Below are 102538 nucleotides of genomic sequence, written 5' to 3' on the forward strand. Positions count from 1 at the left end.
TTTTTGCAGTGCACAATGGCAGATGCAATTCTGGCTCACATGATGATTTTATGTAGAAAAGTGTAAATCTTAAAATAAAATGACTTTAGTTGGTTTTTCACAGGCTAGGTCACATATTTGCGCAAAAAACTCAAAAAACCCATAGAAAATGAGAATTACATACTCTTTAAAAATGTATGGGTTAATGTTAAGTAAATATGGGACAGAAAACAACGCTGGGTTAAAAATGACCCAATGTTGAGTTGTTCTTATGCAACCACATGTTATAATAAAACAACCCAGCATTGGGTTAATTTTAATCCAGGGTTATTTTTCTGTCCAATATTTACCCAACATGGCTTAAAAAACCTGACTTTTTTTGTACAATATAATGAAATTTATATTAATTTTATACACCATTTCTATGAGTATATAAAGTGATTTCTAGTAGTTATTTTTAGTGACAGCTGTATTTTAAGGGAAAGCCCATTGAAGTGACCAGAGGTTGTTTCTCATAGATATAATGAAAAGTATAACAGAGGGGAATCCCCATTGAACTCAAAAGACTTACAATCTTTAATAACCAACACAATCAGTGAGATATTGACTTATAATAACGTATGTGTAGTCATTGGTGTGTTTTAGTGTAGGAAAAGAGAATTCAGTTCGTACGTGTGACAAATGTACGTTAACACATTATCCCTTAACTCCGAAACGTACATCAGATAAACACTGTAAATATATAACAATGTGTAATAATGATGATGATCATAAATGGGTGTGCTGGATGTTTTATAGCTTTGAGACTGATAACAGTTTCTCTCTAACTTTTTATATCACATCATATCTGTATGTGTATTATGATGAGTTTAAAGCTTTATTAATCAAAGATCAGATCAAAGGATCTTTTGTGTGATATTTGCTCCATTATAACTGATTCAGGATCAGACTACAGTATAGCTGTGTATATTAGTGTTTGGTGTACAGTATATGATGTAATCATAAGGGTTTCGTGTATGTTACCGTGGGTTATCCTGATGAATGACTTTAATGTCATGGAAACAGTTTCCAACGGCGACACGTGTTTTATAATGGGCTACGGGGAGAACATAGATCTTTCCATAGATGTACCACTGACTTCACTTCCACCTGTGATAAGATTTCAGCTATAAGAGAAGTCCTTTGTACCTGTTACTTTTATTATTGAGCACTGAAGATGACATACATGAAAAGGAATAATGCGAGAGTATCTCTGTGTGTCCTTTATGATGACAAGATGTGTAAAGTTCAGACAATGGTTTCAGATAAAAAAAACTTCAAATCATTGATGTTATACATAGCGAAAAGACAACTTAAACAAAATGTATGCATTTAGGGGTTTGGTCCTGGTCAAGACAATCTCCTGAACTCCAAACTGAATGTCAGAATGGGAAAGAAAGGTGATTTAAGGAATTTTGAGCGTGGCATGGTTGTTGGTGCCAGACGGGCCGGTCTGAGAATTTCACAATCTGTTCAGTTACTGAGATTTTCACGCACAACCATTTCTAGGGTTTACAAAGAATGGTGTGAAAAGGAAAAAAACATCCAGTATGCGGCAGTCCTGTGGGTGAAAATGCCTTGTTGATGCTAGAGGTCAGAGGAGAATGGGCCGACTGATTCAATCTGATAGAAGAGCAACTTTGACTGAAATAACCACTCGTTACAACCGAGGTATGCAGCAAAGCATTTGTGAAGCCACAACACGCACAACCTTGAGGCGGATGGGCTACAACAGCAAAAGACCCCACCGGGTACCACTCATCTCCACTACAAATAGGAAAAAGAGACTACAGTTTGTACGAGCTCACCAAAATTGAACAGTTGAAGACTGGAAAAATGTTGCCTGGTCTGATGAGTCTCGATTTTTGTTGAGACATTCAGATGGTAGAGTCAGAATTTGGCGTAAACAGAATGAGAACATGGATCCATCATACCTTGTTACCACTGTGCAGGCTGGTAGTGGTGGTGTAATGGTGTGGGGGATGTTTTCCTGGCACACCTCTTAGTGCCAATTGGGCATCGTTTAAATGCCACGGCCTACCTGAGCATTGTTTCTGACCAGGTCCATCCCTTTATGACCACCATGTACCCAGCCTCTGATGGCTACTTCCAGCAGGATAATGCACCATGTCACAAAGCTCGAATCATTTCAAATCGGTTTCTTGAACATGACAATGAGTTCACTGTACTAAAATGGCCCCCACAATCACCAGATCTCAACCCAATAGAGAATCTTTGGGATGTGGTGGAACGGGAGCTTGCAAGATGCTATCCTATCAATATGGGCCAACATTTCTAAAGAATGCTTTCAGCACCTTGTTGAATCAATGCCATGTAGAATTAAGGCAGTTCTGAAGGCAAAAGGGGGGTCAAACACAGATTTAGTATGGTGTTCCTAATAGTCCTTTAGGTGAGTGTATTTTATCATGGTTTCATTTCAGTGAAATCAGAGGAACTCTGGGAACTGATCCAGCAATACACAAAGTAAATGAATACATCTGGAAATTAAAGTGAGGCGTGGTCGTGGTCACAGGGGTAACTCTTTCTTGCTGGATCTATTTAAAACACTGTCAGCTATTGTACAGAGTTTTTTCAACACTAGTTGGTGGGCCTGATGGTGGCCTCAATCAGGTCATTGTGTGCCATGTTTCATGTGTTATTGAAACATATATAACAAAAATACCTCACAAACACCTCACATGATAAAAAGTTCAGTTCTTAAATTACATTGATACCACATTCAGGAAATTAAATTACTCACAGTAAAATAAAATGTATTTATCACACGGTTAAAATAACTACACAAACGTGTTTTATTATGCTGTAAATATTTCTGTTTGGCCTGAAATTTCCTCACACATCCAGTTTCCATAAAGTTCAAAGTTTATTGTAGGTGTGCTATAAAAGCAATGCATTGTGTGCTATATTTAAACTGTATATGAGCTTACATAAGCAGGGTAATCCATTTAGAAAGATAAAGTCAGATATTGAGAGAATCATATTTTAATTATTTATGAGTTTACTCTATAAAGACAATTGAATGCCTTGTTTTTATAAATAATACACTTGGAGACAAAGCTTGTTTATATTTATAGAGTTCAGACATCAGAAAAAAATATTAGTCAATACTCTTGTTTTCTATTTAAGATGAGGGAATAATACATGTGTAATGGATAAAAATTGACAAAATAGGTTATTGGGAGACAACATCCTGTACTCAATTCTGTGAATTAACAAAAAGCAATTACATATAAAAAGCAATAATACTTATTAAATAAAGAGGGGACAGTTAATCACACAAAATTTTTTAAATTTTCATGTGTGCTTTTCTGAGGAAGTAATTACTGACATATCAGTACAGTTAAAAACTTTTTAACTTTTTTGTAAGGTTAATATTTGCATATACTGTACTTGAGATAATATTTACATTTAGCATTGAAGAATAAGAAAGAATGCTAAAGTGACTATTTAATGTTGTAGTTAGACCATCATTTACACAGAGATTTTTATTAAAGTATAAAACCATAACCCACTCTATGATTATGACATTTGAATGAACGATTTTCAGTTTACTGAATTCAAAATATTTAAATAAAAATCTGTGTGCTCAATCGTTTAATTATGTGGTTTTGTTATAATATTGTTGTTTATATATTTATATTATTACACTGAAAAAAAAATATGCTGGATTAACAAAAAATTAAAATACAGTGCATAATTTTTGCATTCACAGGTGATAGCGCAGTGAATAAGACACACGCCTTTGGTGTGAGAGACCCGGGTTCGAATCCACTGTGACACACCATTGTGTCCCTGAGTAAGACACTTAACCCCTAGTTGCTCCAAAGGCGTGAGACTTCTGACATATAAAACAATTGTAAGTCACTTTGGATAAAAGTGTCAGCTAAATGAATAACTAAAGCAAGTTTTACATGGAATTTTAAGCAATTGCAATTTTTTAAAGTAAGTTTTACACAGAATTTTAAGCAATTTAAACAATTGCACATTTTTAAGCAAGTTTTACATGGAATTTTAAGCAATGTAAGCAATTGCAATTTTTTTAATTAAGTTTTACACAGAATTTTAAGCAATTTAAACAATTGCACATTTTTAAGCAAGTTTTACATGGAATTTTAAGCAATGTAAGCAATTGCAATTTTTTTAATTAAGTTTTACACAGAATTTTAAGCAATTTAAGCAATTGCAAATTTTTTAAGTAAGTTTTACATAGAATTTTAAGCAATTTAAGCAATTGCAATTTTTTTAAGTAAGTTTTACACAGAATTTTAAGCAATTTAAACAATTGCACATTTTTAAGTACGTTTTACATGGAATTTTAAGCAATGTAAGCAATTGCAAATTTTTTAATTAAGTTTTACACAGAATTTTTAGCAATTTAAGCAATTGCAATTTTTAAAGTACGTTTTAAACAGAATTTTTAGCAATTTAAACAATTGCAATTTTTTTAAGTAAGTTTTACATGGAATTTTAAGCAATTTAAGCAATTGCAATTTTTTAAATTAAGTTTTACACAGAATTTTAAGCAATTTAAGCAATTGCAAATTTTAAAGTACGTTTTACACACAATTTTAAGCAATTTAAACAATTGCAAATTTTTTAAGTAAGTTTTACATGGAATTTTAAGTAATTTAAGCAATTGGAATTTTTTAAGTAAGTTTTACACAGAATTTTAAGCAGTTCAAACAATTGCAAATTTTTAAGTAAGTTGTACATGGAATTTTAAGCAATTTAAAGAATTGTTTAAAATTCCATGTAAAATTTACTTTGAAATGTGGATGCAAAAATTATGCACTATATTTTTAAGTAAATGCAGCCTATTATTTTTAGTCCACAGCCTAGTTGGATATATATACACTAAAATAATTCCAGGAATTTCAACCAAACAATTTTAATTACATTTTGCTGGATTTACTTAAAAAATTAAATATAGTGCATCATTTTTGCATCCACTTTTTTAAGTAATTTTTACATGGAATTTTAAACAATTTAAACAATTGCAATTTTTAAGTAAATTTTACATGGAATTTTAAGCTATTTAAACAATTGTTTAAAATTCCATGTAAAATTAACTTTGAAATGTGGATGCAAAAATGATGCACTATTTTTTAAATACATACAGCCTATTATTTTTAGTCCACTGCCAAGTTAGTTATATTTACTAAAATAAATTAAGTAGTTTCAACCAAACAATTTTAATTTCCTTCTTACAAATTTTACATGATAAACTTTTTTTAAATTTACTAATTAATGTGTTCATTTAGAATTACTCATCTTTTTGGGTTATTTTTACTAAAATTTGGTTAAAAACATTAATACATTTTTAAAAAAATAGAATTTACTCATTTTATTTAGTTAAATTTACTAAGCCACAAAATCAGTAGGAGACGCTGCGTTATTTTGAAAATATGTTTAAAGAGGACATATTATAAGATTTAAAAAAATGTAAAATAAGTATTTGGTGTTCCCAGAGTGCCTATGTGAAATTTGAGCTCAAAATACCGCACAGATAATTTATTAAATTATATTTATATAATAATTAAATTATATTATAAATTATATTTATAATTTATTATTATTATTTATGTTAAAATTCCAATTTTAAGGTCCGAGCAAAAATGTGCAGTTTTTGGGTGTGTCCTTTAAAATGCAAATGAGCGGATGAAATGCAAACACTGATCGCAATGCTGGTGGTTTGTTGCCATTGAAACTCAATTGTGCTGTCATTTATTATTTCTCTCTCTCTCTTTCTCTCTGCACTGCTGTGGTTGGATAGTGCAGATTAAGGGGCGGTATTATTATAATTGAACTTGATACATTCCTAACAAAACAGGTAAAATCTGAACGACCTTATTTTTCACATTCTTGCAAAAATGGCTTACCAAACTAAGTTACTGGGTTGTTATTTTTCACATTCTCTAGGTTGATAGAAGCACTGGGGACCCAATTATAGCACTAAAACATGGAAAAAGTCAGATTTTCATGCTATGACCCCTTTAACAACATCCTTAAGTCATAACTATGAGTACTGATATGAGATAATAATAAAACATGAGACTCTTATACCATTACACCACTTAAATATATTAATAATAGCTGGGATTTATAGTTCCAGATGAATTTTTTTTCTTTTTTTTTAAAGAGGGGCGTAGTTAGCTTTAGATAAACGTTCTAGTTAGGAGAATTCCTAGATAGGTAAATCTATCTTTAGCTATTGTAAAGATGGGTTAGGTTTTGTGACTCAGTGCTGATAGACTGTGTGGGCTCTACCAGATTAATGTTATACATTTACAGGTGAGTGTTCAGGTGACGTCACACACCTACACCCCATCAGGGGTGTACATATATATATACACAACGACATTCACCTGCAGAAGCAAAGAAGAGTAAACCACACTGAAATAAAGGACTCGGAGAGACCAGAGCCATCGCATAGCCTCTTTTTTGTGGACTCTATCTATAGGACAAACTGAAAGATGTGTTCCGGAAGTTTTGCTAAATGTTTGGGGATAACCCTGTTACCTCTGTCCATCCTGTGTGTCCTCTGTAATATTCTGCTGTTTTTCCCTGGAGGTAAAGTTGCTGATAACACCGCCGACATCACAGATGAAGTCTTTTATCTAGGAGGACTTCTGGGATCTGGTGTACTGGTAAGATTTGTTTGATTATGTGCATTTGTTTTACAGAACTATTATTTTGTAAACTGTAGCGCATCAAACATTTAAGTGAAATATATTGTGTGTTTATATTTTGTAAATTGGTTAATTTAATATGAATCCCTCTTGCTGATATTTTATAAGGAAACTTTATGTTAGTTGATATTTTTTATTTAATACTTTATATATCCATTAGAAAGGTGTAAAGTAAGATGATGTGGGTTTATCTGCGTTTAGATGATTTTTCCTGCACTGGTCTTCCTGGGAATGAAGAACAATGACTGTTGTGGCTGCTGTGGGAATGAAAGCTGCGGAAAACGATTTGCGGTGAGAAAACTTATGTTTGACTCCAAACCAAAATGTCTTTCAAGGAGTTTTGTGTCAACGTGACAAATTATATTTCTACACCATTCCAAAAAAACAAAAACATTTGAAAGTAATATATGGGTCAATGACTGTACAATAAATGTAAAACGGTAGAAATTTCAAAATAAATTTGCAGATTACATTCTCTTTTTTGAGGACCAAGTCTAAAATTTTTTATTTAATTTTGAAAGAATATTTGGGGGATAATTGCAAAAATGTCAATGTGGTATAACCAGTCTTTGTCATTTGGTGTAACTAGTATTATTTAAAATGAAAATATAAATGGTCACACTTTATTTTACGGTATCACTGTTACAGTGTAATTATACATTTAAGTACTAAGTAATAATCATTAATAACATGTACTTACTATAGGGTTGGGGTTAGGATTAGGGTTTGGTTTAGGGTTAGTTGCATGTAATTATGCATAATTAACTGTTATTCCTATAATAATTACATGTAACATGTGTAACAAAGACACCGTAAAATAAAGTATTACCATATAAATGTATTCATTAAAAATGTGGAATAAAATATAATCATCTAATTTAGTGTAATATGATTTTTTTGAATACATTTTTGCATAATTTGTTTTATTATTTAGAAAACTGAGCTGTTTTCAGCATATGTCAGGACAAATATTACAAAAATGCATTAAAATGTACATTTATAAAAAATAAAAAAATTATAAAAATAAAATAAAAAAATATAAAAATATTTAAAAATTATAATAAAATGTGTTTTTGATTATGCTTTACATGCCATCAAGGTGGATAAAATATTTTATATTTCTTATTCTTTTCTGCAATTGGCGGTTACACCATTTGACATTTTCAGGTCTTAACTTTCATAAAAATGGTTCAAATGTAATATTTATCGCCTAAACCAAATCTAACCCTAAACCGAAGCGTCAATGGTTTAAAAATAAGAAAAAGCAGTTGAGTAACCAATACGTGATAATAATCACACGAAAACAAGAATTTGTTATACGATCACGAAAAAACACGAAAATTCGTGATAATATCACGAAAAAAGAACCAAAAAATACGTGACTACATCACGAAACCTTGTGAGACTGGATAGCAGCTACACTATGTACATTGAAATAAACCTGATGCTTGCTTTTAAAACAAGTTTTTTAAAAAGATTTTTGAATTTTTCATCTTGCCAAACCATTTTTGTCACTGAAAAAATGTTACATTCAATTTACTCAATTTACTTAATTTTTTAAGGTAGTTGCAATCAATTAATTTAAGCTACATTTAAACAAGTTTTTTTCTTTTTTTAAATGTAGCTTAATAAATTGGTTGCAACCACTTACTTTAAAAAAATTTAGCAAATTGAATGAATTATTTTTTCAGTGCATATAACAAAATATCTATTTAAAAAACTGTACAGGTTTATTAATTCAGTTGTTATTGTAGAGCTTTCAATATTTCAGAATAACTTTAAAGAAACATGAATGACAATCCAATCCATTCAATTCAATTTTACAAGCCCAAACATTTGCATATAAGGTCAAATTTAACAGGTTTCATGTAACATTTCAAGTTGTGTGTTTTAACTTGGTTTCTTTCTTTCGTATTCAGATGTTCGGCTCTATTATCTTCGCTGCAGTTGGTGTTGTGGGTGCCGGTTACGCTGTGATTGTATCTGGTGTGGCCATTAATCACGGACCTAAATGTTTCATCAACGACCAAAATGTTACGTACCCATTTGAGAATGGGTATGCATTTATTATTAACTCGCCTCAGGTGATAAAGTCAATGGGCATAATAGAGCTTCTGTATTTGAATGTATGTTTTCTTTATCTTTTAGGAACTACTTGTCGAATAATTCGATTTGGGATCTATGCGTGAAACCATCAGGCATTATCACATGGCACTTGACCCTGTTCTCTATCCTGATGGTGGCGAGTCTGATCGAGATTGGACTTTGTCTCTTTCAGGTGATCAATGGTTTGATCGGTACTATCTGCGGAGACTGCTGCGGCTGCTGTGGGGTACGTCTCAACACACTTAAGCATGCTACCAAAGTTTAGACGTTTAATAATGGAAAGGTTTGGTGTTGTTAAAATAACTTGACTTTATTTGTACCCACAGGGCTCAGACTAAACTCCGAATGGTCTTGGATTTCTGACTCTTTAGTACAAATCTACATCAAATCTGAATCTGCATCCATTTATCACCTCATGATTTGTATTTATACTGTCTGGATGGGTTTTGCTTGTTTGTTTATTGTTGTTGTTTTTTCTTCCATGCCTGTTCAAAGTCTGCCTGATGGCTGACAGCTTATGAAGGCAATAGAGATGTTATATTGTTAAATAATGTTTATATATATAATTGTGAATATGATATAGCCATACAATTTATAAATATATAGAGATACATAGATAGATATTTATTTATTAAAAGGTTAATGTTATTTTCTAAATATTTTTAATAAATGAAATATTTGATCAATAAATAACAGATTTATATCTCAGGAAATCATTTAAAACGTCTTATTGTCTTATTTTAATATACAGTATAAAAAGACTTAATAAATTTGGAATGTAAACAATCTTTGTCCTTGTTATTACTTACACTTTCCACCTCACTCAGCAAAATTATTTTGGGAATTTTTACTCGAGGAAAAACAGGAAACAGCAGGAAGGACGATGAGATGATCTGAAAAGCAGCTTTAGAGACTCTAGAGATTTCTGCATGAACAACAGCTGCTATCCTTCAGATTTCATCGTGAAATACGCACACAGAGTATTGCGCACGAGCATTGATTATACGCTGTACTTTTGTTCTTATGTAATTTTATAACTTATTCCCGGTCTTCTTGGCTAAAGTAAATGTTTGTTGTTCCGACTTTGTGATGTTGATCTTTTATCAGAGGTTTTATGAGGGGAATGTTGTTTTATGGAGGATCTTCATTCGAGAATCATTAACTTTATGTGTACATGATGAATTCAACCGATGACTGACTGAACTGATCAAGTAGAACCTGAGATATCATTTATGTTCACACCTTCAATGATATTTCTGTTTATTCTTCTACTTCTACTTATCATCAACATGATTTAAAAATATTTAGTAATTGTTGAGTATCTTTTAAAAAAACAGGTAGGAATAGGACCTTTAAATGATTGTCTTATGTGATTGTCTTTATTTTAATCAGAATATATTTGCAGGCTTTAATTTAAAAAAAGATGAGAAAAAAAATACTATGACTAGGAATAATTGACGACGGGCCTTTGAATTATAAAAAAATAATGCACACCCAAGGTTGTAATGCACCGCAGGTGAGCATTATTTTCAAATAATTTAAAGGACATGAGTCAAATATTCCACTTATACCACGGTTACCATAAACATTGCTCTGGTGGTTGTTTTTACACTGCAAAAAAAAATAATTAAAAAAAATATTTTTGTCTTGTTTTCGGTAAAAATATCTAAAAAAATTGTTTAATCAAGATGCTTTTTCTTGATGAGCAAAATGACCCAAGAAAATAAGTCTAGTTTTTAGAGCAAAAATATCAAATTTAAGTGATTTTGTGCATAAAACAAGCAAAAAAAATCTGCCAATGGGGCCAGCAAAAAAATCGTGAACATTTTTCTTAAACACTAAATTCTAGAACAATTCAAAACACTAGACTTATTTTCTTGGGTCCTTTTGCTAATCAAGAAAAAGCATCTTAATTTATGAATTTTTAGATATTTTAACTGAAAACAAGACAAAAATATTAAAGCAATAAACCCGAGAAGCAGTGGGTTACCAGTGCATTTTATAACAGTTAAGGGGCGTTATAAAAACCCCCTTAGCTGTTATAAAATGCACTGGTAACCCAACGCTTCGAGGGGTTTATTGCGTTTATAAAACGGTTACTTCATATGCATAACGTTAGCGGGATTTTATAAAATATAACACAAATAAGTTGTAATTATATTAGTACAAATATTACTCTTCCGCCAAACAAAGTAGTTCCTCAGAATCAAGTGTGACTGAAACAGAGCGCAGTTCCCAACCAACACATATGCAGCAAAGACACAATGAAAATATGTTTTAAGACTGTGGTGTTTATTTTATAAATCACCATTTATCTGATTTATACATTAACATTTATATTGTGCTGTTGAATTGATGATCAAATATGTTTGGAAGCATGCTGAACTCTTTCCCCGTCAGCGTTTTTTTTTTTAAGTTGCCACCCAGTTTTAGTTTAACGCCTTGCAGAAAATTATCTTCTTTAAATAAACATAAAATATCAAATGAAAGAACAGACTATCCGCTTTCAAACAAAAAAACTTTCATTCATCCTACCTTCATTGTTCTCTTATCACCTCTCAAATTGTTTAGCTAAAAGCGGAGATAATTCCATATGTAAGGGATAATGTAGAGGCAGCCGGTAGTTATCGGGAAATAAGCCCCGACAGTGTGATCACTTGTTTCACACTGAAGGGGCTTATTTCGCGATAACTACTAGCTGCCTCTACATTATCCCGCTTATTACACGGCTACTTGCCACATAAGAAAAAAAACTGGACATGAATATGAATTTGAAACATTTTATTGGCATATTTGTTTTAAATTAACATTTTTATCCTTCCGCGAAACTTTGCACAGATGCATAAAATGATCGTAATACCTTATTAAGATCCTCTGCTTCATACTTGTCTGTCTCCATTTTTTTCTCTTTTAGCCAGTCTTTGAGAAGTTTTAATGCCCATTCTGTATTTTTTTGTGTGTTGGCTTCGTAGCTGTCAGGGCCGGCCCGAGGCATAAGCGAACCAAGCGGCTGCTTAGGGCCCCGCTGGCCACCAGGGGGCCCCCGCCCCAATCGTTTTTTTATTTTTATTTTTTATACAATTAAATAACTTAAACAGGTAATATAAATGGATGAATGAATGAATACGAATTTATAAATGAATAATTAAAGACAAGAAAATTTTGATTTGCAGACAACTATGTGTCTGCAGTGCTAGCGTTTTAGTCAGGCGCAACATAGACACCTGCGCGTCAGCGCGCAAGTGCACAACGTCGTCACTCACTGTAAACAATGATGAGCCATTTGAGATGTCAAAAAAAAGGATATATCCCTCTGGGGCCGAAAAGAGAACAAAGAAAAGGACCGAGGATGAGAAAAAAGAGCAAGATAAAGGTATGTTTGCATGATTATATACAGTATGTTTAATTTGTGTTAGTGGTGTGACAGATCGACGTTAATCCGTGACCGTGATCGACCCACGGTTCGGCTCGCATGCGCTTAAATAGTGAAAGTTTATCATTTGCACGTGTTTCAAAGGCTTGCAAAAGTTAACATTTCAAGTGATTTTAAACAATTTATCCCGCAAAAAGGCGCTAAAGTGAGCAGTATTCTGCAAGCCCATGCGGTTTAAATTGTCCAGCCCAGCTCCCTTCAGAGATCAGAACACTAACACTTGATGTTTAAACTTTAGAGAGAGTTCCGCTATTTTGTGTCATACTGTAGTCCATTAACATATATTTGAGGAATAGAGCACTGAAAAGAACATAACGTTTTTATGCTCCGCCGTCTGTATTTCCGTCTGTGTGAGCGCGCCGCGTATAAGTGCACTTAGTAGGGCACACACAAAATCTTTCTGTTCTTGACAGGGCACATACAAACAAAATGATCTCCACAGTACTCTTTTCCAATAAAAACAGTTGTTTATGTCTTTAGACGGTTTATGTATAGATTAAGCAGAAACCAGGTCCGTGCTTCTCTTAAAGAGACAGTAACCTTAATTAACCTACTTAAGTCTGTGTCATTAATGTTAATCAAACCTTCCAAGACAAAGAGAAAATCACTTCTGTAGCTCTAAAAAAGAATAATTATATTTAATTCATACAATATTGTGTTATGATTCATTTGATTTGATTTCTGTTCCTAATGCTAATTTTAGCCCTTACTTAATGTGCAACTTTGTTCTTTTTATAAATGTTTGTAAGTAATTTCTTCATTTTTTTATTAGTTTTTCCAACCCCTTATTCTGCTGATCCGAAAAATGATCAGATCTGTGCCTCAAAAACCATAATGTGATCCGAACCGTGAGTTTTGTGATATATCACACCCCTAGCTAGCATTGCTGTATGTGTTGAAGTGAACGTTCCAACATCGGTAACGTTCCAGCTTCATAGGCAAAGCACATGCGCTCTCTGTCTAAGATCTTTGGTAAGAGATGGTATTGGACTTTATGAGAATATATACCAATACCATGTTGGGTAGGGAGATTTCTGTGATGAAAATGGACTTCAATCTTATTTATATGGTGGGTAGTGATGTAACAGTGCTATCCTATATTTATTTATTTATTGCTTGTTGTGTAAGTAATGAAAAATAAGCAAAATAAACTCATTCTGCTCGATCAACTATGCACTTATCCAATGCTATTTTTTTCAGGAACACTGTTGAAGTACTTTGTAGCACAACCAACTCCACCCGCCCCTGATGTTTCATCAAGTGTCAGTGTCTCCACAGCTGATGATGCAGCAGATGAGGTTTTTCTTGTTGGCCAATGTTAACATTCCATAGCCTGGTAATATGACATGACACATTGAAGAATAAAGTATTTTATTTAAGTATAGATTTTTTTCATTATTTAAATTATTATTCATTTATAATGTAACATTAGAGCGTGACATTTGTGTCCGCGTGGTGGGAGGGGGGCCCCCAAACACATTCTGCTTAGGGCCCCCAAGAGGCTCAGGCCGGCACTGGTAGCTGTCATGCTCTATTTTGTCAAGTTCAGTCTCAGTAAGCTCTCTGTGTCTTGTCGTGGTTGTCCAGTGTTTGTCACAAGATGGCGCCAAACAGACAGTAATCTTTATTGATCTTTATTGGCGCGGAGCGATCTTACTCGTAAAAGTAGTACCGGCTATGCGTTATTATTTTGGAGCGGTTATTATTCGAAAAGAACGAACCTGCAAATGTCTCAACTGACCAATCAGAATCAAGCATTCCAGAGAGCCGTGTAATAATTGTGAATAACTTTTGTAAGAGATCAGATTCAGAGCCATCAAAACTTACACGCTGTGTTTTCAGTGTTGAGTGAATGCGTCAGTGTTTAAGGTGGGTAAGATCGCCACCCAGTGGATAATAGCGGACGTATGAACTTGAGTTATAAACTCCTCAGACAACGTTTTGTCTTTATCGACGATATGACTCAACAATATTTATTGACATTTATCTGGATATCGCCATTAATTGTGAAATTGTAGACAAATTAAAAATATGATTATAGACTGTGGTGTTTATTTTCATAAATCAATACACAGCAACAGTGGCGCAGTGATACTTATGTAATGTGGTCTGAACGTTAGAACGCGTCTCAACCAATCAGAATGAAGAACCAGAACTGCCCGTTTTATAATAAGAATTTTTTTTCTTGAAAATCATTTTTTACAGTGTAAGACATTTGAGAGTTCAGAGGCCTAATCATACACCAAGCATAATGCAGTTTTTTGTTAGTTTGAACTGGCACAATTATCTATATTATTTTCAAGTTTAGCGCCACGTTGTTTAAATAAATGCATTTTTGGCCTAAAACATGGTGTGTTCAGGCGCATTTTTGTACACAAATTTTTGAATACTTTCTAACTTAGTATTTTTGTCTTGTTTTCAGCAGAAATATCTAGAATTTCTTAAATTAAGATTTATTTTCTTAAGGAGCAAAATGATCTAAGAAAATAAGTCTAGTTTTTAGAAAAAAAATTACAATTTAAGTGAACTTGTGCTTAAAACAAGCTAAATTGTCTGCCAATGGGGTGAGAAAAATTAGCTTAAATTTGATTTAAGGGACTGTAAGTAGGATTTTAAGTGTTTTATTAATCAAAATCAATGTCTTCATTCATAAATATATCTTCGTTGGTGTCAAATGACCTCTGCCAATGATCTGACTTTTCTTTGTAAGCTTAGAATTTCTTCTCTTTACTTACATTGAACGGGTAAGTCCAAGGAGGCTTCTATGTCATTTCGCCGTATTGATAATCTATAATAGCATAGAGGGACAAAAAGCACTAGCCTACCAACGCGTTTCCACAACGTGTTTTCATTCAGAACACGTAAACCAGTTGTCACAAACAAGGAGATCGGTGAGTAAATAACGGCTACCGTAGTTGTAACACGCATTTGGAAAGGCGAGGCGCTAGAGAGCACTGTTCGTTTGAATGCAAAATACAATTTCACCACTAGATGGGGGTAAATCCTACTTACAGTCCCTTTAAGAAAAAAGAAAACTTATTTTTAGATTTTTTCTCACCCCATTGGCAGATATTTTTGCTTGTTTTAAGTTTTAATTTACTTAAATTGCATATATTTTTTTTGTCTATTAACTAGACTTATTTTCTTAGGTCATTTTGCTCATCAAGAAAAAGCATCTTAATTTAAAAATCTTTAGATATTTCTAATGAAAACAAGACCAACATACTAAGAAAGTAAGTAATTTTTGCAGTGTTGCGTTGCTATTTTGAGGCAACTAAAATAGAGCGCAATATTGTTTTTTTTAATTTAATGAGTGAAGTATTTTTAGAGTACAGACCTAAACATTTTCTTGCATATTTGTAAATAATTTTTTGAGATTACACTGATTACACAACAAAAAAATGATTTGCAAGAAAAAAAATGTCCTAGTATTTTTGTCTTGTTTTCTGTAAAAATATCTAAAAATTCTTAAATTAAGATGCGTTTTCTTGATGAGCAAAACGACCCAAGAAAATAAGTCTAGTTTTTAGACCAAAAATATCAAATTTAAGTGATTTTGTGCATAAAACAAGCAAAAAAAATCTGCCAATGGAGTAAGCAAAAAATCTAACATTTTTCTTAAACACTAAATTCAAGAACAATTTGCCCACCTCATTGGCAGATTTTTTGCTTGTTTTATGCACAAAATCACTTACATATGATATTTTTGGTGTAGACTTATTTTCTTGGATAGTTTTGCTCATCTAGAAAACGCATCTTAATTTAAGAATATTTAAATATTTTTACTGAAAACAAGACAAAAATACTTAGAAAATGTTTTCTTGAAAATCATTTTTTGCAGTGCATGTAGGCTATTCATACATTTGCAGCAATTAAAAGCCTGCTATTTTTACTTCCATGACTTTTAATACAAAAACTAACAATTTCAATACAAATGAAAACCACACAATTTTTTTACATAAATCTTAAACTTGTGGTCTTCTTCCTAACTGCAAAAATGACTTTCTTACGTAGTATTTTTGTCTCGTTTTAGTACAAATATCTAATATCTCTTCTTGAAGGCAGGGTGCATGATCTCCAATGTTGACATTTAAATCACCTAAACAAACACGCCCCTACCCCAATAGAATCTGGACCTTCTTTTGATAGACCCGCCCCACACATACGCAACCCAGGCATTGATGTTGGTTAGTAGACACGCCCCTTACTGCTGATTGGCTACAAGTGAGTTTAGGTAGTCGGCCCGACTCGCTTTTCCAAAGTGTTTTACAAAAATCACGCACCCCTCTTTTACCTTAAGATGTATTTTCTTTATGAGCAAAATTACACTTTACACTTACACTGCAAAAAATGATTTTCAAGAAAAACAAATCTTAGTATTTTTGTCTTGTTTTCTGTAAAAATATCTAAAAATTCTTAAATGAAGATGCTTTTTCTTGATGAGCAAAATGACCTAAAAAAATAAGTCTAGTTTTTAGACCAAAAATATCAAATTTAAGTGATCTTGTGCATAAAACAAGCAAAAAAATCTGCCAATGGGATAAGCACATTTTTCTTGAATTTAGTGTTTAAAAAGATTTTTGCTTCATTAGCAGATTTTTTTGCTTGTTTTATGCACAAAATCACTTAAATTTGATATTTTTGGTCTAAAAACTAGACTTATTTTCTTAAGTCGTTTTGCTCATCAAGAAAAAGCATCTTCATTTAAGAATTTTTAGATATTTTTACAGAAAACAAGACAAAAATACTAAGTTTTTTTTCCGCTCAAGGGTGAACCCAAGACTCCAGACCCATGTAACGCTGATGGAGAAACAGATTTAGAGAACATTATTTTACAGCAATTTTTATTTAATACAATAAACATTGAAGCCATAAATTCATGCTAATAAAACCATTTATTCATTTCTTTTTTGATTTTACCGACAGTTTCAAAGAGGTTACAACTCAAATACATTTCACGTACATTACACCACCTGAATATTTCTCCGTTATGTTTTCTGATCTTTCCAGCATGAAGTTCACAGAGTCTGTAATCTTATAAGCCTCCATGTGTAGTGTGCTACATAACTCTGATAGTCTAAAGTCTTTCTTTTAGCATTAGTTCATTTTGTATGATACAATTTCTGTAATATTAGTTTTTAATAATAGAAAAGAAAATCATTAAAATGTAACTGCAGAAGATCTCAGCTTTATAAAGAAACCAACAGCTCCATCGTGTGGACTCTTCCTAAATCACAATGTCTCTGAAGGTCAAACGGGTTCGAGTACAGCTTGTATCGACCCGGTACTCAACCGGTCAGTCCTCACGAAAGACGTCATAAGCTCAATTTGACCTAAAGTCTCATTTTAACATTCTCAACTCTCTCTGCAATCCTCAAATCCAACACATTTTTCTACTTATACCCCATTGATAAAGTAACCATACACATAAAATCATGGCATGGGGTGTTTATACACACAACAGATCAAACATGCAATACAAAAAAATTAGACCTGTGTAGAAATAAAAACATTTATATGTGTGTATATATATATATATAAAGAACTGGATTTCAGCTGGGCTTATAAAAGAAAGAAAAAACAACAACTATGTGTTGGCCCCAAAATAATCCAGTTAGAATCTTTCACAATCTCACTGAAAACAAATGATCTGCTGTATATTTATCTATTTAATCCCTAAAGATATTATGGGATATTCTTCACCGGTCAGATGAACATAACACTGCTTTCATTCATATCAGATCGGGTACGTGAGCAGAGTTTAAATTCAATCTTCAGATTCGCTGAATCCTCACTGTACTGTAGTGCTTTCATTATTTAACATTTTTAAAAATCTATAAACTATAAAAGTTCATAGCTCTTGATAAATACTACACTGCAAACTAAATAAATGCACCAGATGTCAAGAGCAAACATCAATGGTTTCTTTTACAGTATACAAACAAGAATACTGTAGTAGTACATAAAAAAAACATACACGATATAAAACGTTTATGTGAAACAATAACTATACTGGAATAAACGTGAATAAAAAAAACTGAAATATTTCAGTGCTGGATATAAAGTGATTTATATTTACACAGCTGCTATTCATTTGGTTTAATGTTTATCAGATTACCTATAAATGAGCCACAAAAACCTTTATCAAAAATAAAAAAATGAATGATTTCGTTTGACCACTAAGATTTTTGGCATTTTCATGACGGTTAAGCCCAAATTATAATATTAGAATACAGTAATGTAAAAAAAAATAACTAACATTTAAAGATTTAAAACATTATTTGGTAATGCTTTACTTAAAGGGGTGTTCATAAGACTGACATGACACGTGTCATAAACATGAAGGAGATTTTATGCACATTTATGACAACTGTTATTAAGTGTCATTTGTTCAATTACGTCATTTTAATGCAAAGATGACCACTTGACATTACCAAGACAAGTGATACAAATTGAATTTGTCATTAAAATGTCATGAAGTGTTAATACTCTGTCATGTAGTTTTATAAAAGCATCATGAATATTATTCTTGACCTCAACTACAGTGGTACAAATATAATTTGTCATTAAAATGTCATTAAGTGTAAATACTCTGTCATGTAGTTTTATAAAAGCATCATGAATATTATTCTTGACCTCAACTACAGTGGTACAACAAATATAATTTATCATTAAAATGTCATTAAGTGTTAATACTCTGTCATGTAGTTTTATAACAGCGTCATGAATATTTTTCTTGACCTCAACTACAGTGGTACAAATATAATTTGTCATTAAAATGTCATTAAGTGTTAATACTCTGTCATGTAGTTTTATAAAAGCATCATGAATATTATTCTTGACCTCAACTACAGTGGTACAAATATAATTTGTCATTAAAATGTCATTAAGTGTAAATACTCTGTCATGTAGTTTTATAAAAGCATCATGAATATTATTCTTGACCTCAACTACAGTGGTACAACAAATATAATTTATCATTAAAATGTCATTAAGTGTAAATACTCTGTCAAATAGTTTAATAACAGCGTCATTAATATACTTGATAATGTTTCCTCCAGGTGTTAGATAAATAAAATCAATCATTCAATAATAAAATAATAATAATAATTAAAATTGATAAAATTATATTTTATTGTATTTAGAGACCGATTCACCTAAAATGAAATATAAACAGTACAACAATGGGTTAAGCCATGCAGTGTTGGGTCCATATAGCTGAAAAACAGTGCAAAACAGTTACATTAAATGATATTGATTAAATGTTTTGTTCGTTTTTCTTCTATGTCAGAAAAATTCAAACCCCTCTGTGTGAGAAAGAACAAGTTCTGATAGTTGTCAGTTTTTTATGTATTGTGCATATAAATAAAGTTAAGTATAATTTTTTGACGTGTCTGTTGCATTGTTAAGCTATTTAAAATTATTTGACAGAGTTTTAACACTTATTGACAATTTAATGACAAATTCAATTAAAAAGTGGTCAGCTATGTTGTCATGGTAATGTTTTGACATAGTATTGATATTTAAATGACAGTTTAATGTAATGTTAACCCAAAAAGCTAAGTCGCTTCTCAAGTTTGATAATTATTCTGCTATGTCATGTTTATGACAGATTTATGACAAGATATATCATAAATCTGACATAATTGAAAATGACATCATTGAACAAATGACACAGTTGTCATAAACGTGCATAAAAAACACCTTCATGTTTATGACACGATTATGAAGGTCTTATGAACACCCCTGAAGTAAAGTGTTAGCCATTGTTTAATTTTGAGTTTACTTGTTGATTTAAATAATATCATAATGCAAAATATTAATGCTTCATCTTCTTATATTCTAATAAAAATAATTCAAATTTTTTTACCTTTTTTTTGGGTAACATTTAGTGAAAGGCAAGCATTCAATAGTCTCTGATCAACATGATATAGAGATTGTTCGGTAGCTCACTACTTTAGCATTGTCAAAAGTAATAATTTTCAATCTATCCTACATCAGTTACAAAATGAAATATCTTCATCTGCTACAGCTTTAATTGATGTATGCTCAATGATTTGTTCTCAGGCTAAACACTTTGGTAAGTTTTGTTCTGTGTCTCATGGAAGAAGCTGATTGTATATATAGATATAAAAAAAAATGTGTTAAAAGTCTTTAGTCTTTGGTGTGAATCTAGAGCCAGGTAAGAAACGGTTCACTTTTGTTCAGGACAGACTCCACATCATTCAGGATGGGCATGAGGTCAGCACCCTCCAGGGTGCCCAGGTCCACGTTGGTGCCGGGCATAGAGTCCAGAAAATCTGGAAAACGGTTCTGCTGAGGGACGTTCATACCGACAGACACCATGCTTTCACCTGTACACAGGATAACAGCATTCATACTCTCAGTTAGCCTTAAAAAAAATATATAAATATTTATAATATTTTATTTATATATTTATATATATAAAATATTATTATATATTACACATTATAATTATAATATATTACGCATTATAATTATAATATATTACACATTATAATTATAATATTTAATATAGAATATACAACAACATTCATACTCTCAGTTAACCTTTAAAAAAGAAAAGAAAAAAAATATTTATTTATTTATTTATAATATTTTATTTATATTACTATATTTATACATATATTATATTATTATATATTACACATTATAATTATAATATATTACGAATTTTAATATTAATATATTACACATTATAATTATAATATTTAATATATAATATACAACAACATTCATACTCTCAGTTAGCCTTAAAAAAAATAAAATAAAAAATTGTATTTATTTATTTTATTTATTTATTTAATTTATTTAATTATATATAAAATATTCTTAGATATTAAAAAATATATATTAATAAATTAAATATATTAAAATATTAAATATATATAATAAATAAAGAGTCTTCCTAATAAACAAAGTAGGTAAATGTTGTTGCATATTGCTAGTTTATGTTAATTTAAATAAATAAATAAATACATATATTAAATATTATATATAAAATATTCTTAGATATTAAAAAATATATATTAATAAATTAAATATATTAAAATATTAAATATATATAATAAATAAAGAGTCTTCCTAATAAACAAAGCAGGTAATTGTTGTTGCATATTGCTAGTTTATGTTAGCTTATGTGTTAACTAATATGAATGCATTACCTTTTATTTTTAAAAGTAAAGTATTACCAAAAATCATGTCAATATTACATCAGTGCAGTGTTGCATGTCTAAAGACTCGCATTTACATTTACAGCAGTATTCTTAAATATTTTATCCACCTTGATGGCATGTAAGCATAATCATAATATATATATATATATATATATATATATATATATATATATATATATATATATATATATATGTATATATATATATATATATATATGTATATATATGTATATATATATATGTATATATATGTATATATATATATGTATATATATATATATATATATATATATATATATATATATATATAAATATAATTTTATTAGTTATGTAAATTACAATTAAATGTACATTTTAATGCGTTTTTGTAATATCTGTCCTGACATATGCTGAAAACAGCTCTGTTTTCTAAATAATCTTTTACAAATTATGTAAAAATGTTTGTAAAAAAATCATATCACAATAAACTAGATGATTATATTTAATTTCACATTTTTTTTATTTAAAAAAATATTAGTTACACCAACTGACACAGACTGGTAACACCGCATTGACATTTTTGCAATAATCCCCCAAATATTATTTTAAAAAGAAATAAAACCAGAAATTTTAGACTTGGTCCTCTAAAAAGAGAATATATGCAAGTAATCTGCAAATTTATTTTGAAATTTTAACCCTTTTACATTTAATTGAACCATACAAACACAAATAATTAACGTCACGTCATTGACCCATTTTCAAATAGACCCACAGTACCTGTGTCCATCTCATCTATGTTAAGAAAATCCTCGGGTGTAGTAGGGATGCTGTAACATCCCAGGCCGAGGCCGCTGTCTGTGCTCTGCTCTCGAGAGTGATACGGCCCACTGTTAACACATTTACATATACGAACACATGTTTAACACGCTTACTGCAAGCCAACTACAAGAAACTACAAAGCATGGCAGACACTTACCTGTTGAGGAAAGGATCTGAGCTGTTGTTAGGTATATTTCCCTGTGTCATAGCTGGAGAGCCGATAGATGCCGTCACGGGTGCCATGTCAGAATCCATGGGCAGCTGCCGGAGCGCCGCCTCCTGGAGAAACACAGACAACACTGTAACCTGACCACAAAGAGGCGTCTTTCCTTCAGAAGCATAGATCAAAATAAAATCAGTAAATATGGTTTATTATTTTACTTTTTATTCGAAATTAATACGTTTTTGCCCACAGTGACCTCTGTGAATGATTGTTTTACTTCTGGTCTTTCTTCACAGATATTTTGGCAGTGCGTTAAAGTATGAATCACATCAGTTTATATATAGATGCGAGCCTCTTGGCGCTGCTTTCAGGGTGGAGTGCGTTCACAAAAACAGCTGCAGGAATTCACTGTGGAAAAAGTTTAGGACCAGAAACTGACTCAACTCAACAAGTTGTTGTTTTCCTCAGCCATGATCTCTGCAAACAAATGCACTCTCTGAGCAAATAAAAGTCAAAATACTCGAGTAAGAGAAGAGTCGGAGATATAAACAGACGCTGTGTGAGGTCTGTCGGCTTTAGTAAACTCTCCCGCTGGTGTTTTTGTCAAGCTGCTGGTACAGAAGAACCATGACCTTGTTTAAATCATTTGTGTAAACCTGAGCTGTGATTTATGTTGAGTGTCACATCACTAGAGGGCGTTAAAGTCTTTGTTTCTCATGTTAGCAGCTACTGTAACACTTCTTAAACTGTGTGTATGTGTAAAGTGTGTGTGTGCTAAGGAATGGTACTGATAGAAGAGGAATGATCTGTTTGGATTTAAACTGTCTGAACACTTTTCTAATGTTGCTCAATCCGGCCCCGTTCCAGGCATTTTCACACAAGATGGAAAAAACTGACTCTGTACTGGCACAGAGTCACTGGCCAACACACAACATGTGTTTTTCCACAAAACCACAATGGTCTTGCTGGACTAACTGAACAAATCCAAATGTGCATTCCATTTAATACCAGAGGCTAACTTTTATCTTTGTTATCTTTATAAATATTTGGTCTTTTGTATGGTCTACCGCAAGGTTCTGTTTTGGGCCCGGTCTTATTTTCAATGTACAGTACACATGTGGCCATTTGGTTCTAAATTTGTTACGATCACACTATTATTTATTACAAGTTTGTAAATGATACACAGTGTTAAACAATCATGTAAGTTTGGGGAAACAGTATTTTATCAGTATTGTGTCTATGATGCTCACCTGTCGCATGAGCTCTTCTTGTCTCCTCTGAATGCGCTCGCGCTCCATCTGAATACGTTGCAGTCTGATCTTCTGCTGGTGCTGTTGGGCGCTGATGGCTCCACTCATGTTCATCATGGCAGACTGAGAGCTCTGTGGCTGTTGCTGCAGGTTCTGCTGATGGGCCTGCTGATTCATCACTGCCATCACAAACACACAACATCACAGTAAGAAGAGCTGTTAGTCCTAGGCCACGAGCTGAAAACTCTTCATCTAGGTTTTTGCAAGTCTAGAACACACTGGGTTTTATCAGTCTGTCTGGAAACATCAAAACCAGACGAAATGTGATTTAAAAAAGAGGTACAAGATTTCTTTTTTTATTTGGCACATCAACAGTCTATTCACTAACTGACTGATACATACCATACACAAACATGATAGAGATCTGTCTGTGAGATAGTTTAATGACATGAAATCTTTATAAAACACAAAGTTTAATATTGTTTAAGACAGTGGTTCTTAAACTATTTTGGCATGCAGCCCCCCTTGTGTACAGTGCATCCCTTCGTGCCCTCCCGAAAGAAAATTTATGACATAAAACAGTACAAAACACAATGTGCGCCAGACTTTAAGCAGGGTGTCAAAGTTCTTGTTAAATAAAACATGGTTCATGTTACGTTTAGTATGAGGAGCTGTTGCGTGCACTGTGTGTACTATAGTAAAACGATGAGAAACTCATTGCAGTCCTGTTGCTTAATAATTCACAAACACAGATTCAGCACAAAGAGAAAATGGACAAGTCCAGATCAGACCTGGTCTACACAAGTGGGTGATTCTCACGAAATCCAGATTTAGAAGGTGTCCACCATCAGAATTTTTAAAAAGCCCTTGAAGCCAATTTATAAGATTAATTTATGAGAAGCCACATATAAGATTAAGGTCTGAACTTACTATAATCATTATTTTTAGAAAATTTTAAAAATATTTCCTATAGAATTATTTACATTTTTAAGATTATCATTATCGCAACATGATATTACATTAAATATATGCATTTACAAACTCATGTTTAGGTAATGAGAACTAAAAGTCGTCTAGGTAGACCACATATAAGATTAAGGTCTTAACTTACTATAATCATTATTTTTAGAGAATTTAAAAAACTATTTCCTATAGAATTATTTACATTTTTAAGATTATCATTATCAAAAATTATCATTACCGTAACATGTTTCGGTAATGAGAACTAAAAGTTGTCTAGGTACTATGACAAAACAAAATTTGCTGCTCACCTGGTAGCCATCTTGAGTGTCACAGTCAATTATGTCCCTTCCAACAATTTTTTTAAATGTTAGTTCCTTGAGGGCTTAAACAATGATTGAAAATTGTTGCGGAGGATGAGAAAATTGTTCTTGGACACATTTATATTCCTTATTATTGTCACTACATTTACCAATGATCACCAAATACCACATGTTTCTTTACTGTAAATGTTTATAGTATAACATGCACTGAAGCTTTTTATTGTTTAGATTTTTTAATTATAAATATTTCCATGTCAAGAACCCAAATCCAGTCATAGACACGTTGCGGTAATGAAAATTTCCCCCTTAAATGTGAAAAAAAAAAATTTTGGTTTGTATGATGTCATTTGAAATCATGTGCAAAATAGTACTGTATGCTTCTTATTTTGATAATTTTACTTTGCATTTACTTTTTTTATTAAAATATTTCATAAAAACTCTAATTTCGCGAGAATCACCCATATTGGTAATATGAATAGTAGAGCATTTAACAGTGTAGTTTAACAGTTAAAAACTAAAAAGAAAACAAATCTCTTCAGTGTGAATGGAGATGAAACAGACACATATAGAGGATATAATAAAAGAGTCAAGACAAACTTTGACGTTGACTTAGAAAAGTCTTGGCTGAAAGTTTAAAACCGTTTTATACTATGCACGCACGTACTGTACTGTATACACACACACTACGGTGTATACACACCATACTGTACTGTAAAGACTCTACGGTCTGCTTTCTTTAAGATTTACATTATTTTCATTAGAAAGCTCTTTCACAGATGAGTTTTATTGATGAGGAGAAGGAAGATTTGGCAAGCGGGAGATGAAGGTAAAGAAAACGCTGCCTTTTATGGTTAGATGAAGTGGACAAACGCTGTCCTACACTACGGTAGATCTGTCATCGGCTGAATCAAAGTAATGTGCTCAGCTGAATCCCAAAATCTCCCAAAAATTACTCAACCCAACCAAAGGTCAATATTACACTGTACAAACGTAACGAAATGAAAGTCAATGGTAATAACAAACATTGCTCTTTATAATAAAACATATTGATCAGGTCTCCCGAGATTCACCTGTAAACCTGGCTCAGGAGGAAGCTCTCGTGCAAATTGTGTGCAATGCCAGATGGGAGCCGTCTCAGCTGGAGGAGTATAGAGCCACACCCCCTCCAAAATCTGAGTGTCACAACACCCATCATGATAGAAAACACGTGCGCTGAACAACCAGAGAACACGCAAGTCACGACAACTCGAAAGAGACGCTGAGACCACACTAAATGAACAAGAAACAAAACTGGACATATAGCACGATGCCCAAACTGGACAAATTTTACCGTGCCAAATCTCAACAAGCCAATGGACCATTGGAACAGAACCACAAATGGGTCACAACAAACAAAGTGGTGTCCAACCACGTGATTAGAAAAGACTACAGATCAGAAGAAACCTTCCAGTCCTAAACATCAGATCTCATATGATCTCGACATGATTCAACAGGCTGATTTGATTTAACTTCTTGTTAAATATGGAGAGGGAGGGGTTTATGATCTATAATGGAGTTTTCCACCACAGGGCAATTGAAATATTTTGTCTTCACACTTCAGGATGTGTACATAACGCAAGATTAAACTCTCATTAATGCATTGATCAACTTTCAGCCTAATTTTAACAGCCGACCTGCTCTTCATTTTTTGTTGCACCCAGTTAAATGATGTAATGTGCTTGAGAAACAGTTAAAGTTACTGTATAGTACTGTATATAGTGTGTCAATGTACAAGAATGAACACACACACAAACAGAGATACACGTCATATAGACAGACAATAACAGATGTAAGAGGTGTTAGGTTTAATAACATTCACTCTGTGAAGACATTTAACCTATATATAATATATTTTTGTTTTATTATGATAGTTAGACACTCATTAGCTTTGTTTGATTTCATGTCCAGAGTCAATTTAATTTCAAGTTAAGTTTGCTAGTATGAGTGTGTGAGTTTAAACTGGAAACTTTAAAGTAAGCACTGCATTGATAATGTACATTAAGTTTATTGTAAAGCTAAGTACACACCAAGTCGACAGTCGGGCAGGTTTGAGCATCAACTCTTTCCCCGCCAGCGTTTTTTTTTTTTTTACGTTGCCAGCCAGTGCCAGCATTTTTTCTGATTTTCACAAAAGTTTAATGCATTCCAGAATTTTTTTTTTCTTTACAATATATCAAATGAAAGAACAGATCCTCTGCTTTTAAAAGTAAATGTGGATTAATCTTTATTTATGAAGATACAAAAGTTTTCTTTTTTTGATATTTAATTAACTTTAATGACAGAGACAGTTTATGCTTATTATTAGACCGAATGCAATACAATGTTTATTCGTTTAAGACGTACAGTAACCACATGTTTACTATGAAAATCACAAAGACAGCTATTGTGACATATGAGCATTTGTCCGTTTAAGCCAAAAAGACGCGAACATGAAGTCGTTTAAGCTCTGCCTGTGCACGTGCGCTATCGGTCCAACCAGACTCTCGTACATTTATTTCATTTGTACAGAGAGCGTTACCGTTAAGAAGGGTCCTCTGTTGAAGTTTAAAAATATTGGATCTGCCCAGAGTCACTCTGAATCTGCCATAGCCAATCGCTAACATTTGGTTGTGACGTTTGTCACTCAGTCTGGCGCACAACCTCAACGTCATCGTTCTTAGCCACCCCCCTTTGTTCGCTGATTGGACCTGCAGATTTTTGCCGGAGAAAACAAAACTCTACACAGCAGTCCCAGACGTTGTACTGAAGCCAAATGAAAATAAAGCGCAAGCACATAGGAGGGCGGAGCCAGTCTACCATTGGTCAGTCCTTTAAGAAAAACGCTGAGTTTTTTTGTGATTGTTGTGGGCAAAAATCCCTGATCTTGCGACACGTTTTCTTAAAAAATTTGCAGGAATATGCGGAATATTTTTGCAGCTTTTGAATGATGTTCACGTCACATAATCACATCACTTCATAACGTTCCCATGGCAACAGGGGACACGGCAGGGGTTGTGTGAGATAAATGCAAAATTTTTCAACTTTCTGCTAAGATATATGTGATTTTTGCTACGAAAATGCGGGGATTCCGCACGGAAATCCGCAATTTATGCTGCGAAAGTGCGGCGTATTTGAAAAAATGCGACCCCCGCATAAATATGCGGACTAAGGCTGATTATGCGTTAAAAAGTGTTGCTTTTTTAAATGGACGTTGTAAACGACTCAGACTCGTAATGAGCAATATTAATATTGATTAAGCTTAAAGTTAGTATAATATTTATACTAATTTATACATTTAAGTATACTATTAAAAAGGTAGTGTGAGACTGTCACATGCTTTATTTGACCAATCACTATAAAGTACAGATTTGACAAAATAATCAATCAAATACAATATTTTGATGTTATTCATTGACACAAACACTTTACGATTATAACTGATTGAGGATTTTAACGATTTCTGTATATGTAAATGATTTCAGATGAGAAACACATGCTGAATTTCTTCTGTTGTGCTGTTCTGAGATTAAAGGAGTGAATTGTCTATGAGGTCAGGGATTAGGCAAGCACTACTAAGGCTTTACTCACCCAAACGTGGGTCCAGCCATGAGGTACTTTGGGTTTTGTGGTCAATGAAGTACGTTTCTCCCTGAGGAGTGACGGCCTGCTCCCAACCCTCGGGTAACTGTCCTGTTCAGTACAACAGTATAACAGCTAAAGATCAGAGAGCGGTCATCATAAGTGATGACTAGAAGAGAAGTGCACACGCTTTTGCTGGAGGGCAAAAGTAGGTCTTCACATGAAATCAAAATTCACCTTAAAATGACTTTTTTTGATTAATGATTCATTAGTACCTGACTGGGGTGTAACGGTACACATATCCCTATTGAACCGTTTTGGCACAGTGCACGTGTACCAAATGCAATCTTTAAAGGAAAACGCCACAGTTTTTCAATATTTTACTATGTTCTTACCTCAGCTAAGAAAAATTAATACATACCTATCTTTTATCAATGCGTGCACTTAATCTTTGTACAGCGGGCCGTGAATGTATTAGCATTTAGCCTAGCCCCATTCATTCCTTAGGATCCAAACAGGAATGAATTTAGAAGCCACCAAACACTTTCATGTTTTCCCTATTTAAAGACTGTTACATGAGGAGTTACACAAGTAAGTATGGTGGCACAAAATAAAACTTTTGTTTGGAGCCATAGTAATGAATGGGGAAATTATTGAAAAACTGTGGTGTTTTCCTTTAACAGAGGTTAACAGTAGGCTTGTTTTACATGTGGAATATACTATAATCCAAGTACCACACAAACATATTAAATAGCAAAGCCGCTAAAGGCGAATGTGTTTTTTTTATTTCACTGCGTTATTTTTCCATTGCTAGACAGACGTGTTTGAAAATTACGCACGTCTTGTGTCTTGCGCATGAGCTCAGAGTTTTAAGACGCGGTGTCAAGTTAAAATAATTTTTAACTATTGAAGGCAGTGCAGAGCAGAGCATCAATGTCAGGAACAGTGGACCAATCAGGATACCTCAGAGAAGGGACAACTTTTAAAAAAAAATGCTGCCAGTGAAAGAGTTAATGAATATATCTTTTAAAAAATTGAAAATTCTTTATAAGAAATAAACATAGAGTGTCTGAAAATAACTAAAAATAAAAATGCAATAGCAATAGCCAATCCTACTAAGGTCATATTAGTACTGGACCCATAGACCGTAAAAAAAGATCGACGTAGTGTCCGTGACGTCATCCATAGGTTTCTAAAGATCGTTTTTGAAGCTTAAAGTAGGCGGTGTCTGCTGTCCCCATCTTGGCCATGCGTCATCGCGCATCACTCGCAGATATCCGAACATGGGTAAAGATGCGGGACGTGGGTGAAGCTGAGGTGACTGGTTGCTGAAACCACGCCCACCTAGGTCGACTTCAGTGACAGCAGTGGCTGTTCAACCGTCACTCAAGCGGCCACGCCCTTAATAAAGCAGAACTTTAAAGCTTTATATCATTTAAACGGATGAGTTACAAAAAAATTCACCCCCGTCACAGTTGTCATAAAGGGCAAAATTAGCTATATAGACCATAAACACTTTTTGTACCAGGCTGTAAACATAATATTTTCTACTGTAAAGTTGGCCATTTTAACATGGAGGTCTATGGGAATTGACTCCCTTTTAGAGCCTGCCTCTAGCTGCCAGTCGATGAATTGCAGTTTAAATCACTTTCGTATTTGCTTCATCACAGAGATCGGAAGGTTGCCCCTCGACTCGACTTTCACTTCCCTAAATTTGGAATTTCTGTTTTGGAAAAATATGCGTTTTACCTGGAAGTTCATACTAATTATCAAAGTGTTGCAGAATTTCTTTAAATGCTGTTTTTTCCACCGTACCGAATTGCTTTGCAATGTATCGCGTCAGTTATGAACCGCCATCTACCTTCTCATTTATACAGGCACTGCAGCTCCCCCTTGTGTTTTTTAGAGTGATGTGCAATCATTGCGGTGATCATGTGATGATTATTTAATCATTGTGACAGTCCTAGTTGCAATATTGTGAATTGGGCCTTTAGTGTGATGTCATGCTTTGTGGTAAAAAACCTCAAACAGATTTCCTTGTTCCCTGAGAGAGAAAGAGAAAGAGCATAACAAGAGTAAAATCTGACCCGGTGGACTTCTGTACTAAAGTCTCAATTACTCATAATCCTCAAAACACATGTGAACACACACAAGACAGGTGTGTCAAACTGAATAAAGAAAAATGTCCTCAGAATGATCCTGAAGACAGAAAAACACCAGACCACAACAAGAGCCACAAGGTATTGTGGGATTGTAAGGACAAGGATTGAGTTTCAGATTTCTATTGTGTGTCATATGAAAAAACCCTGAGCGCTTCAATAACAAAAGTTTATGCAACTTAATGTGAAATGACAACATTATCCACCCCATATACCCATATATATGTAATGTGAACAAATACACCCACTGTTTAAATGTACAACCGATTAAAAATAATATGTATTGGGGTTAAATTATTTATTTGTGAATTATTTGTGAATGATGGTGGATTTACGAGATATTTAATTTTATTTTGTAGGTTCACAATGCAAAAATCAAAAAAAATAATTTTCATCTTTATGTCTTGGCCTGGGATTTATGTGAAACTTGACAAATAGACATATCTTGAACATTTTCACAAGATTGAGCTGAATGCTCATAGTCTTGAACCTTAAATGAAATGATACATGCCTACTTTATCTTACACATGTTAAACTCTAGTGTATTTGTTATAACAACTCGATATACTAAGCATCTACTGTACAACAAATGATTTTCATCTGACTGGAATCTGTATCTCCACTGCCAACAACACAACACAGACACACCTTTTTTCCATTTCATCACAAATCAGGATTTAAGAAAAAAATGCAAAGAAAGAAAGAAAGAAAGTACATCTGGAAGTATTTTACAGTGCCTGTGTCACAACACAAAAACAAGCTACAGAGTGCTTTTGAAGCAGGAGATTTAAAGGGGCACTCCACTTTTTTTGAAAGTATGCTCGTTTTCCAGCTCCCCTAGAGTTAAACATTTGATTTTTACCGTTTTGGAATCCATTCAGCTGATCTCCAGGTCTGGCGGTACCACTTTTAGCATAACTTAGCACAATCCATTGAATCTGATTAGACCATTAGCATACCGCTAAAAATAACCAAAAAGTTTAGATATTTTTCCTATTTAAAACTTGACTCTTCTGTAGTTACAAGTTTTAAATGGGAAAAATATTGAAACTCTTTGGTTATTTTCTAGCGCGATGCTAATGGTCTAATCAGATTCAATGGATTATGCTAAGCTATGCTAAAAGTAGTACCGCCAGACCCGGAGATCAGCTGAATGGATTTCAAAACGGTAAAAATCAAATATTTAACTCTAGGGGAGCTGGAAAATGAGCCTATTTTCAAAAAAAGTGGAGTTTCCCTTTAAGCATAGAGATCATTTTATATGCGCATGTGAGTGTACACGCACAGTCGGACACGCAGCCTTCAAAAGCGTAGTTCGTTTGACTCAGACGTTCGACATATGCGTTTTGCGACAAAACTGCAATACTTCCCCTGGGCCACATACCAAATATTCCTGTACCCGCATGTGTGACCTACACGTACAATGCATTCTGATGACCAAATTAGCATTACACAAAAGATGTGTAAAAGATTTAACAAGATGTGTCACTGTTATTGATATGAATGGGGGAGATCGCAATGGTCATAATGATGCTTCAGTCCCGCCACCCAGTAAAAGGACCCAATCGGCAATCGATAAAGAACAGAATCCTCTGGGAGAGGGACTGTGTGCAGAATCAACATTCGTTGCAAATAAGGCCACAACTTTCTTAAAAGGACTTTGGTTATGCGCAGATTGCGCATTGTACGCTTATTTCCATAATGCCCAACACAATCTACTAAGAGCAGCGCAAATTAGTTCAGGGACACAAATATGCAGAGCTGATGCGCAGCTGAAAATTTGGGATGTAAAAAGAACCAGAGGTTGGGTTACAAGAAGTTTTAAAACACCTGCTATTGTGTGACTTCTCTTAGTGACTCCTCTTTAATTTCTAAAAGCAAACAAAAAATAACATGGCTTGGTGAACAATATTTTTGAATAGCCTGTTCATCTGGTATTCCAAATAAATTGGTGCATGTTAAAAAAAATCATCTGCTTTGTACCATGCGCTCTCCTATCTGCAACAATTGCAGCCATCTCATCCGCTAAATGACTTAAGACATTCTTTTTTCCGGAGTTGAACGATGGCGCAAACATTAGTAAATCATTTAAATACTCCCCTCCCATAAATGTTTTTTCTAAAAAGGGAAACTCCTAGAAATGCATATGCAATAAGGTCATGCGCAAAAATAACTAGACCACACCTTTTTACACTGGAAAAAATTATTTTCAAGAAAAAAATTCTTAGTATTTTTGTCTTGTTTTCAGTAAAAATATCAAAAAATTCTTAAATTAAGATGCTTTTTGATGAGCAAAATTACCCAAGAAAATAAGTCTAGTTTTTAGACCAAAAATATCCAATTTAAGTAATTTTGTGTGTAAAATAAGCAAAAAATCTGCCAATGGGGTAAGCTAATTTTTCTTGAATTTAGTGCTTAAGAAAAATTTTCACGATTTTTTGCTTACCCCATTGGCAGATTTTTTGGTGGAAAAAAATGATATTTGATGTTTTTGCACTGCAAAAAATGATTTTCCAGATAAAAAAATTTGTAGTATTTTTGTCTTCTTTATATCAAATTTACGTGATTTTGTGCATGAAACAAGCAAAAAAAAAATCTGCCAATGGGATTGAATTTTTTTTTTAATTTAGTGAAAATTTTGAAAAAAAAATTGCTTACCCCATTGGCAATTTTTTTTGCTTGTTTTGGGCACAAAATCGCTTAAATTTGATATTTTTGGCCTAAAAACTAGACTTATTTTCTTGGTTCGTTTTGCTCATCAAGAAAAGCATCTTAATTTAAGAATTTTTAGATATTTTTACTGAAAACAAGAAAAAAATACTAATAAATGCGTTTCTTGAAAATCATTTTTTGCAGTGTAGTGCTTATCCACTGCGCATCTTTAGTAATTCCCAATAGTCGTTATTTAACGCCAAAATGATGGTTTGCGCTGGTGCAAGCTGTTAGTAAATCTGGCCCTTAATCTGCAGTAAAGCATTAACAGCAAAGTCTAGTCCAGTCGATCAGTAAAATAATCCTATTCAACATCAAGAATTATGTATAATTATGCAAAAACAATGTGGTGCTGATATACATAAAATATTTCATTCTTTATATTTTATCAGTGTTGATGCTTACATAGTAAAAAAATAAAAAAAACTTATTTTGATTATGATTATTAAACTCTACACTGCAAAAAATGATTTTCAAGAAAAAAATTTTTTTAGTTTTTTTGTCTTGTTTTCAGTAAAAATATCTAAAAATTCTTAAATTAAGATGCTTTTTCTTGATGAGCAAAACGACCCAAGAAAATAAGTCTAGTTTTTAGACCAAAAATATCAAATGTAAATGATTTTGTGCATAAAACAAGCAAACAAATCTGCCAATGGGGTAGGTAAAAAAACCTTGAACATTTTTCTTAAACGCTAAATTAAAAAAAAATTCAAGAAAAAATTGCTTACCACATTGGCAGATTTTTTTGCTTGTTTTATGCACAAAATTACTTTAATTTAATATATTTGTTCTAAAAACTAGACTTATTTTCTTGGGTCGTTTTGCTCATCAAGAAAAAGCATCTTAATTTAAGAATTTTTAGATATTTTTACTGAAAACAAGACAAAAATACTAAGAATTTAGATGTGGTTCACACTCACCCAAGTTAGGCTGAGACAGGGCCATTGAGCGTTGCTGAACGTTGCTGTTATTGGAGGTTTGATTGTGTAAACTCATCTGATTGACAGAAGGTGTTCTGCTCTTTCGAGGGTCGTGCCATGTGGTGATCTTCTCAACATGACTGCAGAAGAAACACAACATATGTTACTTTAGAATTCAGAATCTCAATGAACTTAAAAAAGGCACTTGACTAGAAGACAGGGCACAGCCGAAACCCCTGCCACCGCAGACTGCTATCTGCTGATACCGATAGCTTGACGGCTATATTAACTTGCATTACCTACATTTTGAAGAATACATTTTCTGAAAGTTATTCATTTATATAATGACCATTAATATTAAACATCACACCAGTGATGTTTCTTTACATTTTCTATTCATGGAGCTCAAATTCATTGCATTTTCCTGTATTTTTTTTTTTTTTTTGATTGACACAATATATTTCGCCTGATAGTGTGACAATTTTATTTTATTAACCGATACAGATTATTGGACGATATATCAGTGCATCAATAACTAGGATGGAGTTTGACCAATGTTTGCATACCCAAGTGTTCCGTGCGAGAAGGCTGAACCCAAAGAGAGAGATTTAATGCAGAAACCTAGACAATAAATGATGACTGTAGAAAGAAAAAGCCAAATCCCAGACATAATGGACAATTAACTCTTTCACCGCCAGCGTTTAAAAAAAAAGTTCCCAGCCAGCGCCAGCGTTTTTCATGATTTTCACCAAAGTTTAATGCCTTCCAGAAAATGTTCTTCTTTAAATATATAAACAACCAATATACCAAATGAAAGACTGCTTTCAAACAAAACAAAAAAAACGTTTCATCCTACCTTCAGTGGTTCTTTTGCAATCAGCTTTTGAATATGGGTAGATTTCTGCAAAAACACCACATTTTGAGCAAAAAGCAGAGATAATTCCATTTTTGTGACAGACTTTTCATAGAGATCCCATTCAGAGCGATCTTTAAAACAGACACGGACATGCAACCACTTGCCATAGGGCAATACTTCAGAGTTTAAAAAGTTGCGAAAGGGCGCCACCTGGTGGATAATAGCGCTATTGCGGAAAGACGGAAAATTTCGTCATTGGCAGGGAAGTGTTTTCTCTTAATTGACGAGATACCTCGTCAATGGCGGGGAAAGAGTTAAGAAATCCTGGACGCCATTTAAGGTCCAAAATGAGGACATGTCTGGAAAAAAGAGGATGTAGGGTTACCCTACATAACATGTTCAACCTGTAACCCAAAAACTCAGAGACCCTTCCAAATTAATTATTTTGTTTTAAATTGTAACAAGTTGGATCAACTTAACTCGTCAATTAAGAGAAAACGCTTCACTGCCAATGACGAGCATTTCCCATTTTCCGCAATAGCGCTATTATCGCTCTTCTTAAACTTTTCAAACCCGGAAGTATCGCCCTAGGGCAAACATCTGTATCCGTGTTCATGTAAGTTTTGAGGATCGCTCTGCATCTGATTTCTATCAAAGGTCCTTCACAAAATTTGGTGTTTTTGAAGAAACCTACCCATATTTGAGAGGTGATAAAAAGAGAACTAATTAGTTTTTGTTTGTTTGAAAGCAAAGGGTCTGTTCTTTCATTTGATATATTGTATGTTTATATATTTTATGAAGAACATTTTCTGGAAGGCATTAAACTTTTGTGAAAATCATGAAAAATGCTGGCGCTGGCTGCCAACTTAAAAAAAAAAATGCTGGTGGGGAAAGAGTTAAAGCAACACTATGTAGTTTCCATGTAAAAATGACTTACAGCTCCCCCATGTGGTTGAAAAGCGCAACAGTGCCTGGTATCAGTCACTCTTCTGCAGGCAGGGGGAGGGGCGGGGCTGTGTGCTCTACCCTCCACCGCCACTTTCAGAGTGTGCTTGTAGCAGCTAGGAGGCGGCTCAGGTTGCAGCAACAGTACAATTTGTCCAGTTAAAAGTTGTTCTATCACTGAAATAATTTTAGAGACATTATTTAAAGGTCGAAAAACTACATAGTGTTGCTTTAATAAATGACTTCAATTGGTTGAGAAACCACTGTAGTTTGTCAAGATAAAAAGCAACAATCAATCAAGATTACTGCTTCAAGTTTGTCTGGCTGTGCAATGTGACAAAACTGTATTGTGACGTGTTTAGTCATGATACAACATTACTGGAAAAACTACAATTTTCATCCAGTAAAGTTACAGCTCTTTCAGTTGGGTTATTTCTCATCACAGGATGATGATGCTTAGGTGGGGGTTTGGTTTGTCACATGTAATTCCCTAAACTTGTGTTATTTAGTCAACTAAAGCTGTAGTTGACCAGACTGATATTTAACAGATAGACGTGTGTGCCTTCTCCTCCACCCATACTCCTTACTCCTCCAGCAAAACTGCAGAGACGTGAAAATCTGGCTTCTCTACATTTTTTAATGCAAGGTCACAAGCGTCAGTCAGACGGCTACAAAATGACTGCAATCTCAATGATACTAAGGTGATAAACTAGTCTGTACACTATCAGGTGGGCATCAGGGTGCTGAGGTTACTCATAATAACCCCGACTAACATTCTTACCCCGATCCATAGATTCACATGTCCCTTTAACTCGACTTAAAATAAGCTTACTTAATATTGAAAATTTGGTTAGATATTTCTCATTTCATAAACCTGTTTTATAGCCTAGTGATAAAAAAAATCCTAAATATGCCCACCACTTTTATAGCATATCAAGATCATTTAGAGAAAAAAAGGTGAAATGTACAGTATATGTCTCTCAATTGAGTTAAATGAGTCAGTGAATGATGATCTACTCCCTGCTGAACTCAGGTCAGTTTAACTGATGATCCGCCCAGCACTAGCTTACTTGAGTAAGTGTTATAATTGTGAATATTTAAAGAAAAAAAAACGTACATTGCTAAACAATTAAATCAATAAAAGTTTTTGTTTACATGACATATGTGTGTAAACTGTGTATAATAAATATGTATATATATATAAATATGAACACATTCATGTATAATTTTAAGAAAAAAAATGTATATATTAAGTATTTATATTTATATATAATATAAATTATACATAAATATACAAATGTATATACACATGTAAACATTTCTAAAACATATACATGCATGTGTGTACATTTATTTATACAAACTTATTATACACAGTTCACACACATATATGATGTAAACAAAAACTTTTATTCTGCTAACGATTAATCGCGATTAATCGTTACGCATCCCTAGTACAAAAGGTCATGCTAAAAATATTGACTTAATATACAAATATAAAGATAAAAGCAAAATAAAAATGAAGACTGACAGACTGTCATCTCAGATTCACGAAGAGACCTGGGTTTCGGGTTCAGGATGGGGCAGCTGTCCTGCACCTGTGGGTTTAGGCAAAAAATCTATAGGCCTAACTTCCCAAATGTGTACTGGGACAGCTGCTTACTACAGTATGTTATATACGCTAAAGACAACAGTTATCTATCTAAAACTATCCAGTGCCAGATTTCTCTCTTGACATGTATGAAGAATTTGACTAGCAGCTTGTACTTATAAGATTGAAAGTCATATAGGATTTTATTTTCAAAAATTATTTATTATAATCTGGGGTACAATGAGCATAGATAAAGAAAGTAACAAGCTAACATCATCAGAGCTTCAACAAATCAAAATCGCCGTTTTTAGTTCAGTACTGAAACTTCTCAACTTTTCATCTGATGTTGTGACTATAGTGAACACATCTGAAGATCCTTCAACGTCAAGCATGAAAATACCAGGAATGTGTGTCTGTCTGTATCCATAGCAACACACGCACGCGCACACGTGTGCACACACACTCTCTCTCTCCCTATAAAACAAATCTGTTAGCCATCTACTGTATAAACCTATCCACCTTATTTCATGTAAACGTGGGCGCCGCCATCTTTGAGCTCCTTTGTGTAAGACTTCCAGTGTGCCACTAAAACCAATGGTAGTCTATTGCGAAGGACACGAGTGTGCCGTTTTGACTGGCTTTTTAATATTTACTATGAAATCCAGGTAGACCGGCATAATTTGTGCAGTAAGGGATTGCCATAATAGCTGTTACAAATGCAGTAAATCTCTACAAAACATTTGTTTAAACCATAATACACGCACAAGAGCTGAATGTGTATGTGGCGCACGTGCACCCATGATCTGTATTTACAAATCCATCCAGTAAAACCTTTTATAGACACTGCCAGTGAACAATAAATACAATAATGTTTAAAACAACTAACATTATGCTGATAAAAATACGCTGATTTAGCTAGTTTATTTATTCTGCTAATATACAGTATATTATTATGAAAATGCAATTACAGTACAGAATATATGTATGACATAATCTGCTTAGTTAATGTTTATAATAGTTTGTAATGTGTTTGCGCGTACTTTTATGATGTTTTAACTAAAAAAAGATATAATTTTAAAATAAGTAATAATTTCATAAGCTCTTGTTTCCATCTAGTGCGTAAGAAGCGATGTAATCAATTTCCATATTTCAAAACAACACTGAATACATGTAATAGTTTAATATGTTTATTATGGTTTCTTCAAATAACTTGCAATGTGTTGAATTTGAAAGATGCAGCTGACTGTGTCGGACCGCGTGAAGCTCGACAAGTCGCCATAAAAACTTAAAAATTGCTCTAAAAAAAACCTCACAGTTGCGACATTTTAAACCATCACCTGAAAAGGTTAAAAACACAAAGTATTGGTCTATTTTAAGTACAAACACTCGACTGACTTTCCCATTATAAAAATACTGGTATGCCTCTGTGCTTTTATATTAAATCAACTTAGATTTACAAGTCATGTCCACAGAGATGAGTTGTCACAACTTATAAAATATAGTTGAGAAAAGTAAACTTAATTTTTTAAGTAATAACAACTCACCTGTAGTAATAACAACTCATCTCTAGTCAAGATCATTTATAGTAAGTTGAAATGACTTGTAAATACGAGTTGATTCAACAAAAATTTTTAAGGCAGCAAAGTATTTTTTATAGTGTAGGGACTTTAAAATATGTCTAAAAGAATCAAAATTATTGTATGTTTGAATTATAAACTGAAAAGAGTCAAACACACTATAAGTACTTCATATTAATTACATATCATATTTCCACCTAAAATTTTTACTAAAACCAGAAAAATAAATGACATTTTAAGTAAAAGGTTTTAATAACACGAATTATTTCTTTTGTAATATGATTAATTTGTTCGATGACAAATTCAGTTCTCTATTTTCTATATAGTTTGTGAAACTGCTTTGAAAGGTCATATCTTCCTGATATAAGGATGGACGGTGATGTTCTTGAGTCAGTCCTGTCCACAGGCTGACAGCGGGTCTCTCCACCCAACTGTGCTCATTGAAAACAAGAACAAAAGAATAAGATCCACTTTCCCAAAGAGTCTGAGCTCGAGTTACTGGGGAATTCCTGCACACCCAACACAAAAGAGTCATGACGGAGGGCCTGTCCCAAAGACAGATGGTCAGAGGTCACATTTAGATGGACACCAGCTGGATGTGCTGGAATCAGAAGTATTTCATTGAATGTGAAAATGGGAAGGCGGAGCCACAGGAAGTGGAATGCGTTACTAATTATAGTCACATACATTCGGATAACTCAGCACTAAAGCTTCGGTTGAAACAGGACAGGTTATGACTTGTGTTTACCAGTCAGCACTCAGTGAGGACAATCTGAGAAAATACAATGAAAACTTTCAGTGCAGTCAACATGAGAACTACACTCATGCAATTCTGTTGTGCTTTCTTTTGCTTTGCAACAATGCAAAATTGTAAAGTGTACATAGAACACATGACATTGATTTTTTTCATAAGATGTAAACTGTAAAAATATTTGTCTGTCCAATTGTGAAGAAGACTGTATTGTTAAAATTTGCTCAACTTCAAGAAAAGAGCATCGGAAATATCTCCCAATTCTAGGGAATGCACCAATATATCGCCTTATAATCAGTATGTGCAGATAAAAGCATTTTTCTTGTATGTCCACTACAGACATTGACTGATTGTTTTAAAACAGGGCAAATAATATTCTGATAATGCAAACGGGTGGGAAAATGCATAAGAACTATATTGTGATCTTAAATACGACCATTTCAGTTATGAAAACAACAACAATGTAAAGAACACTACATGGTTACATTGGGCCTCATCTATTAATCTAACATCGAAACAAGGCAGATCCGTGCAAAATTATCATCTTTAAACACATGAAACATACGTATACGCCAATCTCATCGTACGAATTATTGTCTGTTGATAAACGTGGCGAATAAAAGCTATCATATTCTGAATATTATGATTATACAAATAAAGCCTGGTTAAGATTTTGGCCATAGCTGTACCCCTTCTAGCCACAACCTCGAAAAGTATTAGAGGAAATCTGGAAAAATGCAGTTTGGAGACAGATTACGGAAACGAAATTGATTTTACAATAAAATATCAACCTTGTAATTTCAAATATTAAAATAATAAATATAATTTGGAAGAAAATATACAAAGAGTTTGGTTCCAAAATGCGATAAAACACAATTTTTCTTTTTAAATGAGTTACCACTGAAATCAGTATTGTATCTGGTCAGTATTAAAAAGTAAATTCCTAATTTTACGCAAAATCCGATATCCGCTGTAAACGGATATTTAGTGCATGGTAATTAGGTAATGTCTGTTACCATATATAACCTATACTAACAGTTTTAGATAATGTTTTTAGTATATAGTATATACACAAGGAGCTGTGTGTAAATGAAATGGAAACATATATTTCTGAGCTTGGAATTGGTTTAAAGATGTTGAACGTTGTTAAAGTCACCATGAAACGGAAGTAGCGATTGCCCTAATTTCCCCGTGGTGACGTATATCCGAGTGAAACGGCTTCTGAAATGAAATAAGCAACCCAGTCTCACCCCATTTTGTCAATATTTGATGACACTTGACCATTCGTCAATATGTGACCGGAGGGTATACCTTTCGCGTCATTTTTTGACGAACTGGGGACTTCAATACTATTACGTCCGTTGCATTCTCTTCTATTTTCTTACCAATTTCGCGTCGATTTAGGGTTAGATTTACATAATGACATCCCTACCCAAACCTAACTCTAACCCCAACGCCAGGTGACAACTGTTTCTAACCCCAACGCCAGGTGACAACTGTTTAATTTCGCGTACACTGTTTAATTTCGCGTACACGGTTTAATTTTGCGTAATCTAACCCTAAACCGACGCGAAATTGGTAAGAAAATAGGAGAAGAGAATGCAACGGACGTAATAGTATTGAAGTCCCCAGTTCGTCAAAAAATGACGCGAAAGGTATACCCTCCGCGTCACATATTGACGAATGGTCAAGTGTCGTCAAATATTGACGAAATGGGGTGAGACTGTGTTAAAATAAGACAGGGCTGGATTTGAATTTGTCCGTCGAGATCTGATTGGATCGTTTTAAGTTGGATAAATTAAGATTTGCATTTTTGATTAAAGATTATGAGGGCATATCAATAAAAAAAAAAAGTCATTTGTAAAAAAAAAATACCACAAAATTCCAGGTTTTTAATTTTATTTTCATGGCGACTTTAAAGCTTTAAAGTGCTAACTAACGTAATTGCAATACGTTTTACTGTAGTAAATACTACAGTATTTTTCCTGTTGGGAAACTTCGGCAGAAATCTAATTTCCCATTTGTTAATCTATCTCAAAACTTTTTCTTGTTATTAAAGGTGCAGTGTGTAATTTTTAAAAGGATCTCTTGACAGAAATGCTAAATAATATACAAAATGATATTATATGGGGTGTATAAAGACATTTTAATAATGAACCATTATGTTTATATTACCTTAGAATGGGACGTTTTTATCCACAAACACAGAGGGTCCCCTTACGTGGAAGTCACCATTTTTGTGCCGCCATGTTTCTACAGAAGCCCTTAACGGACAAACTTTTTACTAATTTGTCTCAGTCAATGACATGTTTTTTCCGGTGGCAGCTACCATAGCTTCTCTATGCATTTCAAAAGGGAGGGGAGAGTATTGGACTAAGCCATTGGTTGCAATTCGCAACCTCACCACTAGATGCCGCTAAAATGTACACACTGCAGCTTTAATGTCACTTTGGATTAAAGTGTCTGGTAAATTAAGAAATTTAAATACAACCAATGCTATTCACCAATAACAACTATTCCCAACGAACCACTAAAATAATATTTTTATACTTGCATTTCATACATAAAAGGCCTTAAAATGTTACATGATATGTTGGATTAAACAGCACAAGATCGTCTACAAAGCCAACAAATAGTTGCAGTGTTTGTGTGGATACAGACTCCAAAAATACATCTTCAGAGAGTGGAAATCATCAGATCTTCTTCAGCTGCTTTAGACAACTGTAAGGGTGGGAGTAAATCTCTGCACAGCTGTTATTGGGTCAACTAACTTTAGATCTGGCAGCCATTTACTGGACCTGTCCAGTCATTTCTCCAGTAACTGACCGACCGACACAGTGTTAGAAATGTTAATACACAAAACATTGACTAATGCAAGTTTATAAGGACTGAGATGATGAACTATTCAGGGAAACATACAGTTTTATATAAACACAAATTAGGCAAAGAACAACCTTGCAGAAGATAAATTAATACAAAGTGCCTGAAAAATGTTTGATTTATAAAAAAAAAACTAAAATTTACCAGCCCCATCTAATGACTGTGAAAGATACTTAATAGTCAAAGAATATCATCATACTATTGCTTCATTTTATATTGTGAATATTACTCAACACTACACCAAGAGACACGATGTACACATGTGTTTCAACACAGACGTGTACAGAGCACAGGCTTATTATTTTTGCTGTGTTAATGTCACACACAAACTGAGGTTTTGAATAGAGAGATTATAAGAGTAAGCCGATGATTCATGAACATTGCCTTTCCCGTCAGACACAAAGCAAAGCATTATGGGAAGAGTTACTCGACTCTCGACACAATAAAGAGATTTGTGTCATTGTTTCATTACACAACAGTGTTAAATGCAAGTTGCCTTTAAAAATGGTGTTGACATTTACATAATAATGCCTTTAATTATTATTTGACATGATTTGTACAAAAATATCAGGACAAACCGATTTAGTTGCGATTAAGGATTATTCCATTAAGACTTTATAATGCAGCAGTGCTGGAGCACAGCCCAGTATGTTAAACAACTCCAGACTGAAGACTAACAAGCAACAAATTGTGCTGCGGAAAAAATGTCCTGATCCGATCTCTGAAAGCAAAACGCTGTCGAGTCTCTCACGATCCCATGCAACTCATAAATATCATTTCACTTTGAAACACAATAAGATCTCAAACCTTTATGACTGTACATGATTCCTTCATAAACTTTAAAATCGCCATGAAGTCACTGTGATGTATTTCAGCATTCAAAAGGAGAAAAACTTTAAGATGGGACAATCAGAACGAAGTTGGGTTTGGAGTGGATCAAGTTGGTGTTTTTAAGTGACTGATCCTGTGGAAAGTGTCAGCTATTAGAGATCATCTTTTATACAGTCAGCATGCTCAATATATCAGTAACAACAGGCCAACATCAGCAAAATCCCACGTGATTGCCAGGACTTTGAGTTGAGCTGGAAAACTCTGTGCTCTGTGGTGGAAAAAAGTCTGTCTGAGCGAGGACTGCTCTCTCCCATCCAAAATAAAGACCTGAGCGTCTGCTGTCTGTTTAATGACCCCAGTTCTGGATGAGACATCACAGAAAAGACAAAGAGGGCTATGAACCCACGCTACACACTGATCCAACAAATAATGGTGCTAGGATAGCTGAAGTAAATGAGAGGTCCCAAGCTTTCCTCTTTTACAGCAGTCCATCTTGGTGACTTAAAAGTCAAACTAAAGAGGATTTAAAAAGTTCAACTAAAGTAGAACTGTGAGTGCAAATAGTGCCGCTGATCTGACATATATGGGACTGTACCACAACTGTACACACCAATCTGAATCTGAATTCACACGATGAATGAATCTGACACCTGGGGGCTAACCCAACCAAACCGTGCCTCAGCGCGATTGTCCCCCCTCCCTACATTCCCCCAGAAGAAGGCACTCACACTGTACTTTGAACGGTCCGAGTCTGGGCACGCTATTGTCGTTAAAATGCGATTGTTTTGAAGAAAACAGGAAGTAAAGTGGTCTCTGAACAGTGGAGCCCATCGTAATGTCCAAGTCTGTGTTTTTTATTCAGAGTCGTTTGGTACAAATGACACACAGCCCTCTCACATGCCTATCATATTGCTTTAATGATCTGTGGCATGTGCAGCTCAGACATTCCCCATTTAGACAACCCTGCTGCGCGCATCAGAAGGTTTTTATGAAGGCAGATGAAGATGAGTGGTGGCGCAATTGACGTCCCCCCTTTCGAACCGCGCTCTGGTGCCCAAGTGAACCACGCTCGAGCCCACCTCTGCAAGCCGGCCAGGGCGTGATTACCTAAACCATGCATGGGTAATGTACAGAGTGATCACATTAGTCAAACGAACCAGGCTTTGGGGGTCAAAAGCGCCCAGGCGCGGTTTGGTTTGGATAGTGTGATGGCACCTGAATTAAATAAATCGGAGACATGAATCTGGCACTTGAATCAAGTACATCTGAACCTGATACCTGAATCAAAACTCTGAGACCTAAATCAACCGACTCTGAATTACCCAAATCTGAATTACCTGAATCTGAATAAACCCAGTGTTTCCGCTATATACATTCAACCGTGGCGGCCCGCCACTCCTAAAACATCCCCGCCACGCCTGCGGTTGTGGATAGAAGGGATACAGCAAACGAAATCTCGTTGGATGAGCACTGTTTTATCCTAATCCTTTAACCAAACCCAACTCTAAACACAAAATTTCACACGATTGTAGGATGTATTTGTATCCAATTTAGCCAGAACCGCTGTTTTCATCCTAATAATCCTACCTCCAAATCTAATCCTTAACTTTTCGGCATTTGCTGTATACCTTCTAGACAAAACCCACAGCGTCAGCTCGCAAAAAAGCAACCGAAATGTCCGCTCTGCGAGACTGGCTGTCTAGAAATAAATTCCTTTCTGGATTTGCGTTGTTCACTCATTTATAAATAAATCTCCTAAAATATCATAATTTCCTCCATGGGTTTAGTTTCATGCACAAATAGATTTAAATCAACAGAGGATTAATAAGCTACGTTTCTGTTTTGAGAAATAATAATAAAATAAATAAGCCTATACGAAATATGTTGCACTTAAATAATTATTAAATTGACAAAACGAATAAAAAAGTATTTGAGTTTCTGTTCTTTTTTTGTGACGCGCTCTAAAACCAAACCAGCAGAAAGCACGTCATGTTTTTAATGATTATAAATAAGCACAAGGTTTTCTCCTTATTGTGAGTTTACACAAATAAAAATACATCATTTGAAGTTTCGAATGTTGTTTTACTTTTATCTTTATGACTATAAATTTAGGGTAATTTAAGCTGCATGGTCATCACGCATATGATGTTCACCGGCGCATATCTACACTAACACAGCGCAGGGCTGCGAGAAAAGACATTATTAAACTTTTGATTTAACATATTACGAGTTTTTCGGACATTCATTTGGAATCACTGTACTCATATTATAAACTTATCGGGCCATTAGTTATTCAGTATAGGCTATAAGCGCAGCGCACTGCTGAGCGCTCAGCTGTCAGTCAATCGTCTGTGCTTTAGATCGACACTCACAAAGTTTCACATTAAATGATAAGATATTTGTCCAAAAACAAAAGGCTAAATACTGAATACTACTTATATGCGACTGCAAGACATTAATAGTGGAATCTGTTTGTAAGGAAACTTACATTATTCCCGTGGAAGAGAAGAACGTTGGTAATAGAAACTTGAGGCAGACGGTGAGACTGTTTTATCTGTTTTCAGACGAAACAGCAGGGTCGGGGTACCCGCGGGTGAACCGCATAATATTTGATCTAACGGGTGTAATAGGCTATTTGCGTGTCATTTGTGTTGTAGATGCAGGTCGGGACTCAATAGACAAGAGTAAAATGCGGGTCTAACATCAAAGACCAAAATTCGACTCGTTTTTAAATGTCCCGTGCTTATTTGTGTTTAAGATCTGTCTGAAGACCGGTAAAGGTTTATATTTAACTGCGCGATTTGCAGTGTGACCGGCTCGGGGTCACAGTCTTTATGTCAAATGGTACGGGTGTGAAATAAAATTGCTGCTGATGTCGGATAACTGGTCGGTTGTTCTGTCAATCACAGCGGTGCGGATTATCAAACAGGACTGCATGACTTTGTAACAGCTCTGTACGCTAAACATGAGGACGAACTTGCAATGCACACTACATTAAAACTACAATGAAATATCCGAACTACGTACGTAGCTGTGTAACGTTTTTTTAAGAAAATACAGTTTAGATCAAACATAGAAAAGCAATATGCTATAAATATAAGGAAAAGTAAATGACAGCGTGAAAATTATAAAAAAAATACATGTTAGTTTACTGTAGCCTATATTCTACATTAAATTTTTTTTACATTTATAATCCTCATGGGCGCCCCCTGCCGCCACAGCTGAAAAAAATCCTAGAGGAAACACTGTAAACCTAATTTGAGATTTGAAACAACTGAATCCGACACCTAAATCTAATGAATCTGACACTTGAATCAACTGAATCAGACACCTAAATCTGAGTTTAAAAAAAATGAAGTTGGACATTTGAATCAACTGAATCTGACGCCTTAATTAACTAAACTTGCACCACTCAAACGAGTCTTAGACTTTAATCAAATAAATCGGAGACATGAACCTGATACCTGAAACGACTAAATCTGACCTGATACCTGAATTAAAACTCTGAGACCTGAATCAACTGAATCTGAATAAACTTAATTTGAGATCAGAATCAACTGAATCCAATACCTAAATCTAATGAATCTGACACCTGAATCAACTGAATCAGACACCTAAATCCGATAGCTCAATCAAATGAATTTGACATTTGAATCAAATAAATCTGACACCTTAATTAACTGAATCTGACACCTGAAATCAACGGAGTCTGAGAGGTGAATCAAATAAATCGGAGACATGAATCTGACACCTGATTCAACTATATCTGAACCGGATACCTGAATCAAAACTCTGAGACCTGAATCAACCAAATCTGAAAAAACTTCATTTGAGATCTGAATCAACTGAATCCAACACCGAAATCTGATGAATCTCTGACACCTGAATCAAATGAATCTGACACCTAAATCTAATGAATCTGACACCTGAAACAACTGAATCAGACACCTAAATCTGATAGCTCAATCAAATGAATTTGACATTTGAAACAACTGAATCTGACACCTGAATCAACTGAATCAGACACCTAAATCCGATAGCTCAATCAAATGAATTTGACATTTGAATCAAATAAATCTGACACCTTAATTAACTGAATCTGACACCTGAAATCAACGGAGTCTGAGAGGTGAATCAAATAAATCGGAGACATGAATCTGACACCTGATTCAACTATATCTGAACCGGATACCTGAATCAAAACTCTGAGACCTGAATCAACCAAATCTGAAAAAACTTCATTTGAGATCTGAATCAACTGAATCCAACACCGAAATCTGATGAATCTCTGACACCTGAATCAAATGAATCTGACACCTAAATCTAATGAATCTGACACCTGAAACAACTGAATCAGACACCTAAATCTGATAGCTCAATCAAATGAATTTGACATTTGAAACAACTGAATCTGACACCTGAGTCTGAGATCTGAATCAATCTGACACCTGAATCAACTAAATCTGAACCAACTAAATCTGAACCGGATACCTGAATCAAAACTCAGAGACCTGAATCAACCGAATCTGAATTACCTGAATCTAAAAACATTAATTTGATATCTGAATAACTGAATCCTACACCTAAATCTAATGAATCTGACACCTGAATAAACTGAATCAGACACCTAAATCTGATAGCTCAATCAAATGAATTGGACATTTGAATCAACTGAATCTGACACCTGAGTCTGAGATCTGAATCAATCTGACACCTGAATCAACTAAATCTGAACCGGATACCTGAATCAAAACTCAGAGACCTGAATCAACAGAATCTGAATTACCTGAATCTAAAAAAATTAATTTGAGATCGGAATAACTGAATCCGACACCTAAATCTAATGAATCTGACTGACACCTGAATCAGACACCTAAATCTGACAGCTCAATCAAATGAATTTGACATTTGAATCAACTGAATCAGAATCTGATCAATTTAACTTAATTTGAGATCTGAATTAACTGAATACGACACCTAAATCTAATGAATTTGAAACCTGAATCAACTGAATCAGACACCTAAATCTGATAGCTCAATTTGACATTTGAATCAACTGAATCTGACACCTTAACTCTTTCCCCGCCATTGACGAGATTTCTCGTCAATTAAGAGAAAACGCTTCCCCGCCAATGACGAGATATTCCGTCTTTCCGCAATACCGCTATTATCCACCAGGTGGCGCCCTTCCGCAACTTTTTAAAACCGGAAGTATTTCCCTATGCCAAGCTGCTGCATGTCCGTGTCTGTTTTAAAGATCGCTCTGAATGGGATCTCTATGAAAAGTCCGTCATAAAAATGGAATTATTTCTGCTTTTTGCTCAAAATATGGTGTTTTTGAAAAAACCTACCCATATTCAAAAGCTGATTGCAAAAGAACCACTAAAGGTAGGATGAAACGGGTTTTTTTGTTTGAAAGCAGAGGGTCTGTTCTTTCATTTGGTATATTGTATGTTTATATATTTAAAGAAGAACATTTTCTGGAAGGCATTAAACTTTGGTGAAAATCATGAAAAACGCTGGCGCTGGCTGGCAACTTTTTTTAAAAACTCTGGCGGTGAAAGAGTTAATTAACTAAATCTGAACCTAATACCTGAATCAAAACTCTGAGACCTTAATAATCTGAATTCAACGAATCTGAATAAAATAAATATCTGAATCAACTGAATCTAAAACCTGAAACAACTAATAGTGACACAAAAGCACACAAAAATGTTTTGATATATGCCCAGTGATAATATATTATCATTTCATGATGATCAGAAGATGTACACAAATGTCTCTATAACTGAATTCCAAAATACCTATTTCCATGTACAATAACACCACAGCAGAACTTCACCGGCAAATAAAACTGACATGAATATATATATACACAGAAAAGAGTCGAGTCGTGGTGAATTAGTGAATTTGCCAGGAATGAATGTGCACCCATCTCACAGAGTGAGATCCCAATATTTTCATTCACTGAAAGTCAGAAACTCAAGAGCGTCTGTAAGAGCGAACATAAGGCACAACACAAAGAACAAAAGAGCATTTCACCCCGTCAGCTCATAACACAGGCAGACACACAGAAAGTGCAAATATAAAGACTGGACAGATATTAGCCTAATGTCTACAGGACAAAGCAGTCATTGTGAATAATCCTACAGGAGACATGGGAAGGAGCAGACAGACCCCCACCAACTTTCCTTTCCATTTGGTTTTCTCTCCTCTAGAAACAATTCATGCACTCAGTCCGGCTTTGCTGTAAAAACCCGTTTTCTATTTCTATTGAAAAGTTTCAAAACCTGATAAATTCACACATGCAAAACAAGTGAAATCTGTAAGTATCTCAAAAATGGTCCCAGGGCTGCAGACTAACTTTTTAGGAGCACAGTGGCCCCCAACTGAAAATTTTAGGGGCGCAACCAGAAAATTTAGGGGCACACACCCTGAATCAACATGCTAACCAAATATTCACATTTCTACTTATTTACACTGTATTACTTATAAATTCTTTGATAGATGCAGTAAGTACAATGTTCTGTTTCAAATTCAGTGTCACATCACAAAAAAAGGTCAAATTTAGGGGTCGCACATGTGCGACTGTATGTAAAATTCAGTGGCACACTCTCAAATTTTGGTGGCAAAATGCCCCCATTTGGTGGCAGTCTGGAGCCCTGGGTCCATTTGAAGGTTCTCAGAATATTAAACAATCCCCTTTAAATGTATAATCATTGGGTCATATAATCAAAACTAGAAACCCTTTATTTATTATGAAACCAATGTCAAAAAGTTTGTTTATAAAGTTACTAAAACTTTAAATCCGTATAAATACATTTTTTTTTTTAAATGATAATATTTACCTAAATATAGGCCATGTACACGCTGCAAAGTTTCAGGAGTGACATCCGCATTAAAACAAGTGAATCCCTTAAATGATCGACTTGTGTATACAGAACACGACTCCCACCTTAAACTGCCAAGTCCTGTCGTCTCGTGTTTAACATAAGCTGTTTCGAAGTAATAATCCAGCATTATGATCTCCAATTTTGACTAAACTACTATCTACAGAGGGGTTATTTTTTAAGCTAATTTGCAGTGGGTGTAGCTGTTTGGGCTCATAAAGCATCCATAAAGTGGGCAGGTGCAAGTATATTTGGACTTATTTTTATGTAGATTTATTGTGGTAATCATTTACTCTCGATATCCACCTGAGATTGATCAGACGTGTAATGGTGAACAGGTTGACTGGTTAGGTGTCTTCGTGCCTGTAGGGGTAATCTGTTCAGACATCGAGCGACTCGGAGCTCCACTGCACAGCTATGCTGCTTTACCAGTTTTCATTTCACCATTTGAATGTCGCCTGCTTATCCAATGTCACGATGTGTAAGAAACAGATTACATCTACAAGTGTCGTCTGATAGCTGCCAAGACCGCCAGTGTGACTAAAAAAACCAAACCATCCTGACTCCCCACAGATTGTGTTTAAATCGTATTATTTGTCTCTGAACTGCAGTATGAGCAGAAAAAATAATAAAAAACGTCATTGTGACATGATACCATAAATAGACAGATGACACAAGAGTACAAATTTCAGGGATCTGGACGGACACTCTCATATTTGGCACGTGCCCGAGCGCGATTGTCCCCATTTATCCACAGACTTGAACTCAAACAGTACTTTATCAATCTATGCCTAAGTGCGTTTTCATCATTATGATGCGATTGTTTTAAAGAAAACAAGAAGTTAGCTCGCTTTCTTAAAACTGAAACCCATCATAATATTAAGTTTGTCACTCCTATTTAAATGTTTTAACTATTTAAATACCGTGATGCGGGGTTCCCCTGTTTCAAGATGGCGGCTCTAGTTGACGCATTCGGTCCAAGGAACTGCAGTAGCCAAGGCGACATCTAGTGTACATATCTATGGGTTTACACGAGAACGATTGAGGGTAAAAACAATAATATTTTATCGAATGTGTCTTTCGTTTACATGGCGACTGCGTTTTTGGGGCTTAAAAACGCAAAAAGTGAAACCACCCTCCAGAGTGGAAATCTTAAAAACGATTTACCATCACGTTCCCGTCTAAAGGGTAAAAACGCAAAAGTCTGCTCACGTTGGCTCTCGTCGCGTATGCGTTTACGTCACAGGCATGCGCCAGTTCAGTAAACTAACAACAAACATGTCGGATTATTGCCATACTTCGGATCTTCAAGTTGCCATAGCAGCTCTGGTAAATATACAAGAGTCTTTCCAGCAGTTGTACGAAATGTTCACAGCTAGTATTACTGATCAGAAAAGGCGCATTAAATACCTCCATCAAATTGTTGATGCCCCAATCCGTCGGAGACAACCAGACGGCTTTAGTCGAGACTTAGGAGAACAAGGAAGGTGGTTGTACGCAGGCGCGCAGACTTGGTGTTGTTGTGTGTCAGTGCTTCACATTGCCACCTAGCCACCTGGAGTGCATACTACATCGAATATCACACCCTTTTGTTTTGAGTCACCACATTCACGCAGATTTCTTCCTCCAAAACGCTTGTACAGACGCGGAATAAAAAGTGATAACGCATCTTTTGGGTTTCCTTTTCAGATATTTTCCATCTAAAGTAGCCTTAGAAGGAAAATAACAAAGCCTTGCATATTATTATCATCATTATTTGTATTATTAATATTATGAAAAAATGTTAATCAGCATATATTCCAGGAAGATATTAAGCTCATTTTTGGTGGGGGCGGTAAGGGACCTGGATAATGGATAGGGGGGCACTGGCCCAAAAAAGAATGAGAAACACTGCCCTTGACTATTCAAAGCGTGTCCTCCAGGCGTTTTGAGACGCGTTTAAAAGTTTGGTGTGCACAACCCCTAAGTTTTGTAAATGATTGTGTGGTGGCACGCCCCTTTTTCTCGTTCGGTATGGACAAATGTGTTCGACTTCACGCAGGCCTCAGTAGATTAATTGAGCACATGGTGACATAAAACGACTGATGTGCTGTGCCCGTGCCGAGCCTTGGGTCAGTAAATCTGGATTAGACATCAGTTCTGAATAATACTGGCATTTATATGAACTGTAGTGATCTTCGAAGTGATTTGCTGATTTTACACCAACCAAATGTCCATCATACTCTACAAAAGCAGTAGTGTGATGATGACTCTCTAACTTAAGAGTCTAGATTGAAAACTTTAACAGTTATGTGTTTAATGGTCCATTAAATGTGACTCAATGAAAATATAGCCTGGGAACTCTCTTCACCAGAATAATGCAGATTCACATAAAGACATTTCTTATCTGGAATGCGTTTCTTTGGAGGAGTCACTTGAAGCAAAACTCTTTCTTTTCTCTTCTTGTCATCCAACTATCCTTCTTGGTGTGTGGTGAGTGGAATGCAGGCACATCTATTGCATTTCAAAGATCGGGCACATGCCAGGCCCTCAAGGAGGAGCCACTTTGACTCGGTAAATGCATTGAAGAAAGTTGGACAATAAGGATCACATCATGCTCAAATTGTCTTTCGCTAAAGCCTCTTTGAATCAAGTAATACATCACATAAGATAGGATGACGTGACTGTGAATCGGGGGCCTGATCTATTCCAAAACAAATGTGACCACACGCATTCCCCCCACACAGCTGAATAAAACGCCCATTGTAGTGGAGCTCTGAAACAATACATCCACATAACTGAGGGAGAGGGGGGAGTCGGTCTCAACCTGTCAACAAGTCTGAAAGAGGGAGGGGCTACTTTAAGCCCCTCCCCTCACAAACGCCCCCCTCTTACAGCAGCAAAGGGTAGGATGGTTGCTGTTTGACCAAAAGAACTCCAAACTCAGAACAAGCTTACAACATTGATTTAGCCTATAGACTTTCATTTATCCAGTGCACTATTGTATGTGTACATGTCATGTGGTTGACACAGTATCTTTATTCAACCCTTTATTCAACCAAGATGTGTTTAATCAAATCAGACAACCTGTGTCTAACTCCTTATTCCATTTATATACTGTTAATGCTGTGTTGACACCAGCCACGGTTGAGGCGGCAAAAACGCACTATTCACGCATAGTTGGACGCTTGAACATTTGAGTTCACTCGCTACATTCGCGCGTGAAAGCCGTGCATGAATCTCTAGTCATTCGAGAAATTCACGCGGAAATTCGCGTCATGGGAGGGGCTTCTGCGACTCCGCTCGCTTCCTGTAATCACGTCACTACTACAGCAAGGTCCTGATTGGTTAACACGGCGCGGAAATCCACGGGAACGCTCAATTCGAGTCTTTGCATTGACTTAACATGTAAATCACCCGCGTTTGCGACCTCTACCGCGGCTGGTGTAAACACAGCAATACGAGTAATTTTTTATTGATTTACGTTGCAGAATTACTTAAATTTTTGAGTACTTTTAAAGAGGACATTTCACAAGACTAAAACGTAAAATAAATCTTATTTATGTGAAGTTTTAGCTCAAAATACCATATAGATAATTTATTCTAACATGTTAAAGCAACACTAAAGAGTTTTTGCTCTTAGCCCCCCCTTCAGGTTGCAAGCGGAATTGTCCATTACCATTGTCGTAAATAATTTAGCCTACTGCAGCAAAGCTGGCTCTGATTGCATTGTAGGTCTGCCGTAAAGCAAGTTTTTGTAGTTTTCACTCGAACTACAGGACCGCGACCCGACGGTAGGAAACTTCTTTAGTGCGGTTTTGGCCGATAGAGGGGTGCAAAGCGAATATGAAAGTGCCGTTCACCCCGTTTCAAGTGGATGAACGACTGAAACTTTTTTGGAAACGTTATTTTAAGGTAAAAAAAACTCTTTGGTGTTAAAATTGTCACTTTTTAAATGCAAATGAGTTAATCTCTGCACTAAATGGCGATGCCGTGGTTTGATAGTACAGATTAAGGGGCGATATTATCCCCTTCTGACATCACAAGGGGAGCCAAATTTCAATGAGCTATTTTTTCACATGCTTGCAGAGAATGGTTTACCAAAACTAAAGGGCGATTTATAGTCGTGCGTAGGTCCTACGGCGTAGCAGCGACGGCGTAGGTTCCGCGTCGGTTTTCATTTATACTTGTGCGTCGCCGTCCGCGTCGACGTGCAAACACACGCGAAACCGCTGGTTGGCAGTAATCACGCGTGTAACCGCAGTAGCAGCAGAAGTCGTCACAGAAGAAGAAGCTAAGCAAGTTAACCCACAAACGAAGACGAAATAGCAACTTGTTGTGTATAATTTGAGAAGACCAGCAATGATGGAAGTAAATAAACAGCGACTTATGTTGCAGTTTGAGTTAAATCACTCCTCAACTTGGCTCATCTTTGTTTTCACCGTCTCAAACGGAAATACCTATGACGCAGTTTTTTTACCTGACGGGAGGGGTTCTGGTGGACCAATCACAGAGCTTGCGGTCCGCGTAGAGCCGACGCGCTGTTAGAAATTTTGTGAGGTGCGCGTCAGGCTACGCACAGGCTACGGATAGCCTACGCCATAGCTACGCCGTAGGACCTACGCACGACTATAAATCGCCCTTAAAGGCGCTCTAAGCGAATAATGTGCAACGTCACTTCCTGTTGATGTTTGAACTGTTTTCAAACAGACAGAGCGTAGCTAACTCCTCCCCCTCCCCCTCCCTTCCGTGCTTTCATGAACGCGCCCAACCCCCACCCCCAAATCCTTCTTGTCGTTTATTGGCTGGAATACTTTGTTTGGTTTTGTGCTGCTAGGTTTGGCCATTTGTTGATATTGCCGTTTGTGAAGCCTGGGCTGTCTACAGAGATCGCGTTTTTTTACAGTTTGATCAGCGGACAGGCAGCAAGCAGATAGTGAGGAGATGTTTCCGGTATGTAATAAAAAATGTTTTATGGTCTAAAACGCTTCAATTCGCTTAGAGCACCTTTAAGTTACTGGGTTGATTTTTTTCACATTTTCTATGTTGATAGAAGCACTGGGGACCGAATTATAGAACTTAAACGCGCAAAAAGTCTGATTTTCATGATAAGTCCTCTTTAAAGCTTGAGAACGTACGCTGTAGTGACAAAAGCCATGATCATTTTATAAAACTATATCTGTTTTTGGTTTCTAAAAACAAAAAGAAAGTCATACAGGGTTTGAATGATACAAGGGTTAGTAAATAATTACTAAATGTTTATTTCTAGACAAATAAACCCAAAAAAGGGCGTTGTAGCTTTAAATAAAGAGCATATTGTAGCTTTATTAGATGCATTTGGTTTAATAGTGATATTCTATAGCCACACATGAAAAATTTGAAAAAAGCACAGATTTACAGCTGCAGTGATTTTACTCAATGGAAAAGCAGTCAGACATAACTGAAATACTGTAAACTACAGTTTTTTGGGGGTCTTTTTTGAGCTACATTCGCAAGATTTTCTTTTGAAACGCTCTTTCATGTTTTTTTGTTTCTATTCGCCCCAAGCATCCCTCCTGTCATTCTTCTTACAAACAAAAGGAAATGAGCTGCTTTATATCCTGTGGACAGAGCCGTCGCTCTCAAGAGTTTACTGGAAAACACATGGAAAAAACCTCGCAGGGAACAAACTTAAACATCTAAACTAAAACAATCAAAACGGTATCAAGAGAATGAAGAATGAAAACACATACCCAGGTAAACATTGGATAAAACTTAGAGACTGAACTACACCTATATATTTCAATCATATCTGAAGAAACAGTAAGTGTTGTGTTTTAAACACACTGTTATGTGGTTTCTAAATGGCTGATAACCTCCAGCTCTCTCTCTATATGATAAATACAGTGCAGCTCCAGTAAACAGCAATGATGTGAGCTCTACTTCCCATCAGTTCATGCAGAAAGGCCAGAAAATAAGGGTTAATATAGGGGTTTGTTCAAACATTTTTACACTTTTAACATCATTAATGAAAGACTGAAAGCTTTCAAGTAGAAAGCCTCTGCGTTTTATTTTAGGTCACTATCTAAATGCTGCCAGAGATATGAGGGCCATGTGTGCAGAAATCTGCTATCTAGCCCTGCATGTCTTCAGTTCATCTGTTAATAGTCATTGACACAAGAGACAACTGAAGGGTTAAAAACCATGTCAACACATGTGAATGATCAATGCAAAACAACTTTCTTAGCAGACAAATTAAATAACAGTCTTGACTGTCAATAAACTCTTATCTGCTCTTGTCTGAACGGACTCTTTGTTCGATGTTTAAAAGTGTTTGTCTTACTCAGAACAAAATGTCAATACATTTAGTGTCAGCATCATACAATGACGACTTCAGGACTGAGCCTCTTGTAACATAAGAAAGTAAAACATCTCAGTTGTTATTAGGCTCACTGAACTTTACTGAACAAACTAGAGGTAGACCGATTAATCGGCAGCGATAGTTCATTGGTGAAACAACCAAAAAGCAAAAAGTCCATGCTGATCGAGAGTGTACTGAATGAGAGTTTAGTCCTAGCCATATCTGCCTAGAAAATCGCAACATTTATTTTTCTGTCGGCCTTAGTACACGATGTAACTACAGAAGAGTCAAGTTTTAAATAGGAAAAATATTGAAACTCTTTGGTTATTTTTGAGCGCGATGCTAATGGTCTAATCAGATTCAATGGATTATGCTAAGCTATGCTAAAAGTGCTAGCACCAGACCCGGAGATCAGCTGAATGGATTCCAAAACGGTAAAAAAATAACGTTTAACTCTAGGGGAGCTGGAAAATTAGTATATTTGACATTTTTCCCTTTAAAATGGTATCTGTTTACCATGACAATTATTTCTCTCACATACTGCTGCTGAAAAAATACAGGAGACTATGAACTTACCCAGCCCCCAGCCTAAAAAATTACAGACGTTTTATGTGTTAGATATGTGTGAGCCCAAAGGTCATCACATCTGACAGCCGTCACTCAGCTGTTGCTGTGTGTGTGACATTGTGTGGTTGTGTGCACGTGTGTTATTGTCAGTGAGCTTACTGAGCATTTCGTAACACTGGCCTTTGTCTGAAAACACCCTTTCAATGGAGCACCACTGAGTACAATTGACACTATTTAGTAGACAGCACAATGTGTTTAACTGGTTTTGAGTCCATAATATTTTCATCTACTTGTATTTAAAATAAAAGCTCTCGTGAAGCAGCCACAAGATTCGAGCTGTCATTCATGTATTTGCATGCTTCAGGTGATGTCTCATCGTATTCATCATTCTGAAGTCCTAATGCTGAAAGTTAAGATCTTAAGTGATCTCTTCATTCTGAATAGTCCTTTCATTGCAGTATGAGGTCTGCCTCCGTGTGTTTAAATCAAAGCAGTCAACTTTATTTATCTCTACCAATTCTGCCAAACTCTGCAGAGCCAGTGGTGCTCAGCACTGCCCATATGGCATTTCCTTCAAGTTTGGTTGCTTTGATACAGTTTATATGTGCGAGTCACGCAAGGCCCTGAAGAAATCACGGCTACAAAGAGACTTTTGTCTTTTGACGGCAGCTATCGGTGTGAGAGAAAGAGCCAAGCAGATGCGGCTCTGCCAACGGGTCTCAGATCGGGACTGGATCTTCATGCTTTTCTAATTCACATACCGAATAAAAGTCCCACTCCTGACAGTCCACCATCTCTTCTCAAGCTACTTAACAGACCATGAAAAATCCTAAGTGTCACACATCTCGATGTGTTCTCTTCAGTTCAGATACCAGCGGTTTGGGATTCCATTAAAACTGCTGTATTGTTCTGACAGTCATCCTGCTGAGCTACAAACAGAGTCCTGACATTCCTTTAGATTCAAATTATAGACAAAAATTAATCACTCGGCCTAAAGGTTGCTCTGCTAGCTCATCCCAAATATCCTAAAAAAAGAAAGTTTGCAAAACTGGACTTGAGTAGAGCAGGATTTCGTTTCATAAACCTCCAGCATGATTCAGATAAGAGCGAAACATTTCTATTAAACATCACATATATGACAAAATCACAGAGTTAAAGTCAACATCAATGTCACCACTTCCAGCCAAAACACCAGACAAACAACTTATGACTTCGGTCTCTCTGTGCGTGATGTGTTTTTTATATGGAGGAATCTCACGAAACCTGTCCAGAAATGTCCTGTTCTTACTTAAGAAAAATAAAACACAGGGAATGCATTCAAAATGAAAAGAAAGCCTATTGTTAGCCTATTTTTTGTGCATTGTGTTACACTGCATTACTTTTACAACAATTAAGCACATTTCCTTCACAAATTATCATTTTAAAAATGAAAAAAAAAAAGTTTATACACTGCAAAAAATGATTTTCAAGAAAAAAAAAAGTCTTGACTTGTTTTCAATAAAAATATCTAAAAATTCTTAAAATAAGATGCTTTTTCTTGATGAGCAAAACGACCCAAGAAAATGAGTCTAGTTTTTAGACCAAAAATATCAAATTTAAGTGATTTTGTGCATAAAACAAGGAAAAAATCTGCCAATGGGGTAAGCAAACTTTTCTTGAATATTTCTTGAATTTAGTGTTTAAGAAAAAATTTCAAGATTTTTCTACTTACCCCATCAGCTGATTTTTTTGCTTGTTTTATGCACAAAATCCCTTAAATTTGATATTTTGGTCTAAAAACTAGACTTATTTTCTTGGGTCATTTTGCTCATGAAGAAAAAGCATCTTAAATTTAAGAATTTGTAGATATTTGTCCTGAAAACAAGTCAAAAATACGAAGACATTTTTTCTTGAAAAATTTTTTTTTGCAGTGTACACAATGAACTCCCTGCTGCCTAAGCTGGTGTAGTAGGCTAGTTTTAAGGGGGTTTTGGACACTTTTTAGCTGGTCAGGCTGGAACACCAGCTGACCCACCAGCTTTAACTTGACCTGGGGCGCGTTTCCCAAAAGCATCGTTAGCCAACTACTGTCGCAAGTTTCGTCGTTACTGACAAAGTTCAGCTATTTACTGTTTCCCGAAACCATAGCACAAACGAACATTCGCAAGCTGCATCGCAAACATGTTTGTTCTGAACGACAGTTAGAAGCATAGTTCCTTGTTAATATAATATGTAAATTTACATTGATCATGCTTTTGAACAAAATAAGCAAAAAAAACATGATGTGCAATCTATCCCAATAATTTTATATATAAACACATTTTATTTTACGTCTTTAAGTTTGTAAACAGAATTAAAGCGCTGTATTTAAAAACTGCGCACATATATGTGCTTTAAGACCCTGGGGAATCCCTGAGTAACAAAACCAGTCTTCCGATGCTATGTACGTTATTTACAGCAATAATCTGACATTAAATCGATTTGCACAGATGAATTACTACTTCACCTCCCACGTGACATCATTAATGTTGTTGAACCACCATGGTTCAAACGACGAATGTGCAACAAAGTTACTATGCTTTCGGGAAACAGATTTGGTAGTTTCTTTCTCCAACTATGCATCATACTATGGTGGTTCAGCAGCGAGTTACGTCATTGTTCGATAAACGCACCCCAGGCTGGAAGCTTGGCTACGCTGGTTGGTTGGTATTAGCTGGTTTAAGATGGAAGTAGCTGGTTTAAGGTGGTCCTCCAAGCTTGGCAAAGTTGGTTAAGATGATCAAGCTAGTCTTTCAGCCTGATCAAGATGGTGGGTCTGCTGGTCTTCCAGCCTGACTGGGTAAAAAGTGGCCAAAACTCTTCTAAAACCAGCCTGCTACACCAGCTTAGGCTGGTTTTAGCTGTGGCCGGTTGCATAAACCTTAAAGACTAGTCTTAAAAGTTTGAATTTTTTCTTCAAGACTGATCATACCCGTTTTAAGTATGTAACATAGAAAGGTAGATTGTAGGGGTGCTTAACAATTAATCACGATTAATTGATAGCAGAATAAAAGTTTTTGTTTACATCATATATTTGTGTGAACTGTATATAATAACTTTGTATAAATAAATGCACACACATGCATGTATATATTTAAGAAATGTTAACATGTGTATATACATTTGTATATTTATTTATAATTTATATTATATATAAATATAAATACCTAATATATAAATATATGTTTTCTTATAATTATACATGCATGTGTGCATATTTATATATACATAATTATTATACACAGTTCACACACATATATGATGTAAACAAAAACTTTTATTCTGCTATCGATTAATCGCGATTAATCGTTAAGCACCCCTAGTAGATTGGTTTAATTTAAATACAAATAATAAGACTGATTAGCCCTAACCAATTGCTAGTTAGTCAGAATCATTCTTAAGACGCAGTCTTAACATCGCGGCTATGTTTATGCAACCGGCCACTGGTCTTTCTTAGTAAGGCTAGCAAAACTTTAAACTTTCATAGTAAATACTCTGAACAGAAAATACACAGACATGTTTCAATTATTAATAATAATAATAATAATAATAATAATAACAAAACATTTTTTATTATTGTTTCTATTAATAATGTTTCTATTAACTACATTTAGTTTTATAAAGATTAATAACTGTTGTTAAAGGTGCAGTGTGTAACTTTTAGAAGAATCCCTTGACAGAACTGCAAAATAATCTACATAACTATATTATTTGTTGTGTATAAAGACCTTTCAAAATGAACCATTATGTTTTTTATTACCTTAAAATGAGCCGTTTTTATCTATATACACCGAGGGTCCCCTTACATGGAAGTCGCTATTTTGTGCCGCCATGTTTCTACAGAAGCCCTTACACTGAAAAAAAAATGATTCATTGAATTTAATAAATTTTTTTAAGGTAAGTGGTTGCAATCAATTTATATAAGCTACATTTAAACAAAAGTTTTATATTTTACTTTACTTATCTTTTTTGTTTAAATGTAGCTTAAATAAATTGATTGCAACTACTTACCTTAAAAAAATTGTCCTGTGCTGGCTACCGTAGATTCTCTATGTGTTTCAAAAGTGAGAGCTCAGCTGTGGACCGAGCCGTTGGTTGCAATTTGAAACCTCACCACTGGATGCTGCTAAAATTTACACACTGCACCTTTAAAACACACTTCTCATTATAAGTTCATGTTAGCTAATACATAACTGATGTAAAAAAGCTTTTACAAATATTTATAATAAGACCTGTATGAAACATAACCTTGCCATGTTCCTGACAGGTTACATTTGATTCACTTATATAAACATTTCCAGTCCAGGCTTTGAGTTCGAGAAAGTATCACACAAACACAAGTGAATGTTTAGGAAATTTGTGGAGTCGCAGCTGGCAGCTATAAAACCTAAACTGTTCAAAGCTTATCTTCAACTTAATCCAAAAAAGACAAAGCCAGAATCAAAGCACATGGTGGAAATCAAAAGACGTTATAACGACAGAGCACCTTTGCATGAGAAACAAAGAATAAACACTTTCATTCTTTTGCCTGGTTTGTTTGGATCAAAGCTGTTTGGTATCCGTCTATAAAATATAAACCAAAGTATTGACTGAAAGTCTTTGTTCACTTCCTCTGGTTAACCATTATACATTTCTTATTCTTTCTATTTAAGTCAACAGTAATATGTGGTAGGGAATAGTCGACTAGACACTTCAAACTGACAAAGAGATTATTAGAAATAAAAGGAGTTTCTTTATAGTGCAGAACTGCCCTCTTATGATAAGCCCCGCCCCCCTTTATTTCCTATAGGCACTTGTTTAGTGGTAAATAAACACAGAGAGAAGTGAATTATAATGACTTATTATTACTCAATACTTCATTAACATCTGGATTTGTGCATTTATGTCTGGAAATTATATCGGCCTAGTTGCCAAAAATCTCTCCAGTATAATAGTGTGGTGTGTAGTATGGTACAGCATAGTACAACACAGTAAATAAATCACTGTTTTCAAGTAGATTCAACACAACTCAGTCAGGTCCCATAAACCAAACAACTCTGTTTGGTGCAACAACACACTTTACATTTAAGGCAAAAATACAACATTTTCCAAGTATTAAAAAATGTGCTGCTTTGTTTCCGTCAATTTAACTCATGTTTAATCTTTCTGTCTTGTGTTTTAAGTTATTGAGAGAGCAGAAAGAGGAGTCTGTGTGACGCTGAAGGAGGGATACATGAACCCTAACAACAGCTGTGATAGGTCAAACTTGAAAATACAAACCAAATTACTGAGGACAATACCCACGTCCTGAGCTTTAACATGCACAAGAGAAATAAAGGCACAGATATGCGAGATGTTAAGCCTTAAGGAGTACAGGTGAACATTAAGGACAGCTCATAACTGGTTAACTGTAGGGTATGTGAAACTCTGTGTCTGATGTTCTTGTTAAAGGCTGAAGGTCTGCAAGATACGGCACGTTTTCTCATTACAAGAGTTTCCACGTAAAAGACTGAAGACTTCCTGCGGTCAGACTGAAACCCCAGCATCCAATGAGATAAACTTAAGACAGAGTCTGCCTTTGTTTAGTATAGTTCACTTCAAATCACTCGAATTATAGTCAACATTTAAAAATGTATCAAAACCTTTCATAATAGTGGTCTAAAAATTTTAAACAATACCCGTTCTTGTCTTAGGACAACTTTGATTGACTTTTTTTGATCCACAGCAAATGTTGACATCAAATCATCTGAATAAATTTACTGAAGTCAAGTGAGGTAACTATCAGCTCAGGAAAAACATTTAAAAATACTAAACAGATGCTTATAAACATATAAGTCTGTTTTGCAAATAAGATGATTTTGATTATATGTTATGTATTAATTGAATGGCTTTGACAGTGAGAAGTCACCATAAATAATAATAAAAATAATATGAGTATTTCATGTTATTAATATTAATATTTTTCCACATTTACTCATTTTTAGTTTTCAATTCAATAAAAATACATTTCAGTATTTGTTTTAAGGGCATTTTTGTAACTTTAAAAATTAAGAGTTTGGTTCCAAATCACGATAAATGACATTTAAAAAAATAGTTACCACCAAAAATAGTATTGTATCTGGTCAGTATTAAAAAGTAAATTCTTAATTTTATGCAAAATTCGATATCCAGAGTGCTATTCTGTCATCTTTTCTCCCTTTTTTTCCCCAAAACACGATAAACGCCAGTCCTCCTTCTCTGCAGAATGCAATAAATCTGGTAAACAAATCACAGCGCACCATTCCACGCATTGTAAACAATAATAATGACGTGTTGAATACACACAAAATCCTAGTTTTCCCTCATCTACTTTGTACTTCATGATCAACAAACAAACAAACAAAAACAAAATAATACTTTTGATGGCATTGATAAACCTGTGGTGGTTTCTGTGGCTGGGAAGAAACGTAAGCCATCAAAATCGAATAATTTACGCGAGAGGCGCTCAGAGACAGAAAAAATGTATTAATGCCATTAAAGTTTATTTTTTTAATCAGTGTAGACCACTAGGTAACTAAATGAATATAACATGGCAAAGATGAATGTACATTTATATAATTGATTCAATAGATTTATAGAATTTTATAAAAAATAATCAGTTTTTATAATAAATCTTTGAAAATCTAATTGAATGGTTTTCATCTCGTCACTTTCTTGGAATAGAAAACACATTTTTACACATTTTTGCGTTTTGGAACCAAACTCTTCAAATGAATATCATGTTAACAATGGATTGATAAGTTTGTTGGCTCAACACCAATGTAAAATCTGAATGCAAGAGTAAACCAGTTCATATCTGTTGTATGGATGACTGTATCATTGTTGCTGAGATTGATGTTGGTCGCTAGTCTCAAAAACCAAAATTAAGACAGTATTATTTAAGGATGTTACACGACAGCAATGTAGTGAAAAACAAAAAAGTATTCCCTTTTATGAAGATGATGTCAAAAAGATCTGTGGGATCTGCAAAGCCAACTACATCCGCTGTATTATGTGTGCCAGGCCAGTAGATGGCGATGTCACCTTGTAAAGAAACACTACATGGCTGCGCACATACACATTCATCTACAGAGCGATAAATACAAAAAATGAAGACGGTGAACGTAGCAGTTTTGTTTAGACAGATGATGAGGTAGATTTATTACTACAAGTGACCATGGAAAATTGTGTAAACTTTGTTGGAGAAGCGTTAATAAACTCAGTATCTTCGCTGCACAAACACAGTCCTGTAGGCCACCAATTGGTTTGGTCGTACGCATGAACACATGAGCATGATCTCACCGATATCACAGATTCACAGTTGTTATAAAAACTTGCACTTTGGTACCCGCCTTTAAACGCCCACATTTTCAGGACCCCATCGTGTAAACGAACAGCCAAACCACATAAAAATGTACAGTTTATGGCTGAAATCAATGTTGTATAAACAACCCCTTAATCTCAATCTTTTCTCGTGTGAACGCATTCAAAGAGAGCTGTGATCTCGGCGGGTGGGACTGAGTTAATGTCAGTAAGCAACATTTCAGCCGATATCCCACTGAGACTGATCAAGCCTTCGGAATGAGATAAGAGCTGAGTCCCCGGGGCCACAGAGGAACAGTCATCTCATTCCTGAAGTCAAAACACACTCACATTTACATTGAGACACATTGACTGGAGATATGTTAAACACACCCTTATCAGGGTGTCAGATGACTACAGGTGTGTTTCTAACACACACACACACACACACACACACACACACACACACACACACACACACACACACAACACAGCTGTCTGTGTTTCTTCCGATTCAAACTTTTATGAATCTGTTCATGAAACCTGAACTGTCACTATCAGTGTGAACGTGCACTGATCCGAATCAAGAACCAGTTTGGTGACCACAATATAGTTTGGCAGCTTGAAACTATGTAGATTATTTTAAATTAAATTTAAGTCAATAATAAAGTCAATTATATAATGAATAAGTGACGAAATAACTTAGTTTAGAAATTAAAACGCCTATAAAACAAAAAAATAGTGCTTGTAATTTAAGAGTGAGATGAGGTGAAACTCTCTTACTTGAGGAAATATTTTTGTCCCGTGGCCGTGTACGCCATCTCCCAGCCGGCCGGTAACGGCTGATCCTCCAACACATCAAACGACTGGTGACGGATGTGCCCGTGATGACGCGCGGGCGTCGGGGTGCTCAACGCGCCCGAGGACAGCTGCAGCGACGCGGGCGACGAGTGCGAGCGGACATGCTGTGCGTGGAGCCGCGGCGGGTGCCCGCTCGAGTCCGTGCTAGACTGGCGCGAGTGCGCGCCGGAGTCGGGCTCTCTGAAGAACGATTCGGGCAGATGTTTGTTTCTCCACGAGCTCGGCTGCGGGTTCATGACGGAGTTAAACAGCGCCTCGAGGTCCGTGTCTGGGTCTTTAGCCACATGAATCACCTGCTGGCCCGGTAACGGCTGCACAGGGTTACCGCTCATTTCCACAAATATAACGACAACCGTCGAGCAAAGTCCTGAAAACTGCTGGAAAAACTTCTCACGTCGGGCCCGTGGTTTCTTACTTTGGTAAAAGTTGTTTCGGTTCACAGAAAAGTTTTTAAAAGTCTTTAAAAAGTTGTCATAAACGAGAAAAAGTCGATGTCATACTGGCCCGTAGAAGAAAGTTTTCGGAGATTTTTCCCGTGCGCGTGCCCTCACTGAGTTTCTGTCCCGACGGAAAGTTTGTAAACTCTCTCCCTTTCTCTCTCTCTCTCTCTCTCTTTCTCTCTCTCTCTCCAGCGCCTCCGTCATCTCATGAATATCCAATGACTCCAGCCTTTCCCTTCCGTTCCTGCGTCATCTCATGAATATCCAATGACTCCAGCCTTTCCCTTCCTTCAGCTCCTGTGTCATCTCATGAATATCCAATGACTCCAGCTTTCCCTCCCTTCAGCTCCTGCGTCAGCTTATGAATATCTAATGATTCCAGCCTCTTCCTTCTTTTAGCTCCAAGTTCTTCTCATGAATATTCAAAGAGACCAGCCTTTGCATTCCTTGCTCGAGCGTCAAAGAGTTATATATTACTTTATTAAAGGATGATGTGTTTTAATAATTTGGGGATCATTCAATGGCATTGGTGAACGTGATTTAGGATGTGATTTTCATTAACCAATCAGATTGAAGTATTAGGGTGTATGTTAGATGTGGGTTTCGAATTGGGATAGGGACTTTTAAAACTTCTTTCCAAACTATTATTTCACACTATTTTTTATTTAAAAATTTTTGGGGGGGTTTGTTTGACTAAACGTTGATCCAGGATCAGATCTTACTTTGTGAAATCACGGCGACCCAATGGCATTTCACAGCTAAGAAGTGTCAGAATCTTGTCTCCAGCTGAAGTAATGTATAGGCTACACATGTTATAACATTAGTGTTATTTAAATTGCACACTAAACAATTAAACGAACACTTTTTATTTTTTCCGTATTTATTTAAACTAATACACACACTTATTCAAAATAATCGATTTAAATTACAAATCAAAGAAAACATGTAATATAATGTAAATATAAATGTTTGTTAATGCAAAATAAACCCTGGCAGAGTGATGGACTCCAATGTGAAACCGATGAAGAGGTTTAATGCATGGTTAGTTGCCATAAATAATTAGACACAAAATATCTATTTGATATTTTTGGCAGTAGTTAGGTATTTGTTCATGTTGGGAGGAGAAAGTGTGAAGTGCAGTAAATCATTCATACTGATAACTCATAGAAAGTTTGAAGTTAAAGCTTCAAAAGCACAAACATCAATCATAAACTAATTCATAGTTATTTAATGTTTTCTGAGGTGAGGTGACATTTATACGTACGTATCGGCTGAATATGTTAATGAGAGAGATGAGGTCAGGCTGTGTCTGACATCTGACCCAACGTTACAAAAACCCATCACTTATCAACAATTAAAACAAAATGTTAAACAATAACTCGTCTGGAAGTGGCTTTGGATTGAAGTGCTAGTTGGCTTGTTCGACTTCATTGCGACGCCGCAAGAATCGACAGTTGGATGACGTCAAAGTACCGCGAGAGCGATTCGCGAAATCATGCGGAGTTTGCTTTTAAATCGCTCTCGCGGAACTTTGACGTCATTCGGCTGTCGATTCTTGCGGCGCCGCATTACTAGCCTAATGAATAAATGTGTTACCAAAAATATACTTAAAAAGAATACAATTTACTGTACACAAGTTAATGCATTTATTTATAAAAGCATAAATGAAGTTTGAAAAATATTGATAATTTTACATGAAGTGAAAAACAACAAAAAGCACAAAGTACATTTCATGAGCTTAAGTGTTAATGCAGTTTCATGAATATCATGGTTATATTCTCACACTGAACATATCAACATATCTCCAGCCTCTTTAATATGAAAGATTTTGGCGAATTTTGTACTTATGCTCATACTAGCCCATTGTAACACACTGTACAATGTGAAATATCTCAATGGTAAACTACACAAAGTAATGACAAAATGATTAATATGATGATAAATTGGTCCATAAGCATAGAACACACATGTACACACACACATGTACTGAATACAAACAAAGGCACAAATAAAACAACATTCTTCACACAAAACAAGCCCAAATCATCCATTATTGCAACAGTATCATTTTGACATCACAGAGATCTGTACAGCTAAACATGACAGTAGATGCCATAAAATCAAATGTCACATCAAAAAAAGAAAAAAGTTGTGTGAGTGTGTAAACACCAGTTTTATTTTCTCAGTGTTTTTCAGCGCTGATCTCTGTGATGGGGATCTTATTATTTGATGTTGCGGAGGATGCGACGGCAGTGGTTGCTCTTGAGCTCAGTGAGCGCTCGCTCCATCTCCTGAATCAGATGGTGTAGCGTGGCCGGATCCGTCTGCAGCACCTGTGCCCGACGCATCCCACCCTCCTCCAGATGAAGCTTTAGGGTCACTGTGGGCTTCACCTGATGCCGAAGAGCCCTGCTGGCCAACTGCACACACAAACATGCAGAAATAAAACTGGTCTTTTTTTACGATGTAACTACAGAAGAGTCAAGTTCTAAATAGGAAAAATATCGAAACTCTTTGGTTATTTTTTTTGCGCGATGCTAATGGTCTAATCCGATTCAATGGATTATGCTAAGCTATGCTAAAAGTGGTACCGCCAGACCCGGAGATCAGCTGAATGGATTCCAAAACTGTAAAAATCAAATGTTTAACTCTAGGGGAGCTGGAAAATGAGCATTTTTTTTTATTATTTAGTTTCCCTTTAAGACATGGGACAGTCTTGCGCAATTACTTCATGACGCGTACACGCACTCTCAAGTGGCCAAGTCTGCAATTTTTGCAAGGTTATTTAGTATATATGACATACGACCCAGTTTACATTCTACATCACTCAGTGTCGGTTTACGTCACTCAGTATCTGTTTACATCCCATTGCATTTACAATTCCTTTATTGTGTAAAATCATGCAGTACATTACTGTATATCATGCGATAACTTATCAATATGATGTGCAATAACACACTGTGCAACTTGAAATATTGTGTTAAATACCTATTCAGTACATTACGGTCTATTGTGCAATAACCATTTATTATATGATGTGCAATAAGATTCAAATGTGCCATGTAGTGTCAACAGTTCACTACTCAATACCTGTGCTACTAGAATGCAGTATTCATAGATTCTTGTTTTATGCCACTTTAGTTACTTTAATGAATCTGTTGTTTTTACCTGAACATCCAGCCGCCACTCCAGATTGTGATAATGTGGGAGATTTGGGCTGAGATTACAGAGGATCTGTCGAATCTCTTTCCTGTTCTCCACATAGAGCTGAAGGAGAAGTTTATTGAGCTCTTCACTGAATCCTAACACCATCACAGAGTCCTGAAAATCCACCTCAGATATCTATAGACACACATTTAAACATTAAAGAAGATTTGATAAGCAAACACAAAACTTTGTTGGTTAGATATATTGTGCTAAAATCAGGTGCCAGTTGTTCAAAAGTAAGATTGGGATTTGTTTAGTCTTAAAAAGTAGGATTATTCAGATCCCATCAGAGGGGTGGATTTTCAGGAACAAAAATGTACAAAACGTCAAAACTTATAAACCTACCATTAGTATACAATAAAACATTTCTGTCATGTAATATTTATAAATGTATCATTTTTATTTACATTTTTTTAACTTAATTAGTTTAATCCTTATAATGATAAAGTATTAAAAAGTATAACATTGGGCTACCATTTAAAGTTTTAAGCCAATTAAGAAAGAAAAAAAGTCCATATAAATCTCTAATATACAGCAGTCAATAACAAACAAAAAAATTAGATTTAAAATGTAATAAAAGTAATCTTTTTGATCCAGATTAAACTTTTTGAACAACTGGCCCCAGGTACCTGAAGTTAAAATCTTCTCTCTTTAAAATCTTTTTCTCACTTTAAAAAATAGATTTTAAACGATAACTTATAAACTTTTTAAGTCAAGCGCTATAGAAACTCTGAGGCTGTTAATCAATGGTACAGTTTTAAGAAAACATTAGCTAGACCTTTCAACAGAACTGTAATATTATTTTCTGAATAGATTACTAATACAATGAGCTAAGATTTCTTGATAAATTAAACGGTTCAGTTACTTTGTTAACCCTGCACTGTCAATGATTACTCTATACCTTCAATAAAACTTTTACAAATAACTCTGTGGTACTTTGGTATCACTATACTTTTATCAAATTAGCTAAAACTGGGACTGCAAAAATTATCTTAAACCTGAAGGGATTTAAATCTCATCACTGTACACACCATCAGTTTTGAGCTCTCGGTGAGGAGATACATCAATCCCTCCACAGCATGCTGTACAGTATCTGATGATACATTCAGCTTACCTGCAACATCATTCAAACACATTTAACATCATCATAACACATCTATACATATCTACAAACATCAGCTTGCTTCTAACACATCATACACTGTTACTCACGTGCAGCTCCTTCATATATTTTGGGGTTTGAGCCCTTTTTCAGAAACTCCAGAGCAATTCTGCCAAACTCACCAACAACTGACAAACATTCAATTTCACATCATTTATTAAACAGTATATGTATGCTACTACTGTCACACACACTGCAGCACATATTAATAATGCACCGATAACTCACACACACGTGCACGTGTTGTACATGAAACAGAAACATCTGTAAATAATAATGATGATGTGATTGACAGCTGTCACTTACCAGCATTATCCGCTTCCGATAAAAAACACAAATGCTGCTTCTGTTCGTCTGATAAAACTAACAACATCTTATATGTTAATTTAAAGTCAATGCGCTACAATCAAACATAAAGCAGAGCGAATCAAATAAAATCATGTAAAGGTTTGCTTGCTTTACAGTCATGTGATCAGACGTGAGAGGTGTGCGTCATTAATGTCCGACAGAAACAAACTCTCATGTTTGATAGTTCCGCTTTACTCGCGTCATAATCATAGACTGTAAAAAACAGGTTATAACACACTCTGTACTGATTCATCTGTACAACAGTCATTTTTAATCTAACTTAATAACATATGGGTGGTTAAGTTGGCATAAATGGACATGTTAAAATAAGATTTTAAATTAATAAAATAATGTAACCAGTCAGATGACCCATTATTAAAATTTAAAACTGATTTTTTATAAACTAGTTCCATTCCGTAGTTTATTTATTTATTTATATTCATTCATTCATTCATTTATTAATCTCCGTACTACACTGATTATATTGAGGTCTTATTTAAATGTATTTTAAGTGTATATTACAATTCATAATATATAATATTTTGATATTTTTATTTGTGTATAGAAATCCAATGAAATTGGAAATTGTCTATTTATTGTGTTTCACATATGGCAAAAATATATAAAAATGGCCAAAAAAATATAAAAAAATGGCAAAAAAATATATTTGCTGAAATATATTTTGGAATATGCTTACAAAATATGTTTTTCACCAATATATTTTTTAGAAATTTTTTGGTAATTTTGAAATATATTTTAAAAGTAAATTTTAAATATATTTAGCCCTTCATATATTTGAATTCAAGGAAATATATTCAATATATTCAATATATACAGTGTTGCAATGGAAGAAAACTTTATACGAACCTGTAAACATAACAATTTTAAAAAGGTTAAAATTAAATAGTTTCAACTTTAAGAATATACTTTATAAAATAACTTATTTAGCATATATTTAAATTATATTTAGGCAAAAAAATTATTTTTGCCATATGGCAGCGGTTCTCAAACTTTTTCAGCGTGCGGCCCCCTTTGTGTACAGTGCATTCCTTCATGCCCCCCCCCCCCCCCAAAGAAAATTTATGACAAAAAAACAGTTCTAAAACTTCACATTTTAATTAAACAAAACATTAAATTATACAAAGTAGTGCTGCCTTATTTTTTGTAGGTTTAATTTCACAGAATTCATGATAAATTAATGTATTTTCTAAAAATGTAATGAAACTGGGGCCCCCTGGCACCATCTCGCGGCCCCCCTGGGGGCCCCTGACCCCACTTTGAGAACCACTGCCATATGGGATGTAAAATTAGAAATGTATTTGCTTGCCCTTCAAATAAATTTTGAAATATATATCTGAAGGTTAAAACTAAATAAATTTACAAATTCAAAAATATATTCAATTGAGCATAACATTCTACAAAATGTATTCAGCATATATATTTAATATATATTTTTTTTTTGCCATACATGTGTGAAAATAATACCATATGTAACTAATGGGAAATGGTTCTTGACCTGCCAGTTTAAATTTATGTGAATTAGATAACAGAATTTAATCAGTTTCTCCTTTAACACTGCACAGAAAACTGAAACAACATAAAGGTGAGAAAATAAAAAAAGATTTTTTGGGGGAACTTGGGGCTAATTAATTACAGGTTATTATAATAAATAACCTATTTGGCCAAGCTGTAAATGGCATCATCTGTTAAACTTTTACCAGATGGCAGTTTACAGTTTTTGAGCTATCCAGTATTTAATTCCCTTTAAATGAAATAGATAAGTGTTTGTGACTGCATGGTGTCCGGAAATAATCATGGCAGTGGGGTCTCTATACTCCCATGACTATTTTCAACTGGCAGGATTTCCTTCGAGGTTTTCCTCCTACATGTTCTACTCCGGCTGAAGTTTTATTCACACTTTAACTCTTGTGAGTCTGAGAAGGATGCAGCTGTGGCAGTTTTACTAATGCATTTTGGGAAGGTGTGGCAGCGGGGTGATGAGAGACACAGGAAGGACACACAAAGGATGATGTCAAAGTAAAACCACAGGATGATCCTTTGACCTCTACACATCCTCTCACTGCTATGGCTTTAGGACTTAAGGATTTCTTCTTCATGGGAACTCCATCAACCTGCATTGTGTCAGATATTATGGTTTCAAATGAATGTTGTTAATGTTGTGCCCTGTTTGATCTGAAAGTAAATGCTCATTGGTAAGGATCAACCAGGAAGTTAAGAGTGCATAAAGTTTATGACTAACACAATGTCTATGTTTAGTTGTGAACTGCAGCAATTTCAGCCAGAGGGATTACAACAGGCCAGATCTGCAACACATTGCTACCAGTTTTAAAACCAAGAGCTATCAAGCAGGACACTTTAGAGAATCTAGATGGTCATTAGCCCTATATGCAATATGAATGGAATTTCAGCTTCAGGTGTCCATGAGCTGCTATGTACAGAGTCACACAAATCTGAAAACCTATGGCATTCATAGGCATTTCTATGATAAAATTACATCAAAAACATTATTAAGTACATCATTACATGCTTCTCTTCCAAAATATGATTATATTATACAATGTATCCAGCCTTTATTTATTTCAGTGAAGACAAGTGTGGGATTTTCTGATAAAGTACGCGTTTGCCATCCAGTGGTGACATCTGCTAGCTACAACCATAGATATGTATATAAAGGCTAGATGGCTCAAGGCGGAGTCAGCTGTGTCGTCACTTGGCGGCCATCTTAGGTCAGTGCTGCCATAGTGCTGCTCCCTGCTGCTGTGGACGGAAGGTGAGTGACATACGCCAACTAAAATGCTCGTAACTTGCTGAATTCTTGACGGATTTACAAACGGTTTGGTTTTTTACAAACGTTATTAACGTGGCTATAATTCTGGATGCTTTAACATGTTTCATGAATTTTTTATTTATTTTTGGTATACGTATTCAGTGTCATAGGTACATCTTTGACGTTTATAACAAACCAATCCGTTTGAAAATCGGTAAAAAATTAAGCAAGTTATGGTCATTTAAAAGTACCTGCATCATTAAAACTCAATGCTACGAGTGAGCGAGCGCCCTGTCCTAAGATGGCCGCCAAAATGCGGACGTTCCACTCAATTGGCCATCAGCGCGGACGAGCCATCTAGCCTTTATATACATATCTATGGCTACAACAGCCTACAAATTTTTACTCGAAAATCTTTACACTGAAGATTTATGAACTCTGTCATTATACAAGTTATTTTGCAATTTTTGAAACCCTATTTCAAAAAAATTAAATATGTCTAAATACGTAATAAGCCCTGCATTATTGCCCTTATTATTGTCTAGAAATTAATATTAAACTGTTATGTTTAAAGCCACGGTTGGGTTACAAAGTATTATTAGGAGCTTTGAAACAGTATATAGTGTGGGGTTTATGATACGAGACTTGACTCGGTCTAATGATGTAAAATTAAAAGTCTGGAAAATAATGTAAGCATATTTCATCAGTAGTAAACTTTAAGTAAATTAGTGCTAAAAATATTAGTTTGCTTAATTCAAACACTTAATTCAAGAAAAATGTTTTTTGCTTGTTTTAAGCACAAATTCGCTTAAGTTTAATATTATTTGTCGAAAAACTAGACTTATTTTCCTAGTTAATTTTCCTCATCAAGAAAATACATTTTAATTTAAGAATTTTTTTATATTTTGATTTTTTTAGAGAACCATTGATGTACGACACATTAAAATCTGCCCTCCGTTTGATCTGTTTAGGCTTTTAGTGGTCTCTGTACTGCGCATGCGCGCGCTTCTTCAACATGGCGGCGCGCATGAAACTCCAGTGTTTGGATGAATTTCCTTCACACATCCACCCGCTGCACGTCCTCGTCAACAAATCACAATTCACTCAGAAGTTTCCAGGTCGCGACGGACTCGCACACGCTTTGTGTATTTCACCGTTGGACCATCAGTCATCACCGAAACGAGGTTTTATAGTAAACGCGCACGTGAGCGAGGCTGAAGAGACGAGTGTCAACAGTCACTCGTGTTTGACCGTGCACGTGAGCAGATGTTTCCTCACGCATTACAATGTGAAGGACCATTCCGAGGGGTGTGCTCGTCCGCAGAGTCTACTGCCGCTGAGCAGGGTCGTGTTAGGCGCTAGGACCCAGCAGAGCTTCAGATGGTCTTCATCTGAGCAGTTCAGCAATGCTTTATTGTTTCTCACCAGCACCTGTCGTGAGCAAACACTACTGGCGAGACAGGGTGATGTGTTACTTCTGCCATATCATCCGTCATTGGGTGCCGAAGCAGCACAGTATCAGTCAGATGTGCTTGTGCTGGAGTGTTCACCTGTCAGTCAGGGCAGGATTACAGTTGACACGTGTCTGCTGCTGTCAGACTGTACGGATCTCAGCAGCATCAGCACCAGCAGACTGTCAGCAGCATCCTCGCTGTTCGTCTCTGATTTTGCTCAGTATGTCAACAGTTTGAGCTCCAGCAGCTGCTTGCTGAACTGTAAAACCATGGCCGGCTCAGACTTCAATACAGTCCTGCAGGCTCTCGAGGCTCGACTGGATGTCCGGGTGCTTGATGTCTCAAGTCTTTATAAACCCGGAGGAATCCTGTCCGGTCTCGATCAAAGAGATGCGGTGGATGTTGACAGCGTTATTTTTGTGAACAAGAGCTTGTTGTTGAAACTAGGTGTGTTTAATGGAGAATGGGTGATTGCGTCCATCCCATCAGAGAAAATTAAACAATCCTGCAAGAGACGAGACAAGGTTCATCTGGTTACAATCCAGGCATTTGAAGCAGTTAGACACCAGGAGCTGGATGTGGGTTTTATATCACCTGTTCAATGGTTTAACTTATCTGGTGGGATGCCAGTACCAGTTGGAAATATTACCATTAAAATAAAGGTGATGCCGGACTATCACTACATAATGATATTTATTGAGGTCTACGAGTTAATTTGTTAATTTTTGTTACTTTATATAGCGGTGGAATAAAGTATCACATGCAGCGTCACAGATTTCCGCAAGCGCATGTCGATTTGCATCCCCGCCGTTTGCTAAGGAGCTGCACATTGAAGCTGTTATATCCCCGGATTACAACTGTCATGGTCCTTTTGACAGTATCCTCTATAAACACTTCAGTAGAGCCAGGTTTATACGGTTTACTCATATCACACACATTTTATTTGTGTTTACCTGCTGTTTCTCAGTATGTTGTGTTTTTTTCAGACTCGTTCAACAGGGTCATTTACTGGCAATCCCATCACAAGGGCATCCTGATCTTATAGAGAACAGCACTGAAGGAATTTTCAGGTTCGTTTTTTAATCTTCAATAGACTACGAAGTGTTTTGACCACAAAAACATTCATAAATAATGTTTTTGTAGGTGGCCTGTGCTGTATTTCAAAGTAAAGCGTGCGTGTGGTTTTTCTGAAGAGGGCGATGAGCTTTCTTCATATCTGGCTGATTCGGATCACACCACACTGTACATGGTGAGGAATGTCAACATTTACTGCTGTATCAATTTTGTACATCTCCAATTTGAATCTTTAATCTGTGATTGGATGTCCACAGGAAAGCCCCGCCCACAGTCACTCCCCCTGCTCAGTGTTACAGAAAGACGGTGTGTCTTACTGGACAAGTCTCTGTCCTCCGGGTCTGTCCGGTACTGTAGAGAAACTGGTGACCATCATTCAACCCTACTTCAGTGACAGGTCTGGATCGTCCAGATAAATTTAATGTATTATAAGAATATCAAGAACAAACTTTTACATCAATATTTTATTAGGTGTAACTTTTAGTACCTGACTGTTTCATGTCATAGCTCTTATTGCTGTTTATTGTGTATAAAAAAGTTTAAAATGTTTAAAATATCATATTTGTAATCATGGTATTATTGTGTTTTCCGGACTATACACTCACCTAAAGGATTATTAGGAACACCATACTAATACTGTGTTTGACCGCCTTTCACCTTCAGAACAGCCTTAATTCTACATGGCATTGATTCAGCAATGTGCTGAAAGCATTCTTTAGAAATATTGGCCCATATTGATAGGATAGCATCTTGCAGTTGATGGAGATTTGTGGGATGTACATCCAGGGCACGAAACTCCCGTTCCACCACATCCCAAAGATGCTCTATTGGGTTGAGATCTGGTGACTGTGGGGGCCATTTTAGTACAGTGAACTCATTGTCATGTTCAAGAAACTAATTTAAAGATGATTTGAGCTTTGTGTCATGTTGCATTATCCTGCTGGAAGTAGCCATCAGAGGAAGGGTAAATGGTGGTCATAAAGGGATGGACATGGTCAGAAACAATGCTCAGGTAGGCCGTGGCATTTAAATGATGCCCTATTGGCACTAAAGTGTGACAAGAAAACATCCCCCACACCATTACACCACCACCAGTAGCCTGCACAGTGGTAACAAGGCATGATGGATCCATGTTCTCATTCTGTTTACGCCAAATTCTGACTCTACCATCTGAATGTCTCACAGAAATCGAGACTCATCAGACCAGGCAACATTTTTCCAGTCTTCAAATGTCAAATTTTGGTGAGCTCGTGTAAATTGTAGTCTCTTTTTCCTATTTGTAGTGGAGATGAGTGGTACCCGGTGGGGTCTTCTGCTGTTGTAGTCCATCCGCCTCAAGGTTGTGTGTGTTGTGGCTTCACAAATGCTTTGCTGCATACCTCGGTTGTAACGAGTGGTTATTTCAGTCAAAGTTGCTCTTCTATCAACTTGAATCAGTCGGCCCATTCATCTCTGACCTCTAGCATCAACAAGGCATTTTCGCTCACAGGACTGCTGCATACTGGATGTTTTTTCCTTTTCACACCTTTCTTTGTAAACCCTAGAAATGGTTGTGCGTGAAAATCCCTGTAACTGAACACATTGTGAAACATCAGACCGGCCCTACTGGCACCAACAACCATGCCACGCATAAAATTGCTTAAATCACCTTTCTTTCCCATTCTGACATTCAATTTGGAGTTCAGGAAATTGTCTTGACCAGGACCACACCCCTAAATGCATTGAAGCAACTGCCATGTGATTAGTTGATTAGACAATTGCATTAATGAGAAATTGAACAGGTGTTCCTAATAATCCTTTAGGTGAGTGTAAGTCGCTCAGGAGAATAAGTCGCATCAGTTAAAATGCGTTTTGAAGAGGAAAAACGTATATAAGTTGCACTGGACTATACGCCGCTTTTATTTAGAAAATTATTTTTACAAAATCCAAGCCGAAGTACAGACATTTAATCTGGAAAGGCAAGTTATTCAACTAAACAATAGCACAGAACAGATAGTTATTTACACAATACATAATAGCATACAAAACACACCTTGGGAAAAAAGTCCAAAAAGGTCCCGAAGTCATTCCGCATCACTGAATTCATTGAATTACATAAATACAGGAGGAGCATAGAGCGGACTCTCGTGGCTGTAAACGGTAATGGTTTCTCTTGGTTCATATAAATTAATTTTGACATATACGTCGCACCTGACTATTATTTACAGTACCCGCCAGACTATGAAAAAAGTGCGACTTATAGTCCGGAAAATACGGTATGAAGTGTAGGAGGTGTTTTAGTTTTAAGTTGATAAAGACATTTTTTTGGTGTGTTACAGCTCCGTAACATTAAAGCGAGGCTGTTCTGTGATTCTGACGGGTCCGAATGGCAGCGGTAAATCGACAGCACTTAGAGCGGCTACCAGGAGGCTACATCTACATCTGATCCAGGTAAGAAAATGTTCCTGGAAGGCATTTTGTGAAACCTTGTGAAAAATGCTGGCGGGGAATGAGTTAAAATAAAGCTTTAAAGTCTTAATGTTGCATTTACAGTCGTATTAAATGAACACAGTTTTAGATTTTAAAATGACCTGTGTGCTCATTTGTGCAGGTGGACACTGTCACTGTCTGCGGAGACACTGCAGCTGCGTGTGAGGTTAAGATGAAGTCTGTCTTTGAGAGGGCGGAGCTCCATCATCCATGCGTTCTGTTGCTAAGAAACCTTCAGTTGCTCGGTCAGCCGCGGGACGGCACTGAGGTGGACTGTAGGATCGTCTCTACCCTCTGTCAGCTCATAGCAGCTCTCCCTGTCAGGTAAACTTGCCTGCTGGATAGACAAAATCAGACCCATTATTATTTAAAGCCCAAATGGATGTTAATGTTGTGTCTCCCTTTTCTGTCCATTAGTGTGGTTGTGGTGGGCTCAGTCAGCACCAAACGAGAGCTCTCTTCAGATGTAATGACAGCATTTGTACATCAGGTGGCAGTAGAGAGTCCTACAGAAGAACAGAGGAGAACGATGCTGTCCAGTCTCAGCGAAGACCTGCCATTGGGGAAAGACGTAAATCTCAGCAAGATAGCCAAACAGACGGCTGTGAGAGAGATTATGTATCACATCTGTGTATTGAATGCGAATATATCAGACAGCTATTGACTTATTGTCTCATTTCTTAAGGGCTTTGTTTTAGGGGATATCTGTGCACTTCTTACCAGCGCAGGTAAAGCCGCTCACGGAAGACTTTTGAAGACATTGTAAGTCTTGGACCGATCTCCTGTCAGATTCCCAACGTCATTTTGCTTTGACTCATAGGCTGGTGTTATGTTTTCCGTTGTAGTTTTCCAAACGGGGCGAGTGAACAGGAGGAAGAGGATCTGTGCGTTTCAGGTGTGAGCGTTCTGTCTGAAGACTTCAGCACGGCACTGGACGCCCTACAGGAAGCTCATTCACAGGCCATAGGAGCTCCAAAAGTACAGTCACCTGCTTTATTTAAATCTCTTGCTTTATAATGCTCTATACTTTAACTTAAAGGAACACGCCCACATTTTGGGAATTTAGCTTATTCACCGTATCCCCCAGAGTTAGATAAGTCCATACATACCTTTCTCATCTCCGTGCGTGCTGTAACTCTGTCTGACGCAGCCCCCGCTACCTTAGCTTAGCACAAAGACTGGAAGTGAATGGCTCCAACTAGCATACTGCTCCCAATAAGTGACAAAATAACGCCAACATTTTCCTATTTATGTGTTGTGATTTGTATAGTCACACCGTATACAAATAACAAGGTCATAGAGACACATATGGGCTTCTCAGGTGCTGCGAGCAAATCACTCCGCCCAAGTAGCAGTGCTTCGCCTTCTGAGAATATAGTTCCCAGTATGTATACTGTTAAAAGATGGCTGTGTCTCACATGACCTTGTTATTTGTACACGGTTTGACTATACAAATCACAACACATAAATAGGAAAATGTTTGTGTTATTTTGTCACTTATTGGGAGCAGTATGCTATCTGGAGCCATTCACTTCCAGTCTTTGTGCTAAGCTAAGCTAGCGGGGGCTGCGTCAGACAGAGTTACAGCAAGCACGGAGATGAGAAAGGTATGTATGGACTTATCTAACTCTGGGGGATACGGTGAATAAGCTAAATTCCCAAAATGTGTGCGTGTTCCTTTAACCTTTGTGTAGCAGCAGCAAACCCACCCACTGGGTTGTGAAGGTTATTGTTTTTTGTGTAAGGTTTGTATTTGTGCTCCTCTGTCTCTCAGATCCCATCAGTCAGATGGCAGGATGTCGGTGGACTGCAGCAGGTTAAGAAGGAGATTCTGGACACTATTCAGCTTCCTCTGGATCATCCAGAACTGCTTTCACTGGGTCTGAGACGATCGGGTCTGCTGCTTTATGGCCCGCCTGGCACTGGAAAAACACTGCTGGCTAAAGCCGTAGCCACCGAATGCTCCATGACCTTCCTCAGGTTTGATACATCAATTCAGTTTCACATTTGAGGTTAAAGGGGTAGTTCCTCCCCAAAATGAAAATAATGACTCACCAACATGTCGTTCCAAACTCGTAAGACCTCCTCCGTTCATCTTTAAGATGTTTTGTATTTAGTCCGAGAGCTTGTTGACCCTTCATTGAAAATCTACCTACAGTATACTGTCCATGTCCAGAAAGGTAATAAAAACATCATCAAAGTAGTCCATATAACATCAGTGTTGAAGCATCGGAAAAACATTTTGGTTCAAAAATTATGACTTTGTTCCGTCTGTTGTGAAGCACATGCGCGAGACTTAAGTCACGTGACTACAGTGACGCAGCTGACGTGTTATCCTCAGACATGTTTGCAAAGTTTTTTTTTCAAACTTACTGCGTGCGTCTCCCTCAGACTGTAAACGAAGCCCGGGCGCACAAAAAAACAAAACAAATAAAAATTGCTGGGGGGCACCATATAACACGTCAGCCGCGTCACTGCAGTCACGTGACTTTAGTCTCGCGCATGTGCTTCACAACAGAACCTTAAGAGAAGACAATGCTGAATAAAGTCGTAATTTTGGTTATTTTTGGACCAAAATGTATTTTTGATGCTTCAACACATTCTAACTGACCCTCTGATGTCACATGGACTACTTTGATGATGTTTTTATTACCTTTCTGGACATGGACAGTATACCGTACGTAGATTTTTAATGAAGGGTCAACAAGCTCTCTTACTAAATTTAAAACATCTTAAACTGTGTTTCTAAAGATGAATGAAGGTCTTACAAGTTTGGAACGGCATGAGGGTGAGTCATTAATGACATTATTTTCATTTTTGGGTGAACTATACCTTTAAATCCTGCCTTGATAAGTTTTAGAGCAGCTAACTGCGATAGACGAATAGATGTTTGAATATTGAGACATACAAAACAATAAAAAAACAAATCAGCAGTGATAGCATTAATGGGTGAAGAGGTCATTGTTGTGCTTTATTGTGTATAACTGATTGATGTTGGCCAATCAGAATGAAGAGCTGATGCTATTAGTTTAAAAATAGGGATATTTTTCATGATTTAATGTTCGCACATACATTCAGGGGTTGGTGGAAAAAATCTCACTAGATACATAAAAACACTGACTGACGACTATAAATCCGACACATAAACATCTGATGTGTCAGAGAATTGAGTTTGATCAACAAAGATCCGATGAGTTATAGTGACCGATAAATGTTTGTGTTTTTTAAGTGTAAAAGGACCTGAACTCATAAACATGTATGTTGGTCAAAGTGAAGAAAACATTCGAGAGGGTAAGAGTGACCAAATCATTCACTTGTTATGTTTTTTTTAGGTTTTAAAATAATTCCTGTATGTTTGTATGTGTTTCTTTGTCATTGTGTCTTTCACATTTCACCGCAGTGTTCAATAAGGCCAAATGTGCGGCTCCGTGTATTGTTTTCTTTGATGAGTTGGACTCATTGGCTCCTAACAGAGGTCACAGTGGAGACTCTGGAGGAGTCATGGACCGGTTAGTAAACACACACACACACGTTTCTTGGTCATAAAGTGTAGTTTTTTTTATACAACAGTTTTTTCTGGTTCTCTAATCTGATTGGCTAAGAGCCTTTCCCAGCCATGCAATATTCTACTGATAACATAACAGCTTCACCATTTGTATCATTCCGCCACCTACTGGTGATATAAATAAATATATACATCTCAAAATTTGTATAAAAATTGTCCGAATAGTGTAATTTCTCAGTAGTGTTGAGTGTTACATTTTTCCTGACATCATTTGTCTCATTAGGGTCGTGTCACAGCTGTTAGCAGAACTCGATGGCCTTAATTCATCTGGAGATGTATTTGTGATCGGAGCGACCAATCGTCCAGACCTACTGGACCAATCACTGCTCAGGCCTGGCAGGTGACCTCATCTTTAGATACTATATAGGAACTGTACGGGGTAACAGTATAAGGGAGAATTACACAGCACACCCTTTTCTGAATAAAGTCTTAGTCAAATAAAGTCAGTGCTCTTTGCCTCGGGTTTTCAACCGTTTAAAATGTGTTTCGTCTGATTGGACGTTTCCTCGACCTTGGTAACAAAGTTTGACGGTAGCAGAATTGACACTGTCTAATTCAGACAAAAGGAAATCATGATTTTTAACTATAAAAGACAATATATTTTATTGTTATTGACTGTAATATCTTGTTGATAGTGAGTACCAAATTATTAAAGGGGTCATGAAAATCGGACTTTTTCCACGTGTGCTATAATTGGGTTCCCAGTGCTTTTATTAACCTAGAAAATGTGAAAAAGATCAACCCAGTAACTTAGTTTTGGTAAACCATTCTTTGCAAGCATGTGAAAAATTAGGTCATTGAAATTTGGCTCTCCTTATGATGTCATAAGGAGCTCTTATTATAATAATACCGCCCCTTAATCTGCACTATCCAACCACAGTAGTGCCATTTAGTGCAGAGAGAAAATAATTCACAGCACATTCGAGTTTCAATTACAACAAACCACCATCATTGTGATCAGTGTTTGAATTTCATCAGCTCATTTGCATTTTAAAGGACACACCCAAATCGGCACATTTTTGTGTTATTTTTAACATGTTATAATAAATAATCTATATGGTATTTTAAGATAAAACTTCACATGTGTACTCTGGGGACACCAAAGATTTATTTCACATCTTAAAAAAGTCTTGTGACACGGCCCCTTTAAAATTGCACACAAATAATGACACCAAATGTACCTGCAATGATATAAACACCCACAGAGCATTTTCATGTTGTCTCAATAAAATATATATTGTTTTCATTTTCAGATTTGATAAATTAGTATATGTTGGAATTAATAAAGACAAGGAGTCCCAGCTTCAGGTTCTCAAAGCGATCTTACGCAAGTATGTCTGTTTATCATCAAGAGAAATATGTGACCCTGAACCACAGAACAAGTCGTATTGTTTTAATGGCCAAAAATCATTAGCATATTAAAGGATTAGTCAAATTTCTTAAAAAAAATCCAGATAATTTACTCACTGCCATGTCATCCAAAACGTTGATGTCTTTCTTTGTTCAGTCGAGAAGTAATTATGTTTTTTGAGGAAAACATTCCAAGATTTTTCTCATTTTAATGGACTTTAATGGACCCCAACACAATGCAGTTTAAAATTGCAGTTTTAAAGGACTCTAAACGATCCCAAACGAGGCATAAGGGTCTTATCTAGCCAAACGATTGTCATTTTTGGCAAGAAAAATAAAAAATATGCACTTTAAACCACAACTTCTCGTCAGCCAGCGTGACATCACGTAATTGCGTAATGACATAGAAAGGTCACGCGTTACATATATGAAACGCACATTTGCGGACCATTTTAAGCAATAAACTGACACAAAGACATTAATTAGTATCATTCAACATACAACAACGTCAGAACGGTCCTCTTTCTCCACACTTGTAAACACTGGGGCATTGTTTCGCATACGTCATCCATGACCTCTTGACGTGATGACATATTACGTGAGGTCGCGCTGGCGCGAGGAAGGCGAGAAGTTGCGGTTTAAAAGTGCATTTTCTTTTTTATTCTTGGCAAAAATGACAATCGTTTCGCTAGATAAGACCCTTATGCCTCATTTGGGATCATTTAGAGTCCTTTGAAACTGCAATTTTAAACTGCATTAAAACTGTTCAGTGTTGGGGTCCATTAAAGTCCATTAAAATTAGAAAAATCCTGGAATGTTTTCCACAAAAAACATAATTTCTTCTCGACTGAACAAAGAAAGAGATCAACATTTTGGATGACATGGTGGTGAGTAAATTATCTGGAATTTTTTTTTTTTTTTAAGAAAATTGACTAATCCTTTAAGTAAAGATCATTTTCCGTGAAGATATTTTGTAAATTTTTTATGTTAAATATAAAAAAAAGTTAATTATTTTTTTTTTTATCATTAGTAATATTTGTTGCTAAGGACTTCATTTGGACAGCTTTAGAGGCATTTTCAAAATATTTCCATTTTTTTTTTGCCCCCCTTAGATTCCAGATTATCTCGGCCAAATATCGTCTTACCTAACAAACCAAACATCAATAGATTTTGTATCAGATCAAATCTTATTTATTCATCTATCAGATTATGCATAAATCTCAATTTAAAAAAATTAACCCTTACGACTGGTTATGTGGTCCATGGTCACCATATGTTTATCAGTGATCTGGTGTTTTATTGTTAGTGACTCTGTCCTGGTTGCAGGTTTAAAGTGGATTCAAGTGTGTCTCTATCTGAGGTGGTGGAGGGTTGTCCATCTCATCTGACGGGTGCAGATCTTTATGCCCTCTGCTCAGACGCCATGATGTGTGCCATCAAGAGAAAGATCTTGCGTATCACCGAAGGTCAGTAAATACCTCAGACAGAAGTGTGATTACCCAGAATTCATCTGAAGTAGGGCTACACATCGATTGGCTTCATCTCATGAGAAGCTTAAATACAAAGTCAAAGCCTCATGTTAAATCTCTTTCTTCTTTCATCTCTCTGTCTGTCCGTCTCTGTGTAGGTGTTGATTCAGAGAGTTCTGCATTGACGTTGTGTCCTCAGGACTTCAGTCAGGCTCTCGAAGGTCTTCAATCGTCCGTCTCTGAGCAGGAACTCAATAGATATAAATTCATTCAACAGAAATTCAGTGTTAAATAACACAAGAACCAGAAGATGGGCTCTGGGTCTGTTGTTTTGTGATGGCTAAAGAAACCGTTTTTCATTCATTTTATTGATTTCTTAACAGAAAGACGAAAACAGTCAAATGTGTATTGATGTCAGATCTTTTCCTTACTGTCCCACAGGATCTTCAGTAATGGGTATTTAACGCTTGAATGGAACTCAGTCATGTTGAATAATGAGAGAATGAAACGTTTATTGACTTCAGTTTATGGAGTTTCAAGCAGAAACCCGTGAAGTGCATCTAAATACTGTTTGGCATGCACTGCAAAAAATGATTTTCAAGAAAAAAAATCGTAGTATTTTCGTCTTGTTTTCAGTAAAAATATAAAAAAAATCTTAAATTAAGATGCTTTTTCTTTTAGACCAAAAATATTAAATTTAAGTGATTTTGTGCATAAAACAAGCAAAAAAATCTGCCAATGAGGTTGGCAAATTTTTCTGGAATTTAGTGTTAAAGGAACAGTATGTAATAAATTTATATAAATTAATCATAAAATGGCCCTGATATGTCACTAGACATTAAGAAATAATTTTCATTTCAAATACTTATATCACTCACAACAGTGGTCTGGCTAGGATATTGTCATTTAAAAAGTGGAGTTGCAGCCCTCAACTGATGTTTATGTTGTCATGTTGTGTATTGGCCACTAGTTGTGTGATTGCAGTACCAGTTTTAGCCACAAGTTTTGTGATTGCAATACCAGTTTTGGCCACAATCCTACATACTGTTCCTTTAAAGAAAAATGTTCAAGATTTTTTTGCTTACCCCATTGGCAGATTTTTTTGCTTGTTTTATGCACAAAATCACTTAAATTTGATATTTTTCGTCTAAAAACGACTTATTTTCTTGGGTTCTTTTGCTCATCAAGAAAAAGCATCTTAAATTAAGAATTTTAAATATTTTTACTGAAGACAAAAATACTACGAATTTTTTTCTTAAAAATAATTTTTTGCATTGCTGAAAGCCAGTGTTGACATTTAAAATCACCTAAACAAACACGCCCCTACCCCAATATAATCTGGACCTTCTTTTGATAGACCCACCCCAAACATACGCAACCTAGGCTGCTGATTGGCTACAAGTGTGTTTTGGTACTTGGCCCGACTCCATTTTCCAAATTTTTTTTTTTTTTAATCACACACCCCGCCTTTAACTTGTCAAAGCGCCATCATTCCACTTGAGGAATTCCTTGAAAATTGTAGCTCCTTTCCCCGTTTTTTAGCTGCAGCCTTGACTTTCACACTGCTGCTCCCTCAAATCCATTCCACACTGTAAAAAATTAATTTTCAAAAAAAATTTTTTAGTAATTTTGTCTTGTTTTCAGTAAAAAATATCTAAAAATTCTTAAATTAAGATGCTTTTTCGTGATGAACAAAACGACCCAAGAAAATAAGTCTAGTTTTTAGACCTAAAATATCAAATTTAAGTGATTTTGTGCAAAAACAAGCAAAAAAATCTGCCAAAGGGGTAAGCAAAAAAATCTTGAACATTTTTCTTAAATACTTAAGTCAAGAAAAATTTTTATGCACATTTGTATGCACAAAATCACTTAAATTTGATATTTTTGGTCTAAAAACTAGACTTATTTTCTTGGGTCGTTTTGCTCATCAAGAAAAAGCATCTTAATTTTTAGATATTTTTACTGATAAGAAGACAAAATAAATTTTTTTCTTGAAAATAATTTTTTGCAGTGCACTTGACTCATTTAAGTAAACTCCATTTCGTGCATGACCACAACAAGGTAAACTTTTAGGTTATAAAAGCAATTGTTTAATTTAAAGGTACGAGAAAACAAAAAAAATGGCATTTACTCCAGTAAATATTTTGGATTCACCCACATTGTTTTCGTTTTCGGCGCCCATGGGTCTCATGGAAATGTGTATCCTTTCTGTAGTGTAAAATCATTATAACATGGTGTGATGTGGTTAATTTTAGCTAAATTGTGTAATGTAAATTTTAGCTAAATTATGTCAATTCATTTGCTATGTAAATGTTAAAAGCATAATAATATCGGTGGATTGATGTGTACACATAATATGGACAATATTTGTATCGAAGGAATAATTAATATAATATGGAAAGACTTTAATTTTTACTATGTTTTGTTTTTTCGATTTTATAATATATGATAACATCACTGTGATAATAACAAGGGATAATATGTTAATAACATTGGGGCTCATTTACTAAGCATGTGTACGCACACATTTTTCCGTAAAAAGTGCGTACGGACATTTTAACTTACAAATCATGATTCAACAACAGCTTTCATACCCAAATTGAAAAAAAAAACCACAAGAACAACTTCGACCACACGTGCCATAATCATGAACAAGGAAAAATAACCCTATAATGCACTGCAAAAAAAAAATTTGACATTATTTTTGTCTTGTTTTCAGTAAAAATATCTAAAAATTCTTAAATTAAGTCTAGTTTTTAGGCCAAAAATATAAATGTAATTGAGTTTGTGCCTAAAACAAGCAAAAAAATCTGCCAATGGGGTAAGCAAAAAAAATAATTTTTTTCGTTTGCTTAAATACTAAATTCAAGAAAAATTTGCTTACCCCCTTGGCAGATTTTTTTGCTTGTTTTATGCACAAAATCACTTAAATGTGATATTTTTGGTCTAAAAACTAGACTTATTTTCTTGGGTCGTTTTGCTCATCAAGAAAAAGCATCTTAATTTAAGAATTTTTAGATATTTTTACTGAAAACAAGACAAAAATACTAAGAAATTTTTTTCTTGAAAATAATTTTTTAAAGTGTATATATCTGTGTAATATAAAATATATATTTTTATCTTGTTCATGATTATTGCGTACGTGTGGTCTTCTTGTAAGTTTATATACATTTAAAATAAAATTTAGTATTATAAGTCATGATTTGTAAGTTTAAACATTCAAACGCACATTTTACGAACAAATTTGTGCGTATGCATGTTTAGTGAATAAGACCCAATGTGTTAATAACAAGGGAGAAATAAGACATAAGTGTTTCATGTTTATTCAAAGAATCATAAAATGAAATGAAAATAAATGTGATACTTCAAACAAAGATTTCAAAATGTGTGATTTGACACAGTAGCTAAAGATATGAGACGATATGAACACAAAAGACAAAGTTGTTTAAAGAGAAAATGATTTAGTAAATGTTCAAACTATATAAGCATATTATATGATGCATTGTGCTTGTGGCTAGAAGTTTATTGAGCTGATTCAGACCGAGTACAGGATAAAAATAAAAAACTAGTTTGCATTAAAAAGCTCAAATTTTCAGTATTGTAAAAAAAATACAGTACTGTGCAAAAGTTTTAGGCCACCATGCCAGAATTAGATTAGTTGTTTTTGCAATGTTATAGTGATCATATATAATTGTTTCTCAGTCTCTTTAATAAAATACATCCAGAAAATACAGAAAACGTGTATGTAGTATTAAAAACTGTATAAAATGTAAACTGATGTGGCAGGTTTTTAGGGTAAACTCCCCTTCCACTTGAGCAATAGCAGGAAACTGCAGGATCTCTTAAACCTGAATAAAATTAAATCCTAATTTCTAATTTTAAAGAAATTAGTCTTTTACTTCATTCTGCTCAAAAACACCAAGAGAGGTCACACTAAACACAGACGATGCCTGAAAATTAATTTTTTTTATTTTTTGTACATATTTCCTGTATTTTCTGTTTGTATCTTAATAAAATAGATTGAAAAATAAATATGGATGGACATTAAAACTTCTAAAACAAAAAGACATTTGCACAGTACTGTGTATAGATAAAGATTCTTATTGTGTTTGGTATTTTTGGTCTTTATGGTAATGTTTTACTAATCAGGAGGTTCACAGGTTTTGTTTGAATCTCTTTGTCTTTGCAGGATAAAAAAGCCACTGGTGTGTGATAGTTACCAGCTCATAACATCTATACATGATCTCTGTTTTTCTTTTCATTCACTCTATAAACGTCTAGGTTATTTTTTGACCCATATTGGACCGAAAACACTGCTGGGTTAAAATGGCCCCATACAACATTAAGTCATTTTTAACCCAGCATGCGTTCAGTCCAATATTTACCCAACAACATGGGTAAAAATAACCCAGCCGTTTTCCGAGTGTTTAATTCACTCACACCTCATTTAGAATCAAAACTAAAAATCGCTGAAATCTTGAGCAGATAACACAGAAGAAAACAATGTCAACCCAATGTACAGCCACACACACTGTACTGCATTAAAGATGAAGAGATGTCAGTCAGGAGCCCGGGATCTTTTAGGAAAATCTCTCATTTTTACAACTAATTCTGAAACCGTTCTGGGTTTGCATTGGAGTTTAGTTCGATAACGTGGTTCCTCTGTTTCTGGGTCCATGTAGGTAACAGATGAGGTTTCTCTGTTCGTCAGAGATTCAGCTGAAATGTGGCATGTGATGACAGCTTCTGTAACACAAGTTAAGGTTAGATTTTTGTGGAAATTCTTCTTTGTTAGGTTAAAATTGTAGTTTATTTATGCAAGATTTTCAAGAAAAAATGTTTTTAGTATTTTTGTCTTGTTTTCAGTAAAAATATCTAAAAATTCTTAAATTAAGATGCTTTTTCTTGATGAGCAGAACGACTCAAGAAAATAAGTCTAGTTTCTAGACCAAAAATATCAAATTTAAGTGATTTTGTGCATAAAACAAGCAAAAGAATCTGCCAATGGGGTAAGCAATTTTTCATTGAATTTAGTGTTTAAGAAAAATGTCCAAGATTTTTTTGCTTACCCCATTGGCAGATTTTTTTTGCTAGTTTTATGCACAAAATCACTTAAATTTAATATTTTTGGTCTAGAAACTAGACTTATTTTCTTGGGTCGTTTTGCTCATCAAGAAAAAGCATCTTCATTTAAGTATTTTTTATATTTTTACTAAAAACAAGACAAAAATACTAAGAAATGTTTTTCTTGAAAATCATTTTTTTTTTGCAGTGTACTTAGTATTTTTGTCTTGTTTTCAGTAAAAATATCAAAAAATTCTTAAATGAAGATGCTTTTTCTTGATGAGCAGAACGACCCAAGAAAATAAGTCTAGTTTCTAGACCAAAAATATCAAATTTAAGTGATTTTGTGCATAAAACAAGCAAAAAAAAAATCTGCCAATGGGGTAAGCAATTTTTTCTTGAATTTAGTGTTTAAGAAAATTTTCAAGATTTTTTTGCTTACCCCATTGGCAGATTTTTTTTGCTAGTTTTATGCACAAAATCACTTAAATTTGATATTTTTGGTCTAAAAACTAGACTTATTTTCTTGGGTCGTTTTGCTCATCAAGAAAAAGCATCTTCATTTAAGTATTTAAGACAAAAATACTAAGAAATGTTTTTCTTGAAAATATTTTTTTTTTTTGGAGTGTACTTAGTATTTTTGTCTTGTTTTCAGTAAAATATCTAAAAATTCTTAAATGAAGATGCTTTTTCTTGATGAGCAGAATGACCCAAGAAAATAAGTCTAGTTTCTAGACCAAAAATATCAAATTTAAATGATTTGGTGCATAAAAAAGCAAAAAAAAATCTGCCAATGGGGTAAGCAATTTTTTCTTGAATTTAGTGTTTAAGAAAAATGTCCAAGATTTTTTTGCTTACCCCATTGGCAGAACTTTTGCTAGTTTTATGCACAAAATCACTTAAATTTGATATTTTTGGTCTAAAAACTAGACTTATTTACTTGGGTCGTTTTGCTCATCAAGAAAAAGCATCTTAATTTAAGTATTTTTAGATATTTTTACTGAAAACAAGACAAAAATACTAAGAACTGTTTTTCTTGAAAATCATTTTTATTTATTTTTTTGCAATGTACTTAGTATTTTTGTCTTCTTTTCAGTAAAAATATCTAAAAATCTCAAAATAAGATTAAGACAATAAGTCTTGTTTTAAGACAAAAATATATAAACTTTTAGTAAATTAGTGCCTAAAATAATTTTTTCATAAACACTTAATTCAAGAAAATGTTTCTTATTCCACTGGCAGATTTTTTTTTGCTTGTTTTAAGCACTAATTTGCTTAAATTGATATTTAATATTTTTGTCTAAAAACTAGATAAGTTTTTTACGTAATTTTTCTCATCAAGAAAATACATCTTAATTTAAGAATATTTTGATATTTTTACTGAAAGCAAGACAAAAATACAAAGTAAGAAAGTCAGTTTTTGCAGTGCATGAGAATTCATACATATATGAATTGGATAATTTATATTAATTCATACAACGTTTTGGTACGAATTTGCCTTGACCCCTATGACGTTTGGATCAGGGGTTCGGTTTCATTGTAGTTATTTTCAGGAGCTATACAGGAACACAAGACACATATCAATAAGATAGTATGTTCTAGGGCTGCACAAGTAATCGAATCGGGATTACAATTACGGTTGAAAAGATTACATAATGTGCAAAAGCCTCAATTAGCTGTCCACTTGATTCTCAAGAAAAAAATTCTTAATATTTTTGTCTTGTTTTCATTTTGATTTTGTGGATAAAACAAGCACAAAAATCTGCCAATGGGGTAAGCAAAAATCTGTAAAAAAAAAAAAAAATTTTCTTAAACACTAAATTCAAGAAAAAATCAAGAAAAATTTGCTTACCCCATTGGCAGTTTTTTGCTTGTTTTATGCACAAAATCACTTCAATTTTTATTTTCGGTCTAAAAACTAGACTTATTTTCTTGGGTTGTTTTGCTCATCAAGAAAAAGCATCTTAATATAAGAATTTTTAGATATTTTTACTGAAAACAGGACAAAAATTCTAAGAAAATGTTTTCTTGAAAATAATTTTTGCAGTGTAGTGCTATGCACCAGGTGCTATATGGCACTTAAAGGGACACGCCACAATTTTTGAAAGTAGGCTCATTTTCCAGCTCCTCTAGAGTTAAATATTAGATTCTTATCTTTTTGGAATCCATTTAGCTGATCTTTGGGTCTGTACCTTTACATTATGTAAGGGATAATGTAGAGGCAGCCGGTAGTTATCGGGAAATAAGCCCCGACAGTGTGATCAGGACCCGACGCGAAGCGGAGGGTCTTGTATCACACTGAAGGGGCTTATTTCCCGATAACTACCGGCTGACTCTACATTATCCCGCTTATTACACGGCTACTTGTCACATAAGAAAAAAAACTGGACATGAATATGAATTTGAAACATTTTATTGGCATATTTGTTTTAAATTAACATTTTTATCCTTCCGCGAAACTTTGCACAGATGCATAAAATGATCGTAATACCTTATTAAGATCCTCTGCTTCATACTTGTCTGTCTCCATTTTTTTCTCTTTTAGCCAGTCTTTGAGAAGTTTTAATGCCCATTCTGTATTTTTTTGTGTGTTGGCTTCGTAGCTGTCATGCTCTATTTTGTCAAGTTCAGTCTCAGTAAGCTCTCTGTGTCTTGTCGTGGTTGTCGAGTGTTTGTCACAAGATGGCGCCAAACAGACAGTAATCTTTATTGATCTTTATTGGCGCAGAGCGATCTTACTCGTAAAAGTAGCACCGGCTATGCGTTATTATTTTGGAGCGGTTATTATTCGAAAAGAACGAACCTGCAAATGTCTCAACTGACCAATCAGAATCAAGCATTCCAGAGAGCCGTGTAATAAGTGTTGTTATTTTTCTTGATCTGTTCTTATTCAATATAACTGTATTGTGATGACTCAGACATACAGTAACAACCATATTTACCGCTTACGTGGCCTTGGCTACTTTTGTACGTTTCATCCGTTTTCTCCTCATGAGGGTGACCTGAGGTCTCTTCAGACCAGCAATGAGGAGCAGTAGTCTCGGTCGGGACTTTGTGAGCCAGCTTCTCAGTAACGTCCCCTTGGGAAACCTGAAACACATTCAAACGTATACATCACTGATGATTCTTACTGATGTGTAACGGAAATAAAATCACCAAAAATCATCATGAATGCTATTTTCTAGGGGTTTTTTTCCGTTCCAACAGTCAGACATGTATTTAGCATTGAGTCCAGAGAAAATGTTAAGTTTTGATATTAAGAAAATCTAAATATAATGCATGGTGCTAGTAGGCAGCACAAAAGTTTGGCATCGTCCATGAATTCAAAATACAGGCGAATATAGCAGCGTTCCCTAGCTGATTCCTATGACAAGCTAATGGTCAAATTCATCATCATTGGATATTGGATGTCGACCTGATTACAAATCAACTATGAATTTTGCAGAAAACCCTGCGGTTTCCACACAGTTTGCTACGAAGTGAATCATACAAAAAGGTATAATTTAAAAAGGTATAAAAAACGCTATTGAAATTCCACAGCTAATCCCGCCCCTAAACCCACTGTGTCACAGGGGCATATTGTACAAAAATGCACGAATATGGTCGTACGAATTAATATGACGGCATCACATTCAGGTTAAATGGGTCAATGATGTGACGTTAATTATTTTTTGTACGTGTGGATAAATCTAAAAGGGTTAAAATTTCAACATAATATTGCAGATTACTTGCATACATTCTCTTTTTGAGTCTAAAATTTCTGGTTTTATTTCATTTTGAAAGAATATTTGCGGAATAATTGCAAAAATGTCAATGTGGTGTAACCGGTCTTTGTCAATTGGTGTAACTAGTCATTTTTTTATTAAAAATGTGATCTCAATCTAGTTTAGTGTAATATGATTTTGTACATATTTTTTTACATCATTTGTCAAAGATTATTTAGAAAACAGAGCTTTTTTAACATTATGTCAGGACAAATAATACAAAAACGCATTAAAATGTACATTATGAAAAAACTTATAAAATTATATTTTAAATGTTTTTTAATTTTTTATGATTACACTTACATGCCATCAAGGTAGATAAAATATTTAATATTTTTATTTTTTGACGCAATTGGCGGTTACACCATTTGACATTTTAAGGTCCATTCAGTCTTAACTTTCATAAAAGTGGTGCAAATGTCATTTTTTTATTGCATAAAATTAACATAAATAAACCTGATGCATGCTTTTAAAACAAGTTTTTTTATTGAATTTCTCATCTTGCCAAACTGTTTTTGACCCAAACCCTCACTACTAACCCAAATACTTCTCTCATAGACCTCTCTGAGCTTTCCTATAACATGTTTTTCATTAGCTCGATGGTAAAAATATCAAAATTCATTTGTTTAAACTTTTGCTGGATGGGCCAGAGAGAGATCTAGTAATGGTTAGATCTTACTGAACCATTGTTGTCTCCTCCAGTGGGATTTAATGTTAAATCTGCTAACACATTGTTTGTTTTACAGTCTTGTTGTTCTCTTTATCCGTTTCTGTCATCTAGGAGGTTTTTGGAACGATTTCTGTAACTAATGTTTGTGTTTCTCTTAATGTCAATGATCAACATATAAAAAAAACAAACAGCTTCATTTTCATCAGATTGTACTTCACTATTGGATATAAAGCCTGATGTAACTGCATTTAGCAGAAGGTAAAACCCTTTACAAATGTTATATACACACATTGATGTTTGTAAAGTTAGTGTATATTTTGCAATTTGTAACTTATAGATTAAGTATATTGTTTTTTCTGCCTTGACATATCTATCAAACAGGGTTATTTACTGAAGAAATTAATAAAGCATCACAATTATACTTATACTCAAAATATCATGCAGTCAAAATGTGTCTAGATGAACTCAAACCAACATGTACATTTTAGTTAGTTTAGTTAAAAAGACAAACTTCCAAGCCAAACTATATTTCACATGCTTGAATGATGAAAATCATTACATTATTTTATGATTACCTTAACAGATATTCAATAAACATTTAGACTCCATTTAGAAGTTTGTAATTGGTATTTTATCTCGAAACATATTTTCCACTAATAAATAAAACCTGAAATAGTTTCTTACCAGTTGACTCCACACATTTGTTAGGCTTTGCCCCCTGCGCCCTCCTGAGTCGCATATATGATGCTAACGGACCAAGTGTCCCGCTAGAAAGTTCAACCAGGATGGAAAAAAAACAACTGTGTGGGACAATAGAAAGTGCATCAACTCCAGCGAGCGCTTTAACATGAGAGTCAACTCAGCACTTCTGTCAGCGAGCAACAACAACACATGATCCTCGTCTCTCCACCAATCACAGAGCTCGCTGATGCTGCCGCTGTTTTGATGACATCATCACACACCGTATAAAAGACCGTGATAGTGCACAGAGAGGTCAGCCAAACTATCCTCTTTACTGTATGTGAAAAATAAATGTAGGTGATGTTTGGATTACAATAAAATCTCTAACAGTATGTGTTGAGTTCTGTTTATTAAACCACAAGACAACAGACATCATGTCATGACGAGGCATGGCAACAAGACGTGACGTCAAATTCACGGCACGCTTTTTAACCCTTCACCCGAAATATTATTGTTTGAATAAAAATCCAATATTTGTTTCACGTTTGAGAAACGTCTTGTTGTGGACAACAGGTTTAATATTATGTTATTCCTGTGAGGGGCGGTATAACACTGTTCAATACAGATTTCAGGATGAGAAAGACTGCAGATGAAACTCATGTGTGTTGGGAAAACCCTGACACTGCATTGCAGATCAACAGAGGACAGGAGGAGGAGGAGACGACTGCGGGAGTCTTGACTGAGGGAATTTATCACACAGGGATTCCCTCATGAGATCAAACCCTAAACATTCACAACACAATAAAATACATGAAATATTACATATATACTAATGGCCAGCAAGAAGCAGAAGTTCATCATTCATGCAGTTACTGTTTATACAGTGTGTCCATGCAAGTCAATATTTTGATCACATTTGTTTTCCAAGCACATTTTACCATATCTGCTCATTGTACAGTAGCTCACACCATAAGTTCCCCGCAAAAGTAAAGAGTCACTCTTTTTAAAAAAAGTTTTATGGTCAATATATTCTCCAAATCAACAAAATAAATACATGATGAGACTCATTTCTAAATAAAGATTTTTTTTTACAACACTTTAAGTGGAGATCATTTTTAAGGATTCTAACTTAATAAAACCTCTTTTTCCAATTTGTAGTGGAGATGAGTGGTACCCGGTGGTTTTTTTTGCTGTTGTAGCCCACCGCCTCAAGGTTGTGTGTGTTGTGGCTTCACAAATGCTTTGCTGCATACCACACATATATACACTCACCTAAAGGATTATTAGGAACACCATACTAATACTGTGTATGACCCCTTTTCGCCTTCAGAACTGCCTTAATTCTACGTGGCATTGATTCAACAAGGTGCTGAAAGTGAGTTTGTGCAAATTGTAGCCTCTTTTTCCAATTTGTAGTGGAGATGAGTGGTACCCGGTGGGTCTTCTGCTGTTGTAGCCCACCACCTCAAGGTTGTGCGTGTTGTGGATTTACAAATGCTTTGCTGCATACCTCGGTTGTAACGAGTGGTTATTTCAGTCAAAGTTGCTCTTCTATCAGCTTGAATCAGTCGGCCCGTTCTCCTCTGACCTCAAGCAACAACAAGGCATTTTCGCCCACAGGACTGACGCATACTGGACGTTTTTCCCTTTTCACACCATTCTTTGTAAACCCTAGAAATGGTTGTGCGTGTAAATCCCAGTAATTGAGCAGATTGTGAAATACTCAGACCGGCCCGTCTGGCACCAACAACCATGCCACGCTCAAAGTTGCTTAAATCACCTTTCTTTCCCATTCTGACATTCAGTTTGGAGTTCAGGAGATTGTCTTGACCAGGACCAAACCCCTAAATGCATTGAAGCAACTGCCATGTGATTGGTTGATTGGATAATAAGAAATTGAACAGGTGTTCCTAATAATCCTTTAGGTGAGTGTATATAATCATGTCACTTCATAGAACAAATCTCATATCATTGAACTCGAAACTTATTTCTGAAAAGAGGGACTTCATAGAACAAGAAAGACATCAGTCCGTTTTGAGGACAGTGAAAACAGCGCTAGATAAGTAAATTAGGTGAAAAATACTGCGTTTTTTACACACGAAATATGAACGCATGTTATATTGCGCACTGTAAACACAAACAGAAAGAATGGGACCTTTAAAACAGCGATCTTCCTTCCCTGTTTTCAAAATAGTGTCATGTAAATCATTGTGGTAACCTCAGATTCTTCTCGCTTCCCTCTGAAGGCAATGAAGATGTCACGTTGATGACTGATAAATAGGGAACTCGAGGGACCAACTTGCTTCAGGTAACTAAAAAGAGCCAAATTGCACATTGGCATGCGGTATTTGCATCTGTTGGCCATGGCCTGCCGGAAGTGTATAAATAGGTGGCAGGTGCAGTGCATATTCAGGTTTTCATTGAGGAGCTGAGCCAAATAGACCAGATGCTCAGCAGTGGTACAGAAAAGGTGGCGAAGGGACAGCATTCCCTTCCTTCAGGGAATGAGGGTTACATCCATAACCAAGATGTTCCCTTTATATTGCGCACTGTAAACACAATCAAAGCTTCAAAACAGAAAGAACCAAACCTTTAAACAACAACATATTATTAGTGTATATAGGCATTAATCGGAGCACCCCTACTAATTAGAATAAGACATCAATTCACTTTAATGAAATGTCTGAGAGGATCAGTTGGGATCTGTGACCCAAATCAAATTACACAACTACGTTGAGACTGCAGTCAAAATCCGATTTTTTGCTCATATGTGACCCATGTCTGTCTCTTTGCATGACAGTGTGAACAGCACCAACCACATTAAATCTGATATTTTTGATTCTGATTCGAGCCACTTCCAAATGTGGTTCTAAATCATATGTTTTGCAATGTGAACAGTCTGAACAGTCATATCAGAATTCATGCGACTTTTGCGTCATTCTAGATTGATATGCGTCACAATTGATATGCACCAACGGCATGTTTGCAAAACCAAACATTCAAGACATTAAATATTAAGCTTTTGTTGCACATCCCCTCAAAACACAAATGGGTCAGTGACAAAAACGGTTTGGCAAGATGAAAAATTCTAAAATCTTTAAAATAAAATAAAAATGTTTTAAAAGCATGCATCAGGTTTGTTTCAATGCACATAGTGTATTTATGATTTATGTTGATTTTATGCAATAAAAATGACATTTGCATCATTTTTATGAAAGTTAAGACTGAATGGACCTGAAAATGTCAAATGGTGTAACCGCCAAATGCGCCAAAGAATGAGAAATATTAAATATTTTATCCACCTTGATTGCATATAAGCGTAATAAAAAAAATTAAATATAATTGTATTAGTTATTTCTAAATGTACATTTTAATGCGGTTTTGTAATATTTGTAATATGCTAAAAACAGTTCTGTTTTCTACACTGCAAAAAAATTATTTTCAAGAAAAAAGTATTTTTAGTATTTTTGTTTTGTTTTCAGTAAAAATATCTAAAAATTCCTGAATTAAGTGACCAATGGGGTACGCAAACAAATCTTGAACATTTTTCTTAAACACTAAATTCAAGAAAAATTCTATTAAAATTTGCTTACGCCATTGGCTCATTAATTTAAGAATTTTTAGATATTTTTACTGAAAACAAGACAAAAATATAGAAAATGTTTTCTTGAAAATAATTTTTTGCAGTGTAAATAATCTTTGACAAATTATGTAAAATTTATTAAAAAAAATCATATTACACTAAACAAGATGATTATATTTTATTCCACATTTTTATGAATATATTTATATTTTAATAGAATATTTTAAAGAATGTATGCAAGTAATCTGAATGTTTATTTAGAAAATTTAACCCTTATACATTTACATAAAACAAGCAAACAAATCTGCCAATGGGGTGAGCAAAAAATCTTGAAAATTTTTCTTAAACACTAAATTCAAGAAAAATTCAAGAAAAATGTGCTTACCACATTGACAGATTTTTTGCTTGTTTTATGCACAAAATCACTTCAATTTGATATTTTTGGTCTAGACTTAAGACTTATTTTCTTGGGTCATTTTTCTCATTAAGAAAAAACATCGTAATTTAAGAATGTTTAGATATTTTTACTGAAAGCAAGACAAAAATACTAAGAAAATGTTTTCTTGAAAATAATTTTTTGCAGTGTAAATAATCTTTGACAAATTATGTAAAATTTATTTAAAAAAAAATCATATTACACCAAACTAGATGATTATATTTTATTCCACATTTTTATGAATATATTTATATTCTAATTTAAAAAAATACTAGTTACACCAATTGACACAGACTGGTTACACCACATTGACATTTCTGCAATTATCCCCCAAATATTCTTTCAAAATGAAAACCAAAAATTTTAGACTTGGTTCTCAAAAATAGAATGTATGCAAGTAATCTGCATATTTATTTAGAAAATTTAACCCTTATTTATTTACATAAAACAAGCAAACAAATCTGCCAATGGGGTGAGCAAAAAATCTTGAACATTTTTCTTAAACACTAAATTCAAGAAAAATTCAAGAAAAATGTGCTTACCACATTGACAGATTTTTTTTGCTTGTTTTATGCACAAAATTACTTCAATTTGATATTTTTGGTCTAGACTTAAGACTTATTTTTTTGGGTCATTTTGCTCATTAAGAAAAAACATCGTAATTTAAGAATGTTTAGATATTTTTACTGAAAGCAAGACAAAAATACTAAGAAAATGTTTTCTTGAAAATATTTTTTTGCAGTGTATGACACAAAATTATTAATGTCACATTATTGACCCAAATAATTGTTTTTGACTTTCCTGCAGCGTTGTCCACATGACCGACCTGGGACCTCCCCGGCTCGTATCCCTTCCTCCCACGGAATAGAAATAAAATTAATCGACTGCTCAGTAGTTTTCCTGTTCATATCCGTGTTACAGTGTGCTGCGCGTGACATATTATTGTTCATTTACACACATGGTCCAGTTCAGGACCACGACTGGTGTCTGATTTTAGTCATTTAATTCGAACAGTCAAACAAAAAATTGTATCTAAGCAAAAAAATCTGAATTGAGCATTAATGCTTGAAGTCTGAACCTAGTCAAAGATAAAAGACTTCTTTGAACTGAATGAGACAACAGTTACTTCTTAACTGAATCAGTTTATTGAACAAATGTTTGTATGATTTCAAAATATAAAAAATATATAAACATTTAAATCAACGTATTTGCCATTTGACTCATTAGATAACATAAATAGTAGCAAAAATAACTACAACTCCTACATTTTAAAATAAAAATGAAAACAAAAAAAGTTTCATTTTAAAGTTTCCATATAATAGTTTGTTTAAACATGACATTGTTTTTCCACATCAAGTATGAAACATATGCTTCATGTAATTCTATATTAACTTAATGTTTGCTATAATAGCAGCTGTTTATAGTTTATGGTTTTGTTTCAATAGTTAAAGCCCTACCATATGTTTTCAACAATATTTTTTTTATAAAATGCTAAATAATTTTTCTTGCACACATTATATATGTATACAGTTATATCTGCATAGTCAAGGAAGTAAAAACTCAAAAACTAATAGTGAAATTAGCAGCAATTTATATCAACCAATACCATACATTTTCAAAGAGGGTGTTTTAGACTCTCCATACAGATTTAATAATCAAGTATTTTCCATAATTTAATCTCAATCTTTAAACCTATAAGATCTTTTATTGTAAATATTTTGAAAATGTACAGGATTTGCTAAAAGCTAAAATAAGCTATACTTTGCATTCACATATATCTATCCAAACTGTTGTTTACATTTCTGTAATGTACACACAAATTCATTAAACATACAGTTTACATAGAGTTAAACACCACAGTTGTTCAGTGCAAATTTTGCAGTATGTTTCACAAGAAATATAACACTTTTTTACACAGATAAAATGAAAACAGGACAACAAATGCAAAGACAGTTGAAAGAAAATTTGACGAGACTTCTAAAAACCGCATGCTAGTTTGACACTAGTACAATTTCATGCTTATATGAAATCACATAAAGACATACAAGTTTTTTGTATTGCCTGTTCGCCACATAATAATTTGTTATCTTAAGACACTGCTTAGAAGGATCTATTAGGATCTGTATAGTACCTTTGGCTTCAGTTTTTCATAAATTGGGTAAGTGGATAATCACGGTATTGCAGATTAACATAAAAATTTATCAGGAACACTTATTTTTGCAACTGTTTTCTATTGAATGATGAGATAACTCACCAATGGCGGGAAAAGAGTTAAGTCAAGTAATTGTACTTTATTAGTATTTTTCTTTGAAAAACATACTTTACTACATCCCAAAAAATGATTATAATATAGTGAAGTAAAGAAAAATTAAGTATACACTAGTTAAAGGTGCTCTAAGCGAATTGACGCGTTTTAGATCATAAAACATTTTTTGTTACATACAGTTAACATCTCCTCACTATCTGCTTGCTACCTGTCCGCTGATCAAACTGTAAAAAACGCGCTCTGTAGACAGCCCAGGCTCCACAAACAGCAATAACAACACAATGGCCAAACCTAGCACAACGAAACATAACAAAGTGTTCCAGCCAATAAACAACAAGAAGGATTTGGGGGTGGGGGTTGGGCGCGTTCATGAAAGCACGGAAGGGAGGGGGAGGAGTTAGCTATGCTCCGTTTGTTTGAAAACAGTTCAAACATCAACAAGAAGTGACGTCGCACAGATTTGCTTAGAGCACCTTTAAGTATACAGTAGGTAATTGAGAAGCAAAAATTTTGACCAAGATTTTCAATGTGTGCATGTGCAAGGTGGCATTACTTATTGCTAGAAAACTGATTTAAAACATTTCATTAATAAAATACAAGCAAAAGGAATATCTGTGCAATACAATTATCATAAAATGTAATGCAACAATTCATGTAAGAAATGAGAGTTATTTTCCACTTACGATTTTGTAAATGTACACTGCATAAAATGATTTGTTAAGAAAACAAATTCTTAGTATTTTTGTCTTGTTTTCAGTAGAAATATCTAAAATTTAGGATAAAGATGCTTTTTCTTGATGAGCAAAACGATCCCAAAAAATAAGTCTAGTTTTTAGACCAAAAATATCAAATTGAAGTGATTTTTTGCATAAAACAAGCAAAAAAATCTGCCAATGGGGTAAGAAAAAAAATCTCGAACAGTTTTCTGAAAAAATAAATTCAAGAAACATTTGCTTACCCCATTGGCAGATTTTTTAGCTTGTTTTATGCACAAAATCACTTAAATTTGATATTTTT

The 102538-nt window shown here is 35.0% G+C and overlaps 4 protein-coding genes and 1 long non-coding RNA gene across 7 annotated transcripts; 2 read left to right on the forward strand and 3 right to left on the reverse strand.

Annotated features, from left to right (window-relative positions):
- The first annotated feature begins 6290 nt into the window (after positions 1 to 6290).
- Positions 6291 to 9617, forward strand: tm4sf4 (transmembrane 4 L six family member 4). Its single transcript, XM_065259481.2, has 5 exons — positions 6291 to 6686; positions 6930 to 7019; positions 8648 to 8784; positions 8877 to 9060; positions 9161 to 9617. Exons 1-5 carry the CDS (start codon positions 6513 to 6515, stop codon positions 9170 to 9172), a joined length of 597 nt encoding a protein of 198 aa, XP_065115553.1. The 5' UTR covers positions 6291 to 6512; the 3' UTR covers positions 9173 to 9617.
- Positions 9618 to 17142: 7525 nt separating this feature from the next.
- Positions 17143 to 66318, reverse strand: wwtr1 (WW domain containing transcription regulator 1). Of its 3 annotated transcripts, XR_010529305.1 has the most exons (7): positions 65654 to 66318; positions 34347 to 34486; positions 23676 to 23854; positions 22420 to 22541; positions 22221 to 22330; positions 18904 to 20621; positions 17143 to 18801 (listed from the first exon to the last, which is right to left on the reverse strand). XR_010529305.1 is itself a non-coding variant. In XM_065259483.1 (6 exons), exons 1-6 carry the CDS (start codon positions 66061 to 66063, stop codon positions 20440 to 20442), a joined length of 1140 nt encoding a protein of 379 aa, XP_065115555.1. In that variant the 5' UTR covers positions 66064 to 66318; the 3' UTR covers positions 17143 to 20439. The 3 variants fall into 3 exon arrangements, 2 of the variants coding, with proteins under 2 accessions (XP_065115555.1, XP_065115554.1); XM_065259483.1 differs by having other exon boundaries at positions 17143 to 20621; positions 22420 to 22538; XM_065259482.1 differs by having other exon boundaries at positions 17143 to 20621.
- A 1482-nt stretch (positions 66319 to 67800) lies between these two features.
- commd2 (COMM domain containing 2) lies at positions 67801 to 71050 on the reverse strand. The gene is made up of 5 exons (XM_065259484.2): positions 70847 to 71050; positions 70591 to 70668; positions 70410 to 70492; positions 69340 to 69513; positions 67801 to 68591 (listed from the first exon to the last, which is right to left on the reverse strand). Exons 1-5 carry the CDS (start codon positions 70911 to 70913, stop codon positions 68394 to 68396), a joined length of 600 nt encoding a protein of 199 aa, XP_065115556.1. The 5' UTR covers positions 70914 to 71050; the 3' UTR covers positions 67801 to 68393.
- Positions 71051 to 74683: 3633 nt separating this feature from the next.
- On the forward strand, positions 74684 to 85737 carry pex6 (peroxisomal biogenesis factor 6). The gene is made up of 17 exons (XM_065259485.2): positions 74684 to 75792; positions 75872 to 76038; positions 76117 to 76200; positions 76274 to 76379; positions 76462 to 76601; positions 78523 to 78634; positions 78795 to 78997; positions 79091 to 79277; positions 79359 to 79435; positions 79519 to 79651; positions 80448 to 80653; positions 81903 to 81964; positions 82074 to 82182; positions 82462 to 82578; positions 83492 to 83569; positions 84915 to 85054; positions 85216 to 85737. Exons 1-17 carry the CDS (start codon positions 74692 to 74694, stop codon positions 85350 to 85352), a joined length of 3159 nt encoding a protein of 1052 aa, XP_065115557.1. The 5' UTR covers positions 74684 to 74691; the 3' UTR covers positions 85353 to 85737.
- Positions 85738 to 85809: 72 nt separating this feature from the next.
- Positions 85810 to 95453, reverse strand: LOC135740926 (uncharacterized). Its single transcript, XR_010529306.2, has 3 exons — positions 95240 to 95453; positions 93064 to 93211; positions 85810 to 89803 (listed from the first exon to the last, which is right to left on the reverse strand). It is a non-coding gene; the product is annotated as an uncharacterized lncRNA (long non-coding RNA).
- Positions 95454 to 102538: the final 7085 nt, after the last annotated feature.

This window comes from Paramisgurnus dabryanus, chromosome 24 (genome assembly GCF_030506205.2).
Source record: "Paramisgurnus dabryanus chromosome 24, PD_genome_1.1, whole genome shotgun sequence".
Lineage (NCBI taxonomy): Eukaryota > Metazoa > Chordata > Actinopteri > Cypriniformes > Cobitidae > Paramisgurnus > Paramisgurnus dabryanus.

Coding starts and splice junctions, on each gene's coding strand:
- commd2 (XM_065259484.2), bottom strand. CDS start 70,913: ATGTTGTTAGTTTTATCAGACGAACAGAAGCAGCATTTGTGTTTTTTA. Junction 70,493..70,590: donor AATATATGAAGGAGCTGCAC/GTGAGTAACAGT, acceptor ATGATGTTGCAG/GTAAGCTGAATGTATCATCA. Junction 68,592..69,339: donor AGTGGCGGCTGGATGTTCAG/GTAAAAACAACA, acceptor TTGTGTGTGCAG/TTGGCCAGCAGGGCTCTTCG.
- tm4sf4 (XM_065259481.2), top strand. CDS start 6,513: ATGTGTTCCGGAAGTTTTGCTAAATGTTTGGGGATAACCCTGTTACCT. Junction 6,687..6,929: donor TTCTGGGATCTGGTGTACTG/GTAAGATTTGTT, acceptor ATCTGCGTTTAG/ATGATTTTTCCTGCACTGGT. Junction 8,785..8,876: donor ACGTACCCATTTGAGAATGG/GTATGCATTTAT, acceptor TTTATCTTTTAG/GAACTACTTGTCGAATAATT.
- wwtr1 (XM_065259482.1), bottom strand. CDS start 66,063: ATGAGCGGTAACCCTGTGCAGCCGTTACCGGGCCAGCAGGTGATTCAT. Junction 34,487..65,653: donor GGACAAAAATATTTCCTCAA/GTAAGAGAGTTT, acceptor TTTCTTCTGCAG/TCATGTTGAGAAGATCACCA. Junction 23,855..34,346: donor CCTGTCTCAGCCTAACTTGG/GTGAGTGTGAAC, acceptor TTGTGATGGCAG/TGATGAATCAGCAGGCCCAT.
- pex6 (XM_065259485.2), top strand. CDS start 74,692: ATGGCGGCGCGCATGAAACTCCAGTGTTTGGATGAATTTCCTTCACAC. Junction 80,654..81,902: donor TGCTCCATGACCTTCCTCAG/GTTTGATACATC, acceptor GTGTTTTTTAAG/TGTAAAAGGACCTGAACTCA. Junction 82,579..83,491: donor TCACTGCTCAGGCCTGGCAG/GTGACCTCATCT, acceptor TTTCATTTTCAG/ATTTGATAAATTAGTATATG.